We start from the raw sequence: 144,179 nt of genomic DNA, 5'->3' as shown, positions 1-144,179 counted from the left end.
CCAATGAAAAAACATGTATTCACCTGATGGACGAACCAATAAGCTAGGAAGTGACCATTCCTTGTGCAGCCACTTGAAGTGTAATTAAACACTGTACATGATGGAAAAAAAACTACTTAAAACAGTTGAATCCAACACTAACCCAAGGAGGAGGTGATGAATCACCCTCTCAACCTACAGCGTTGTTGAATGTGGTCCAACAATGCAGTTAGGATGGAATGGAATGAAGGAATATCAACATACTTCAAAGTCAGGAGGTGTTGTGGGACTTGAAGGGGAACTTCCAGGGGATGGTATTCCCATGCGCCTACTGCCCTTATCCTTATGGGTGGCAGAGGTTGCAGGTTTGGGACATGCTGCTGAAGAAGCCGTGGTGTGGTGTGGTGTGATGTGGTGTGGGGCACCGTGCCTTGAAGATGGCTCTCATGACAGCTGAGATGTGGGAGTAAGTGAGTAGGTGGTCAGTGGGGAGCCAATTCTGTGGGCTGCTTTGTCCAAGATGGCATAAAGCTTCTTGAGAGCTGTTGGAACTACACTTGTGCAAGCTAAAGGAGAGTACCTCATTATCTTGACACGTGCCTTGGTGGTAAGGTTTGGGGTTTCAGGAGGTGAGTCAGTCGTCTCAGGATACCCAGTTTCTGGGCTGCTCTCATAACCATGGTATTTATGTAGCTGGTCCAGATGAAGTTCCAGTCACTGGTGACTCCATGAGATATAGGAGCAGAATTAGGCCATTCGGCCCATTGAATCTGCACCACCATTCAATCATAGCTGATTGTTTCTCTCTCAACCCTATTCTTCTGCCTTCTTCCCTGTAACTCCTTAACCCCCTTACGAATCAAGAACCTTTCAATCTTTGCCTTAAATACACCCAATGACTTCACCTCCACAGCCCACCATGGCAACGAATTCCAGAGATTCACTACCGTCTGACTGAAGAAATTCCTCATCTCCATTCTAAAGAGATGTCCCTTTATTCTGAGGCTGTGCCCTCAGATCCTAGACTCTTCTATTAATGGAAGCATCCTCTCCACATCCACTCTATCCAGGGCTTTCAGTATTCGGTAGGCTTCAACAAGATTTCCCCCCATCCTTCTGAACTCCATCAAAGTACAGGTTCAAATCCATCGAACACCCCTCATTATGTTAAGCTTTTCACTCCTGGGATTATTCCATGAACCTCCTCCGAGCCCTCTCCAGGGCCAGCACATCTTTCCTTCAATACTGGGCCCAAATTTGCTCATTATATTCCAAATGTGGTCTGATCAACACCTTATAAAGTCTCATCAGTATATCCTTGCTTTTATATTCTAATCCTCTTGAAAGGATAATGAAAAGTGATGAAAGGTTCAAGGATGTTGATTGCCATGGACAGTGATTATAATCCCATAGAAGGGCAAGGTTAGACAATTAATTTGGTGATAGTCATTGCAAATATTACTTATCAGAACAGCTCATGCCTGTTACACAAAGTCTTGCTGAATGCAAGCATAGGTGATTTCGTTACCTCAGACATCAGCAAGCAACTTCACCTTTGACAAGCTTCATAGAGATAGGTTCAGCAATGGTACAGCTGAAGATAACTGGATCCACAACTGAATAACTACAGCGATGACCTGAGTCGAGATGATTGACCAACGACCCAGCACAAGGAAATGTGATGGTACGCTGGAGTCAAATTTCTTCCTGAATTGCACTGATCTTAAAAACTTTTCTACTTGGCAGTAAAAATAAGATCTCCACATTAAAATGAATCCAACAACAGTTGTTTGAAAAGATAGTGTCAATAGCTATTTTACAGAGGATGATTCAAAGAACAGTGATGAGTTGAATTAAATCAGTGATAGTTGAGAATTTAAACCTATTAAAAAAATCCTCCACAAGGAAAATTGTTTATTTGTTTATCCTTGAAACTGCATTGTCTAGATTGTGACATCCTTTAAACCAAGATGTAATAAATGTTTGTGCAGGCAGAGAATGGCAATCTGTGTAATAATATCCATCATATAGAGACTCATCCATCAAATACATTTTAATGATTGATTATCTAAGCATTGTTGACAGAGATTCAGGGTCAATAAGGCTTTTATTGCCAAAGTGTGCAGTTAAGATTAGGAGCGTTATTCTTCTACAAATCATGTACTTGCGCTGTGACTAAAGAATAATAAATACCAGAGCTCAGATGGTGACAACCTCCTTCTCCTCATCATCCCCTTGGAATGGAGGATAATACATGTTCTCTCTGGGTTCTGTGATGGCTGACGAGTCCCTTGTGGGGTCTGCAGACTCTGCTGAGAGAGATGGTGCTTGACAGGGTAGGTTTTCTGGGATGACAAAGTTTGAGTTGCTTCCCATTGTCCTGCAGATAAAATCCACTCCAACAGGAAGCTTGTGAGAGGCAAGATGCTCTACACTGGAGACCAAGAGGGTTGTTGCGAGAACACCACATTGCTGAATTCATTGGTTGGCATCACATTGATAGAGGAGGTAGAATAGTAAGGAATTTCTTCTGAATGCCTAGTTTAATAATAATGCCCCAAAATCCCTTTTGGTTGATGGAGTTGAAAAATGTTAAGTGATTAAAAAAGGCCACATACGGTGCTGATGCTAGTCCCGACAACTTTCCTGAATTTGTCAGACTGACAGAATCTGTACTGGGAACCCGAGAGAAACTCTTTGGCCACTAGGAGGAGGTGGCTGTGGAGGACCTTGGTGAAGACTATCTGTTGTCAACAGCACAAAGACAGACCCTCCTTTATAAAGGTAGGCATGAGAATGATTTGAGATCCCCCAGCACGTTCTCCTCTTCCCAGATGAAGACGATGAGGTCATGAGTTTGCATTAGAAGTATTTCACCACTAGCTTTCAGAACATCCATGGGGTTTCCACCTGCTCCTCAGGCCAGGTGTTTCTCAGCCATTGGATGAGTTTTCAATGTCTCACCAGACTGAGGCAGCTCCGAGGTTGTAACAGATGATGTGTTGTGGGATAGAGTCAAACACAGTCAGATCAAGACAGAATTGTGGTTGAAGAGTTCTTCAAAGTGCTCCTTCTAGCAGTTACTGACTGCTTGTCTGTCCCTGATAAGGTCTCTTCCGTTCATGGTTTTCGGCAGTGAGCTCATTGAGTTTGGTCTGTAAAAAGACCTGTACTGCTAAAAAAAAGTCCATATACATCATGGTTACCAGCTAGTTGTTGGATCTCTTGTACTCTTTCAACCCATCCAGGCAATAGTAATTGGTTTATTATCATCACATGTACCGAGATACAGTAAAAAGCTTTGTTTGCATGTCGTCCAGACAGATCATTCCATTTGTAAATCAAGGTACTACAAAAGAAAAGAAACAGAATGCAGAATACAGTGTTACAGGTATATAGATACAGAGAGAGTGCAGTGCAGGCAGACAAATAAAGGGCCACAACGAGGTAGATTGAGAGATCAAGGATTCCTCTTTGGTCCTGGTGTTGTGGCATCATCAGCTATTCAGGAAAGATCAGTAATTTGTCAATTTGTCCTTCATGGAAACTGTACTCACTGCCCTACATTCATAATGCCCATCTCAGTCTCTCTTTGGCTTTGCTCCTCTACTTCTTCGACCTTCTCCTCATATCAGTCTTCCTCCAAATCAGAGCTCTACATCCGAGCTTCCTTCCTCCCACCATTGGTGTCTTTAAGTGGTCATTTCCCTCATCGTCAGAAAGTTCTGCACCTCTCAGCTTGTTCATCTCTCTCAACACACATATAGCTTCAACATTTCAGCCTTCCTTCTGTCTTCGCATTGGCTCAGTGGTAGTTTCCCAGCTAATGTTCCAGTCAAATGTTATGTTAATTGTTACAACCTAGGTTACTATTGGTGAATGTCCCTTTAAGATAGAGCATAGTGTGTGTGTGTGTGGCATGCTGACGACAACAGAAGATAAAGGACGTAATGACGTTTTTGAAGCAGTCAGTTGGAGTAAGAGAAAAGAGAGAGAGTGAGAGGGAGACATCAGCCTGCTCGTCTCTATCGATGGATGAAAAAAAGTGCGTCGGTCAATAAAATCCACGTATGGATTATTGGAGTAATCCGGTGGAGTCCACTTTGTCGTTGACCTGTGGAGGGAAACAGATATTTGTGTGGACGGCCACGTTTCGGATGCTTTTCAGGGTGGCAGTTACTTCGGAACAAAGCAGTGGGGTTCACTTTGTTGCTGACCTGTAGAAGGAAGCAGGTATTTGTGTGGATGGCCACAATTCGAGTGCCTTTCGGGGTGAGGCAAATCCGGTGGAGTAGTCACTGCTGAGTAGACAGTGAGGTGTCGTATGGGTTCCATCGTGGAACATTTGGATTTCGTAATCTCTATTTTCTCTCTCTACATCTACGTCTTATCTTCAGTCAACGGTGGTTGTTGAAGCCTTTGGTCATGTTTCACCTTACGGCTTGCTGAACTGAACTTTGAAGAGAATTATTCCTGGACTTGGAGTTTGGGAATTTGCCCCACACACAGACACACACACACACAGACACACACACACAATGAGTTTAGTTTTTGGGGTTAATGTTTAAGATTCAACATTTTTACTTCTAACTCTCTAACATTTCTACTTTTATTTTTCTTATTATCATAAGTAGTTATTAATAAAGTAGTTTTTTTAACACCGATACATGACTTGGTGTATTTCTTTTGTTGCTGGTTTGTAACATAATACTGCCTCATCACTGGAAATTGCTGCTGTTCTTGATTCCCTGGATATGGACCTTTTGGCCATCGACAGGAAAGTGCAGTACAGAAAACTATCCACTTTATTCGTGAAATGACGTTTCATAGAATCAAGTGCTGGCTTCAGATATTTATGTGTTTTCTGCCAAGTTTATCTAATGAATAGAGAAAAAAAAATTCCTGATCATATGCATCAATGAAACAACTGGAGGCTTGACATCTTGTTGAAATGAGTGCAGTTCTGGTTGCCCAGCTATAGGAAGGGTGTCATTAAACTGGAAAGGGTGTAGAAATGATTCAGGTTGTTACCGGAACTGGAGAGCTTGAGCTTTAAGGAGAGACTGGGAGTTTTAAGGAGAGGGATAGGCTGGGACTGTTTTCCCTGGAGCATAGGAGGCTGAGGGGTGATCTTATAGAGGTATATAAAACCATGAGGGGAGTAGAAACTGTGGATGGTCCCAGCCTTTCTCCCCAGGGTAGGGGAGTTTAAAGCTAGAGGGCATAGGTTTAAGGAGAGAGGGGGAAATTTAAAAAGAGACTTATGGAGAAATGTTGCCCACACAGAGGACAGTGGGTATATGGAACGAGCTGCCAGAGGAAGTGGTAGAGGTGGGTACAATTACAGTGTTTAAAAGTCATTTGGACAGGTTCATGAATAGAAAAGTAACAGGCAAATGGGATTAGCTAAAACAGACATCTTGGTCGGCATGGACAAGTTGGGCCACAGGGCTGTTTCCTTGCTGTATAACTCTGACACTAGATGAGAAGTTACATTAACAAACAGCAAAAAGGCAGAGACAAGGGCCACAATGTACAGGTGAACCAAATCAAACAGAAACAGGCCTTTCGGCCCACCATAGCCATGCAGACCATTTTACTTATCTATACTAATCCCATTTGCCTGCATTAGATCTGTAGCCTTCTACAGTTGTTGCTTAGTGGCTGTGGCCTCCTCTCATTCATGGTGGTGAAGGAAGATGCCACATTGGCCACTCCCAATCCTCTCATCTAAACTCTGATGCAGTTTTAATAGGGATTCCAAAACTGGCAAGGCTAAAACTGGACTCTGTAAAAGTAGTGGCTATCGCTGACATCTATGACTGTCTGAAAGGCATGGCAGCCAGTGGTGTGATGAAGGAAGTTTGAACATGGAGTCTTGTTTTGGTGTAAGAGGGCTCTCAGGAGATAGAGGGACAAAGCCATGGATAGATCCAAATTGGACAATAAGGATGTAGGGTGGCAGGTGCAGTTTCCATGAAGAACAAGTTGACAGATCACCCTGGTTTTCCAAATGACTGGTGGCCCAGTAGCAGATATATTCTACATTCTATACCTACATTAAAACAGCATCATATGTAGACAACTGGGGCTTTGCCAGTGGCTGCTGATAACCTTCGAGTGCCATCCCTAAAACATGACACACTCTGCACCATTCCCAGTCCTCTTCTTGTGATGGGACATCCTTGCCCGACTCATTATCGGCAATGTGCAGACCACAAGGCAGACTCAGTCAGACAGAAGGATCAGAAAGAGATTCTGCTGTTAAAATTCAGAGATAAAAGCTTTTCGTTCTCTAAAAATATCTCAGATTCAGGAAATAACACCTGCATTTGTAGACAGGCCATATTTCAGGAAATACATTAAACTGACAGAGATGAGTGCTCTGCTGTCAGGCAGGAGACAAGAGATCCCTCTGCGGAGTGTTTCAAATGTGTATTTAATGTCAGTTTCCATTATAGGTGACAGAACCAATGGCTGAAGATAGGGGGTAAAGGGATGGTGGGGGGGGGGGGGGGGGGAAAGTGGGGACACCAAGGCTGAATGAATGCTGAGCTCAGTTTCACTGTCTTATCTTGTGTTTTATATCCAATTAGTCATTCTGACCTCCAGATATTGCACTACAGGAAAATGCAGCTTTGCATTATGCAGAGCAGGTCCCTGCAAGCAGCAAATGAATTGATGACCAAATACTGTGGTACTTTTTCAGATCAGATACTTGCTTACAGAACATAAAAGCTGAAATAAAAGTAGAACAAGCTGGAAACTCTCAGCAGGTCAGGCAACATCTATGTGGAGAGAAACCTACAGAATACTGAAAAGCCTGGATAGAATGGGCATGGAGAGGATGCTTTCATTGGCAAGAGAGTCAAGGATTCGAGAGCACAGTCTCAGAATAAAGGGACATCCCTTTGAAACTGAGATGAGGAGGAATTTCTTCAGCCAGAGGGTGGTGAATCTGTGGAATTCGTTGCCACAGAGGGGTGTGGAGGCCAAGTCCTTGGGTGTACTTAAGGTAGAGATTGACAGGCTCTTGATTGGTAAGGGGGTTAAGGGTTACAGGAAGGTGGTGGGAAAATGGGGTTGAAAAAAAAAATCAGCGATGATTGAATGGCAGAGCAGTTCAGATGGGCCGAATGGTCTAATTCTGCTCCTATATCTTATGGTCTTAAACAGAGTTACTGTTTCAGGTTAATGTCAAGGTTAAAGAATCCATACATCTCATGATCATATGTTCTTTCCACCTGAGGTGGTCCTGGGGTTGTGACAATACCAGATTTAGAAAATCGCAACATTCTTTGTGGAAACTGCACTTTCTGCCCTACATACTTGTTGTCCAAATTAGATCCATCTGTGGCTTTGTCCCCGTCTCCATCCTCCTCCTGACAGCCATCTTTCTCCAGTTCTGGGCTCCATGTCCAGAGCTTCCTTCATCCCACTCTCACCATCAGAAAGACCAGCAGCTCTCAGTTTTCTCATTTTCTTCAAGACACCTGTCTGTCTGAACAAGATTTCAGTCATTGGCCTGAAGCATTCCCACTTCACCCCCTCATACAGCTCTCTGCTCACTCCGCACCAACCCCAACCTCCAGCATCGAACACTGTCTTCAACCTGAAGCATTAACTCTGCTTTTCTCTCCACAGACACTGTCTGACCCAAAGAGAAATTCCAATATTTTCACTTTTTATTACAGATTTCCAGCACTTGTAGCTTAAAGCTGACATGAGCTATCCTACTGCCCAAGGAACTCCACGGAGGCCATCTTCAAGAGATAGTGCCCTCAAGAAGCTGGCATCTGTCATTAAGGACCCTCACCATCCAAGATATACCCCTCTTCTCATTACCACCATTGGGGAGGTGGTACAGGAGCCTGAAGACCTACACCCAATGATTCAGGAACAGCTTCTTCCCCTCCACCATCAGATATCTGAATGGTCCATGAACACTACCTCACTATACTTTTTTTTAGCACTAATTATTTTTATAGATTTTGTAATTTAGATTTTTGTCTTTGCACTGTACTGCTGCTGCAAAGCAACAAATCTCACGTCATATGTCAGGTGATAACAAATCTGATTCTGAGTCAGAGGCTGCTCCGTGTTCAGTGAGAACATGGCCAATCCTTTACTTCTTGTTCACATCGCTGCAGAATTCTCACATCCACTGAATCTTGGTCTCCAAAATTCCATTGCTGCCAGCCTTGAACTCACCCGTGTCTGTGGTGGATTGTAATTTTCTCAGTTAAGCATTTCCAAATAATGTGGAAAATGTAAATAGTTGAAGACATTAATTTTGAAAAATCTGTTTTCTATTTCCAGGTCTACTGTTAATCAAAGTTAGTTAATGTGATTGGCTGTGATAAATGTGTCGTGTTGATTGTAAAAGGATAATTGTTGATTTAATGTTGTTACCTCTTTGGGATGGCTGACTGCTCTCGATTGTTATTTTCAGTAACTTCGAGTCTATCTGGAAGAACCAATGTAAAGAATTATGGTTGTTAGAGCTCCTGGGTCTGAGTGGGTTTGTTTGATAGTTCACATGATCATCAAACAGAAAACACAAATACGACAAGCTACTAAGCCAGTATGACATCACTGTTGTTGGATGCCAAGAGTCCCCTTGAGCTGACTCCTAACAGTAAAATTGTCAGAAAAGAGGAAGGCTGCACCAGAACTGCTAATCAAAAAGAAAAAAAAACATTGAAGATGCTGGAAATCGGACATGAAAACAGAAAATGCTGAAAATACTCAACAGGTCAGGCAGCATCTGTGGAGACTATCTCAACTATGTTTCTCTCTTAACAGATGCTGCTTGACCAGTTGAGTATTTCAAGCATTTTATACTTTTCCGCATCGCTTGCTAGATCTTTGTGGGCAATTTTGTTCAAGGGTTAGACATAAAGTGTATCAACACAGGAGTTCCTCAGCACAACAATCTTCAACTGCTTCCTTACATCCAACGGTTAGGAGTGAGGCTGTTTGCTGATGATTGCACAATGTTCAAATCCATTTGCAATTTGGCAAGTAAGCAAGTCCTTGGCTGCATGCAGTAAGACCTGGATGGCAATACATCACAGACACATCTCTCCCCACCATCAGTAGTATCCACAGGAGGCGCTGCATCAAGGTGGCAACGGGTATCATCAAAGATCCCCACAATCCCGGCCATGCCATCTTCTTGCAGCTATCATCGGGCAGGAGGTACAGAAGCCTGAAGTCCCACACCACCAGGTTCAAGAACAGCTACTTCCCTTCAACCATTCGATTCTTGAACCAACCTGCAAAACCCTAATCACTAGAGTTTAGCAACACTAAGACCACTTTGATCACTTTGCACTAAAATGGACTTCTGTTCTAATTGTGTTATTTCTTGTAAAAAAATTGTGTATTATTTGTTTCATTTGTTTTTCTTGTGAATGCTGCTTATCTGATGCTGTGTGCCTGTGACATTGTTGCAAGTAAGTTTTTTTATTGCACCTGTGCACACATGTGCAGATGACAATAAATTCAACTTTGAACTTTGAAACCAGATAGCAAATATTATTGCCACTGAAACGCCAGGCAATGACCATCAACAATGAAGGGTGTCTACCCATGTACCCTTAACATTCAATGGCATTACTGTCTCCAAGTCCCCCACTAACAACATTCTGCAGGTCAGACACTCAGCTGGACCAAACACATTAATACTGTGGCTACAAGAGCGGGACAGAGATGGGGTAAACCTGTGGCAAGTGACTCACCTTCCAACTCTCCAAAGCCTTTCCCCCATTTCAAAGGGACAAGTCTGGAATGTAATGGAATACTTCCCATTTATCTGGATGAGTGCAACACTAACAAGTCTCAAGAAGCTGAACAGCATCCAGGACATAGCAGCCTACTTGATTGCACCCCCACCACCACACCCCATACACTATCCTCCAACCTTCAGCATAATGCTTAGTGTGTGCTATATAAAATATGCCCTGCAGTCACTTCCCTGGGCTATTTTGACAACACCTTGCAAATCTGCAACCCTTACACTAGAATGATAAGAGCTTTACCTTCAAGTACATGCCTCCATATTGCACATTAGCCTGACTTGGAAATATATTGAGCAACAAACAAGGTGCTGGAGGAACTCAGCAGGGCAAGTAGCATCTGTGGGAGGAAAGGAATTGTCGATGTTTCAGGTTGAAACCCTGCATCAAGTTAGCCTTTCACTCATTGATGAACGTTCAACTTGAACTTTGAACTCATGTTGGTTAGAGGCTGTGCCTTTTACAAGACTTGCAAGAACAACTTGGTTCTACAAACCACACAGTTTGCACATCAGCTGTATTGTTTTGCAATTTTATTAAATACAAAAGCAGAGAGTTGTGGACACAGATCAGCACATCGTGGAAACCAGCCTCCCCTCCATGGATTGTGTCTACATTTCTCACTGCCTTGGTAAAGCAAATGACATAATCAAAGACCCCACCCACCCCAGACATTCTCTCTTCTCCCCCCTTCCATTGGACAGAAGATACAAAAGCCTGAAAGCGCAAACAACCAGGCTCAAGGACAGCTTCTATCCCGCTGTAATAAGACTACTGAATGGTCCTCTAGTATGATAAAATAGGCTCTTGACCTCACAATTCCAAACCATTGTCAACACCCGAGCTGTCATTTCAATATAACTGAATGAATGATTGCTACTCATTCCACACAATGCACATTTGTCTTTTCAAGGAAGTTCATTGGGTTTGAAGAAAGGATATGTTCTGATAATAGTCTCAATAATAGGGGCACATTTTCAAATAGGCTGGAATTTGGATTGTTGGTTGGAATGAATCACATGCTTAACCAACCCAGTTTAAAATCAGTCTTTGTAGCAGGGTGTTCCCATCTGAAATAATTAGTACATGTACCATAGATATGACAGGTACAGGTAGAAATCCCCCAGGGCTAGACTGCAAAATATTATCATCATATTCACAGGGGTCCATAGTGAATTACATGACTTACATACAGCAGCATTAAATGTAGAAATATATTTATTGCATTTTTAAAACTCCAAGGTATTATCTTCTGGAATTGCTGCATTATTTCCCAAACCTCAGAATAAGTTTTGAGCGAATGATTTCATCTATTTCTCATTATAAAAGAATTTATTAAACAATCATGGAATTGCTATAATACTGAGCAGTACTTTTGCAGTATGGTATCTGTGCTGTACTATTCCTGGTGAGACATATCTGGAACTGAACAATCACTGTTACATCTAGCGTGCAATCGCTGACCCAAATATCAGCTGTATCTGAAGTCAGCTGATCTCACACCTTGAGTAGTTTCTTGAAATTTCACAAAATAACCCAATCTATTGTGGAAGACTGATGTGGTTCTGGAGTATTTCTGCTTTAGCAGATTTCTTTGCCTTCAAAGTGCAGATGGAATTGGTTTATTATTGTCACACGTAACGAGGTAGTGAAAAAAAAATTGTTTTGCATGCCATCCATGCAGATCATTTCATCACATCAGTGCATTGAGGTAGTACAAGGGAAAACAATAACAGAATGCGGAATAAAATGTTACAGCTACAGAGAAAGTGCAGTGCAGGCAGACAATAAGGCGCAAGGCCGTAATGAGGTAGATTGTGAAGTCAAGAGTCCATCTTATCGTACTAGGGGACTGTTCAATAGTCTTATAACAGTGGGATAGAAGCTGTCCTTGAGACTGGTGGTACGTGCTTTCAGGCTTTTGTATCTTCTGCCTGATAGAAGAGTAGAGAGAATGCCCAGGTTAGGAAGGGTCTTTGATTACGCTGGCTGCTTTACTGAGGCAGCGAGACATCATTACCTCTTCACTATCTCTAAAGTTAATCAAATCTCTTTGCTGAATATTCACTGCTGGATGAGCAGAGATTTTTGCCACACAAAAAATATATTTGCAAGCCCAAATGCATTTGCTTTGGTTTCCATCACAAACACTTTCGCCGAGCCACTAACTCCTTCCAGTGTTACACTTACCCCAAGGTGAACCTCAGACCTTGTGCCTGCATGTCACCAAAATCATCCATTTCCCCTTCCAACGTCCATGCCTGTAAATATATAAAATAAATAACGCTGCACAGCTGCATCAGCGCAGACATCGGTCAACTTTAGACTTCTGTGCAGACTTGGCTGTCCACTTCCATTCTTCCCTCTGCAAACTTGAACTTAGCTGCCCATGTCCAATCTTGTAACAAGGACCTCTCACCCAGCTCCTCTTTGCTTACTGACCTACAATTGATCCAGGTTAGGCAACATCCCTCAATGTTAAAATTTGCATTCTTGCTCTTAAATCCCTCTCTCTTTCCAGCCTCACAATTCTCCAAGATATCAGCCCTCCTACAAAAAGCGACTTCTTAATTAATTCTGAATTTAATCATTCCACACTCAGTAGCTTGGGGTCTAAGCCTCACTACCTCTCTCCTCCTTTAACATGCTATTTAAAAACTCCACACAGACTAATCTATCATCCATCCTTCCTAATGTTCCATTGTGACAAATTTTCTTTGCTGACATTACTGAGAAACTGCATTGAAACATTGTTCTAAGGCATCATACAAACGGTTGATGATGTTGCTTTAAATGCGTTCCTCTTTGGATCCGTTTTGTGATATGTTGGGGAGGAAGGAGCCACAAGGAGAGGCAGGACAAACAGTTAGCCCTAATTATACAGTTTCAGAAGGAGTCCATGGCCAGTATTTGAGCAGCAAGATCAATTTAAGGATTGCAAGGGTCAGGTCTGCTTATGAGCAACTAATACTTCTCCAATACAGCCTCCTCTTTTAAATGAACAGAATCTGTGCCCTTTTTGGGGGAGGAGACTGGGACCAATATAATGACACTAAAAATTCAATGAAATATTTAATCTGATTAAGAACATTGCATCATCTTCTCTGCAAACAAGAGGGGAGAATCTTAAAATATTCCATGTGAGGCCTCACCAACACCTTGTACAACTGCAAAAAAAGCTTCCCTATTTTAAAATCTCCAAGCCCTTTGCAATAAAGGCCAAAATAATGTTTGCCTTCCTAACTCATTGTTGGACCTGCCCACTAACTTTTTGAGAGTCATGCAGTAGAACATCTAGATCTCTCTAAACTTCACTGATTTGCAGTCTCTCTCCATTTAGGTAATAATCCACCCTATAATTCCTCTTACTGAAGTGCATGACCTCAAACTTCCCGACATTAAACTCCATTTGGAATGTTTTCACCCACTCACTCAATCTATACCCCATTGCAGAATCATAATGTCCTCATTACAACAGGTTTAGGAGCTGCTGTCGAAGCCTTGGAGACCCGTTTGCATTTAGTATGCATTGCAGCCATGGTGCACAATTAACCAAGGCAGTGAATGTGTTGAACGGAGATTCCAATCAAGTCAGCTACTTTAGCCTGGATGACAGAGTTTCCCCAAGTTACATTTGGACTCACATGAGCACTTGAAATGCTTCCCATCACATTCCTAACTCTATCTTAGATCACAAAAACACCCTGGGCAATCAGGAGGTGATTTTACCACAGATTACACAGCTTGCTCTTGGCCTACTCTTGAGGTCATGGCACTCTCGAGCATGGTCCAATTAATTCTTGGTCAGGGGTAATCCAGATTGCTGCTAGTGGGAATCTAGCTATGGGAATACAAATAAATGTCCAGTAGGCATGACTAGTCTCTCTCCCTGGAGTTGATCATTGTTTGGCACTGGTATGGCATGAACATTCTTTGCTTCATCTGTCCATGCCAGACTATTCTACAAGTTTGCTGCACCCTATTTATTAGTTATTCTTGAATTCATTTTGTTTGTTCACAGGGTGGGGATAATTGTGAACCAGATAGACCAGTTCAGTTGTTTCACTGCTGGAAATGGCTTACTCTGAGTTTATTTAATTGCTTGAACCCTGCCTGCAATGGCGAGATCCAAACTCATGCATGTGAGAGTCAATAGACCAGGAATCTCATTGATAGTCCAATAACATTACCTCCGTCCAACAATGGGAGCAAATGAAAGTGTTGCATTTGGTTGGCGCCGTTTCATTCTCATGCACAACAACTTGCTTCCTGCCGTTGAATGTTCCGGCATCAGCCAGGTAAACACAAATGTTCACCAATCTCTTCAGCTGAGCAATTTAATAATTTCCTGAAAAGTGTAGCACCAATCACAGCAATACCTTTTCCAGGGAATTTAATTGCAAAAAGGCTCATGTTAAACATTTCTCTGAGGAAAATTCCATCACATTGAAGCAAAATAGCATTACTTTGTTTAATGTTTATCGTAGCAAGCAGCTGGCAAATTGAAAGTGACAATGAAAGGGTTTCATTATGTTAAACATCATATGTATTGACCATGTTATAAGCATAGAGCAAATTATATACAACACACAGGAACACAAGATCAATAATAGATGTAGCAAAGAAAAGGTTATTTATATAATGAAAGACATCAACCAATAGTAGGAATTCAACCATGGTGAGAAAAGGGCAAATGAGTTTTGATTTTGAGAATCCCAAAAAGATTTTAAATTTAGTGAAGGTATAGAAACCATGATCCAGTTATCTCAATGAGCAATGCACTGGTTGGTCGGTGATCCTTGCACCCAAACACCACAATCAAATTCAGTGCTCAACTCCCATGTGAAAAACAAGTACTGTTGGTTGTCATAAACCAAGCTGACGAGAACTCACATGGCAGAGAGGCAGAATTGTGTGAATGTAAAAATCAAGTCTTGAACTCATAGCTCTGACTGATATCTAGCCTTTTGGCAAAATCTGTGTGTAGTACCTGGTTTTGACCAAGGTATTTGATAACATGGAGTAATTTCTACATGTATCCTTTTGATTATTGGTAAATTCTAAAAACAATGGTAATTATTTTTTTTAACAAGAAATAACACATTGATTATGGCTGAGAAAGATTCCTGCAGATAGATTTAAGAGACAATCAGAAAAGTTGGGAAATAATTAGCAGATCCATCAACTATATACACCTCACCTGAACTCAGACTAAAAAACATTAATGAGTCTTTATCAAAGGTTCTTTCCTGCAGGTGCTTTACAGCAGTGGAATCTAAAGCTGGGATGTGCAATAAATGCTGGCCTTGAAATACCTTCAAAGATACAAAACCAATAGGTGGCTATGGTTTATACAAAGCAGACTGTGCCCCCACCCCCAGCTCCATTCCTCACACCATGACAATATCCACACCCATGGCCAATTGGTCCATGTTCTCAACCATGACCAGGCACAACAGTTCTAGCTGGTTGTCCAATGCATCCACTACGAGTGTATTCTTCAGAGACTGGATGCTGAACTCTACACCATTTTTGATAGTTCCTGGTTCTGTTATTGTTTATGCTGCCTCACCTCCCACCACCTCCAAACTCCCCCCTCCCCCCCAAAGTCATCAACTGCAGGGTTCTGATCAACCCATCATGTGAAGGTGTGTCTAACCGTCAGTGTTCCCAGCCAGATGGAAATACCTGCACTGTTACTGAGTAAGGAGACAGGCCATGATACCAACTAGCAGTGTTCCACTAGGGTCTGGGACCTCTGCTGTCTGTGATATATACTGTACAAATGACTTTGGTGACAACGTGGGTGGGTAGGTTAGTAAGTCTGCAGACGATACAAAGATTGGTGGCATTGTGGATAGCATAAAAGATTGCCAAAGGATACAGCAGGACATAGATCAGCTGCCGATATGGGCAGAGAAATGGCAGACGGAGTTTAATCTGGCCAAGTGCGAGGTGTTGCACTTTGGGAGATCAAACGTAAAAGGGAAAGTACACAGTTAATGGCAAGGCCCTTAACAGCACTGATGTACAGAGAGATCTTGGAGTCCGCCCATAGATCCTTGGCCACATAAATTGATAGTGTGGTAAAGGTGACATATGGCATGTCATATGACATATATTGGCTTTATTAGTCAAGGCATTGAGTTTAAGAATCAGGAGGTTATGTTGCAGCTTTCATAAAACTCTGGTTAGGCCACATCAGGAGTACTGCATTCAATTCTGGTTGCCCCATTACAGGAAGGGTGTGGAAGCTATGGAGAGGGTGCAGAAGAGGTTTACCAGGATGCTGCCTGGATTAGAGGGAATGTTCTCCAAGGACAGATTGGACAAACTAGGGTTATTTTCTCTGGAGCAGCAGAGGGGAAGCCCTGATAGTTTATAAAATCATGAGAGGCATGTACAGAGTAGACGGCCAGTATCTTTTCCCCCAGGGTCAAAACGTTTAATACTAGAGAGCAAGTACTTAAGGCAAGAGGGGAAAATTTCAAAAAGAGATGAGCAGAGTGCCCTTTTTTTTTAAACATTTCTTTTTAAAGAAACAGAGTGCTAGGTGCCTGGAATACGCTGCCAGGGACGGTGATGGATGCAGATGTGATAGAAGTGTTTAAGAGACTCTTAGATAAGCACATGAATATGCAGAGAATGGAGGGATTTGGATCATGTGCAGGCAGAAGGGGATTAGTTTAATTAAGCAGCACGAGTACTCCCAACCTGCCCAGTCTCTCTTTATGACTCAAGCCATCCAGTCCCAGTAACATCCTTGTGAACCTTTTTGCCATTCTTGATGTCATCGGTAGATTTAACATCCAAATTGTAAAATGTTGCTGATCCAGCAGTGGTCCCTGTGGCACAACACTCATTGTGTCCTCCAGTCAGAAAAAGACCCATTTATGCCTATTGTCTGTTCACTGGTAGCCAATCAATCTCCTTTCCACATCAATATATCACTCCCAACACCATCTGCTTTTATCTTCCACAATAACCTTCATCGCAGCACCTTATATCAAATGCCTTCTGGTGCAGAGAGAGAACACGTTGGAGATTTGCATCGGAAAGTGAGTCAGAGTCATAAAGTTTTACAGCACGGAAACAGGCCCTTCAGCCAAACTCATCCATGCTGACTAAGTTGCCTACCTGGCAAGAGGTGATGCAGAGACAGAGATGATTACATGAATGGGAGGCAAGTCCATAACATCCATCACCTTCAAACCCTGTGCTGGAGGGGTGAGTGTGAGGAGGTTCATCTGGTTGACGAGTGAACCTACCCCCCCCCCCACCCCAACCACCAATCCTGCTCTATAGTGTTTGAATCATTTTTCCCAGTCCCAGCCGAGGATGTTCCTGTCCATTCTCTGACAGCATCTAAAATACCGAATCATCCCATTGTGTATTCCGACTGTCAAAGACTTCTAAGCCTTCCACTTTTGATCTGTTGACTTGATGAAGGTTTTCTGCCGTGCACTTTGACAATTTGACATATTTCTTCAATTTACCTTAATGGTTCTCTCTGCTTCCTTACTCCAGTCTCTGCAGCTTCCGGTCATCTCTCCAAAACCTCCACATGGGAATTTCAATTACACCCACTTCAATTCTCCTTCCCCATCTAGGAAATAAAGGGGGTTCACTACACTCAAAAATCATGTGGAAAAAAAAAATCAGAAAAATATATTATTTTCCTGAACACTTGACAGAAACAAAAATCAGAAAATGTTCAGGTGGCTGAAAACCCCATTTCTCTCTCCACAGATGCTGCCTGACCTGCTGAGTGTTGGCAGCATTTTTCTGATCTTCGTGTCAGATTTCCAGCATCTGCAGGATATTGCTTTTAGCTTTTTGATCAAAAGTGATGATTCTGCTATCAAGCAGTCCTTTGCTGTAATCAAATACTGCTTCTCTTGCTCCTTTTGAAATACTTGCACAAGATAATCCCACAAATTTACGTCAAAGCACAGTGAAATGCGTCTATTTGCGTTACTGAGTGTGTTCTGGGGGCAGCCCACAAGTGTTGCCACTCTTACAGTGCCAACATAGCATGCCCACAGCCCCTAACCTGTACGTCTTTGGAATGTGGGAGGAAACCGGAGCACCTGGAGGAAACCCACACAGACACGGGGAGAACGTACAAACTCCTTACAGACAGCAGTGGGAATTGAACCTGAGTCACTGGCGCTGTAATAGCGTTACACTACCGTGCTACCACCACGGTTTGTGTATTTCTCTCTGGCCTGAAGTCCAGCAAACCAATTTTTTGTTTGCTTTATGGTGCTAACCAAATGCTGTTAATGAAATGGTATTTTTCTAATAGCATACAGTGTTCACAGTCAATCTAATCTGAAAACCAGTGGCCAGGGTTTCCTAGACTTGAAAATGTTGATTAATTTGATGTCTAATTTGTTAGGAGTCATTGATTAAAAACCTGCACTGGAAGGGAGCTTTTCCTCCAAGCAGGTCAGTTAATTTAGCAGACACAGCAAAAATATAAAAAAATAAATCTGGCACTTGCCAAGAGTTAAGAACCACAAGTACCTTCACGTAGACAAGTGGATCTGTGGCAATGAGCTCTCTCAGAACTAATCAGCAATTATCCCCTGAGAAAGGAATGAATATTTGACAGGGAAGGAGTTGCAGTTCATGTGGGGGAGCCTGACATAAAGCTGAGTAAGTCCTCAGAAACACAGAGGGTGTCAGGTGAATTGCAATCAACCACAATATTTTGTAGCTCTCATTTCATTGTCTTCAAGTCCACTGGATACGTCAAAGGTTACTTGTTGGAAGTGTTGCTTTTCATTTACATCTAAACAGCAATCATGAAATGATCAAATCCTTAGAATGGGAACATGGGATGGACAGAGGCTGACAAGAGGATTAGACCTCCAAAGCCCACACATTTTCAAGTATCCAAACTCACTTGTAGTTTTAAGTGTGGGATTTACCTACTGGGAAAATAGTCTGAATCCCCAAGGCTTTGGTTCTTGCAAATCCCAATAGCATGCATTCGTATAACAAATATTTATGGCCAAACACTCAAACCTATCTTCACCATTAGAAGTTGCTAATGTCTAGATTTCACACTGGGGGAAGGAATGATGTAATAAAAAGAAAATAACTTCCTTCAGTAAATTAAATTTGGAATAATGCAAAACTAATGATAAGTATATGTTGGGATGAATTTATCATTCAGAGAAGGTGGCTGTTATTGGCCAGGATGCATTTATTACTCTTCCCCAAGACCTGTGGTCAAGGGTCAACCACATAGCAGTGGGGTTGGAGTCACATAGACTGGACTGAGAGAAATGGCAGATTTCCTTTCTGAAAAGGATCAGATGAGTTTTTAAATAACAGTTTCACAGTTACCATTACTGGCATGAGGTTTTTATTACACATTTAATTATTTGAATTTAAACTCCCCCAAAGGGCTGTGGTGGGATTTATATTCCCATAAGATTTTTATTTCTGGTGTCTGGTCACTAGTCCTTTCACTTAATCATTGCTCTGCTACTGAATTCCGATTGGCTACACTGTGCCACACATGGGTTTGTGGGTCATGATGCATTGTCCTCTGAACAATGAGTACTTGTACACTTTGAGAGAGGGTACCATCAGTTTTACTTAGGGGGAGTCATAGTCACAAAATCACACAGCACAGAAACAGGCCCTTCAGCCCACCATACTGATGCCAACCATCAAGTACCTATCTATACCAATCTCATTTAGCTGCACTTGGTCCAAAGCCTGGTAAACCATAGCAATTTCAGTGCTCATCTAGATACGTAAAATGGAGAGAGGGAGAGGGGGAGGGGGGAGAGTGGGAGAGGGGGAGAGAGAGGGAGAGGGAGAGGGAGAGACTCTTGTTCCAAGAATCTACAACCCACAAATATTGTTGCTTGTATTGAACAGCTTTCTGGTGACAAAGACCAAACATCTCTCACTTTGATGCCAACTTTTCTTTGAAAGTATTTGACTTGTTTCTGTACAAGATGCAGGAATTAAAAGGATTGACAATTCAAAAAAAAAAATCGCTCTGGAGCCACATTATTATACAATAAAACTTATGAAGCTTTAGTTTTTATATAAATTTTTAATAAATATACTTGTTCAATAAGGAAACAAAATGTGCAAAATACAAATTAATTTCTGTGGAAATTGTTCACTGATAAAAAGCATTGAGAGAAACAAATATTCACCACAAATTGTGATGTGCATTCATATTTGATGATAACTGCCTCAAGGGACTTATATCTGAGTTTTTCTTTTTAAATAACTGAGGTTCAGGCACACGGGAAGTGGAGGAAATAGATGGGAATGACTTGCCTGGAGGTGGGAAATTAATGTTTCAGAAGAATAATTGTCAGTACATGTTATTCATAAACTTTGAAAAACTGAATAATTCAAATTTGGGATGAAACAAAACTAATTCAAGTATTCCCTCCTCTAAATTAAACACACTCATTGTGACATCCAATTTTACTTTGATTAATGTTTTTTCCTGAAATAGCTGGTTTGAACATTTAATGTTTGATGGATTACCTCACCACCCTTTGAAGGGTCTCTTCACCTGTCAAAACAATTGGTGCTCATTAAACCAGCTCAGAAAAGGAATGAAAAGGTAATATTATACCACTCAAATAAAACATACATGCTGGAATTGCCAACAGGTCAGACAGCATCTATGGAGAGAGAAATATAGGTCAGTGACCTTTCACCAGAATTGGCTCATCAACTAGAAAAAAGGTCGACTATTGTTTCTCTCTTCAGAGACATCCAAGGTAGATATTAACAAATTCTTCATCTGCCAACATCATTTAAAAAAGTCATTACTTTGTCTCAGAAAACTTTCTATTTTTAGATATCCTTTTAAGCAGGCCAAGATCTTGTGTAACAATAGGTCAATCAAGAACATTGATATTATGAGGATGACAGCTTGCATAAGAGTCCACAATATTTTTGCGTGTGTGTATATACGGCTGATGAGCTGGAATAACCTACAAGGCCACTAACTGCTAATAAGCTGGCATAACATCCAGAGATGTCTATTTACATAAATCTATCACGATGAAGTGAGTAGTCTCCACCAGTCACTGACAGGCTGAGATGGGCAGCCAAATGGTATTTGGATTCTTCTCTTAACGAGCCAAGAATCCCAATCACTTTTTCTCCCAGTTTTAAGTGATAACATTTTCCTAAGCCACTGAAACTGCCTTGGGTAAGAATAATTCCACAGTCCCCAAGGATCTCTTCTGATTTACATTGTTGGTTCAATGTTTGATTCTCTTCAGACCTTACTATCTCTGTTCCTCTTTCTCTCCCTCCTTCTTTCTCTCCAGGTCTAGAGTGGATTGATTTGATTGCAAATGGCTGGTGCACAATAGATATTTGTGTGAGAAGAGTGCTGAACCTATGGATTTAATTAGGTCCATGTAATTCAGGGATATTTTTCATCAAATTAAGCTGTCACCTTAAGTGTACGTTTTCATAGTCCCAGTTTAAAAACATGTCTAGTATCTGGCTGACAGTCCTAATTTACTGGAATCATTTCATTGATACAATACAAAACAGTGGGGATAAGTTTCAATTCCCCTCTAGGCAGCACATATTACTACACAACAAACCATTAACATTTTTGTTGTGGGCCTTTAGATGACAGTAACTAGCAGTACATAGAGACAAAAGAACAGCTAACCCAGAAAGTAACTTAATGTGGTCTGCACTGGTAACTGGAAAGAACTTGCCAAATGGAACCCCAGATGAGAAGGGAAAAGATCTTTTTTAATAAATTTTCCAGATTGTTTCAAGTACTCCAGTGCAATCACACCCCATTCAGATGAAGGTGCGTAACCCTAAATCTATTTGCAAGATTTTCCACCTCAGACTTCAAGACTTTAACTGGAAGTTTCCCGATGCATTCCATCCACACTCATTTTTGACCCATAGTATCCACTGTCTGCTCCTCAATTCCCCCCCCTGAAGGATTTGTGTATAAAATCCCACTGTCTAATGGAATCAAGGGTCCAGTTGTGAGCCTGGGATTTAGGGATTTCTGTGCAACATGTGCATCACATCCTGACCAACCAGAGTATTGTGGCCTGGCTCTCTCTAATATTTCATGACCACATCAGGCAGTTGGCTGGGCTTACATGCAATACCAATATGCTATAACTATTCCCAGTTTTTTTATTTTATTTTAATAGACAGAAAATGCTGAAAACACCCAGCAGGTCAGGCAGCATCTGTGGGGAGAAAAAAATAAAGTGAAGGTTTCAGGTTGAAGATCCTTTGTCAGAACTGGAAAAAGAGACAAAAGTTAGTTTTAAGTTGCGGAGGATGCAGAAGGATGGATAGGGCAAACGTCATGTCTAATAGGATGAGGCCAAGGTTGTTATGGTGATAACTTTTGAAAAAACCATCTAATTGATGGGCTATTGAAGGCAGATAGGAGAGAGGAAACAAAAAAAAATGTTAACAGCTATGAAATGGAGGTCTGAGCTGTTGGGAATGCCCAGCAGGTAAGGCAATGTCAGTCGAAAAATTAGGTTAGCATTGCTGATGGATAAACCTACAGTCAAACTGTCCCGATACAGGCGGGGAAGGTGAGTTACCCAAAGTTGGTGAATTTGATATCAAGGCTGGAAGACTACAACTTGTCTCGTCACTGGGTACCGTGTGGTCAGTCAGTTTTAAACCCCTAATAAAGTCTGTTGCAGAATGTAGAGATGGAAAGGTAAGAGGAGGACCTCTTCGTAGACTGCTTCTGGAACTTTCTGTACTCATTGTGCAGTCCAGAGATCGGACTGCATGACACAATTTACTTGCAAAAGCAGATAAGAGAATAGGCCTACAGTTAACATCCAAAATCAAAGGCGCTTTACCAATCTGTCCATCGCTGTACAACCCTGTCCCCTGACAATAATGGTCTGCAATGAGACGCTGAAGAACATGAACCACTTCCATATGTTGAGACCCAGATAAGAAAATGGCAGATACATTAGGGACATTTAAGAAACTCTTAGATAGACACATGAATGATAGAAAAATAGGGGGCTATGTGGGGGGGGGGGGGGGGGGAGAAGGGTTAGGTAGATCTTAGAGCAGGATATAATGTTGGCACAACATTGTGGGCCAAAGGGCCTGTACTGTGCTGTAGCGTTTTATGTTTTAAAATAGATAATAAAATTCACCAAAACCCTCCAGTGTGTGCTGGCACAGCCCTTCACCATTTGAGGAAGAGAGTTTGGAAGAGTAAGTGGGTGTTTGATGGTTGGCACAACTCAGATGGCCAAAGGGCTCATTTCCATACTGTATCCATGAGCCCATGACCTTCCTGCTGATGAACAGGTCTGGGTTATGACTGGGAGCCCTTACAGTCATGTGTGGTCAATGGCTGCCTACACTGGCGGAAACCGGTAACGTGGCAAATGCCCAAGATACAAATCTTCTCTCCAGGATTACAGTGCCCAGGTTACCTCTCTGCCACAGGCATTTTGTGCAGCTTCTCCGAGGAGGTGACCTTGACCTGCAGGAAGATTGCAGTCCAGGCATGAGATGGTGGCCAAAGATCTTCCTGAAGAATATCACATGTCTGAGTGAAGACAGCATTGGAAGAGACAAGCCTAGGAATACAGTGTTCATCAGAGAGGTCCAGGTGGAGTGGTGTCTCTAGACGTGAGCTCTTCACTAATGGCCATATCTGTGTCTCCTGCCCCGAGGTCCCTGACAGCCCCTCAGTGACCAGTCATAGCTGTAATGATGCCTCCAGTGGTGGGAAACTGCTGGTGATATCACCACTGAATGAGGAGATCAGCAACCAAATGCTGGAGAGGATTCTCCCCATCAGTAGTGGCTCTCTCTGTTGAAGGTGCCTGAGCAGCCTACAGGTTGTTCAGAATCTGCCCACTCAGGCATCCTAGCAAATAAAAAAAGCAACACGCTAGTGCAATGTTCTCCCCATTGCATGGAGACTATTCCCAAAGGTCATAAATAACACCTACTTTATTGGTATTGGTTTATTATTGTCAATTGTACTGAGGTACAGTGAAAAACTTGTCTTGCATATCATTTGTACAGATCAGTTCATTACACAGTGCATTGAGGTAGTACAGGGCAAAAACAATAACAGAATACAGAGTAAAGTATCAGTTATTGGTTTATTATTGTCAAATGTACAAAGAAACAGTGAAAAACTTCTGTTTTGCACACCATCCAGACACATCATTCCCTACATAATTACATTAAGAAGGTAGAATAAAGAAAACATAATATAGTGTTGCAGTTACAGAGAAAGTGCCGTGCAGGCAGATAAATGAAGTCTGAAGCTCCAGTTTACATTGGTAGGGGAGGAAGGGGGCATTTGAGGAAAGAGTGATGTCATCCACAGCATCAGCCACTCACAAAGGCCAGGTGTTAATGGAACATGCACAGAGGTGTCCATCTAATTTCAAGATGGGCTAGTTTCAGCTGAAAATAACTATTTGCCTCAACTTAAGCACAACATGCATTTAAGAAACACACACAGGTGTTAACCAATCCTATTTGGAGTCTATTTTTTTATATTTCATCTTAGATATTTTAGAGCCTTTATTGATATATTATTGTCACTTATACTGAGGTATAGTGAAAAGCTAAGTAACAGGGAATTAATTATGTCTTTCAATTCAAGAGGAAGTGAAGAGTTACTGGTAGATCACTTGGTCCCAGAGGAGGGATGTGGTTGTTTGAAGGGGGAATTTATCCATCAGAACAGTAGGCAGAAGTGATTGCATCCACTGTTAGGAGAGTAAATCCTTCTTCACTGAGCTTCTCACCAGGATTACTGTTCAACTCCAGCCCCATTTTTAAATTCCCTGCCACCATATCAACTTTTTCTTATGGATACCTCTCTATTTGTTCCTCTGTCTATTACCTAATGTTTGAAGCTCAGTAACCTCATGCTCTCCAATTATAAGTTTGCTACAAATCATTCTACCAATGGTTCCACTTGAATTTCCTTCTCTCTTTCAGATTCTATGAAATCTTTTGCCCACTATCAGCTCAAAGCCCAAACAACTTGAATATTCCTCTCTACTAACTGATGCTGCATTCTTTCAGCATCTAGCTTTTTTTTAAAAGTTTCTCATCTCACATTATGCTCACATCCACTATCTTCCCTTTTGCATTGCTTCACACTGTTTGTCCTATTGTCTTTTTATATGCTAGCTCACCTGAACTCAACAAACTCTCTGCATGAAAGGCAAAGTGCCTACTTTAACAATCTGTGCTTCTGCAGCACAGATGTGGGGAGTTGTAAGCTCTTCTTCCTATAGGTCACACTGATTGAATCAGTAATTGCCTGTAATCACAGCAGAATTCTGATTTTTTTGTTGTATGGCTGTGCTGTTGTAAACTCGTGTGCTATTGAGATGGATGATTTGGGGTAATGTGCTTCTACAAGTGGCTTTCATTAAATGAGATGGCTGGTTACTTTGTCAAAAAGCTGGAGAATTTTTGGTCAGGTCTTGACTAACCTGGTGGTCAACAGCTGGAAGGGTCTTTAGCCAATTATTCACCCACATGCTAATATGGGGCTGGGACAATTATTATTTCTCACTGTGGTTAAAACTTTCCTTCCGCTTGTCTCACAGAATATTAAATATGCTATTTCACTGCAGCAGTCAGTCAAGGGTTTCTGTTTGCAATTTATTTTGTGATTTATGACAATAATTCTGGTTTTATTTGTTGAGTGCATCAATCTGTCTTATGACCAGCCTGTGTTTCCAAGAGAGAGTGTCTATATTTTATGCATAAAATAAATGATCCATATTCAGCAAAGTTAAAATGTTTGCCTGCATTATGATTATGTATTTTGAAGAACAACATTTTGCTAATTAGACTATAACATTATATTTGAATTTAAATTGTTTACTGCTATAAATCAAATCTTGTCATTTTAGCTGTATCCCACTCTCCCTTTGAATGAGCACTTGAATTTAATGCAGCTGTCATTTAAAAGATCGAATTGGTATTTTACCCATTTTATAGATTTGTTAATGTTTTTGCTCTATGTGAGCTTATTGGAGCATTGAATGGAAGCCAATTCTTTTTAAGGGAAAATGGTTTAATACTTTCTGTGGGACGTGATGCTCTTGTCAGCTATCCCAACCTTGCTTAAGTTGACTAAGGTAGATAATTAAATGCCATCAACAGCTGAGCTCAAAAGTAAGTGATTTTTATATTGCAACAAATTCTTTTGAGTGCAATAAATAAAACAGTGAAATGATTATCCGATAAGGAAATCTGGCCAACATGTTTCAGATATCCTTTGCTGTATATTGTTGATCAAATATGGTTGGAAGTGGGGATAAATAGTAATGTAACTTATATAATTTTAATTTTTTAAGTAATGTGATGTTTTGAGGAAATATATAGAGCACAACATTTAATATTTAGTTAAACTGCAGAACATTACAAAAAGGGGACCATTTATTTAAAAAGCTTGTTCAGGCAGAGTGAAGCTTTTGCAGTAAATGTTCTGATTAGGAAGGTTTGGGTGAAGAAAACTTCTGCCACAAAATGGTGTAGGGTCAGATTGGTCAGGATTTTGGGATCTCCTCAGGGGGTGGGTTGGAGTTAATCCTGCGTATGCCAGGTACGACATGGGATGTTCTGGGATCCCGGATGGAATGTCGAGTCATTGGCCTGAGCACGAAGTGCAGCAGACCAACAGAAGTCGGGGAATAATACCCACGATCGTCGATTCAAAATTTCAATGCACAGATGCCTGTAAAGTGGGAGGGAATCTACTTTTCTCCTCCTGATGTTTCCACCACTCAGTAATTGAGAGGTTAATATGCTGCAACCTAAAGTTAGCAGGGAATGGGGCAGAGAAGGGGCTCAGTTTGGAACTGGTATGTCTGTGTAATCATTGGAGGGGTCAGACGAAGAGCCTCAAATACAACATTGAGGAGGAATGGCAATGCCAATGGAATTTAAAGGCAAGATGAGAACAATTTACAAACAAAGGCGAGGAAAAATTCGAGCCACACCACCCTCTAACCAGAAGGTTCAACTGGGAAGACACAAAAAAAAGCCAATAATATTTCTATGTGGAAATAATGCAATGAAAGAGCACTGAGGATCCAAACAGACTACACAGTTATAGGGTTAAAGTTAGTTTTACTTGATGAGTGGTGGAGGGATATTTTTGGTATACCTTGTTAAAGAGACCAGCAAATTAACCATCAGGAAAAGTTATACTGCAAACGCTCAATGCCTGACTCCTGGGTATCATTCCTTTAATGTTTAAACTTCAAAATGGCATCATCTTTAGCCCCTACTCTCCCTCTCCTTCCTTTTTCCCTTCTCCCCTCCCTGCCAAACTGCTCACTTTTTTATGCCAGGACTCGGCTTCTGAACGATTCAATCCAAATGAAGTTCTCCAGCTCCTCTTCAGATGCTGGCTGGCATCTGAGGGTTAATCTTCAGTTAATTTCTCCAGGAGAAGCTGCTATAAAAGCATACTGAAACAGCTGCCATAAACCATTAATTGTAATGAGTATTACTTTAATTCTACAAGATATAAATTAAAAATTAATGCTTTAATTTAGTGAGACAAAATCTGTTTAATGAATATTAAATTATAGAGAGTAATGAAATGAAAGAGCCTATCATTTTTTGTCATAAAAGATTTCATCTGAAGGTATGCAATCAATTTGTTATACTAAACTTTTACCTGGAAGAATTACATTATTCTTTTCATTAAATTCAAAACGATGCAAGGAATAAATATATCATCTATAACCCCCATGACTGTTTCTAGCCTCTCCCACCCATGTAATCCCATGTCTCTCATTGATGTAACAGTTAGGTTTCTCTGCAGCATGACTCCTGATGAAGCTCATTCATTAGTATTGCTCTTGATGAATATGGGTAGCCCCTCCTCCACACCAACCAGTGCTTCTCCTTCTACCAGTCAGGACCATTTAAAACATCTCCCCCCAAAGACGTTTGAGGTTCGAAACTGATCTTGGTTCATGCTGTGAATTCAGCTGAGTTTGAGCAGAAAATGAGAGCAAGAAAGAATATGCTTGAGTGTATTTTTAAATCTAAGAAAGATACAGATGTCTCAAAATACCTTGTGTGTAATAAGTGCGTATGACATGCTTGCCTTCATTGGCTGGGCCATTGAGTATGAGAGTAAGGAATTAATGTTGAGGCGACGTAAACCTTTGGTTAGGCTGCACTTGGAGTATTGCATGCAATTCTGGTCACCCCATTACAGGAAGGATGTGGGGCCTTTGGAGAGGATGTGGAAGAGGTTTACCAGGATGCTGCCTGGATTACACGGTATGAGCTATAAGGAGAGGTTGGACAAACATGGGTTATTTTCTCTGGAGTGTCGGAGGATGAGGGGAGACCTGATAGAAGTTTATAAAATTATGAGAGGCATAGATAGCGTAGACATTCAGAATCTTTTTCCCAGTGTAGATATATCAAGTACTGGAGGACATGCATTTAAGGTGAGGGGGGGAAGTTTAAAGGAGATGTGTGGGGCAAGTTCTTTTACAGAGTGCGGTAGATGCCTGGAACGGGCTGCCCGTGTGGTGGTGGAGGCAGATACGATAGTGGTGTTTAAGAAGCTGTTAGATAGACACATGAATATGCAGGGAACAGAGGGATATGGATCATGTGCTTATTTCAACATCATGTCCGGTGCAGGTGTCTTGGTCCTGTGCTGTATTGTTCTATGTTCCTTGTTTTAAGTTGCATTGGATGTCTTCCACTGGAATCTAAACCAGAATCATTGATCAAAGGTTGGTCCAAGGATGCATTCATGTTTCTAAAGATTACGTTGGGGAACATCCCTAACAGAATAAACTATTCTTGTATACAGGGGTATCTTCTGGTCCAATCCCAGGGATCACCAGACAACACTCTCTGGCTGATGACCAGTTCAGGTTTGGGAAGCACCTAGAGGTTTCTTCATTTAAAGCTTGGTTTAAGGCAAATTACCACCTTGTAATAGTTTTGAATCAATTAATCTCCAGGAAAGCAATTTCTGAAGAAAGTTCTTTCTAATGGAGGCAAGTAGCTTCATTGATGAATGGAATTTCTAACAGGAATTGACTGTGCAGTAATACATTCAAAAAAATAAATGAAGCTAGCGAGAGAGTAATCTGGTCCATATACTGTATGATAAGGCTCTTCGACAAGGAGGGAGAGTAAATCAGAGGATTGATTAAAAACATCTGTTGGTGGATTGCTTGACTGGCCGTGCAGTAGAAATTCCATGGGCTGACTGAGAGTTGTGGGCAAAAAAAGATGTGGTCAAATCAAAATTGAAAACTAACTCGTATCAGAAATAAACATATTGAAACATATCCATATTACCAAAGAGGAGGTGCTGGCTGTCTTAAAGTACATAAAGGTGGATAAATCCCTGGGACATCATCAAGTGTATCCTAGGACATTGTGGGAAGCTAGGGAAAGAAATTGATGGGGCCCTGGCAGAGATATTTGTATTGTCGTTAGCCATGGGTGAGATACCAGAAGACTGGAGGGTGGCTAATGCTTTTCCTTTATTAAGAAGGGCTGCAAGGACCTGAACTATAGGCCAGTGAGCCTAACATCAGTGGTGAGTAAGTTACTGTAGGAAATTCTGAAAGACACGGTCTACCTGTATATGGAAAGGCAAACACTGATTCAGGATAGTCAGCATGGCTTTGTGCGTGGGAAATCATGTCTTATGAATTTGAATTGAGTTTTTTTGAAGAGATGTCCAAGAGGATTAATGAGGGAGAAACAATAGATGTTGTCTACATGGGGTCCCACATGGTAGGTTGATTTAGAAGGTTAGATCACATGGGATCCAGAGTGAGCCAACCAATTGGATACAAGATTGGGTTGGTAGAAGGAGCCAGAGGGTGGTGGTGGAGGGTAGATTTTCAGATTGGAGGCCTGTGACCAGTGGTGTGCCACAGGGATCGGTGCTGGGTCCACTGTTGTTCATCATCTTTATTAATGATTTAGATGAGAATGTACTTGCAGTGGTTAGTAAGCTTGGGGATGACACCAAAACTAGTGGTGTAGTGGGCAGTGAAGAAGGTTGTCTAAGATACAATAGGATCTAGATCAACTGTAAAAGTTGGCCTAGGAATTAAAGATGAAACTTAACTCAGACAAGTGCAAGGTGTTGCATTTTGGAAAGTCAAACCAGGACAGAACTTACACAGTAGATGACAGGGCCCTGGAGAATGTTGTAGAACAGAGAGACCTGGGGGTACAAGTACATAGTTCACTGAAAGAGGTGACACAGGTAGAGAGGGATGGTGAAGAAAGCATTTGGCATGCTTGCCTCCATTGGTCAGGGCATTGTGTTTAAGAGTTGGAACGTTATGTCACAACTGTACAAGATGTTGGTGAGACTGCACGGAGTATTGTGTGCCGTTCTGCTCAGCGTACAATAGGAAGGATGTCACATTAAGTTGGAAAGGGTGCAGTAAAGATTCACAAGGATGTAACCTTACCGGGACTAGAGGGTTTGAGTTAAAAGAAGAGGCTGGATAGGGTGGGGCTTTTTTCCCTGGAACATAGGAGGCTGAGAGATGACCTTATTGGCGTATATAAAATCATGAAGGGGATATATAAGATGGACGGTCACAATCTTTCCCCAGGGTAGGGGAGCTGGTGGGCATAGGTTTAAGGTGAGAGGGGAAAAATTTAAAGGGGACCTGAGAGGCAAGTTTTTCACTCAGAGGCTTGAGGGTATATGGAAAGAGCTGCCAGAGGAAGTGGTAGAGGGGTTTAAAAGGTATTTAGGCAGGTTCATGGATAGGAAAGATTCAGTGGGATATGGGCCAAGGAAGTGGACTAGATCAGATAGGCAAGAGTCAACATATATAAGTTGGGCCAAAAGGCCTATTTGCAGGTTGTATAACTCCGAGTCTATGACTTTATTTTGCTCCAAACAGAGAAGATTTACGAGGCAAGTTTTTGTTTTACATAGAGAGTTGTTGGTGCCTGGAACGTGCTGCTAGGGGAGATGGTTGAAGCAGATACAACAGTGTGGTTAAGAGACACATAGACAGACATCAGGGAATAGAGGGATATGAACCATATGCAGGCAGATGGGTTTAGGTTAGATTGGCATCATGGATGGTGCAGGTATCGTGTGCTGAAGATCCTGTGCGATACTGTTCCATGTTGTATATTCTGAAACAGAGACCCAGTAGTGACCATTACGTTCCCTCCAAGCTCTACACCGTCCTGATTTGGAATTATACTGTTGGTCCTTCATCATCCGGTTTCCGCATCACAGGACTGATGTGGAGACTTTGGAGAGGGCGCAGAAGAGGCTCACCAGGATGTTGCCTGGATTGGAGAGTATTAGCTGGAAGGAGAGGTTGGACAAACATGGATTGCTTTCTCTGGAGCGTCAGAGGCTGAGGGTGCGACCTGATAGAAGCATATAAAATTATGAGAGGCATAGATTGGGCAGGCATTCAGAGTCTTGTTCCCAGGGTGGAAATGTCAAATGTTAGAGGGCATGGCTTTAAGGTGAGAGGGGGAAAATTTAAAGGAGATGCACGAGGCACACTTACTTACACAGAGATTGGTGGGTGTCTGGAACATGCTGCCAGGGGAGGTGGGGGAAGCAGATAGCACAGTAATGTTTAAGAGGCATTTAGACAGGCACATGAACAGGCAGGTAGTGGAGGGATAGAGACCACGCGCAGGCAAGTGGGATTACTTTGGTTTGGCATTGTGGTCAGTGCAGGCATTATGGGTTGAAGGGTCTATTCCTGTGCTATGTTCTATCATTGGAACCCCCTCCCTAACAGCGCTTATAGAAACATAGAAAACCTACAGCACATACAGGCCCTTCGGCCCACAAAACTGTGCCAAACATGTCCCTACCCTAGAAATTACTAGGCTTACCCATAGCCCTCTAGTTTTCTCAGCTCCAGGTACCCATTCCAAAAGTCTCTTAAAAGACCCTATCGTATCCACCTCCACCACCGTTGCTGGCAGCCCGTTCCACGCACTCACCACTCTCTGAGTAAAAATCTTACCCCTGACATCTCCTCCGTACCTACTCCCCAGCACCTTAAACCTGTGTCCTCTTGTGGCAACCATTTCAGCCCCGGGAAAAAGCCTCTATCTACCCGATCAATGCCTCTCATCATCTTATACACCTCTATCAGGTTCCCCCCTCATCCTCCGTCACTCCAAGGAGAAATGTTAAGTGATTTCCCTCCATAGATGCTGCCTGACCTGCTATTTCCAACATTATCAAATTTTATTTAAAATTTTGACTGCTTAAAATTTCTCAGTTATTTTTACATTTGCAACTTTATGGGAGCATGTTCACCAGAAAGACTGCAGTGGTTCCAGAAGGCGGTTCACCACAATCTTCTCAAAGACATTAAGGAATTGTCTGGCCTTGCCCAGATCCTGAAAAAAAAAGAATGAATAAAAAAAGAAATGGTATGCTCTATTATATGGCTTCCTAACGAGAGAGGGCTGCTGTGTGATGTGGGTGTGAGGGGGTGGACCCTTCTGCCAATCAGAGGTGCTTCCATTTGAGCAGCACCTTGGTAGCTGGAGGTGACCTGGCATCGCAACCTCATTAGGCTGAAGTTTAATGCAACTATCAAGACACGGCCTTCCAACAGTATCACTCGTGAAGTACATGACAGATCATGCTGTATATAGATTACTGCTGACCCATTCCAAACCTGTTCCCAAATTTTGTTCATCATAAAAGTCTGTCCTCCAGCAGACAGTCCAGCTGCAGATTGTAACTGACCCTCTTGCAATTCACAAGGACACATATGCAATGCTGTAGCTTCTGAGTCAGAAAGCTGTGGCTTCAAGCTACACACCAGAGACTTGAAAACAAAATAAAAGCAGTCACACTGATGTGCAACTGGGGGAACACTACTCTTACAGAATCATACAGCACAGAATTGGACCCTTTGGCCCACAGTGTCTGTGCCGACCATTAAGTAACTATCTATACTGATTCCATTTACCAGCTCTTGGTCTGTAACCTTCTCTGCCTTGACAAAAGTTCTTGTCTAGATAATTAAATGTTATGAGAGTATCTCCATCCACCACCCACTCAGACATTGTGTTCCAGATTCCGACCCACCCTCTGGGTGAAAAGGCTCTTCCTCCGTTCCACTCTAAGCCTCTTGCCCCTTACCCCAAACCTATGCCCTCTAGTCTTAGACACCTCTGCCAGGGGTAAGCTTCCTTTCTATCTTCCCTATATAATTTTGTAGAACTCTACACGGCAATATAGCGGCTAGCGTTACACTATTACAGTGCCAGTGACCCGGGTTCAACTCCGGCAGCTGTCTGTAAGGAGTTTGTACGTTCTCCCTGTGTCTGAGTGGGTTTCCTCTGGGTGCTCCGGTTTCCTCCCACATTCCAAAGACATATGGGTTAGGAGTTCTGGGCATGCTATGTTGGCGCCAGAAGCACAGCAACACTTGCGGGCTGCCACCAGAACACTCTACGCATAAAGGTGTATTTCACTCTGTGTTTTGATTTACATGTGACTAATAAAGAAATCTTATCTTCCCTTCAATCTCTTCTGCTCCAAGGAAAACAAATGTAGCCTATCCAGTCTCTCCTCATCACTGAAATACTCCATCCCAGGCAATAGCCCAGTGAATCTCCTTTGCACCCTCTCCGTGCAATCACATCCTTGTATAGAATGGCCAGCAGAACTATACAGAGCAGTCCAGCTGTGGTCTAACCAATTTTTAATTAAGATGTATCATAACTTCCCTGTTCCTGTAATCTATACCTTGGCCAACAAAGGTAAGTATCTCAATTATTCCCAGTGGTAATTTTCAGATGAATGGTTAAATGTGGCTCTGTTGGTCTTCTGTGGTGGGTGTAAGGAATCTGGTGCCATTCTTCAGAAGGAGAGCAGGAGCGTTCCCTCCGGTGCCTTGCGGGGGATGGGGGAAAGGGGGTTGGGGTTGGGGTGGGGGTGGGGGTGGGGGAAGGGGGGTCAGGGTGGGGAAAGTGGGAGGATCTCTGAAACAAATGAGCTGGTTATTATCAAATGCTGTGCTTATGCTTTTGCTGTGCACATATTGGCTCTTGCCCTTCCTGCAGTTCTCTACTGTCTTCATAAAGGCATTAAGATGCAGCAAGCTCGAAATTAGATCACGTATGGTGATTTAACCCAGGTTAGATCGCAGCGGCGATAATTTCCCGATTAAACTTGAGAGGGGCAAGAGAGTTTGGGTCTGTATTCCTTTGAGTTTGGAAGAAGGAGGGGTGATCTTATTCAAATATAGAAGATCCTAAGAGGGCAACGGGGTAGATACTGAAATGTTTTCACTAGTGGGAGAGTCTCGAGCAAGGGGACATAGTTCCAAAATAAGGGGCCGTTGGACCTGTTTCTGTGCTGTATGACTCTATGGCTCGATGTCAGTGGAGTTCAGCACACCCTCAAATAAATGCAGTGTACCAAAGAAGGTGAGATCCAATTTCTAGGCAAGTATGTTATACATATATAACTATTTATGAGTCTTCAAGCTGCAGGTACAGACTGAATGTCTGTGACAATGTTGCGTTATTACAAAACAAATATACTACATGACTCCCCTTTTCAATACAAACATTTGTGTAGAATGGCAGAGGAGGTAATAAAAACTTCTTGACATAAAACATGGTTAAAGTGCCAGAATTTTAAAAGAACAATGGATTTTCATGGTGATGAAGCTTTGAAAGAATCAAACATTTCAGACAAATTAGGAAGGACTCAGCTTCTGCTAATCCCTGTGTGAATCAACAATCATACATAGCTGGATACAAAGACACCGTAATATTTTAATTACAGCTCATTTTGTGAAAACTGCCTCCAGCCAAAACACGAGCAGCTCCAGCTGTACGTAACTCAGCCTGTTTTCCTTTCCCCAGTCTTTGTTCCATAGCAACTGCCGGTTTCACCTTCGCATTTCTATGAGCAGATTTCCGATATTTCTCTAAACTGGTCTGAACCACTCACACTCTTGCATCTTTTGTGTGCATTGAATATGTGATTCAACTGATAAAATTTGGTCTGTTTGATTTTTTTTGATATACAATGCTCCTGTTTAACAGCTTCCTCTTCCAGATCAAAAACACAACACTGTTTCTTCAGGGTGGCATTTTGCAAAGCTATTAATAAAAGCATGTTTTACCTCAGTTTCATGAACCAGAATGTCAAAAAAGGCTACCATGTATTTTCTATTTATACAACACCTCAACCAACCATAATCTGCCCTTTGAATATGTTAATTTGGGTATTTCTTTGCTTGTTTGCTTTTGGTACAGACTTGAATAATGCTTTGTTTTGTTGCCAAGATGCAACCTAAAAAGATTCGACTTGAATTAAGGATGGATTGGCAGTATTCAGCATCGAGCTGAATACTGCCAATCCTTTCACTACCTTCATCCATGTGTATTATTTGATAAATGTTTATATTGCGTTGATTATACTAATTTATTTTCTTTCTGGGATTGAATTTAGCTAGTAGAATATTGTAACTGTAGGGTATAAAGGTTAACATTTCCTCAAAGACAAAAAAAAATCTTGGTTCACTGTCCTGATTGCATGATAGCTCGGACATTACAAAAAACTGGAAGTGGCTGAGTGCGGACTTGGAATTCTTTCTGTGTATAGCACATGTTTAAAACTTAATTACAGGCTCTGGCTCTTGGTGTATTTAAAATCGTGATGTATTCTGAGGTAGAGACTTAATTTTTCTTGAGAAATACAAAAGAAATTGCTAAAACAGTGTAGATATGAAAGGTGGGAAGATAAGGAAATCTTCCCTTTAATTGATAGAATTGTAAATGTTGGTTGTGTTATTAAAATAAAGCAAGCTTGCTTGTAATTTTGAGGCTATATTGTTCAGTGGTGGCCTTTCAAGAATGAACACTGGAGTTGGCATGTTATAAAATATTTCACTTTGAAGTGGATGACTGTTCTATTCCCGCAGACAATCACGAGTTCTCAGGTGAATGAATCATACAAAAGCAAAATGACAGAAGCTAAAATCTTTTCTTTTTCAATCTTTTTATTAGTTTTCAAATTAATACAGATTAATACATAACATCAATGTTTGTACATGTAATACAAAGAGATCGGGAGAACAATCATGGCATGGATAATCATAAAAAACAATAAAATATATTAAAAAATCTGTAGACCCAAAGATCTCTTAGTGAATGAAAGTAATATAAAAGAAAGGAAAGAAAAAGATTTATTATAAGATATAAAAGATAGAAAAAAAATCCCCAAAACAATAAGAAAATTTATAAACAGTATATCAAACCAAACTAAGCTAAGGGAAAAAAAAATTCAAAAAAAACAAACAGGAAAAAAAACTGGACTAAAATTTCTCAGTAGAAACAGAGCAATATTATGTCGTCAACTCCATTCCTCTGAGAAGCTAAAATCTGAAATTACAAAATTCTGATGGTGGGTCATCAACGTGAAACATTGACTCTGTTTCTCTTTCCACAGATGCTGACTGACCCACTGAGCATTTCCAGCAATCTCTGTCTTTCTGTTCTCAGTTGAAGCCTTGGCCATTTTAGTAAAGCAGCACAATATGACAAGCCCCACAATGCAAACCAAACGGCAATGTGAACCAGCTCTGAGGAGTTGCACGCCCCGTGAACTCAAAAGCTTCCATTTCAAGCAGGAGCTGTGTAATTTACAACATCATCATTTCCAAAGAGTATATTCCAGCAAATGATTGGTGATGACATTCTATATGTTATCAAAAAAATACTTAAAACTGATGTTCCTTCATAAATTATTCCCTCTCCATTGTCTGTTCCATGAATCAGAGCTGGAATTAATCTACTTAAAGCAACGTTCAATTTGAAATCACATGGTAGGTGCTGATTCTTCCACCTCTGACCAGAACCTGCCAAAGGTGGGATAAAATTTGGAGAACTTGCAGTTACAAGATAGAGATTTTCTGTTCCAAATGAGAACATATCCAGTACTTTTTAAAATATACGGCATAGAAGCAAGGCACCAGCCAACCGGTCTATAGCACATGACCCACCTCCATTCTAATCCTCTCCCATTATTTTGTATGATTCACCTTCCCATTAAATGAATCAATGATATGTTCCTTAACCATAGAAAGCATCCTATCTAGATGCATCACACCTTTGTATGGCAACTGCTCTGCCCAACACCCACAAGAAATTGCAGACCATTGTGAAAGCAGCTCAGTCCATCACACAAACCATCCTCCCCTCCATTGACGGTGTCTACACTTCCTGCTGCCTCGGGAAAGCAGCCGACATAATAAAAGACCCCTCCCACCCCGGTCATTCTCTCTTCTCCCCCTTTCCATTGGGCAGAAGAATCAAAAGCTTGAGAACATGCACCACCAGGCTCAAGGACAGCATCTATCCTGCTGTTATAAGTCTCTTCAATGGACGTCTTATATGATAAAGATGAACTCTTAATCCCTCAATCTGTCTCATCATGGCCTTGCACCTTATTGTCTGACTGCACTGCACTTTCTCTGTAACTGTAACACCATATTCTGCAACCTGTTATTGTTTTTTTTCTTTTGTACTTCCTCAATGTACTTATCTATGGAATAATCTGTCTGGATGGCATGCAAGCAAAAGTTTTTTTTACTGTATCTCAGTACATGTGACAATAATAAACCAATTAACAACCACACCATGTCATGGAATGTTTCTTGATGTCATTATTCTCTATGTAAAGAAATTCTTCTTGAGTTCTTTATTTTCAAAGTTATATGTAACATGTTTGTCATATGTAATATTGGTTGATATCTCTTTAAGAATTGCATCGTGTAACCAACTGCTTTCAATGTTGTAGTTTATTGTGGGGAGCTTGAGGGTCTCAGGGGAAAGCCACAGTGAGAAATACTGTCCCTAACACTGTCAGCTTTCCTTCTACTTAATGAAGTAGTTTTGTTGTTACTTTAAGCTACCAAACTCTTTCCAATATCTTACGGAGAGATACTGAGACATGGTGTCAGAAGTGCTGGCTGTGGAAACCTAGGAGCTGTGCCTGAATTAGAGAAGTGAATGTCAGGTGTGAGGCTTCCCCGCTGAGAGATGTGGGTGTGTGCTGAGAGCCAGTGAGGTGAGAGCTGGGATGATGCATGAACAGAACAAATAAATCCACCCAAGCCATTGGGTTTGCAGGCATGTGTTCTATTTGAAGGCTGCAGAGAGCAGGGGAAGTATTCACACTGAGTTGGCTATAGCAGTTAAACAGAACAGACAGAAATAAACATGTCCTTGTATCTTGTGGTCGCAAGGGAGGGAATTGTACCACACCATAAAGCCCTGAAATGAAATGCAGGAAGAAGCATTAAGTGTGTTATGTTGCACTAGTCTCGAAATGAAACAGTTGACTGGAATGGTTCTTCACATACAACTAGGAGCAGGGAGAATCCTTTGATATTTTCCTAACCAAGACCACAGATCATTGCAGATTTGAAGGACTCAATTAGCAGAGGTCAAATTATTTGGGGAATCAAGGAGCCCAATTTTCTAGAGTCCACAAGACTCTCAAAGTGCGTCGAGACATGCAAAGCTTTGGAAGTATTCAAAGTCAGGCTGGAAATGTGGAATGGCCAACAGCCAGAAGTACATACAGAGATGTGTGAGACAAAAGGGAGATCAGGGCTTAGGTGATGCATGTGTTGTCTATGGGAATGTGGAGAGCTGAAAAGGAAACACCTAGCATATAGTAAACAGTAGGCATGTGCGGAATTAAAATCACTTCTACAAAGAGTGCAGGATGAAGAAGATATCGAAGGTCCGTGAAGTGGATGAGATGAGTTTTGCAGGGACGGAGACAGAGTCAGTCTGACTGTTGAAAGCAACACACCTGGTACCAAAGGTCAGTTCTGTGAAAGGAACTAGATGATCTTCAGGGCAACCTGTGACATTTCAATTTGATTCAGAAGCAACTTGGAAGCCTCCTGCTGAAGTAAGTTATCAAATTTGTGGCACTGGAGTTGGAACCAATGAGTCATGTGCTGTTGATGTACAACAAGGCTACACTAGTCGGGATGAACTGTCTCGACCTGAATCGTCGTCTGTCCATCTCCCTCCATAGATGCTGCCTGACCCATTGAGTTCCTCCAGCAGTTTGTTTCTTGCTCCAGATTCCAGCTTCTGCAGTCTCTTGTGTCTCCAAGACTACAATAAAACCTGCTGGGAGATGCTCTCTGAAGATGATGAATCCAAAGAATCAGGAGAATTTTGATGTGGATTTCATTGTCAACAAGCAGAAAGGTGTCGCACTTGGAAGTACCACAGTCCTGCAGCCGGATAGATAAAGTTGCACCATGACAGAATCATGAAGATTACTTCAAAGTAAGCAATCACTTCAGCCAAATATGAGGTGACAGAGCAATGAGGTACCTGGGAACTGGTGGGATGGACAGAGTAATGGACATCTCTGCATCAGACTGAAGGATTCTGAAACAGCACCTAGAATTCAAACCAGGTCAGGTGAATTTAATGACAAATCAGGTGCATGAAGGGAAATAATGAGAGAGAAAGAGTTAATTTTCAGAGCAAGTCAAGCCGATTGGCAGTAATTGTGCCTCAATGCACGGGGTCATTGGAATGAAATGAACAATCTTAATTTTCTGTGAGGGCTCTAGCTTGTGCATTACAGCATCCTCACTGTCATACCCGACTGCTGAGCTAAACTGTGGAGCTGCTTTTTCCAGTAAAGGTGAAGGTGGAGGATCCACCTCCTCTTGTACGCACTCCGACCTCACTGACACATTTGAGGTCCTTGCTGAGACCAGAGCTTTCAGTTCACACAAACGTCCTGAATCACTCCTCCTGGGCAGCAGCTTTTGAACATTCCTGCTGAGCTCATTTATTCTGGCCTGGCCAGACAGGTTTAACATCCTGGAAACATTTAATTTCAAAATGCAACTTGAGCCAAAAGTTCTGAGCTTCATTTTATGCTCATTTGGAAGCAACGTAATTGCAGGAAATTACCATACACTGCATTTATGCTGGGGTAGAACCATTAAATGAACCAAGCAGGGATCAATGGATGAACATAATGGGTGAGGGACTTTGAGTGTTTTGTAATTGAGTATGCTTGAATTCCTATGAAAATTTACATCCTGATTTTATGTGTCTCAGACACAAGGATACAGTAACTTCTTTCTCTGCTGCTCTGGTTACACAAAGCCTTTGTTAGATGATGCCTTGTGCATGTTGGTGTGGGACAAATGACATTAGAGAAATGAATGTGTTGCTCAAAAAGTGATGCGGTTGAAATGGGTTCTGGTTTCTGAGGCACTGGTATCAGTACAACGGACACTGGGATGGTCTGTACTTCAACCATACAATGTTCCACGCAAGGGAATAGAGAGAACTTTAAACTAAAATCATGGGGCAAGGAGTCAAAGCTGCAAAGATGTGGTAACTCTCGCTAGTTTGGGACTTAGAATCTTGAAGAAAGCATGGCATTTAGAAAGGACAGGAAGCTGGGAAAAACTGGACGAGTAGCACTGTTAATTAATGATGGTCTTAGCTCAATAGAGAGGAATGACCGAAGTTCAGGATGCAGAAGTACTTTGGATGGAGTTAAGTATGACAAGGCAAGAAGTCAGTTGTGGGAGTGGTATAAGGCCCCCTGAAAGTAAGGAAGAAATAACGGGAGCTTGTCAGAAAAGTGCAGTGAGAATCACAGGGAATTTTAATCTACATGTAGATTATAGATGGGGAAAGATACCCTGAGTGAGGACTTCATTGCTTTTATTTTGGGATAGTTTCTTAGAACAGTACACACTCTAAGAGAAAGTTGCAATGGATTTGGTCTTGTGCAAAGAGGTAGCATTAATTAATGATCTCAGTGTGAAGCTGCTTCCAGCATTGATGATAATATGATAGGATGTTATAGTTAGTCTGTGGGAGAGAAGTATTTTAACTATTTTAATCTTAAACAGGGGCAACTATGAGGGCGTGGAAGTGGTGTTAGTTAGAGTGAACTGGGAAATTAGGTTAAAGGATCAGTCAACTTGAGACGCATGGGAGACATTTAAGGTGATCCTACACAATAACCAAATATAATACATTACAACAAGAAAGATAAATTCCAAGGGAACACTCACCATTTATAGTTAACCAAACAAGTTAAAGATAATATCAAACTTAAGGAGAACACATTTAATTGTGCAAAGGTAGGTAAAAACTGGACAAAGTATATATAAGAAACAAAGAATGACTGAAAGATTAATAAGGAAGTAAATATAATATTAGAGATAAAACTAGCCAGATATACAAAAACAGATACTACGAGTCGCTATAAATATTTTAAAACAAGAGTTAACAAATTGAGTGCAGACTCCACCGAAAGTAAGTCAGGGTAATTAATAATGGGAACCAAGAAAATGACAGATGAATTAGTCTTCCATATGAAGAATACAAATAACATCCCAGAGATAACTGTAAATCAGGAATTGAAGGGAAGGAGGAACTCAGGAAAATTACAATCACCAGGGCAGTGGCACTGAGCAAATTGCTGGAGCTTTGAGCTGACAGATCCTTGAGTCCTGGTGATCTTCAGTATCTTGTGGCTAGTAAGTGGCTAGCAAGATAGATCGTTGGTCGTAATTTTTCAAAATACTTCAATTTGGGGAAAGTTCAATTGGATAGGAATGTAGGAGATAAAATTATTTTATTAGTTGGGATGGAGACAGCAAGTAGAAAACCACAAGCCAATTAGCTTAAAATCTATCATAGAGAAAATATTAGTAGCTATTATTAAAGATGTTGAAGCAGGGCACTTTGGCAGGCTTTACTTGTGTATTGAATGATGGTGTCAGACCTTTGTTGGGAATGGTGTGGGCAGATCTGTCAACAAGCATTGCTCTATGAATATCTTCAGGGAAACATCACAAAATAAACAGTAGAAGCAGAGGTCATCAGGAACATCAGCTGTGAATGGCTAATGATTGTGTGGCATCATTGTGAGCCAACTAATCACCAGGCACTTCCATGAACTCTCAGCACCCAGAGAAATAACAGATGTTAATGTTGCACAGCCTCTGGAAATGACCTTGACTTCTTGCTGGAGGATTTTCGATATCCCTGAATAATAATTCAAGGTAGTTCAAAACTTCTTATGCAGACAACAAATAACAACTCCCTCCAGCATTGGGAAAATGTTGATGTTCAAAGGGACATAGGTCTCCTTTTTAATAAATCACATAAAGCCAACGTGAAAATGTAACCCATAATTAGAAAGACAAACGTTGGCCTTTATTGCAAGAAGATTTGAGAATAGGACCTTGTGAGACTGCACATGGGGAATTGTTTGCAGTTTTTGTTTCCTTGGGTAAGAAAGGAAGTACTTGCTGTAGAAGGAGTGCATTTGAACCTGGTCCACATTCAACAGGATCTTGGCTGATCTGCAATCTCAATACATTATTCCCACTCCCTCCCATATCCCTTGAATCCTTAATACATTTTTCTGGCTGGTAAATGGAGTGGATTTAGAAGATCAACCATGGTCTCGTTGAGTCCTGGAGCAAGCTTGAAGGGCCTGTTAGGTTCACAGGATGATTGGAGGAATTTTTTTGATGATAAATGGTTCAAAATTCTTCCACAGATGGCAGATAACTCCAGGGCTCAAGGCTGACAGGAAGCTAAGAACTTCCACTGAGACAGATGGGCAGTACATGGTTTGTGCCCAGTCAGTGGCAAGCAGGTGGATTCAGTGTGAGTTGATGAATGACGTGGTGTCATTCCAAGGCCGGGCTTCTCATCTGAATGAAAGCTAATGTTACCTTGGGCTTTTAACAATCAGAAGGAATGCCCATTTCAGCAGCAGGAATGGTATCACAGCTCCACTGATAAGTGGTTTAGATCCTGACAACCTGCATTATTCATTTCTTCATTTGGAGAATTTGCAATATTTGATCCTTATTTATGAGTCACATATGGGCAGAGTTTTTTCTAGTTAACTTCCAATAAGCAATGTACTTCATACTGGAGTCATGCTATAAATAATCCAATTTGGAGAACTAGCTCAGCATGAATGCAGTTCAGAGATGCACATACTTGACTGTCTAAAGGTGTAATTTATTTGGGCTAGCAAAGCAAAGAACGCAAAGGGTGATCTCCACAGTTTTTTTTTAAATCACACACAACATCCCTTTGAAATGATGAAAGAGGTGAAGGTCAAAATTTAGGATCTGTGTCTTTCTCATAAAGGAACTGAGAAAGCCCTTATAGAGGGATATGGGCTAAACGTGGGCAAATGGGTCTCGCTTAGATGGGAATCTTGGTCAGCGTTGACCAACTGGTCTGCAGGGCCTGTTTCTGTGCTGTATGACTCTGTGACTCTAACTGAGAGTCTATTTCTGCAGAGATGGGCAACCCGGTAACTAGGGCAGGGCTTTGCTGAATGATGTTATCGGTTGATGTTGAGGATTGCTTCGGGTACAGGTTTATTAAAAGTAAATCGACATGCAGCACAGACGAAGTTCCATTTAAGTAAGATTGAAAATCAAAGTTCATAATGTATCATGTGGATAAGCTTCATCCAAAAGGTTCTGCATATGAACAGAGAATCTGGGAACTAACTGGAATGCTTTGAAAAGTTTGCAATTTTTTTGGGAATCAGATATTTAGAATTATTTTCTTCCCAGGAATTATAGAAGATCCACCAACGTACCAGAAGATGATCAGGTATATGTTGAATTACTGGGTGGTTAGATTGCACTTTATTTACCAGGCATCTACAGATTTAATATACTCTGGCTATACTTCTCGCTGCCTCGGTAAAGCAGCCAGCATAATCAAAGACATCACCCACCCAGGACATTCTCCCCTCTCCCATCAGGCAGAAGATACAAAAGCCCGAAAGCAAGTACCACCACGCTCGTGGACAGCTTCTATCCTGCTATTATAAGACAATTGAACAATAAGATGGACTCTTGACCTCACAATCTAACTTGTTATGACCCTGCACCTTATTGTTTACCTGCACTGCACTTTCTCTGTAGCTGTGACACTTTATTCTGCATTCTGTATTATTTTACCTTGTACTACCTCAATGCACTGTGTAATGAATTGTATGAACTGTATGCAAGACAAGATTTTCACTGTACCTCAGTACAGGTGACAATAATAAACCAATATCAATTCCTTGTGGCTGAGACTGAAACTTTATACCCCAAAATATGCAGAAGAAGTGAAGAAGGAATTAAAGGATGAATAACAGTCTGACCACCATCTATCAGTGTTGTTTTCCCTGTCAAGGCCTTGCAGATCAAGCAACCAAATAAGTACTTTACATAGGATTGATTGGGCTGACAGATTAAACATGCAAAGGAAAAGTGTTTCACATTATAAAGTGGCTGTAGAAAATTGAGAAATATGGAAACCTCAAACATCTCCCTCAATCACTCATTATTCCACTGATATTTCTCTGTCTGTTAAAAATATGAGAAGCATTAAACAAAGGCTTTATGTACTTTTAACAGACAATGAAGAAATATGCCCTAGACTGCTATTTACTTTTAATCTGAAGTAGTGTGGGACTAAATTAATCTTGTTCACTTCAGAAAAGCTACAATTGTTGGCTCAGTTATGATGGAACGCACACTGAAGTCAGTTCTGCATCTTTTATTTCTTTCTCCAAATTTGCATCTCATTTTCTTGAAGCTTCTGAGTCTTGTTGATGGGCTGATACTGGGAGTGCCATTTGTTCACTCCACCAAGTCAAAGATTTGGGAAACACTGTGATTCCCAGCTCAATCCTACACAATTACTGCTGGACTATGAAGAGTTTTGGGATCACTGGCTGCCAAGCTGTGGGGACATCCTGAGGTCAGGAATGTCACAGAATTTACATTCAATAATTAATAATTACAGAATGATATGGAATAATTATACAGAATTATAAATTATAATTATACAGAAATAAATTGCATTTATTAACAACATTCAAAAGGCAATTGGACAGGTACATGGATAGGAGAGGTTTAGAGGGATATGGGCCAAATGCGGGCAACTGGGACTAGCTTAGATGGGAATCTTGGTCAGCATGGTCCAGTTGGGCTGAAGGGCCTGTTTCCATGCTGTATGATTTTATGACTCTGAATGCAAATCTTTCTCTGATAGGGCACTCGAAAGAAATGATTCTACTGCTTCAGAGGATTCATTTGGAAGAAGCACCCGCTGTACCAATCCTTCAAAATCACCTTAGCTTGAGAGTGGCTGTCAGTCATTCAACTTCCAATGGGGGGGTGGGGGGGGGGGGTGCAGGGGGGGTCTTCAAAAGTTCACATGGTGGAGGACTGCTGGAGGGGGAATGTGAAATTTATCTTGGGTGGATTGCATCAAATGTGGTGAGGAATCACAGCTCAATTCTCAGCCCATTCAAGCTGAAGAAAGAGAAATTAGTTGCTGAATTAAGTAGAGACGTTAATTCACTACCTACAATATTCCAACGTTTGTACCAATTTAGGCCCCTAAAGTGACCAGGTCACCTTGGTGTTCAGCAGTATTGTGCGCATGCCACTGCATAGTGAAGACAAAGCAATTAAATATTGAACAGCACATTAACTACAATCTATTCTTCACTGGAGTTTTTGAGAACATTTTAACCTCTTTACCCCTGCTGATTTTTGATAAATTTGATCTTTAAAAATGAGGTAGTATCAGTTGGGAGAAATCCCTATTTGTTAGGTCAACAACAGATGAGAATGTTCATAATGAGAATCATATATGGAGAGGGTACAGTAGAGGTTTACCACAACGCTGCCTGGATTAGAGGGCATGTGCTATATGGAGAGGTTGGACAAATTTAGGTTGTTTTCTCTGGAGCTGTGGAGGCTGAAGGGAGATCTGATAGAGGATTATAAGATTATGAGAGGCATTGATAAAATAGACAGCCAGTATCTTTTTCCCAGGGTCGAAATGTCGAATACTGGAGGGAACGCATTTGAAGTGAGGGGGGCAAGTTCAAAGGAGATGTGCGGAGCAAGTGTTTTACACAGAGAGTGGTGGGTGCCTGGAATGTGCTGCCAGGGGCGGTGGTGGCATTATGATACGATAGAGACATTCAAGAGGGTCTTAAATAGGCACATGGATGTGCAGAGAGTGGAGGGATATGGACATTGTGTAGGCAGAAGGGATTTGTTTAGTTCAGCATTTAAATACTAGTGTAATTAGTTCGGCACATTGTGGGCTGCAGGGCCTGTTCCTGTGCTGTACTGTTCTATGTTCTATATTGGTTAGTACCATTAGTAAGTACCTCTCAGCAAAAGTCCTCACAATGATTGAGTTGATATGTATGATTGGTTGTCTCCTTGTGACCAGCCTCCCTCATGGAACTGCACTCCTGCATCCTGGCAATGAGTCAACTTACCGGAGTGAGGTAGGACACCCGGTTGGGTGGTGCTGCAACAACAACCTCTAGCTCAACGTCAGCAAAACTAGGAAAGGGGAGGAGGGTGAATTTTCACCAGTCTACATTGGCGGATCGGCGATGGAGAGGGTCAGCAGCTTTAAATGGGTGTTAACATATCGGATGACCAGTCCTAGGCCCAGCACATAGATGCAATCACAAGGAAGGTGAGCCAGCATCTTTACTTTCTTAGGAGGTTAAGGAGGTTCGGCTTGTCACCGAACACTCTAACAATCTTCTATAGATGTACTGTTGAAAGTGTCCTGACTGGTTGCATCATGGTCTGGTATGGCAATTCAAATGCACAGGAATGTTAGAAGCTGCAGAGAGTGGCGGACTCAGCCCAATACATCACAGGCACATCCCTCCCCACCATTGGTAGTATCTACAGGAGGCGCTGCCTCAAGAAGGCAACATCCGTCATCAAAGATCCCCATCATCCGGGCCATGCCATCTTCTCGCAGCTCCCATCGGGCAGGAGGTACAGAAGCCTGAAGTCCCACACCACCACGTTCAAGAACAGCTACTTCCCTTCGACCATTTGGTTCTTGAATGAACCGGCACAACCCTAATCACTACAGTTTAGTAACTCCATGGCCCCTCTGAACACATTGCACAAAAATGGAACTTTGTTTTTCTTTGTTATAATCATTCTTTTTTCTTGCAAAAATTGTGTATAATTTATGTTTAATTTATGTTTTTTTCTTGTGAATGATGTGTCTCTAATGCTATGTGCCTGTGATGCTGCTGCAAGTGAGTTTTTCATTGTACCTGTGCATACATGTATTTGTGCATATGACAATAAACTCAACTTTGACTTTAACTTTGATACCTGGCATCAGCCTGCTCTTTAGTTCATGTCTGTTTAGTCTGTTTTTGAACCAATCAGGCCTGGTTATTTGTTGTAATTCATCATAAAAGTTTTGGTCAAGAATCACTGAGATTCCTTACTTATTACACTGCAACCATAAAAATTCAAAGGAAAACTTTTGAGAGTTTTCATTAACTCAGAATTCAATAAATGTGCTTGTAACAATGTTATATTAAGTGCCGGGTCAGTAAACTACTTGCTTTCAGCTCAGTGATTCATGACTGGGCTGGTCTGTTGTAATTCTTTTTACTGTATGAGATTAACACAAAGCTGTATTGTATTAGATTCTTGTGTTTCTGGGAATGAGATTTTCAAGGTTTTAATGGGCAATGTCCCATGGAATTTATTGGTTTTATTGGAGGAGAGTGGATATGCTGAAACTACAGAATGTATCATGTTACAAGGTTTTCGAATTGAGAAATTCCTGATACAATCTTTAATTAACAAAATTTTGGTAAATTACCATTTCTAGACATGTATATTGTTTATAAATGCATAGACAGAGTCAGAAGCATGAAGAACAGAAGAAGGCCCTTCAGCCCAACATTTCTATGCTGACCAACCATGCTAATCCACTCACCAGTATTTGTTCTGTAGCCTTCTATACCTTGGTGACATGTGAAAACCAAATAGTTCTCTGCAAAGTTCTCCACTGCCGTTATAATGAATGGCAAGATAAATAATGTGGGTGATAAAACGTGGACCAGCAATTGGACTTTCTGTTGGAGCTGAGGTGGGATCCATGTCTGGCGGACACCCGTCATTGATTGAATGTCCTTTCTCCTGCCAGCTTTAGTTTTACTGTTATCAGAAAATGATTGGAACCAAATGGACTGACAAAAAATCTAATGTGAATCAAAGATTGTTATACAGGTGATCCTTGCGTTATGGCCATTTGGGTTACGGAAATTCATCTGTACAGAATTCACAAAACCAAAAAGTTGAGATACAGAAGAAAATTCACTCTGACGGAATCCATGTGAAAATAGATCAAAACTAAACTTATTTTCTGATGCTTGAATGGATGATGTGACTTTGCATTACAGAAAGCTGCGATACGGACCGTTTTCTCGGAACGCAATCTCCTGTCACACAGGGGTCACCTGTATTGAACGTTCCGTTTGTATGTTCTTTTAGGAGACGGATTTGCCTGTGTCTATCATTGCCTGAAGTCCCACGTCACCAGCTACAAGAACAGCTACTTCCCTTCAACTATTTGGTTCTTGAACCAACCTGCACAACCCTAATCACTACCTCTGTATAGCAACACTATGACCACTTTGCACTACCATGGACTTTGTTTTTTTTTATTCTAATTGTGTTCTTTCTTGTATAATCTATGTTTAATTCATGTTTTTCTTCTGAATGTTGTGTACTTGATGCTATGTGCCTCTGATGCTGCTGCAAGTAAGTTTTTCATTGCACCTGTACACACATGAACTTGTGCATATGACAATAAACTCGACTTTCACTTTGACTTTGGTTCTAAAGCTGGCTTCTCTGTGCCTCGAAGAATATCGTGAAGAATCATTCCTAAAACAAGATGGGCTATCAGGAATTTCAAACAGGAATCATCAGAACTTGTATATTTGCTGCTGGACCGAACTCACAACCACATCTTCTGAGTGAAAATCTTAAATATTTGTGTAAATTTTATTTGGTTTATTATTGTCACATATACAGAGGTACAGTGAAAAACTTTGTTTTGCATACCATCTATAAAGATCATTTCATTACAACAGTGCATTGAGGTAGTACAAGGGAAAACAATAACAGAATGTAGAATAAAGTGTTACAGTTACAGAGAAAGTGCAGTGCAGGTAGACAATAAGGTGCAAGGCCATAACGAGGTAGATTGTGAGGTCAAGAGTCCATCTTATCGTACTAGGGGACTGTTCAATAGTCTTATAACAGTGGGATAGAAGCTGTCCTTGAGCCTGGTGGTACGTGCTTTCAGGCCTTTGTATCTTCTGCCCGATGGGAGGGGGAAGAAGAGAGAATGTCTGTAATTGTGTGTACATTAAGATGATTATTTCATGTTTCCTTACATATAACAAGCCTTGAGAAAAACATCTGGACAAAAATATGTCAGATGTTATTTGTCTGTTTCTGTTAAACATAATATTGATATTGATCCATGCAATGAGAGACCAGAAGGAAGTGAAAAGTACCAGTCTTAATGGGGTGTTTAAACTAAGCAGCCAATGAGGTTCCAGGCAATGTCAAGTAAAACTAGTCAACTTTGTTTGCTTCTTGAAAGTGTAAGTAGCACTGATAACAAGAAGTTTGACCAATAGCAAGAGGCAAGTATAATTTTTACATATCCCCAATAATAGAACAACAGCAAAGTTGTATGAGATTCCATTCAACCTTATGCAAGATGTGTTTATTCACAGGATTAGTCTGTCACTGAAAACAAGTGCTGCATTGTTACAGCTTGACTGACTCTTAAGTTCATTAAATTGACATTTGCTAGGCAATATAAAAAGGTAACACTAATGAATGATTTGTACAAGAATGTAAAGGTTTGCACTGTTTTGAAATTGTATATAGTTTGTCTTTTATTATGAATAAAGTTTATTTTTAAAAAAAAGAAATTTGCTAGGCAATACTGAAAAGGGATACTTTATTTTAGAAATTGCACAATTTGCATTTTACGTTTACAATCTTAAAATTGAAGTCATGGTCTTAAACCCATCCATTTCATAAAAAATTATATCCATCATGTGAGATTTCATATAACTGTTAGGAATTTGACAAGTTGGTTAGATCTTCTTTGCATATAGAATTAGATTTATGAAAATTTATCACCATTTTTACTCAGTAAGTCAACAACTAAATGATCAATGTTTATTGTAACAAAGCTAGTGTAGATAGCATCAGAAATAAATTGAAATACGCAAAGCAAATAAGTTCCAGGGCAGTACAAGCAAATAGGTCACTTTGCAAAACACAGGAAATAAATCCAACGATTCAATTAGATTACAGTTCCTTCTCTGTGTTTGTCTTTGAATGAGATATTAAACTGAGGTCCCATCTGCTTTCTCAACTGGACATAAAAGACCATACAGTCATCCTTCCAAAGAGCAGGAATCCTCTCCTTGGTGCGTAGGTCAACATTTATCATTCAACTAGTACATGACATGATTTATCTTGTCACTTATGCAAATGTTGTTTGCGGGATCTTGTTATGTGTGGATTGGTTTGTACATCACGGTGCTGACTTACACATCAGAACCTGTGCTTTTCACTATAAAATCTCCCAGCCATCTGGAGGCTGTGAAGAGTGCATTAAAAGTGCATATTCAACCTTTTATTTTCTTTGTAAAAGTATGACATTAAAGAGATGTGTGTAAGAAGTATTCTGTGCCCTACACAGCAGATTTATTTTGGACATCTGGACTGAAAGGATTTGAATCCTACCGGGAACAAAGTTCTTTGACTGTCAGTTTATAAGAAAAAAGTAGGAACTTTGCACAGATCTGTAGAAGACAAGTTCTGACATGTGAGTGAGCTCTATATGAAGAACAGTAACAATGGGACATAAAATTCAAGTTCAACTTATTGTCAAAGGCATATGTACCCAGCCGTATAAATGCCATGAAAAATAGCTTTTTTTAGCAACAGCACAGTACATTACAGACATGACAAACACAAGTTAACATAAATTTAAATTAACATAAATTATACGTAAATTGCATGACAAAATAAGCAGTAAACATAATGATATTAGTGCAAGTTGGGAGACAGAAAGGAAGAACTATAGTCCAAGGCAGTGTTCGGGTTTTTCAGGTCGGTTCAAGAACCTGATAGCAGTGGGGAAGAAGCTGTTGTTGAACCTTGAGGCGTGGGTCTTCAGGCTCCTGTTCCTCCTGCCTGATGGCCGCATCGAGAAGAGGGCATGGCCCGGATGGCGGGAGTCCTTAATGACGGATGTGGCCTTCCTGACACATCACCTCTTGTAGATGTCCTTGGTGGGGAGAGCTGTATCCGTGATGGAACTGGCCGGGTCCACCACTCTCTGTAGCCTCTTGTGTTCCTATGCATTGGAGTTTCCTTACCAAGTCGTGATGCAACCAGTCAGAATGCTTTCCACTGTAGAACCACTGTAGAATACTTTCCACTGTAGAACACTTTCCACTGTAGAACCACTTTCCACTGTAGAACCACTATAGAACAATTTCCACTGTAGAACCACCTTAGGACACTTTCCACTGTAGAACCACTGTAGAACCACTTTCCACAATATGTCATCATTTATTGTGTGTTGGCTTTGAATACTTGAAGAGGGAACTGTTAAATAATACAAACACAAAACTCTTAACAATTATATTCATCTGTGTGAGAAAGTTATAAATGATTATGTAGCGGCTCCTGTGGGCAACAAACACCAGGATGGTTCAATGGGCCAAATAGCCATTCTCCAATACTTCGAAGTATTACGATCTAAAGCCCAAGTGTTTCAGAGCTGAAAGCAATGGCTAAAGTAGATGTGATCAGAACAGAAGCCCAAAGTTATAAAAACTTAAAGCAAATGAAACAAAGGTTATTTTTCTTCAAATAGCAATGGGTATGGAGAAAAATCATTTGTGGAAGATACTTAATGTCATGCTTAACTCTCTTTAGATAGATGCTGGGTGTCTGAGTGAGAACAGAGCTGAAGACTATAATGGATATATACAGAGAGAGGTGATCATGAATTCTGTTCACACTTCTGTTACAGCCCATGGAAATATCACTGAAGCAATGCAACTGCACGAGTTGGATAATGGATATTGATATCCTAGGATTTTACTGGATTAGTTTAAAGCATCAAGAAGAAATTTCAAAGTTTTGTTTTACAAATGTTATAGATAGTCATTCAGCTCCCTCAAGAGAAAAAGAAAATCATTTGGTAGGAGCAATGATGGTACAAATTATACGAAGTCTGGTGGAAGGAATGAGCTTAATGTGATATTTATGTAATAATTAATTTTAATTTTACTGGTCTCTTTACTAGAACTATTTCACAAAATCCCTGGTGTGTGTTCGGCTCTACATGTATGAAATAGCATCAGCGGCTTTTAAAGGTTTTGTTGTTTTATTTTGTTAAACATTGTGCAAAATAAAATGTCAATTTACAAGGAAGTTAACGAGTTTTTCAAAGTTAAAATAACATTCATCAGTTATTAAGATAAAGGAAGTGATATTTTCAAGTGTAACAGAATAATCATTGAATTTTCGATAGGTTATCATCTCATTTCTATTTTACTGAAACATATAAGAATCTGAGGGATCTTTAACAGACTAATGCTGAGATTCATGCTGAGAGGATGTTACCCCTTGGGTGGGAATCTCAATTTAGGGGACATTGTTTCAGAATAAGGGGTTGTTCATTTAAGACAGAGATAATGCAAAATTTCTTCTCTCAGAGGGTCGTGAATCTTTGGATTTCTCCACTGCAGAAAGTCATTAAAGCCACAGAATTGTATGGCATAGAAACAGGCCATTCAGCCCAACTCACCCATGCTGACCAGAGGGCACTCTTCCATATTAACCCCATTGCCCAGCACTTGGTCCAGAGACCTCTATGCCAAAGTGATTCATATGCTCATATCACTTCCTAGATGCTTTCAGCAACCCAGCTTCAACCACTCTCTCAGGCAGTGTATTCTAGGTATTTACCACTCTGGGTGAAGAAGGTCCACCTCAGATTCCCTCTAAACTTCATCCCCCTAAGTCCTCTAGTTTCATTTACCACTGATATGAGGAAAAGTTTCCTGCAGTCTACCCTAACCTATATCCCTGATAATTTTATATACTTCAATCATGTCTCCTGTTTACCTCCTCTGCTCTAAAGAGAACAGACCCAGCTTCTCCAGTCTCTCCTCATAATTAAACTGCAATGTGGAGGAACAGGAGAATATAGGGTCCACAGCCATTGATCTCTCAAAGTTGCCTTGCAGGTTGATAGTGTTATTAAGAAGGCGTATGGTGTGTTGGCCTTCGTTAGTCGGGGTATTGAGTTCAAGAGCTGCGAGGTAATGTTGCAGCTCTATAGAACTCTGGTTAGACCACACATGGAGTATTGTGTTCAGTTCTGGTCACCTCATTATAGTAATGATGTGGAAGCTTTAGAGAGGGTGCAGAGGAGATTTACCAGGATGTTGCCTGGATTGGAGAGCATGTCTTATGACGATAGGTTGAGCGAAGTAGGGCTTTTCTCTTTGGAGCAAAGGAGGATAAGAGGTGACTTGACAGAAGTGTACAAGGTGATAAGAGACATAGATCGAGTGGACAGTCAGAGACTTTTTCCCGGGGCGACAATGGCTAACATGTGGGGGCATAATTTTAAGGTGATTGAAGGAAGATATAAGGGGAATGTCAGGGGTAAGTTTTTTACACGGAGAGTGGTGGGTGCACGGAACGCACTGCTGGCAGAGGTTGTGGGGGCAGTTACATTATGGACATTTAAGAGACTCTTAGATAGACACATGAATGATAGAAAAATGGAGGGCTATGTGGGAGGGAAGGGTTAGATAGATCCTAGGGCAGGATAAAATGTTGGCACAGCATTGTGGGCTGTAGGACCTGTACTGTGCTGTAATGTTCTATGTTCTATGTCCCATCCCAGGCAACATCCTGGTGGACCTCCTCAGCACCCTCTCCAGCACTGTGACATCCTTCCGATACCAGGAATACCGGAACTGAATGCAGTACTCCAGCTGAGGTCTGAACAAGGTTTTATAAATTTGGGGTATAACCTTCCTACCAGTCCCTGCCTCACCCCTCCCTCTCACCTCTTTATAACGACTGTCTTCCCTCTCCATTCTCAGTCCTGATGCAGGGTCTTGACCGAAAACATCGACCATCCCTTTGCCTCCACAGATGTCCAGTGACTGCCACTCATCATGCTGACCAGGGTGCAGACCTGAGGTCTATTTTGTTCAGCCCCACAAGCCCAACATCACCCCTCACAAGCACACAGGCAGCCTTCGAGACACAAGAGACCACAGACACTGGAAACTGGAGCAACATACAATCTGTTGGAGTTACTCAGAGGGTCAGGCAGCATCTGTGGAGGCAGAGGGATGGTCAACATTTCAGGTTGAGACTCTGCATCAAGACTGAGAGTGTAGAGGCGGGATAGTCAGGAGTGAGGCAAGAACTGGCAAGCAATAGACTGCAGATGCTGGAACTTGGACCAACAAACAATCTGCTGGAAGGAACTCAGTGGGTCGAGCAGCATCTGTGGGAGGAAAGGAATTATCGATGTTTTGGATCGAAGCCCTGCATCAGCACTGAGAATGAAGGGGGAAGATAGCCAGTATAAAGAGGAGAGGGAGAGGGGTGGCTCAGGGGCCAGTGGATAGAGGAGGGGTGAAGGATGATGGACAGGTTGAGCCGGAATGGGGAGGGGTGGATTTGGGAGACAGAAGCAGGTGGATGATAGATGGAGGCAGATCAAAAAAAAAGGAAGATGGAGCCGGGAGGGGTGGAAGGAAGGGAGATTGTATGTGGAGACAGCTAGATCGGTGATAAGCAGGAACACCAAGACTATTAGTGCTGGATCGACAATACCTTCCCCCCACAGATGTTGCTCGACCCACTGATTTCCTCCAGCAGATTGTTTGTTGCTGTACATTGCCTGAATAGCTTACTCCAACATGACCCCGGCAAGCAGTGAGATTGCTTTAATTGTTTCATCGGTTTGGGAACACAGATAGTGGGTTGAGCCTTCAGCCAGGTTCCTGGTGCAGGGTACTGTCGGTAATGCCTCTTTATATATGTAATGCTATAACGACCCCTTTTACTGCTGACTACATATAGCATTCTTGTTCCCGGGAATACATGCTGAGCACTGAGCAAGTTACCGGTGAGTACTCAGTGGAGTTCAGAGGAGGGAGAGGTGCTCCCATTGAGGGAAATGATTCAGAGAGGGATTGACAAGGTAGATGTTGAGTGGTCACTTTCCTGACTGGATCCCAGAACTAGAGGAAGCAGTCATTGGATAAGGGGTCGTGATTTAGGACTGAGGTGAAGAAAAATGTCTTTACTCCAAGGATTGTGAGTCTTTGAACTTCACCACCTGTAGATGGGGTGTAGTCTGCTGTGGATCTTCATCGGAGGTATGTTCAAGGCTGACACTGATGGAAATTTGAAGACCAATTGGATCAGGGAGTGTGGAGCTTAGACAGGAACTTGGGTGAGGGAATCTCAGCTCCAATCCTACTGAATGGCAAAGCAGGCTGAAGAGGTAGTCGATTTAGTTCTGATGTTCTTACTGCAATTATACAAAGTCCCAATGAGACCACATCTGGACTATTGTGGACAGGTCTGATACCCTTACCTAGGGCGGATGTATTTGCAGTAAAGGGAGTGCCATGAAGGTTCACTGCATTGATTCCTAAGATGAGCAGACTCTCCTAAATGAAGAGATGAAGCAACGAGGCCGGTACTCTGGAGAAGAAGGGCAACTTTTTCGCAGAGGGCGGTGTGTATATGGAATGAGTTGCCAGAGGAAGTGGTGGAGGCGGGTACAATTAAAATATTTGAAAGACATTTCAACAGGTACATGGATAGGAAAGGCTTAGAGAGATGTGGACCAAATGCAGGCAAGTGGGACCAGCTTGGTTAGGCAACTTGGTCAGCATGGACAAGTTGGGCGAAGGGCCTGTTTTCCCTGCTGTATTGCTCTATGAATGAAAGGTGATCTTGTAACATACAAAATTCTTAGAAGGTTGAACAGGGTAGAAGCAGGGATGATGTTTCCCCGAGCTGGGGAGCCTAGAATGAGGGATTACTGTCTCCAACTAAGGATTGAGCATTTAGGTCTGGGCTAAGGAGAAATTTTGTCAGTCTGAATGTTGTAAATTGGTAAATTGGTAAGTTGGTCTATTATTACTGAGGTACAGTGAAAAGCTTTGTTTTATGTGCCATCCATGCAGATCGTGAAGTAGTACAAGGAAAACGCAATAAAAGAATGCAGAATAAAGTGTTATAGTTACAGAGAAAGTGCAGTGCAGGCAGACAATAAGGTGCAAGGCCATGATGAGATAGATTGTGAGGTCAAGAGTCCATCTTATTGTGTTAGGGAACTGTTCAATAGTCTTATAACATGGCATAAAAGCTATCCTTGAGCTTGGTAGTACGTGCTTTCAGGCTTTTGTATCTTCTATCCAATGGGAGAGAGGAGAAGAGAGGATGTCTGGGTTGAGTGGGGTCTTTGATTGTACTGGCTGCTTTACCAAGGCAGTGAGAAGTGTAGACAGAGTCCATGGAGGGGAGGCTTTGGAATCTTTGGAATTAAGAGGAGGCTCAGTCACTGTGGTATATTCAGATTGCCTTTTGGATATTAAGGGAAAGAAGAAATATAGGAGTGCAGGAAAATGGTTCATGAGGTAGAAGATTAGTCCCAATCATACTGAATGGCGGAGCTAGTGAAAGGACCCACTGCACCTTTTATTTCTTACGTTCTTATCATTTAGACTCAGCGACAATGAAAGAATGTCAGAATGGGAAGTAACCAGGAAGCAACATGATGTGATGTTGTCCACTGTCTGCTGTTCGTGTCCTTCTCGATGGGAAGGGCCATGGATTGAGGAGATGGTGTGGAAGAAATCTCCCAAAGTGAATTCTTTGACATTGTCGAGGACTTTGTCAGGATTATAATTGCACTTGCTTAAAAATCAAATCTTTCTTTTGCTCCTTATCAGATTTCTAAAGTTTTGAAATTCTTCTGTACATGGTTATATTTGGTTCACAGAAATATGCTTGAAATACTTAAATGCTGACCGCTAACATTGGTGAAGTTGTAAGTTATAAAATATACTGATGGTCACTGTGTCGCTCCTGAGTCAGTAAGTTGTGGTTTAGCTCTCACTTCAGAGAATTAGAACATAGAACAGTACAGCACAGGAACAGGCCCTACCACCCAAAACTAATTAATTTAATGATACCTAATCCCTCCTGCCTGCACATAGTCCATAGCCATACATTCTCTGCACATTCATGTACCCATCTCACAGTAAATGCCTCTATTATATCTGCCTCCACGACCATCCCTAGCAGTGCATTCCAGGCACCCACCACTCTCTGTGTATAAAACTTGCCCTCCCTGCACATCTCCTTTGAACTTACCCCCCTCACCTTAAATGCATGCCCTCTTGTATTAAATATTTTGACCCAGAGACAAAGATACTGTCTACTCTATGCCTCTCATAATCTTATAAACTTCTATCAGGTCTCCCCTCAGCCTCCACTGATTGAGAGAAAACAACCTTAGTTCGCCCAAACTCTCCTTATAATAATGTGAAAAAATCTAAACCAACACTCCAATGAAGGGATGAGGTTTTGTAACCACTGTCAGGGGTTACGTTCTTCAATTAAATCAGCAAACACACGTTAAAATTACTTGATTGTCTGTAAAGCACTTGAGGCATCTATAAAGTAAAAGGCACTGATGATATCTTTTAACAGATTGTGAAATAAATATTTAATTCATAATATTATAAAATATTAACAGTAATGAAACCTAATTACAAACACATAAACATGCAAATTAGGAGTAAGTGTAGCTCAACTTCATCCCTCAGTCCTGCACCACCATTTAATAAAATCATTGCTGATCTGAATGAACCTCAACTCTGTGTGCTCAGTCTACCTGTCTGTCACCTCTCACCTCCTTGTTTATCAGGGGCCTGTCCTAACTCTGTCTTTAACATATTCAGAGACTCTGCTTCCATCGCCCTCTCAGGAAGAGTTCCAAAGACTCACCACAGCTGAAAGGAAATGTCCACCTCATCTCTGCCTTCAATGGACGATGCCTTAGTTTTAAACTATGATTGCTAGTTCTCGATTCTTCTTCGAACGGAAGCATCCTCTCCACATCCATCCTGACCAGTCCCCTCAGGATTTTATATGTATCAATCAAGTCCTCTCTTACTCTTATTAACTCCAGAAGATACAAACCTTCCCTGTCCAACCTTTCCTGACAAAAACATTGAGGCCAGGCACAGGATGGAGGAACAACACCTCATATTTCACCAGGGGTCTCCAACCTAATGGCCTTAACATCGATTTCTCTAACTTCCAATAACCCCACCCTTTCTTTTTCTTGCCTCCCCCCAAACTCCTTTGTCTTCCCTTATTCCTGTGGCTCCCTTCCCCATCTGGATGACCTGCCCATCTCCTCTCCTCCCCTCCTGCATCCTTTATTTCATGGTCCACTGCCCTCTCCTACCGGATTCCTCCTTCTTCAGCCCTTGGCCTCTTCTACCTATCACCTCTCAACTTATTACATCTTCTCCCCCTCCCTCAGCCACCTACCTTCCCCCTCTCACCTGGACTTGCCTATCACCTGAATTCACCTATCCCCTGCCTGCGTGGACTCTTCCCCCCCCCCACCTTCTTATTCTGGCTTCTGCCCTCTCCCTTTCCAGTCCTGATGGAAGGGTCTCGGCCCAAAAACGTCAACTGTTTATTTCCCTCCATGGATGCTGCCTGACTGCTGAGTTCCTCCAGCACTTTTTGTGTATTACTCTAGATTCCAGCATCTGCAGAATTTCTTGTGTCTCCCTCTCTAGGTATTAATCCAGTGATCCTTCTCTGAACTCTTTCCAGTACATTAACATCCTTCCTTCGATATTACCGTGCACCAGATGTGTTCTCACCAATGCCCAACACAGCTGAAGCATAACCTCCCCACTTAAGTATTCAATTCCTCCAGCTGTAAATGATAACATTCTGTTAGCTTTCTCAATTACTTGCTGTTCACTGCATACTTACCTTCTGTGAATCATGCACCATGACACACAGGTCGCTCTGCATCTTATCACTTAGATAATGGATCTCTTTCATTTTTCTTGCCAAAATGGCCAATTTCACATTTTCCCACATTACACTCTATTTGCCGAATCGATACCCACGCACCTTCAGTGGGTACAACTGTCGTCCTTCCCCACCGAGCCCTCGCGCTGGCTGCGCCCAGCTCCAGTGCGTCCCTCAGCACGTACTCCTGCAGCCTGGAATGCTCCAGTCGGCAGCGTTCCCCTACGGACATCTCACAGTGGTGGGAGACCAACAATTTTCGGGCAGACCAAAGGGCGTCTTTCACCGAGTTGATGACCTTCCAGCGGCAGTTGATGTCCGTCTCTGTGTGTGTCCCCGGGAACAGCCCGTAGATCAGAGAATCCTCTGTTACGCTGCTGTTGGGGATGAAATGCGACAAGGACCCCTGCATCTTTTGCCACACCCTCCTCACAAACCCACATCCCGCAAAGAGGTGGGCGACCGTCTCGTCCCCGGCGCAGTCCTCCCGGGGACAGCACGCGCTGGGGGTGATGCCCCAATTATGCAGGACGGATCTGACGGGGAGGGCCCCTCTCACCGCCAGCCAAGCGAGGTCTTGGTGCTTGTTGGTGAGTTCTGGTGATGAGGTATTCTGCCAGATGGTCTGGACAGTCTGCTCGGAACCACCCCATGGTGTCCTTCGAGTCCTTCTCCTGCAGTGTCTGCAGGATGTTTCCGTGCTGACAACTTCCTGATGGACGTATGGTCCAAGGGGTTGGTCCGGAAGAACTTCTCCACGAAGGACAGGTAGTGTGGCAACATCCAGCTGACTGGGCCGCCGTGTGGCCCCGGGCCAGGCCCATCCTTCGCACAGCCGGGACAGGTAGAACCTCGGTACGTAGTGACACTTGGTGCCCACGTACTTGGGTTCCACGCACAGCCTGATGCAGCCACAGATGAAGGTGGTCATCAGGATGAGGGTGACATTGGGGACACGTTTACCCCCATTGTCCAGGGACTTGTGCAGGGTGACCGTTCGGACCCGCTCCATCTTGGATCCCCAGATGAACGGAAAACGGCCCAGGTGATTTCCAAGCCGGAGGAGCGAGGAACAGGCCACACCTGCGCCAAGTACAGCAGCCCTGAGAGCACCTCACACCTGATGACCAGGTTCTTCCCAGTTTATCGATAGGGAGCGCCGTTCCCACAGTCCCAGGTTTCTGCTTCACCTTCCCATCCGCTCCCGCCATTTTTGTTGCACATCCCGGCCCCTCCGAACCAGATCCCCAGCACCTTCAGATAGTCAGGCCTGACGGTGAAGGGGACGTTGGATCGGTCAGGCCACTTGCCAAAGAACATGAGAGGCATCGATAGGGTGGACAGCCAGAATCCTTTATCCCAGGGTAGAAATGTTGAATATAGAGGGCATAGCTTTAAGGTGAGAGGGAAAAGTTTAAAGGGCATGTGCAGGGCAAGTTTTTTTAACACAGAGAGTGGTGGGTGCCTGGAAATGCGCTGCCTGGGGTGGGGGTGGAGGCAGATACAATAGAGGTGTTTAAGAGGCTTTTAGACAGGCACATGAATATGCAAGGAATGGCAGGATATGGATCATGTGCAGGGAGAGGAGATTTAGTTTAATTCGGCATCGTGCTTGCACAGACATGGTGGACAGAAGGCCCTGTTCCTCTGCTGTACTGCTCTATGCTCTGTGTCTGGGATAGGGAGGGGTGAGGTGTGGGGATCAGGCAGGAGGTACAGGAACCTGAAGACCACACCTCAGGGTTTCAACACAGCTTCTTCCCCACTGCCATCAGGTTCTTGAATCGATCTGAAAACCATAATTCTACCTCAGACTACATCTCCTTCCACATGCACTAATATCGTTATGTTTATTTTTGTTTATTGTGCCGTGTAAAGTTGTGTATAATTTATGTTAAATTAAGTTCATGCAATTCATGTTTGTTTGTGTTTGTAAACATATTGTACTGCTGCTGCAAAAGCTAATTTTCATGGCATTTATACCCCAGGTATATATGCCCCTGACAATAAACTTGAATATGAACTTGAACAATTTCAGGTAACTCACTTTCTCTGTTTGTATCACAACCGGACAACAATTCACCTCCTGACTTTTCAGTGGCTCACTAGCTTCCACAAGGCAGAATCGGGCTGTGTGCTGGAATACATCCCTCTAGACATGGGTTAGCTCAGGCTGTAACCACAGTCAGGCACTAGCATTCAGCACCATCCATGAAAAATCAGCTCCTGCCTCAATTTTGCACAAATTCAATTATTGATGAAATTGCTCAAAGAGTAGCTAAATACAAATACCTAATTGATATACATATCTTACGAGATCTACATTTTAACTGTAGCAATCCACAAACCATTGATCGTTAAAAGCCAGTTTGTTTCTGTTTTAATTGAAAAATCTTTCTCTCCATCCTGTCAGCTGTCAGGCACTGAGCAGGTTTGTCTTATAACATGGAAGTTCTCAGCATGACCACCACACCACTTTGCTTAATGAAATCAATTATTGCACCCTATTAGTGTTTGGTTGCTAAGGAGAAATGCAAAATGTTTTGCATAGTTACCAGAACATTCATTGTGGACAGGCAGACATTCTTTGGACTGCTGGGAGGAGCTATAAGACAGCAATTCAATAGTTCAGTCCTAGAATAATTTGAACTCTTTTAATGTTTACTGTGTTGCAAATATATAACCACCATTACAGTGGAACAAATTGTGAGCCTGCTAATTAACTTGACAAGTAATCAGGCTAAGAGCATGCACTGATTAACTTTGCTGAAGTACTTCAAAAGTTGGCTTGCACATCCACCATTTGAAGGTTATGCTGCAATATCTGGTCCTGTAGGACCCCTGTTGCTGAGCAAGCTCAGCTGTGCTCTAGAGCTTATGATGTTTTTAAATAACAAGAAATTAAACAAATCCATTTATCAATTACACTGGTTGCAATGAGTTCCTCACTGATAATCATTGACGATTTTGGTGCAAGTACAGCTTCGGTGTTACAAGGAGTCTGCTGGCATGTATGGGCAGTGTAGGAGTTCTTCAACTGATCGCAGGCAGTGATACACTGGGAAACCTGCAACATTTCTCCTGCTTTCTAACAGTCCTTGATGATTCTGCTCAGTCCTCCCCTGTGGCAACTCCAATAGAAAGATAGTCCCTTCTAAACTCAACATTGGCCAACTGAACAGTGATGCAATCTCTAATCCAGTTAATGTTGAACTCTTTCTTAGAATATTGTGCACAGTTTTGGTCCCCTTACCTAAAAAATGATACAGTAGCATTGGAAGCAGTCTGAAGAATATTTACCAGGCTAATTCCTGGAATGAGAGGGTTGTCCGACCAAAGATGTCCAGATGATTTGGGCCTGTATACCTTGGAGTTTAGGACAATGAGGGGTGACCTTATTCAAGCATATAAGATGTTAAGGGGGCTTGGCAGGGGAGATGTTGAGATGTTTTCACTTGTGGGAGAATCACAAACAAAGAGACAAAACTAGAAAATAGGGGGACCGTCATTTAAAACTGAGGTGTGTAGAAATTTTTTCTCTCAGAGGGTAGCGAGCCTCTGGAATTCCCTGCCTCCGAAGACCAGAGCATTAGATATATTTAAGACAGAAATAGATAAATATTCGAAAGGTCGAAGAATTGATGGTTATGGGGAACTGGCACAGGAGAGGGGGTGAGGCCAGCATAGATCAGCTATGATCATGTTGAATGGTGGGGCAGGTTTGAGGGGATCAGTGGCTGACTCCTGCTCCTATTTTCTTGTGTTCTTGTAGTCTTTATAAGGTTATAGAAGGTGGAGTATATGGTATTTCCAAGTGAGCATCTACCACCCAACATTTTTCTACATAAACCTGTGTGGATATCCAGTAGTGAGTTATGGTTGCACTCTTGTCTCTGAAGCAAGGCCTTTTCTAGGTGTCTTAGCCTCAATCCACATCACTAAAAAAACGTAGCCTGATCATTATCATATGCTGTTTGTGTGAGGGTAGGGGAGAGTGAAGGGTGGGGTAGGGGGTGAGAAGAAAAGAGGGGGGAGGATGGGAAGAGGTGGGAAGGGGGGATAAATTTGCACATTTCTTTGCCAAACCTAATTCGCTCTCAGTCAAAGTCCAACACTCTCTCAGCTCACCAGATCTGCAATGTTGAAAGAATTGTTTAGAGTACTGGTTATTGGTTTATTATTGTCACATGTACTGGGATACAGTGAAAAACTTTTGTTTGCATGCCATTCAGGCAGATCATGACAGACATAATTACATCGAGGTAGTAAGAAGGAAACAGAATGCAGAACAGAGAAAGTGCAGTGCAGGCAGACAAATGAAGTGCAAAGGCAACGACAAGGTAGATTGGGAGATCAAGAGTTCACCTTTTAGCATATAAGAGGTATGAGGCCAATGGCAATAAGGAGGCATGCAGGGTGAGATAGATCACTGGTTGAGTGGTGTCGCAACAACAACCTTGTAATCAACATCAGGGAGACCAAGGAATTGATTGTGGACTTCAGGAAGGGGAAGTCAGGAGAACACACACCAGTCCTCATTGAGGGGTCAGTGGTGGAAAGGGCGTCAACATCTCAGAGGATCTATCCTGGGCCAAACACATGATGCAATCATGAGGAAGGCACACCAGTGGCTCTACTTTGTTAGGGGTTTGAGGAGATTTGGTATGTCACCAAACACAAATTTAGATAGATATACAGAGGAGAGCATTCTGACTGGTTGCATCACCACCTGGTATGGAAACTCCAATGCACAGGATTGTAAGAAGCTGCAGAGAGCTGTAGACTCAGCCAGCTCCATCATGGGCACAACCCTCGCCACCATCAGTGCCTCAAGAAGGTGGCATCCATCACTATGGACCATCACCATCCAGGACGTGCCCTCTTTTCATTACCATCATTGGGGAGGAGGTACAGGAGCCTGAAGACCCACACTCAATGATTTAGGAACAGCTTCTTCCCCTCCGCCATCAGATTTCTGAATGTTCCATGAACCTATGAACACTACCTTGTTATTCCTTTTTTTGCTATATTTATTTAGTTTTGTAATTTATAGCAATTTTACGTCTTTGCATCATACTGCTGCTGCAAAACAACAAATTTCATGACATCCAAGTCATTGATAATAAATCTGATTCTCATTCTGGTTCTGAGAGTATCTAACAAGCAATACATGATTATTTAAACAACAGAAAATGTGCTCAGTGCTAACATTAGGGTTACCTTACACTTCAACCTATTTAAAATCTATGCAACAGTATTCCCCTAAATACAGAGGACAAAGCCAATCCCAGGTTCCCTTGTCCATCACTGGGTCCCTCTATTCTCATTCTCATTATTCTTCCTGTTGGAATAGTCCACAATCAACACTTTTGATTTTGCCTATTAGCCTTCTGTCAGTTTGTTCACAGCCATTTATTCTCTCTGGAGAGCAACTTTCTAATTGTCTGTTTGTGTTCACCCTCCAACAACACCCAGAGTGAGACTGACAATCTCCATGCACTCTCATGCTTGAATTACCCATCTCACTGATTGAACAGCTCAGTTCCAAATCTGTACCTCTAAGCCATTAAAGGCTCATTTGATCCATTACCCTTGCCTTGATGTTCCAAACCTGTGCTCTATATATTCAGATAGGATTATATGGAGTGGGATGAGTATAGATGTGTATATGATAGTCATTGGTATTGGTATTGCTTTATTATTGTCAGTTGTACTGAGGTACAGTGAAAAACTTGTCTTGCATATCAATCGTACAGGTCAATTCATTACACAGTGCAGTTACATTGAGTTAGTACAGAGTGCATTGAGGTAGTACAGGTAAAAACAATGACAGTACAGAGTAAAGTGTCACAGCTACAGAGAAAGTGCATTGCAGGTAGACAATAAGGTGCAAGGTCATACAAGGTAGATTGTGAGGTCAAGCACATCTCATCGTATTAGGGGACCGTTCAACAGCCTTATCAATTTATGTTCAATAGCCTTATCAATTAATTTATGGTTTTCTTGTGAATGCTGCTTCTATGATGCTTGGTGCCTGTGATGCTGCTGTAAGTAAGTTTTTCATTGCACCTGTGCATACATGGACTTGTGCATCTAACAATAGACTCGACTTTGACTGTCCTCACACCCCAATAATAGTACAGAGTAAAGTGTCACAGCTACAGAGGAGGTGCAGTGCAGGTAGACAATAAGGTGCAAGGTCATAACAAGGTAGATTGTGAGGTCAGGAGTCCATCTCATCATACAAGGGAACCATTCAATAGTCTAATTGCCATGGGATAGAAGCTGGATTGGATTGGATGGAAGTCATTGGATTGTTTGCTCTGGAACATCGGAGGCTGAGGGAGGACCTGATAGAAGTTTATAAAACTATGAGGGGCATAGATAGGGTAGACAGTCAGAATCTTTTCCCCAGGGTAGAAATGTCGAATGCCAGAGCACATAACTTTAAGCTGAGAGGGAGAAAGTTTAAAGGAGATGTGCGGGGCAAGTTATACACACACAGAGAGTGGTGGGTGCCTGGAATGCACTGGCAGGGGTGGTGGTGGAGGCAGATATGATAGAGGTGTTTCAAGAGTCTTTTAGATAGGTGCATGATAAGCAGGGAATGGAGGGATATGAATCATGTGCAGGCAGAAGGGATTCGTTTAATTTGGCATCAGGCTTGGCAAGACATCGGGCCTGTTCCTGAGCTCTACTGTTCTATGTTCTGTTATGGTCATGGTAGGCAGAAGGCCTGTTTCTGTGCTGTATGACTCTATATATTTTCCTTTCTGCATGACTGAAGATTCCCAGCTCACAAGGTCCTCGATCATTTCTGTCCTATTTCCTACACTTCAACTTCTTTCCCTTGCTCCCAGAGTCATGATAAAGTTCCCTTGTCTACACAGTCTGCTTCACTGACCTCCACACTCACCCTCAGCCACTTCCTAGGCTATCACCATCTTTTCTGTTGAAGACAAACTCAAAATCTGAAAGCCAAATGCTACTGAGTTGTGCCATGAGCTGTTCTTAATTTAGCATCAGAGAAGTTAAAAATAGCATTCACTTTTCATAAGATTGTATGTTGGAAATGAGACTTGGATGCAGCATGGCAGATCAACAGCTGTAATTTATCTCAGCTACAGCTGAATCTCAGTGGCAGACAATACATCATGTTGTGTTGTTTAAGGATGAAAACTAGCAACTCTTCCACTTCTACAATCCATCCCAGAAGAACTGCAGCTGGAATCTGTGCAGGAGCATTAATGTTGCCTGCTTTCCAGTAACTATCAGGGTAAAGTTAATTTCAGGCTGGAAATGGTACATGGATGTTTTAATATTAAATCCCAAGGAGCTTGGTATTGCTTCAGCTATCAGTTGCTCTAAGTATGACATTGCACTAACAAATAAAACATGCCTTGAAAATACATTGAAAATCTGCAACGTAGGCAGACATTTACTACATCGGTGACTATAAACAGAAGAACCTTAGAAATAGGAGCAGGAGTAGGCCATTCAGCCCTTCTGATCTGCTCCACCATTCAGTGACACCAATTCGCTGTCCTATGCCCATAATCTCTCAGTTACTCTCACATCCAGAAATAGATTAATCTATGTTTTGAATTAATTCAGTGACTGAACTTTCAAGGATCAAGAATTCTAAGTATCCACCACCCTCTGAGTGAAGAAATTTCTCTTAATTTCTCTGGCCTATTTCGTACTTTGAGACTGTGACCCCATGGTTCTAGGCTCCATGTATCTACCATGTTGAGCCCTCTAAGAATGTTGTATGTTACAACGAGGCTATCTCTTATTCTTCTAAACTCTAAAGAATAGAAGCCTATCCTACTCCTCTTCATATGACAGATCCTTCATCTCAGGAACCAGCTAGAATCTTCACTGCACTAAGAGGTGAATTAAATTTCTCCAGGAAGATCCAAACGTGGATCTCATGGATAAAGTGTTGAGGTTCTGCAATAGCTCTGATAACTTACAGTTGATATCTTTCCCAGAAATGAACTTCAGTCTCAACTTATTCCCCGCTACGGAGGTAGAATGCCCTACCTGAACTGCAATGAATGTCATCTTTCATTTGTTATTGGAAAGTATTTGTTCTAGTGCAGGTATGCATTGCGAAATGTAGTGGAGGGTTGACCCAATGACCACTGAAGGGGATGGAGCCTGAACTGATGCAGAATTAGTACCAAGTTTTCTTCATTCTTCCTGAAGTTTACTTTGCTTTGATATGCCAGCTCTCTTTTCTCTGTGGTATGAAATAAAACCAGAAAGGACTGCATTTCTTCAGCACCTCTCACTCTCTCTTGAGAGTCCTTCACAGTGAAGGAAATACTTTTTGAGAGGTAATGCAGGAAATGCAGTTGCCAATTCCCACACATCATGTTTCCGCGATCAGCAATGAGCTGACCAAATAATTTTTACTCAGTAATGAATTCTCCAAATTTGGGTAACGCACTCTTTCTTGCTGCCTGTACTACCTCCATGTACTGATGTGATGAAATGATCTGTATGGATGGCGTGCAAAGTTTTTCACTGCACCTCGGTACATGTGACAATAATAAACCAATTAAAATTAAACCAATTAAGCTGGCCATTTTTATGTGTCATTTTGGATCAATTTTGCTTTTACTATTTGTATAGTCTGGTCTGCTGGGAATGTCCCACAGCCTCTCCATTAACAACACATTACACAAACAAAGGAGCATAATATGCTTGTAACTGCCCCATTAACTCACTTGGTCTCGCCCTAACAGTGATATTCCTTTTTGTTCTACTCATCCCCCCCTTTTCTCCCACTTATTTCTTTCTTTTCCAGTTATAACCAAGTCCCGACCTGAAACGTTAACTGTTTCTCCTTCCACAGATGCTACCTGACCTGTTGAGTGTTTTCAGCATTTTCTGTTTTTAGGAGTAACAAGAGATTGCAAATTTTGGAAATCTGGAGCGACACACAAGAAGCTGGAGGAACTCAGCGGGTCAGGCAGCATCTATGGAGGGAAATAGACAGTTGACACTTCAGGTTGAGACCCTTCATCAGGACTGGATTAGTCCAGATGTGGGGCCTCAACCCAAAACATTGACTGTCCATTTCCCTCCATTGATGCTGCCAGACCTGCTGAGTTCCTCCAGCTTTTACTGTTTATAGTTCAGATTTCCAGCATCTGCAGTTTTTAGCTTTTCTTTCTCTGATTTATTTTGATTTTGATTGAATAATAACTCGTGGTTCCTGAGCTCTAATATAAACTCCCTTACTTTTCTTTGAAGTCATTCCATGGGACATTTTACATTTCTCTGAAAGGTGGCAGACAGTTTAGCTTCTCATCCAAGAGACAGCACATTTGTCAACCCAGTGCTTCCCCTGTCCTACATTGGAGCAGAAACCGAGACTTCAGAGCAGTGTTTGATCCCGCAAGCTTTTGGTGTAACAGTGAGAGAAATATGCAGAGCTCCACTTGCAGGAAATTCACAGAATACAGAAGGCTTATTACATTTTTCTAAAAAATGATTTCTTCTATGTGCAATGCTTCCAGTGAAAGGATAAGAGGATTACAGACTGGCGTGGTCTTATCGATTGTGAGAGCAGTGCTTGATGATCGCATGTGTCTTATGAGGTTATTGTGAATAAAGCTTTAAAATAACAAAACAAATCTCAAAATGAAGTCCGAAGCCCTGTTGTCAGGGAGATGTGGGCCATTCGCTTGATCTGGAAGATTGAATATTGAAGTAATTTTTGGATAAAGTATGAAGGAGTCCTGTTTGTCAAGCTTCTTTGCACACTGATCATTGTTGATTCACAATTATAACAGGTCTCGTTGGTCTGTAACATTTCTTAACCAAAAATCTTGCAGGTTCTTAATCAACTGCAGAAGTATTCCGAAATGAATATTTGAAATCCCTCTTGGACCAATTACAGCTCTATTCTTTCAGTGTAGAACTTGTTTCTTGCTGTATTTACTGCTTTTAGATATTATCTCCTCTACAACAATCATACATTAATTTCTATCCAGACAATTAGGTTTGATAACATGATAACATGGTAAAATTTCCACCACAGTTCCACAATCATATGCAATCAAGCTGGTAGAAAATCAGAAGCACCCAGGGGAATGTTCTTATACACATTTCTCTTCCCCCTTTGATCTCTCATCAAATTTCTGGCAAAAATTCAGAATCAGAATCAGATTTATTATCATTGACTTCGATGATGTGAAATTTGTCGTTTTGTGGCAGCAGTAGAGTGCAAAGACATAAGATTACTCTAATCTCCAAAAATAAATAGTGCCATAAAAAGGAATAACGAGGTCGTGTTCATGGGTTCATGGATTGTTCAGAAATCTGACGGCAAAGGGGAAGAAGCTGTTCTCCAATGACTGAGTGTGGGTCTTCAGGCTCCTGTAACTCCTCCCTGATGGTAGTAATGAGAAGAGGCCATGTCCCAGATGATGAGGGTCCTTAGTGATGGATGCCGCCTTCTTGAGGCACCATCTCTTGAAGATGTCCTTGATGGTGGGGAAGGCTGTGTCTGAGTCTACAACCCTCTGCAGCCTCTTGCGATCCTGTGCATTGGAGCCTCCATACCAGGCTGTGATGCAACCAGTCAGAATGCTCTCCATCTATAGAAATTTGTAAAAGTCTTTAGTGACATACCAAATGTCCTCAAACTCTTCAGGAAGTAGAGCCACTGGTATACGTTCTTTGCATCAATATGTTGGGCCCAGGATAGCTCCTCTGAAATGTTGACGCCCAGGAACTTGAAGCTGCTCATCCTTTCCAGTTCGAGAACAAAACCCCAACCAATATTTCTTGCAGACACACAGGTTATATTGGTGCCTGTCCACAGGATCGCTGGAGTAAAAAGGATTCCATCATTGTTTCTGGCTATAATGCTGAATAGCAAGAAAATTGGCTTTCATTTCTTAGAAAAGTTAGTCGGTTTATCCGGCCTTTTCTGGTGAGGGAATGTTAAGATTTTTAGGTCAAAGTCTGAGTATAGTTGAAAGCTACTGGGATTTCTTTTACAAAGTGAAGTTTCACTTTTACACAGTGAAGTTGGTGGTGTGCTGATCAATGCAATTGCTTCAAAAGGACAGATACAACTTTTCATGAATTTATTTCATAAATTACTGGTGGAAGAAAATGTTCAAGTATTTACAATGATTTTCATGAATTCAGAATATATTAAAGCATTTGACCGGTGAATAAATACTCTTGAATTAATCTCTACTCTAATGAAGAGAAACGTCATGCAACAACAAATCAGTCGCTGGATGTGAGGTAGAACTTGGATAATCAGTGTAAAGAGGCAGGGTAATGAGTACTTTGCTCCAGTGAAGAATACAGGTAAATGTTTACTTATTCAAGGACAAGATGAGGGAATGAATAAATAAAAGCAAATTATTGGAAAAGTTAGTTAAGCTAAGGGAAAATAAAATCGCCAAAGCTGAATGCACACGTCAGAGAAGCCTGAATTCAATAACAGAGGGAGCTGCTGAGATGATCAAAAAAAAATTCACAACTCTATTGAGAATTGATTTGTGCTTGGACTGTAGAGATTTTTATTTAATACCAGCTTTCACAAGGAAAGATGTGTTTACTTAGGCAACTAAAGGTTGGCTAGTTTAACATCGGTGATGGAGAAAATCTTTCAACCTTAAATCAACCTTAAACCTGGAGAGTAGGTACAGAAGAGATGTCAGGGGTAAGTTTTTTACTTAGGGAGTGGTGAGTGCGTGGAACGGGCTGCCGGCAACGGTGGTGGAGGTGGATACGATAGTGTCTTTTAAGAGACTTTTGGATAGGTACATGGAGCTGAGAAAAATAGAGGGCTGTGGGTAAGCCTAGTAATTTCTAAGGTAGGGACATGTTCGGCACAGCTTTGTGGGCCGAAGGGCCTGAATTGTACTGTAGGTTTTCTATGTTTCTATGTTTCTAAATTAAAGATGGAAATGAGGGAAGAAAAGAAATAAATTACAACTACTGAGACTGAAACCCTTCACACTTCAACCCCACCACCCCTACAGCCCAACATCCCTCAGCCCTCGCATCCCCTCACCACCAACATCAACTCCCAACAATCCCCACCACCCCCCACTCCCACCACAGTCCACACCCACAACAGCCCCACACCCCAACATCCCATGACCTTCGCACCTCACCATCCTTCACACCCCCTGAACACCCCACACCCAAGCCCCCGCCACCTCTCACACCTCAACCCCACCACTTCATACACTAATCCCTGCCACCACCACACCCCAACCCCCACCAGCCCTCATGGCCTTTCCCCAAACCCTAATCCCCACCAACCCCAGAACCTAATCACCCAGTACAGGGTGGAACTATCAGAAGGGAAGAAGATGTAAGAAGCTTCGTGGGGAAGTCGACAAGCTGGGTGAGTGGACAAGAACGTGGAAGATGGAATAGAATAGGGAGAAATGTTTCCACTGTGCTGTACAAAACAGAAAAGTGGGATATTTTTTAAATGGTGAAAGATCAGGTATTGTTGAGGCTTTGGGTGTCCTTACATACAAGTCAGTGAAGACCAGGGTACAAGTGCAACAAGTGATTAGGAAGTCAAATGGTCAAGGAACATAGAAAATAGGAACAGGATTGGGCTGCTTGGTCCTTTGAGCATTCTCCACATTCAATATGATTGTGGCAGATCCTCTATCCCAGTACACTCTGCTCATGCTCTTCCCATTACGCTGCCTCTAAATACATTCAGCGACTTAGTCTCCATCATCTTCAGTGGAAGACAATATATTACAAAAGGATTGGAGTTCAGGAACAAAGGTATCGTACCTTAATTACACCTTGGTGAAGCTGCAGCTGGAGTGCAAGGAAGTGGTTAAGGCAGTTACAATAACGACGTTTGAGAAACACTTGGACAGGAAAGGTTTAGAGGGATATAGGTCAAACACTGGTGAATGGGACTAGTTTAGATGGGAATCTTGATCGGGATGGTAAATTGGTAAATTTAATTTATTATTGTCACATGTACCGAGATGCAATGAAAAACTTTGTTTTGCATGCCATCCATACAGATCATTTCATTACTATATTGCATTGAAGTAGTGCCAGGCAAAACAATAACAGAATGCAGAATAAAGTGTTACAATTACAGAGAAACTGCAGTGCAGGCAGACAATGAGGGGCAAGACCATAGTGAGGTAGATTGTGAGGTCAAGAGTCCATCTAATCATACTAGGGGACTGTTCAATAGTCTTATAACAGCAGGATAGAAGCTGTCCTTGAACCTGGTGGTACGTGCTTTCAGGCTTTTGTATCTTCTGTCCGATGGGGGGGGGGGAGAGAATAGAGAATGTCCAGGATGGGTAGGGTCTTTGATTATGCTGGCTGCTTTACTGAGGCAGCAAGAAGAGTAGACATAGTCCTTGAAGGGAAGGCTGGTTTCCGTGATGTGCTGAGCTGTGTCCACAATTCTCTGCAGTTTCTTGCGGTTTTGAGCAAAGCAGTTGCCATACCAAGATGTGATACTTCCGGATAAGATGCTTTCTATGGTGCATCTATAAAAATTGTTGAGGATCAAAAGGGACATGCCAAATTTCTTTCGCCTCTTGAGGAAGTAGAGATGCCGGTGAGCATTCTTGGCCGTGGTTGGACAGGACAGATTGTTGGTGATGTTCCTCCAAGGAACTTGAAGCTCTCAACCCTCTTGACCTCAGAACCGTTGATGTAAACAGGAGCATCCCCCTTCCTGAAGTCAATGACCAGCTCTTTTGTTTTTTGCTGACATTGAGGGAAAGGTTGTTATCATGACACCGTACTACTGGGCTCTCTATCTCCTTCATGTACTCCGACTCATCGTTATTTGAGATTTAATCCACTACAGGGGTGTTACCTGCAGACTTGTGTATGAAGTGAGAGCAGAATCTGGCCACGTGGTCGTGAGTGTATGTGGAGCAGAGTAGGAGGCTGAGGGCACAGCCTCATGCGGTACCCGTGCTGAGGGTAATCGTGTTGCTGCCCATCCTCACTGATTGCGGCCTGTCGGTCACGAAGTCAAGGGTCCAGTTGCAAAGTGAGGTGTTGTGCCCCAGGTCTTGGAGTTTGGAGATGAGTTTACTCAGAATTATAGTATTGAAGGAAGAGCTGTAGTCAATAAACAGTACTTGGCCAAGTTGGGCCGAAGGGCCTGTTTCTGTGCTGTATTACTCTATGTCTCCATAGTGCACAATGTTGGTATCCTTGCCGAGGAAAGGACCTACTTACCAAAGAGGGGTGCAGGAAATTGCTGTATGAAGGGTGATTAAGTCAACGAGGACTGAGTTTAGTAAATGAGAAGCAATCTCATTGAAACGTGCAAAATTCTTACAGTGATCGGCAGGTTGAATGCAGGGAGGATGCTTCCTCAGGCTGAGGAGACGGGGACTAGGGGACGCAGTCTCTGAATGAGGAGTCGACCATTTAGGTGTCTGATTTCTTCATGCAGAGAATGGTGAATCTTTGGATTTCTTTAACTCAGATTTGTGGAAGCTCAGTCATTGAATTCATTCCAAACCTCCAAACAGAAACAATTAATTTCTGGATATTAAGGGAATCGAGGGATATGGGAATAGGGCAACGAAATGACACTGAGGTGGAAGATCAGCCATGATCTTGACGACTGTTTGGAGAAGGCTCAAAGAGCTGGGGGCTCACTCCTGTTCCTATTCCAGTTCTTCTTAAAAGATATAGGAGCAGAATTAGGCCATTCAGCCCATCGTCTGCTCTGCCATTCAATCATGGCTTTTTTTTCAATCCCATTCTCCTGCCTTCTCCCCATAATCCTTAACCCCCTTACTAATCAAGAACCTATCAATCTCTGCCTTAAATACACCCAATGACTTGGCCTCCACAGCCATCCGTGGCAGCAGATTCCACAGATCCACCACCCTCTGGCTGAAGAAGTTCCTCTTCATCTCAGTTTTAAAGGGATGCCCCTTTATTCTGAGGCTGTGCCCTTGGATTCTAGACTCTAATGGAGACATACTCTCCATGTCCACTCTATGCAGGCCTTTCAGTATCCGATAGGTTTCAATGAGACCCCCCCTCATCCTTCTGAACTCCATCGAGTACAGGCCCAGAGACATCAAACGCTCCTCATATGTTAAGCCTTTCTTTCCTGGAATCATTCTTGTCAACCTCCTCTGAACTCTCTCCAGGGTCAGCACATCCTTCCTTAGATACAGGGTCCAAAATTGCTCGCAATATTCCAAATGCAGTCTTACCAATGCCTTATAAAGCCTCAGCAGCACATCCTTGCTCTTGTAGGGCAGGCACAGTAGTGTAGCGGTTAGCATAACCCGGGGTCAATTCCAGCCACTGCCTGTAAGGAGATTGTACATTCTCCCCGTGACTGCGTGGGTTTCCTCCAGGTGTTCCGGTTTCCTCTCACATTCCAAAGACGTACGGGTTAGGAAGTTGTTGGCATGCTGTGTTGGCGCCGGAAGTGTGGCGACACTTGCGGGCTGCCCTCAGAACTGTCTACGCAAAGATACATTTCACTGTGTGTTTCAATGTACATGTGACTAATAAAGATATCTTGTCTTATTCTAGTCCTCTCGAAAGGGATGCTGACATTGCATTTGCCTTCTTTATTACCGACTCAACCTGCAAGTTAACCTTGAGGGAATCCTGAACTAGGACTCCCAAGTCCCTTTGCACCTCTGATTTCTGAATTTTCTCCGCATTTAGAAAATAGTCTGCACCTTTATTCTTCCTACCCATGTGCATAACCCCACACTTCCCTGCCCTGTATTCCATCAACCACTTACTTACCCACTCTCTCAACCTGTCCAAGTTCTTCTGCAGACTCCCTGCCTCTGCGACATTACCTGTTCCTCCACCTGTTTTGGTGTCATCTGCAAACGTGGCCGCAATGCTGTCAGTTCCTTCATCCAGATCATTATGTTCAATACCGTCTCAAATTGTCCTTCTGCATTTTTGGCCAAATATACCCAGCAGTAGGTATGGGTGATAAATTTTTCAAGGAAGATAAGAACATAAGAAATAGAGGCAGGAATACATCATTGCCTGCTCCATGGCTGACCGTTTACCTCAGTGACATTTCTTGCACTAAAACCCATATCCCTTCATTCCCTCAGTGTCTAAAAATCTATCTACTTCTGTCTTGAGAATGCTCAGTGATTGAGCCTCCAATCAGCATTCCACAGGTTCACCACCCTCTGTCCTGAATGACTGACTCCCTTCAAAAGAGACTTTAAAATATCTTTGAAGCATTTTCTCTATTTCCTTGTAATTTCTCAATGTGACGGAGCTCAGAGTAGAGTGCCTGTCATGGGAATCCAGCGTTGGGCTTGCAAACAATGTGTCAGGAACACCAGAGCGAGCTGGTGTAACAAGAGCAGAGATCCTGGGGATGTTGGTCTGTTGTTAGTTCCCTTATCCTGCTGGTGGATTTGCAGAGGCAGGGTTGGGGTACCTCCCAGTGCCCGGATATGTTTGCTGCTGGTAATCCATGTCTCGGGAGTCTGATAGGGACCAGGGATCACTGCTGAGGTGAACTTTGTGTCGGGGTTAGAGGTCTTCACCTCCAAACGAGGATAGCACAGTGGTGCAGCAGGAAGTGCTGTGACCTCACAGCTTCAGGGGCCCAAGTTCGATCCCGGCTTCAGCTGCTGTCTGCATGGAGTTTGCACCTTCTCCCTCCATGGGTTTCCACAGGTTGTTTGGTTTCTTCCAACATCTCAAAGGCATGTTGGGAGGTGAAGTGGCTGCTGTAAATTATCACTAGTGTGGGTGGGCGGTTGGAGAATCAGGAAGAAGCTGATGGACACATGAGAGAGAATAGCTTGCAGGGAATTGAGAGGGGGAATGCGATTGTTCCGAGGGCTGGCATGGACTCGATGGGCTGCATGGCCTGCTTGTGTGACATGAGGAAATATGAGAGATTGATACAATCACAAAGAAGTCACGCTAGCAACTCTACTTTGTTAGGAGCTTGAGGAGATTCGGTATATCACCAAAGCCTCTTACAAATTTCTACAGATGAACGGTGGAGAGCATTCTGATTGGTTGCATCACTGCCCGGTATGGAGCCTCCAATGCACAGGATTGCAAGAGGCTGCAGAGGGTTGTAGACTCAGCCAGCTCCAGCACGGGCACAACCTTCCCCACCATCGAGGACATCTTCAAGAGGCAGTGCCTCAAGAAGGTGGCATCCATCACGAAGGACCCTCACCATCCGGGACATGCCCTCTTCTCATTACTACCATCGGGGAGGAGGTACAGGAGCCTGAAGACCCACACTCAACGATTCAGGAACAGCTTCTTCCCCTCCGCCATCAGATTTCTGAATGGTCCATGAACCCATGAACACTACCTCGTTATTCCTTTTTTATGCACCCTTTATTTATTTTTGTAATTTATAGTAATTTCATGTTTTTGCACTGTACTGCTGCCACAAAGCAACAAATTTCACGTCATCGAAGTCAATGATAATAAATCTAATTCCGATTCTGAATGCTATTTCCACCATTGATGCCTACATTCAACGAGAGGCTAGTCCTGCGATATAGAAAGCATTTCATATTTTCCAGGGTCTCGTCATGAACCTTTCTTGTCAGAGACTGGTGTTGTAGAGCAGGGAGAGTTGGTAGAGAAATCTCATTTGGCAAATGTGAAGTGTAAGGGCCATTCTCTCATGAGCTTCCGTGATTGAGGTGAATAATTTGGAGCTCAGCCTCCTGTCGTTGACATCTGAGGGAGCCATCAGCTTCCAGAAGCTCGATGATTGAAGTTAGGAAGTCCTTGCTTCTGTTGTGGAAGTTGAACGGTTTCCCAATTGTCCCAATTTCAAGCCGCTTTTGTTATAATTAAAAGAAAACACAGTGACAAAAACACTGCAATGAAGATAGGTTTGCAATTTTCTCAACCAAGAAGGTTGTTTGTAGACACAGGAGACTGCAGATGGAGCAACAAACAATCTGCTGCAGGAACTCAGCGGGTTTTGTCCCGAAACGTCGACAATTCCTTTTCTCCCACAGATGCTGCTCGACCCGCTGAGTTCCTCCAGCAGATTGTTTGAAGCTTGCTTGTATTGTGAGCTCGCTTTTCCTTGCTGCCACCTACAGTGCAGTCTGAGCAAGGACGCAGACTGATGCATCTCAGACATGCATCACCAGGCAGCTGCATTAATCAGACCTCCTGACGCGTCTGCCTGGCTGTAATATCAGCTGCTCCTTCACTAAATACAACCACTCAACAGAAGGCCAGTTATACAAAAGCCATATACTCTTCTCAGGAGGAGGCTGAAGCACACAAGACCGGGAGAACAGCAGGAACCTTCAGCATTGACATTGTGTTTACTTTCATTCCCCACCATGTGAATACCCTTTTTCACTACTTATTGCTCAAATTCAGATTTCATAAGCCATGCAGGATTGCTTTTCTTTACAATTGTATTTGTAGCTGCATTTTGCTGCTACTTGCAGAGTTAAGCGGTGTCCTACTATCAGAAGCAAAACAACATGTATTTTTATAATGAATGTGTACTTCAATCTCTCTTTCAGACTCTCATTTATATTGTCATTGCTGGCATATAGTTAGTTCTTGGATAAAGCCTTGCTCATGGCTGTGTTACAACCTTGCACTGTACTATAGAACAGATCTTATTAAAGAGTGCTGAAAGCATGCCTTCTGCCATTCATGTCAGCATGGAGTTCAATCTTCTGAGTACTTCAAGCAATTGCATTTAGACTCTCATCTCTGGGTGTCTTCGCTGTGGAGAAGTGGAGCTTTTTCTGGAGAGTTGAGTGGATTTTCTAATACATCGTGACTCTTGGTCCTGGGCGGTCCCTGCTGATCAGATGTTACCTGTGTGTGCGTGTGACTCCTTTCCTTGGCCTCAGCATTGCTCACAGTTCCTGGTGCAGACAGAGAGTTACCAGACCAGCAGGTAAAATTGTTCTTTCCCCATATTTTCTTACGACGTTTGGCCCATTGATAAAATAAGATTTCTTTATTAGTCACATGTACATTGAAACACGCAGTGAAATACATCTTTTGTGTTGAGTGCTCTGGGGGCAGCCCGCAAGTGTCGCCACACAGCAGTCCCATCATTCCCATTGCCCAACTTATTCCCCACCAACCAATTCTCTCTCACATGCCCATCAACTCCCCCTGGTTCTTCCACCACCCAATAAGCATTAGGAGTAGTTTACAGTAGCTAGTGAACCCACCCACCAGCACGTCCCCGGGATACGGGCGGAAACCAGTGCGCTCATCCCACAGCCTTAGCAACAAGCCAACCACATTTGCCTTTAGAAAGATCTTGGCTAAGTCCTTGAATTGATCAGTTTTGACAAATAAACTTGTGAAAAACAATCTTCCATGAATATCTTCCTCTATTCAGGGATTACTTTGTTTTGCTCTGGCAGAGGGATTGATTTGGGGAATGTAATTGGTAATTGGTTAATTACTGTCCCATGTACTGAGATACGGTGAAAAACTTTGTTTTGCATGCCGTCCATACACATCAATTCAAATCATAAGTATATCCATGTAGTACCAGGTGAAAAGCAATAACACAATGCAGAATATAGTGGTATAGTTACAGAAAAAATGCAGTGCAGGCAGACAATAAGGTGCAAGGACCATGACGAGGTAGATTGTGAGGTGAAGAGTTCATCTTTAATGTACAAGAGGTCCGTTCAAGAGTCTTATGACAGTGGGATAGAAGCTGTCCTTGAGCCTGGTGGTACGTGTTTTCGGACCTTTGTATCTTCCGCCCAATGGAAGTGGGGAGAAGAGAGAATGTCCGGGGTGGGAGGGGTCTTTGATTATGTTGGTTGCTTTTCTGAGGCATCGAGGAGTACCCGATCGGATGATGGCATTTGTGCTTCCACATTATCAGGGCTAATTTATTACAAACTGGAACGTTAATCATAAAGTATCTAATTACTCTTCCATACTACTTTTGAAAGGTTATGAATTATCCAAAGGATGTGACCCTCTGTCCAATATGACATATTTTCAATTAAGACCTAACATTGCCCATTTTATAGAATTTAATATTGAATCTTTCACGCTTCCTGTTATTTAAATGGTCAGCTACATTCTATTAACCTGCACTGGTAATTTCAAGCAAGAGTTATGTGATAAGGACATTTCAAGAGATTTCTGTGAGAATTGAAATGAGTTGTCCCTGTTGCAGTTTTTTGAATTGGTGACATTGAGGATCCAAATCTTTGAGGCACCAATGTGTGCAGCCCAATAGTGCACACAGGACTGGAACAGAACTCCCTTTAAAGACTAATTTGCACAATCAGTTGAGTCTTGGCTCTTCACAGCTCATAAGATGAAGTCTAGATTTCCATTAGATTTTATTTTACAGACTTATCAATCTGCCACGATTATTGCCCCCAAACCCGCTCTCCCAAATTGTTCTCCCCTTCCACACCTCGTCTCTTATTAATGCTCAGAGTATAACTTTTGGTGTGATTTTAATTGACCAAAATGAATCACCTCACACTGACAGAACAGGCTGAAAAGCTCAAGGGTAGTCAACTGTGATGATCAGTACTGGTCCTGGGACACTTGAGATGCCACAGAGATGGTCGGAAGGTCTTTCCTATCCAGGTACCTGTCGAAACATCTTTTAAGCATTATAAATATATCTCTGTCAGCTTGTTCCAGATATTCAACCCCTCTGTGTGAAAAACCTACCCTCAGATCTCCTTTAAATTTCTCCCTTCTCACCTCAAACCCTCTCGTTTTGGACTCCCCTGCACTGGGAAGAACTATCCATCCTATCTATGCATCTCATAATTTTATAAACCTCTATAAGCCTCCTGCATTCCAGGGAGAATAAACCCAGCCTACCCAAACTCTTCTTATAACTCCAGCCCTCCGTTCCAGGGTACATCCTGGTGAATCTCTCTGCACTCTTTCTCTCTATTGCTACCACATCCTTCCTGTAATGAGGTGCCCAGAACTGTAAACAATACTCCAATGGGAGTTTAGGCAATGTTTTGTACAGCTGCAACATGACATCCCAACTCTTATACTCAATGCCTTGGCCTTCGAAGGCAAGTATACCAAAAGCCTTACTTTTCACTGATGTCACCACTTTCAGGGAGCTATGCTGACTAGTTATGTCTTGGTGTCTTCTAACCTTTGGATCAAGGCGTGAACCATAAGTGGAACAATAGACATATGTCAGGTAATCTACAAGAAAAGCCCTTATATTTTAAGAGTGAGTTTACTTCCAACATCAAAATGAGCTTTAATTATTTTTAAATATCTGGTGTCTTGAATGTTTGGAAATGATGCCAGGAGTATAATGAATTCTGTGAACAGGTGTCCTTAGAATGGAGAAATGCCATTTGTTTTAATTGTTCTGTGGGAGATGATCACAGGGGAATATGAAATATAGGAGCTTAATACTTTGATTTGAGGTGAAGGCTGGCAATTGAACCATCCTTCATAGTTAGATTTCTTACCAAATAATTGGCACAGGTATTCACTTAGTTTGAGCATTGCCAGGAATTTAATGGGAAGGCCATGCATTTATGAATCTCAGCAGAGTGCAGAACCCAATATAAAATAACAAATTGGAAGCAAGGTGCAAGTAGAATTGGATTGCTTTCAATTCTGTGCTGCAATTAAATTATAGCAGCTCATAGAATTTGGGGGGGGGGGGGGGATTAAGTGACAAAGTATGCCAGACACAAACATTCTGGTTACCTGGCAATCAAACCATGAAGCACTCGTTTCACACCTCTGTAGACCATTCTGAGCATGTTTTTGAGTAATGTGGGGGAAGCAATTTTCATGCTTTTTTTGTAGGAATTGTTCTGCTACTTAAAGTGAGGAATACTGTTGTGAGGCAATCCTCCTGTTCCAAGCACCAGCATAAATCAGGTGCGGCAGCGTTGTAGATGAAGGCACCTACATTTAAAGAGCATCCCAAAATGGGATATTGCCAAATTATTCCTTCAATATATACAAAGGAATATTATCAATATATTAATAATTAAGAAGTATATTTAAGAGGCTCTTAGATAGACTCATGAATGATAGAAAAATAGGGGGCTACGTGGGAGGGAAGGGTTGGGTAGATCTTAGAGCAGGATAAAATGTTGGCACAACATTGTGAGCCAAAGGGTCTGTACTGTGCTGTAGTGTTCTATATTCTACGTTCTATGTAATTATCAATATATATGAAAGTATCATTCGGTGACTGATTAAATCTCCATCTATTCTGCACCTCAGCTGTACACATAAGGTTCCCACTGATACACTCCAATATAAATGGGAATATTAACCTTCTAGCCCACTGTTATAAGACTATTAAATAGTCCCCTAATACAATAAAATGGACTCTTGACCTCACAATCTACGTCATTATGTCCTTGCACCTTATTGTCTGCCTGCGCTGCACTTTCTCTGTAACTGTAACACTCCATTCTGCATTCTGTTACTGTTTTCCCTTGTACTACCTCAATGCACTGTTGTGATGGAATGATCTGCATGGAATGATCATGCAAAACAAGTTTTTCACTGTACCTCGTTACATGTGACAATAAGAAACCAATTTACCAATTTACCAGTTTAAGCCTTTGATGGACAGGTTTGGTTTGCTGGGAGACTTTTTGAGAATTTTGTTGCTGAGATTCCAGTAAGAAATCCAGAGGATGCTTCAGCTGACCAGTTATGCCTTCGTACAAAAAGCAAACTGCTGGAGGAACTCAATGGGTCAGGCAGCATCTGTGGAGGGAAATAGAAAATCGACGTTTCAGGTCGTGACCCTTCATCTATTGACTCCAGTCCAGATGAAGGGTCTTGACCCAAAATGTCGTCTGTTCATTTCCATCCACAGATGCTGCCTGAGCCACTGGGTTGCTCCAGCAGATTGCTTGATGCTCCAGATTCCAGCATCTGCAGTCTCTTGTGTCTCAATTATGTCTTGGCATCTTCTGTCCGTTGAATCAAGGCATGAACGCTGAAACAAACAATAGACATATGTCAAGTGGTCCATAAGGACAAGAAAAGCCCTTATATTTTACAAATGATTTTCTTTCCCACATCAAAATGAGTTTTCATTATTTTTAAAAATGCTGGTTTCTTAAATGTTTAAGAATGATGCCAGGAGTGTAATGAATTCTGTGAACAGGTATCGTAAGGAAGGGGAAATGCTGTTTACTTTAACTGTTCACTCCAATCCTCATAAACCTTCATTCCTGATTTTCCCTGCACTCTCTGCAGGAGAAGATCACTGGGAATATGAATCATAGAAGCTTACAAGAACCCAAATTCTCTCAGATCTGCCCAGCGCATTTGAAATGGAGGAGTGCCAAAAGAAAGATAGCCAATCAGCATGCTGGAAGCAGGTATTTCATCTAAATATTACAATAAGTTTTTTTGTCTTCTTTTCATAGTGATTGTATTTTTGATTTCAGCTGACCAGCTTCTCAAACCTCAACAATCTGACTGGTAAAAAGAGGTGAAAAGGTTTGAATGCAAAAGGTAAGGGCTTCTGATAGCCTGCTGGGCAGGAGTGACCATCCCAGCTCAAAAACAGCCTGGTGAACCATGGAGACACAAGAGACTGCAGATGCTGGAATCTGGAGCAACAAATGAGCTGCTGGAGGAACTCCAGTCCAGCTGAAGGGTCTCAGCTTGAAACGTCAGCTGTCCATTTCCCTCCACGGATGCTGCCTGACCTGCTAGGTTTGTCCAGCAGCTCGTTCTTTGCTGGTGAGCCATCTCCATCACCACTGTTCACCACTCTTCTTCTCCCACCCTCCAAACCTGAGTCCGGCCTGGCTGCAGTCTTTTAAAGAAGATGTTCATCCCCTCCCTTGGAGAGACCTTTGGCTCAACCATGGGCAAGTCCAGGCTCCTGACCTCAACACCACTCAATGCTAATATCCAGTCTGTTGTTTCTATCTCCTCCTTGAGGTTCCCCTGAACTGTTCTTGGTAATCACACTGGATGCTGACAAACGAGGCTGAGGGTAGTGGCCTGCAGACAACTTCACCTCCCGCAGTTATCCAATGTCTGAGGGGCCAATGCGATGGACACCATTGATCGGTATCATCCCTGCAATAGTTTTTCACAGTAGTTAAATGTCATGGATGGGAATAGAGTGAGATTGTGGACTAGTTACAAACAAGCAAGTCAAGGGCTCAAATTCACCAAATTGGAAGAAATGAAAGAAAATAAAAAAACAATAAAAAAACACCTGCATTAAAGTCAAATCAATGTCCAATTCATTTCAAACGACACTAACATTTGGTGCCAGTGGTGTCTGATAGGGACAGAGGAAGGAATTGGGAAGGTGAGAATCAGGGATTGCTGATGCCCTGTGTTGAATCCCAGTGTTGATTCCTATATCCACTCACAGACACACACAAAGGGACGTGCATTTCCATGCAAGTCCATACTGATGGTTAGACCCTGAAATCTCAATTGTAGCTAGGGCACAGTCCAAGTGGACCTCAGGAATCAGGGACTAGCGACTGGGGTACAGCTGAGGTCTACAGAGATTCCGCTTTGGTTTTTAAGAGCAGGATTTCTGGGAAGCTGGGAAGGAGGAAGATCAATGTGCTGCCTCTAGAAGTCTGAGAATACCCCTGGAAATCTCATCCAGCTAGTCGCTGTGGCTCCCTGCTGTAGATTTCAATGCCCCAGAGGCTGGGAATCAATAATGGAAAAGCTGCATGTCCAAAGACTTACAGGTTAGGAAGTTGCAGGCATGTTATGTTGACTCCGGAACCGTGGCGACACTTGCGGGCTGCCCCCAGAACACTATGCAAAAGATGCATTTCACTGTGTGTTTCAATGTACATGTGACTAATAAAGATATCTTATAACCTCGAGTTCATTTAATAATACAATGCTGACTGAAAGTTTCTCTCTTTGAGATAATTGCAAGGGTTGGAGAACTGGTTAGAGGCTTCTTGTGACTGAATTTAATGACATTACTGAAATATCTGCTAGTTTTACAAGGAGGAGTTCCAGCCACCCAGAGTTAAAGGATGCTGCAAGGTTAGACAAATTGCTTAGTTGGTAATAACATTGGTCTGTGATTGGTTAATATATTTGCTTTTACCCTGTCACTCTTTGTTCACGATTATTGACCAATCAAGTGCAAGAAGGATCCATCAACTGGGTTAAAGCCAGCTGACTCAAAGTATCTCCAGATACCCAGGTGCAGTGTGTTGCTCAGTTCAGCAAGTTAGAATCAGTCAGCATTGCAGTCTGATTGAAGCTGTCTTAATACTTTGTCACATGATTCTTACAGCCAGCTGATGTTGCTCAGTGAGTTTGTGCAGGATTAGAGAGATAATTATGGCCTCACTGCACCACCCAATCGCTCAATGATAGAATTAGAACACTTCTTCTCCAACATTTGCTAGTGAGCTCCCAGTTTGCACATCTGATGTAAGCCAGTCCTGGAACAATAATATTCAATCTGCAGTGTCTGGACAATTAAGATAAGATATTAAGATATTTATTTTTTGGTAACATGTACATCGAAACACACAGTGAAATACATCTTGTTGCGTTACTGAGAATGTGCTGGGGCAGCCCGCAAGTGTCGCCACGCTTCCGGCACCAACGTAGCACGCCCACAACTTCCTAACCCTTACGTTTTTGGAATGTGGGAGGAAACCGGAGCACCTGAAGGAAACCCACGCAGATACAGGGAGAACGTACAAACTCCTTACAGACAGCGGCCGGAATTGAACTCAGGTCACTGGTGCTGTAATAGTGTTACGCTAACCACTACGCTACCGTGCCAGTATCTGGGAATGGTGTTTGAGGAAAAGCAATTGGAATTATGCAAATATTATTGTCTTTTTTTTTGCGCTCTTCTTTAGTGGGAGGAAAGAAATGCTAAAGAACCATAGTGAGTGCAGTGTGGTTCAGGAAGAACAGGTGACCTTGGACTCCCACCACTGGAGTTTTCTTGCTTTGTTTCAGGGTCTGCTGCAGATTCATTGATAGTGATTGATTTTCCTCACCAAGTAACATCTCCATTATTACATCATGTGACTTCTGGGTTAGTGGAATGTGAATTGGATGGACCTTGGTCAGTTTACATTTTGCAATTCCTATCAATGATTGCTTAATGTTATGAAGTTATTAATCTTCAGATTTATGTAACAAGATTATTAAGGCAATGTTGAATTCTCAAAATCCCTTTACCTGAAGTCCAGCCACATCTGAGTGCCAGCAGCTGGAGGTTTAACTGCTGACATCTGTTTGGAGAGCATCAGACTAATGGTGAAATTAACCTCTGTCCAGTTTACCTGAGGTCAGTGCATTCCCCGGTTTACAGGCACCCGACAGAAAGTAGGTGTTTCCTTAGTGAGTCTCCTGTCACATTGAGCTGAAGCTGTGTTGTCAGCACAGCACTGCGATCTCTGCTAAATGTGCAGCTTTGTCACTCAGCATGGGCTGTGGTTAAGTGTTTGGATGAACAGCAATCGTCTTTCCATTGTGAGATTACATATGGACACTAGACTTTACACAGCGGTTTCTGGTGAGCTCAAAAAATATACAAATATTAGTAAAATCAGCATTCACAATCCGTTAATGCAGGAAGGAGTAGAGTAGTTTTGCCAACCATTATGAATTATGCATTATGTACCACAAATATTTTGTAGCTCTCTTTGGAAGCAATCATTGTGTTGTACAGCACAAAAACAGACCTTTCCACCTGCCACTTCCGTGCTTACTTTTTCATCCATAATGTTGAAGAAGCTATAAATAGAATTTCAAATCAATGGATTAGCTGGGATGCTGGGCTTTTCACTTTTGCTTTTTATGCTGATGGTGGCTCATTCCTAGGTGGGTAACAATGCCATGAATTTCATTAACTGTGTGATAGTTCAAGAAAACAAAAATAATTAGAGTGGGTCCTGATGCAAACTGTTGCCTGTAGAGAGTGTGCCAAAACACATGGGAATGAGCCACCATCAACATAAAAATCAGAAGTGAAAAGCCCATCACCCCAGCTAATCCATTGATTATTGAGACTACTGAAACCTGCCCTACACTGTGACAAGGAGAGCATCGCCACATTCTTTGGTGTCCATGAAGGTAAATATTAATATCAGCAAATTTCTTAAAACAGGATCTGGACGTTGCTAGCAAGTTCAGCATTTATTGTACACCCCCAATTCCCCCTGAGCCTATGATCGACCTTCTACAATGAGTGCCTTTCTACAGCATGTCAGAGGGCAGTAAAGAGTTAACTATATGGGAGTGGGTCAGGTGTCACATGTAGACCAGACCAGGTGAGGACAGCAGAATTTCTCCCTGAAGAACACAGGGAACCAGATGAGTTTGCATGATAATTGAATAGGTTTCCACCCATTCCTACCAAGAATATTTATTGTTTCAAATTCTAGATTATTGATGGAATAATCTAGAATTTGGAATAATAAAAAATCTTGGTAGAATTTTAATTTTTTCAAATTCTAGATTATGCTGCTGTGGCAGGATTTGAACTTGGATTTCTGGCCTCTGGTCTTCTTAACACAAGAACACAAGAAAATAGGACAGAATCAGGTCAATTGGCCCCTTAAGTCTGAATCACCATTCAATATGATCATGGCTGATCTACCCAACACATCATCTCTTCTTCTGTGCCGATTCCACACAGCCCTCAAATCCCTGATCTTTCAAAAATGTATCTACATCCTCTTTAAAGACTGCTAGTAATCTAGCCCCCACATCCCTCTGCGATAAAGAGTTCCAGAGATTCACCACCCTCTGAAAGATTTCTCAGTTTTATCAGTTTTAAATGACCACACTCCTATTTTGTAGCTTTATCCCCTCATTCAAGACTCTCCCACCAGTGGAAGCATCTCAACATCTACCCTGTCATGCCTCTTTAGAAACTTATCTCTTTCAATAAAAAATCTACAGCACTACAACCGAACCATAGCAAAATATCTGTTTGCTTTAGAATTGTAAATAAACACCTGAAATAATTTATTGGACAATTGTAATTTATGATATGTGTTTGTTTTCAATATCCACTTATCTTGCAGTGGGGTATAGACACAGAAATTCATACTGAGACATCACGTCAATGGATATATTATTTTGAATTCATCTGAAGTCCACTCAGGTACGTGACACAAGATTGATTTCACCCAATGTATGTCAGCAACATATTTATTGCATTTTGTTCCTCCTGCCTCCTTGACTGCTTCTCAAAGATTGGAGGTGCCATGTACACAAGCAGCTTTATACTTGGCTGGCCATATTTCCTACATAACCTCTGAAGTCTGGAATAGGAAGCAAATTGGAGACTTGTGAAGTGAAATAACATCAGCTTTAATTTAGGACTGTTCACAAGTAATTTGCAAGTACCTCTTCTGATTCCATTAACACTTTGAGAACCAAACTTCCATTATACTTTACGTTTTTCCTTCTCATCCTGAACATTAGAAGAACTGATTAAATATTACAAGATTTTGATGTGTTGCTAATGAATGAGCTTTGACATAAGTAGTTACAGGTGTTGACAAAGGAAGCTGCCTGCGAATTGAACATTGCTGGTTTTAAAAAAATAGTTAACTGCATGAAAGAAGTAATTTGGATTTATGTAACATCTTATCCCATTCTTCAGACATTTCAAGGTTCTTTATTGCCAGTGAATTACCAGCTTGGCCGTACAGCAACTGTTTAGACTGAAGTATCGCAGCTCTGGGAAGTTAATAAATGACAACACAAGTAGATAGGGTGGTAAAGAAGGCGTACGCTATCCTTGCCTTCATCTGTTGGGGCGCTGAATATAAAGAGTCAGGAAGTCACGTTGCAGCTGTATAAAACTTTAGTTAACCCACACTTGGAGTGTCGTGTGCAGTTCTGGTCACCCCATTACAGGAAGGATGTGGAGGCTTTAGACAGGGTACTGAAGAGGTTTAACAGGATGTTGCCTGGATTAGAGGGTATTAGCTATAAGGAGAGGTTGGACAAACTTGCATTGTTTTCTCTGACTGTTGGAGGTTGAGGGGAGACCTGATAGAAGTTTATAAAATTATGAGAGGCATAGATAGGGTACACAGTCAGAATCTTTTTCCCAGGGTAGAAATGTGAAACACCAGAAGACATGTATTTAAGGTGAGAGGGGGAAAGATTAAAGGAGATGTGGGGGGGGGGGGGGGGCAAGTTTTTTACACAGAGAGTGGTAGGTGCTGGGGTGGTGATGGACGTAGATATGATAGTGCCATTCAAGAGGCTTTTAGATGGGCACATGAAAATGCAGGGAGTGGAAGGATATGGATCATTCCCAGGCAGAAAGGATTAGTTTAATTTGGCCTCATATTAGGCACAACATCGTGGGCCGAAGGGCCAGTTCCTGTGCTGTATTGTTCTGTTCATTGGGTTGTTTTGTTGCTCATGGGGAGATTCCTCCCAACACTGTCACAGGAGACAATGTCTCATCCACTTCATGTCCAATATCAGATTTTGAGGAGAGCCAAGGGTGGGAGAGAATTCAATATCAAGTCTTTAAGAAGAAAGATACTCAAATCCTCCATGTAAGGGCACATTGTGTCTCCACATATTGATATCATTATTCATTTTGCAACTAAGATGATTCCTAAATGTCATTGTTGATTATTTGAGCCTCCATTTCAGAACTGGTAAGGATATTTAATAGCTGAAAGATGCTTTTACTGTTTCATTCATGGCAACATTCTGTGAAAGGTATGATTATTATTTTACCCATGATGGAATGGTAAGCTTCCACAGAATCCCCATCAATAATCATTTACTTTTTTCAATGTTCTGCATAGTTTAAGTGCCAGTTCAGCTGCCAAGAGAGGTTTTATCCAACTTAGACTGTTAGCTCAAAGAATCATAGATTTAGGAAGTGTAACTTAATGGATAATAAATGATGTCAGTATCCAAGCAACGATTTCTGTTGAATTACTTTGGTCTCAGTGTCATAATAATTGCCAGGTGTAGAATCACTGCAATTATCACAATGACAATTTTATTTTTATTTCTCCTTTGTATAACTTGTAGAAAAGCACAAATGTGCTGTGTGCGTGTCTGTGTTAACTAATACCTAGTAATATTGTTAGTGTTGGTAGCTAATTACCTTCTTGGAGGAATGGCCAATATCTACAATGTCAGCCCAAAAATTCCTCCCACTATCTTCTTCTTACTTTTTGTCAATCTTGGCTGCTTTGGAGGGAAATCATTTCAAAATTCATTATAAGTAAATGTATTTTCTGGAAAATTACTTCCCTTATATTAGAAGGATCATTTTGGCCAAATTTAACAGGGTTTAGAAATGCTTCCCTTAGCAAAATAAGGACCTAATTAAGCCTTCAGTCCTTGGAGGCAAGTTATCATCGATGGCTTCCCACACCTGGCTGTTTTTTGCAGTTCATTCAAACCCCTTTAAGGTGAGATCTCCTGCTGCATGTCTGTGTGTGACTGTTGCAGAATCGTGTTTAAAATGATGTGCTGCTGTTTGGCTTCAAGTCTCACTGTTCTGTCCAGAGGAGAGTTCTGTTTATGTCTGGTGCATGCACAGAGCCTTTTTCCAATAAAGGAAATCTAAATGTTTAAGGACTGAGGAGGGAAGAATGCCCATTCTGTAAACATTGAAAATGAGGCCAGATGGAGTTTATAAAATGCCTAAAAGGGGCAAGGACTCCTTAAGCACTTTGTAAACCTGGTTTGACACAATATTCAACATACATTCCATGTAACACCAAAGTGATAAGGTGCAAGACTCCCTCTTTGAAGGAGCTGTACCTCACTTCACTTAGGAGTCACACTGAGCTCTAATTCAGGATCAACATTGGAAGTTTATCATCAGACTAAAACAGAGAAAATTCCACATCAGGGCAAATCTACAGCTGCAAGCTCAATCCAGGCATCAATCCTGCTGAAGTATCACTATATGTGGTCTCTGGTAAATGCCACAACAGCCTTTGATTTCAGGACAACTTTCCCAATGAGGAAAGAGAACATGGTCTCCGGCCCACAAGGACAAAGCTGCCAGGGACCTGATGTTAGCAGCTTCTTGATTTTAAGAAGGTTTCTTGGCAAAGAGGCTTCAGGTCCATGATCTTGTAATAGGGCAATCAAATAGGGAGAAAATCTTTTCACTTGTCAACTTGTTTCATTAGAGTATAAGTAATTCAAAATATAAACATTTTAGGATCATTTAGCAGTCATGGTAACTTACAATACATAGAACAGTACAGCACAGGAACAAGCACCCTGGCCCAACATGTCTGTGCCAGCCATAATGCCAGTCGAACTCATCCCATCTGCCTGCACATGGTCAGTATCCCTCCATTCCCTGCCCATTCATAAGTCTGTCTAAATGCCTCTTAAACATTGCTATCATATCTGCTTTTACCACCTCCCCGGCAGTGTGTTACAGGCACTTACCACTCTTTGTGTAAAAATTTTGCCTTGCACATCTCCGTTAAACTCTCCCCTCTCATTTTAAACCAACGTTCTCTAGTATTTGTCCTGGGAAACCAACTCTGACTACCTACCCTATTTCGGCCTCTTTTATCAAGTCTCCCCTCAACTTCCGACATTCCAGAGAAAATAATCCAAGTTTCTCCAACCTCTCCTTGTAGCTAATACACTCCAATCCAGGCAAGATCCTGGTGAACCTATTCTGCACCCTCTCCAAAACCTCCACTTTCTTCCTATAATGTGGCGAACAAAAAATGCATAAATACTCCAACCAAAGTTTTATACAGCTGCAATGTGACTTCCCACCTTTTGTACTCAATGCCCCAGCCAACGAAGGCAAGCAATGCCGTACTCCTTCTTTATCACCCTATCCACTTTGTGTTGCCACTTCCAGGGAGCTATGGACTTGCACCCCAAGATCCCTCTGTACAGCAATGCTCCTGAGGGTCCTGCCATTTAATATATACTTTCCTCTTACGTTTGACCTCCCAAAATGCATCACCTCACACTTGTCTGGATTAAACTCCATCCGCCATTTCTCCACCCAAATTTCCATTTGATCTATATCTTGCTGTGTCCTTCAACATCCTTGCACACCATCCACAACCCCACCAATTTTCGTGTCATCTGCAAACTGACTAATTGGACAACCTACACTTTCAGCCAAATCATTTATATATATCACAAGCAAGAGGTCCCAGCACTGATCCTTGCAGAACATCATTAATCTACAGTCTACAGTCAGAAAACCATTGCTACCCTCTGTCTTCTATGACTAATCCAATTTTCTATCCAATTTACCAACTCTCCATGGATTCCATGTGACTTAAGCTTGTGAACCAGCCTACCATGAGAGACCTAGTCAAATGCTTCACTGAAGTCCACGTAGACAACACTCATGGCCCTATCCTTGTCAATCATCTTGAGCAACTCCTTAAGAAACTCGGTCAAACATGTGAAACAGGACTTACCCCACACAAAGCCATGCTGACTATCCCTGACATCCATGCTTTTCCAAATGGAAGTAAATTCTGTCCCTAAGAATATTCTGCAATAATTTCCCCATCACTGATGTAAGGCTCACCAGCCTGGATTATCCTTGTTTCCTTTCTTAAATAAAGGAACAACGTTGGCTATCCTTTACTCTTCTGAGACATGTCTATGGCTAAAGAGGATACAAAGATTTCTGTTAAGACCCCAGCCATCTCTTCCCCTTGCCTCCCTTAGTATACTGGGAGAGATTCTATCAGGCCCTGGAGACTTTCTCTTCATCTGGAGACTTATCCAGCTTCATGGTTTTCAAGACACCTGTCACGAACCAGCAACAAAAGAAACACACTGAGCATGATTCAGTGTTAAAAACTATTTTATTAATCACTACTATTGATAATACGTAAAATAAAAGTAAAAATGTTAGTATGTTAGAATTCAAGAATGTTAAACCTCGAACGTTAACCCCAAAACTAAACTCTTCGTGTGTGTGTGTGACAAAGTCCAAAACTCCCAGTTCCGGAATGGTTCTTAAAGTTCAGTTCCGCAAGCCATAAGGTGAAACATGAGCAAGGGCTTCTTCAACAACCACCGTTGTCTGACGATAAGACGTAGACGTAGAGAAACATAGAGAGAGTAAATACGAAATCCAAATGTTCCATGATGGAACCCAAACGACACTCCAGTGTTTACTCGGTAGTGACTTCCTCACCCCGAAAAGCATCCGAATCGTGGTCGTCCACACACAAATACCTGTTTCCTTCTACAGGTCAGCAACAAAGTGAACTCCACCGGATTACTTCCAACTTCCATACATGGATTTCAGTGGCAGACACAGTTATAGTTTCTCATCCATCGATAGAGAAAACTAGCAGGCTGGTGTCTCTCTCCCTTCTCTCTCTCTCTCCTTCTTCTTCTAACTTCTTCAACAACGTCATTACGTCCTTTATCTTCTATTGACGTAAGCACGCCCCACACACACATACACACACACTCTCTATCTTAAAGGGACTTTCACTGAGTCTGTAACACCTCCCACCTAAAAAAAAATTTTTCCCAAGAAAAATTTAACCGCGCATACAGTTAGTAATGTTAATGATTATCATGCTACACAACTACAGACTATCAGATAAGTACAGATACATGTTTCCCATTTAACATTGGGAAAGACAATCAGCAATCACATTATCTTTGCCTTTAATGTGAGTTATCATGAGATCAAACTCTTGCAAAATTAAACTCCAGTTTAACAGCCTTCTGTTCTTGTTTTTGACTCGGCTCAGAAACACCAATGGGTTATGATCTGTATACACAGTCAATGGTTTCTGAGCGGTGCAAACATATACACTGAAATGTTGCAAGGCTAAAACAAGCGACAGCCATTCTTTCTCTATGGTGGAATAATTCTTTTGATGCTCATTAAATTTCTGTGAAAAGTAAGCTACAGGATGGTCAATATCATCAAGGTCACCCTTCTGCAACAACACAGCTCCTGCAGCTTCATCACTGGCATCTACTGCTAATGAAAATGGCTTTTCAAAGTCAGGTGTTTTGAGCACAGGATGGTAGCATAAAATGGCTTTCAGCTTCTCAAATGCTTCTTGACAAGAATCTGTCCAAACAAACTTTACTCCCTTCTTCAGAAGATTAGTTAGGGGAAGAGCAATATCAGCAAAATTTTTACAAAATTTTCGGTAATATCCAACCATTCCCAAAAAATCTTCTAACGGTCCTCGTACCTGTGGGAATAGGGAACTCAGATATTGCTTGAACTTTTACCTGAACAGGAGCTTGCTTGCCTTGACCTACAACATAACCAAGATACGTCACAGTGGCATGGCCAAATTCACTTTTAGCCAAGTTAACTGTAAGGTTAGCCTCGGAAAGTCTTTCAAACAACCTTTCTAACGCAGAGATGTGATCTTCCCAAGTATCATTCCCAGTCACTAAGTCGTCAATGTAGGCATCTGTATGTTTTAACCCATGAATCACTGAATTATTCATTCTTTGAAATGTTGCCGGAGCATTTTTCATTCCAAATGGCAAAACATTGTATTCATACAATCCAGAAGGGGTTACAAAGGCTGAAATCTCCCTTCCTCTATCTGTTAATGGAACACACCAGTACCCTCTTAATAGGTCAATCTTTGTAAGAAATTTTGCCTTTCCCACTCTGTCTATATGCAATCATCCACCCTAGGAATAGGGTAAGCATCTGACTTTGTTACAGCATTCACTTTCCTGTAATCTGTGCAAAATCTAACAGTTCCATCAGGTTTAGGTACAATAACACAGGGCGAACTCCAATTTGAAGTTGAATGTCTAATAATATCATTTTCCAACATGTATTTTATTTCCTGATCAACAAGTTTACTTTTTTCTACATTCATTCGATATGGGTGTTGTTTGATTGGTTTTGCATCCCCAACATCAACATCATGGGTAATTATCGATGTTCTGTTTGGAACATCTGGGAACAGATTTTTAAATTTTAAAATTAATTCTCTCATCTGTTGTTTTTGTGAAACTTGTAAATGGTCCAACTTCGTTTCAAGGTTCTCCATGATATTTTGGTTTTTTAGTTTCGATGGAACAATATTTGGTCTAAATTGGCCTTCCTCAACATCAACATCAGGCATTCTAGAAACAACCTTTACATCATCCACCAAGGCCACAACTGAATCCCTCTCATAATAAGGTTTTAGCATGTTTACATGACAGAGTTGTGTTTTCTTGCGTCTATCTGGTGTTTTGATTATATATGTTAGATCAGTCACTCGAGATTCAATAACATAGGGTCCAGAAAAACGAGCTTGCAAGGGATTATTTTGGCTAGGGAAAAATACCAACACCTTTTGCCCCACTGCGAATGTCCTAGGCCAAGCATGTCTATCAAAATATGTCTTCATTCTTATCTGGCTTGTTTTCAGATTCTCTCTCGCTAGCTGGCAGACTCTCTCCAAACGAGTTTTAAATTTTTGGACATGGGGAGATCTCCATTTCCTCATTAACACTCCATTTTTGACATAGTATCCAACTGGCACTTTTTCAATCTCCTCACATGAGAGTGCTTTTTCTTTCAATTCTGTCAACTCAGGATCCTTTGTCTGTTCCACCATAAAATCCTTCCTCGACAAAGACAAATCTTTAAATTCAGGCTCACTTATAAGGATGTTGATCCTCCAGTGAAGACAGAAAAGTCTCAGACAAGGCATCATAATTTTCTTCCTGTTTAGGACTGTCACAAGGAACCACATCAGACTGCATCGGACTGTCTGTCTTGGCTAATTCTTTAGCTCTAGCTCGAGTCACCGCACATGATGGGTAAACATCTGGATCATTCTCAGACTCATCAATCCTTGGTTTGGTTGTTAACCGTACCACAGGAACAATTTCTCCATCTGCAAGGTCATTTCCCAATAACAAAGAAACTCCTTCCACTGACAAACTAGGTCTTATCCCTATCTCGACTGGTCCTTCTACGAACTTTGACTTTAAATCACCCTGTGTAAAGGGACAGACATGGTGTCATCTGTAACGCCTCGCACTAGATTTACCTCACCAGTGTCACTTTCTTCACCAAAATTTAAAACACTGTCCAGCAAGAGAGATGACAAGCCCCAGTATCTCTAAGAATTTTCACTGGCACCTGGGGTGACTCATCATTCAGTGAAACAAAACCCTCTGACACATAAGAACGGAATTCCTTTCTCACCTCCTCCAACTTTTCCGCTTTTCCCTCTTGCAAGGACTGATCTTTAACAGCATCTCCTAAACCTTTTGATTTTTAATTGCCTGAAAGCAAGCATTGGGCCCAGCTTCCTTCTTTTTCTTCAAAAGGGCACAATTAGATATCACATGGCAGGTTTCCTACAGTAATAACAAGTACGCTCAACAGGTTTCTCCAGCCCTGGCTTTCTTTTCATCTTTTCCTTTTTTGATTACCTCCCAATTTAATCTCCGGTTTACTGGATTGTCCTTTGTAACTCTTTTGAAAGGTTTTAGGTTGTCCCCATTTGGATTTATGGGTTTAAAGCATAATCAATCTGCCAACCTAGCAGTTTCTTGTAAAGTTTCCACTGCCTTTTCATTTAAATATGTTGTTAATTCAGCTGGAACACATCTTTTAAAGTCTTCCACTAATATCAATTCTGTCAAATTTATCATAATCCCCATCTACATTTTTAGCCATGTACCATCGTTCAAAACATATTCTCTTTCCATTGGCAAATTCCATATAAGTCTGATCTGCAGATTTCCTCAAGTCTCTGAATTTTGTCTATAAGCCTCAGGTACCAATTCATAGGCCTTCAAAATAGCTTGTTTTACCTTGGTATAATCAGCTGCATCCTCAGCAGACAAAGCAGAATAAGCTTTTTGAGCTTTACCTTTAATCACACTCTGTACCATAGGAGCCCATCCTTTTCCTTGGCCAGTTTGAACTCATAGCAACCTTTTCAAATGTTGGAAATACTGATCAACCTGATCTTCCTCAAAGGAGGGACTAATCGAACCTCCCTGCTGGCTGAAAAACCATCATCAGAATCAGATTCCAAACTCCTACGCTTCATTTGTAACTCATGCTGCCTCTGTTTTTCCTTCTCCTCTGCCTCAAACTTTAAACCGAATTAGTTCCCGTTCCCGTTCAGCCTCTAACTTCATCTGAGTTAGCTTTTGTTCGGCCTCTACTTTAATGTTTGTTCTCGTTCAGCCTCTATCTTTGCCAGCTGCACCTGTGCCTCAGAAATTGCTATTTCACTGCCAGGAAACTGTTTTAACACTTCCTTCTCAAACACCTTCTTTTCCACATAATGGCCAGCTATCAGTCTCTGAATATCTGCCTTTCTCATAGACTGCTTTACTTCTGTAAGGTTTAACCTTGTAGCAATCTTTATCAGATCATCCTTTTTCGCCACCTCCAATCCCTTTTGGGTTGGTGACTCCAAAAATGCCTTATATCCATTGCTGCTGGTTTCCACACACACAAGCCAATTAAAAAGAATTTATCAGACCTCCCTCAAAAATCTTTGGATTGAATCCCGGACGAATCTCGTTAATCCTTGGGAACTATCCCGGACGACATCTCGTTAACCTTGGGAACTATCCCGGACGAACCCCCAATTTTGTCACGAACCAGCAACAAAAGAAACACACTGAGCATGATTCAGTGTTAAAAACTATTTTATTAATCACTACTATTGATAATACGTAAAATAAAAGTAAAATGTTAGTATGTTAGAATTCAAGAAATGTTAAACCTCGAACGTTAACCCCAAAACTAAACTCTTCGTGTTGTGTGTGTGACAAAGTCCAAAACTCCCAGTTCCTGAATGGTTCTTAAAGTTCAGTTCCGCAAGCCATAAGGTGAAACATGAGCAAGGGCTTCTTCAACAACCACCGTTGTCTGAAGATAAGACGTAGACGTAGAGAAACATAGAGAGAGTAAATACGAAATCCAAATGTTCCATGATGGAACCAAACGACACTCCCAGTGTTTACTCGGTAGTGACTTCCTCACCCCGAAAAGCATCCGAATCGTGGTCGTCCACACACAAATACCTGTTTCCTTCTACAGGTCAGCAACAAAGTGAACTCCACCGGATTACTTCCAACTTCCATACATGGATTTCAGTGGCAAGACACAGTTATAGTTTCTCATCCATCGATAGAGAAAACTAGCAGGCTGTGTCTCTCTCCCTTCTCTCTCTCTCTCCTTCTTCTTCTAACTTCTTCAACAACGTCATTACGTCCTTTATCTTCTATTGACGTAAGCACGCCCCACACACACATACACACACACTCTCTATCTTAAGGGACTTTCACTGAGTCTGTAACACACCCAACACCTCCTCCTTCTTAATATCAACGCTGAAGGGTCTGATTGCGTAGGATGTCAGCAAATGCCCAAGAACATTCTTCAGATATTCCCAGGGAAGTGCTCATAATTGTTTTGTGATGCCTTCCTCAAAATAATTTGCTGACTGTTGTTAATTGGCTGTGTGCTTCACAATTTTTCCGAACGCTTACTGAAAGCTAGTTAACTTGACATCATACTCATTGTCTTATTAAAAATAATTGGTGACCTGTTTCGATACATGATGGATTTCACCTGCTGACGAGAATGAGCTGAAGGAGATTGTGATCCCAACGGCAAAGTGGTCCAGTTTTGTGGACTTGGAATTTCCACTTTGTATCGGTGAGGGAATTTCCAAAAGAAAGCAGCACACTCTTTAACTTCCAAATGGTAAGTTAATAATATAACCCATACTCAGCCATTTGTTTGGACTGATGGCTGACTGGCTCATTGATCTTTTCTTTAGATTTTGTTTAGGACAATCCAGAGTGTGAAGCTGATGTCTGCATCCATTCAACTTTCCACCACCCACGTTTTTCTGGTTCCTTTGTGCAATTATATAATTATTTTGACCTTGGTTCTTCATATTTCACAACAGGCATCTATCCTGTTTACATTGTTATAGTCATGGAATCTCTTATAGTTCTCATACCTCTTATAGTTCAGAATGCAAGACAGCTACCATAAATTCAACGTGTCCTGGATGAACCATCTTGATCTGGCAGCTGCTGACTTTGCATTCCAAATGCTGTTACAGAACTCCACAAAGCTCTTCATGAAAACAGACTTTCTTAAGAATGTCAAAACAAACTCTTCTGCCGTTTATTGCTGTTACATTATTGTAAATGTTATATTGTAAGATTGAGTAATGACTCATATTGTAAGGCATGATTATACTACTTTATCCCTGCTGTATCACATCATCCACTGATGTGCAATATTCTATGTACCAAGTACTCAGCCAAGCAATGAAGCTGGAAGAAAAAAAATGTTCTTAGTCACAGACCATAGTCTGGAAATCCAATGAACAAATAATGCTTTGGAAAACCGTGTAACCACCATCTCTGCTTTATGATGCCTTTTCAGGTAATATGACCATACATGGGCATCTGCCCATTTCTCTTCTTTTTCAATCATCAGTTTTCCACTTACTTCATCATGAATTGGTTTGGCCATTTCACCTTCTGTCCATTGTAATTACTGGATGGCAGGGCAAGAAATATAAACCTGAAGAAGCTTTACTCTTGTTAACAGCACCTTTTCCAGCAAAGCTGTGATTTAACAATCTCTTATCTTGCTAATTGGTTAAAAGCCTAAAGCTTCATGCCTCTGTATTTTAAAAACCTTGACTAAGTCCATTCCCTTTTCCATTTTGATACAGTTTTGTGGATCAAATTCACATTTTTGCAACTGAGAGTGTTTGACTGAACTTCACCCGAGGAATGTGTTTCTATATTTACATATTCAATTATATCTTGCAACGTGGTTACAGATATTGGTTGAACTACATCTTCAGTTTAAAATCAACCCTTGATTAAGAAGCAAGTAGTTGGCAGATGGAGTATAATGTGGCAAAGTGTGATCCTATCCATTTCAGAAGGAAGAATGAAAAAGCAAATTATTATTTCGATAGAATGAGGCTACAAAATATTGTGGTACTAATGAAGTGCAAGAATTTAGCATGCAGGTTCAGGGGAGTGGAGAGAACATTGGCCTTTATTGCAAGGGGTATGGAGTATAAAATGAGCAAAGTTTTGACAAAACTTTACAAGGAGCTGGTAAGACCTCTGTACAGCCCTGGTCTCTATGTTTAAGGAAGGATGTACTTACATTGCAGGGATGTAGAGGAGGTTCACTTGGTTGATTCCTGAGAAAAAGGGGTAGACAAATGAAGAGAGATTGAACAGATTGGACCTAAATTCATTAAAAACAAGAGGTGATCTTATTGTAACATATCAGATGCTGAGGGGGATTGAGAGGAGTGGATGCTGAGAGATGTTTCCCTCAGTGGGGGAATGTAGAACTGGGGGGAGGGGGGAGCGGGGTATAGCTTCGGACTAAGAAGTCCCTCATTCAGTTGGAGGTGAAGAGGAATTTCTTCTATTCGAAGTGTGAATTTTGAAATCTCTACCACAGAGAAATGGTGAAGTCATTGAATACACACAGGGTGGAGATTTACAGACATTTAAACTGCAAGAGAGTTGGGTTTGGTAAGAGAGCAGGAAAGTGATATTGAGGCCAAGACTGGAACGTGCTTGGTCGTGTTGAATGGCAAAGCAGGCTCCGGGGACTGGTTGGACCACTTCTGCTCACATCCTGTGTTGTATTCCTCATATTGTACCTAATATCCTATAGTCACAAGCACAAATTTAAAAAGGCATATTCCGACAAAAGCCTGAATGGGTTCTGCTGTCTGATTGCTCAACGTCCCTTCAAATGTTGGGTGCAGGGAGGCGAGGAGATATGTTTGTACAGTGCCTAGTGGGAATGAATTGCGCTCTTCATATCATTGTGGTGTTTGCAGTGTCCAAACTGGGAAGCGTGATAACTAATAACAGGAACACTCCATGTGCAACATCACTCTTCGACCAATTCCCTCTGCTTACTTAGATAACTTGAATAACAATCAACTGTAAACTAAACATGAATCACTCAGTGTTTCAAGATAGAACAGTAACAGCTGTTTCATATTACATGGATTTACTGACTGTAGGGTTTTCCTAATGATAACAACATTGTCAGAGCTTTTGTTACAGTAAAAATCTGAAGATTTTCTGCTAAGTTTACTTTTGGCACCAATTTACCTGCCCTCTGATTCACCCTCAGCCTCACCAGATATCTGAATTTGTTGCCAAAACTTCAGACATTTAAGCTATGAATCATTTTAGCTGTTCTGCTGCACAGCACCAATAAAACTGATCACTTATTTTCACTTAACAACTGCCGGTAGGTCTTGGATTACTGGGATCTTGGATTTTCTCCCACTTTTAATCTCTTCTGCTCCTCTGCAAGGAATGGCTCTTGATTGGTTAATAGAGTCATAGGCATCAAGGTCATAGAGAGATCCAGCACGAAAACAGGACCTTCGGCCCACCGAGTCCATGCCAACCATCAACCACCCATTTACACTAATCCTACATTAACCCCATTTTGTTTTATTTTCCCCACATTCTCGTCAACTCCCCCCAGGTTCTACCATTCACCTACACACTGGGGGATATTTATGGTGGCCAATTAACCCACCATATTTTTGGAATGTTGGAGGAAACCAGAGCACACAAGGGAATCTATGTGGTCACAGGGAGAACACGCAAGCTCCACAGAGATAGCACCTGAGGTCAGTATCGAACCCAAGTCTCTGGCACTGCAAGGCAGTGGCTCTGTGAGCTGTGCCCCTGTGCCAACAACCACGGCTGATTATAATAACATGTGTAAGGGAGACATCACGGACCATCTATGCATTGTGTCCATTGGTGCAGTCTGAGAGCCTTCAATAAGCCAACTAAGTGAAAGTGCAACAGGTCATGTTATAGACAGAGTTAAGTGATATCACAACAGATCAGATCAAAACTCTGCAATCATATTATTTTTGCTCATGAACGTTGGTGTGTAATTTAACAGTTAAAAGGAGGAGAAGGTTCTAATAATATCACCAATTCGATTCACTCCATGTTGTATCAGATGATATCCCTGTTGTGGTACTAAAGACCTTCAGTCTAGGACCAGCTGTGCACCTATCCAAGCCTTTCCTGTAAATTTATAACACTGGTGAAAAGGGAAGTTGTTCAGGGTAAGAACACGTTCAGCCAGGTGGATGAGAGTGTTGGTGGAGGGGAACTGGTTGGAGCTTTGTCGCAGAAAGAAGCGAAGGGATTTAAGGTGAGAGGAGTCAAATGGGAAGTTGATCAGGGTAAGAACAAGTTCAGCTCAGCCAGTGAGAGGGTCCTGATACAGGGTTTTGACTTGAAACATTGACAGTTCCTTTCTAGATTCTGCCTGACCCTGAGTTTCTCCAGCAGGTTGCTTGTTGTTCCAGAATCCAGCATCTACAGTCTCTTGTGTCTCCATTATAACACCAGTGTCTATCTGATGATGTGGATGCAATGTGTGTCACGTCCACCAAAAGCAGATCAAATCCATTCTGGTGAATTACTGCCCAACCAGCCTATTGTCAGTCATCTGGTTTTTCACCCAGAGAGTGGTTGGTGCACGGAGTGCGCTGCCTGGGGTGGTGGTGGAGGCTGATACATTGGACATGTTCAAGAGATTGTTAGATAAGTATATGGAGGAAGTTAAGTTAGAGGGGTATGTGGGAGGAGGGGGTTAGATAGTCTTAGGTGTGGTTTGAAGGGTGGCACAACATGGTGGGCCGAAGGGCCTGTATTGTGCCGTATTGTTCTATGGTTCTATGGTTCTATCTGCAAACTGATGAATCAGGTCATTGACAATGTTACCAAGCTTCACTTACTTACCAATGTACTCAGTAACTCCTTCCGTAGGCAGTCATGCAACGTGTGCAGGTGTGCAATGTGTAGTTTTTACATGGATTTGCACAGGAAGAGATGTTGTCACTCTTACAGTGTATGACGGGGGAGAATGGTGGTGAGGGGATGGGAGGAGGGAGTGTGGTTCTGTCAGTATAGCACTAGATCCTTGCTTCAGAGGTCCATGTCTCACCCCATTGTCCCTTACTTATATAGCTTTGAGCTGGCACCAATTACATAACTTTATGAGTGAGAAATTGAGATTGGCTGTGAGTTTAATCATCTTATAACCTTGATAAAAACCTTTAAAAAAAGGTTTCCACTGCTTTTAAATGAAATGATAATCTGGCTGTCAAGCTGTTGCCCTCGACTTGATAATCAACAGCTTTATTATTAGCTCGAACCAGGTATTTTTCTGCTTTGAATAGTTTGCACAAGTGGAGGAATAAAGTTTGCATCTGCTGCCAAAGGCTGTCACGTTCTTCATATGAAAGACTGATCTGATTTATAAGCAGCAAACCTTTCATTGTTATCCATTGTAGGGCTGGGAACAGTAAAAAGTAAGTCAGGGGTGACGTTGGGGGTGGTGATGTGGGGTGAGGAGGTGGAACCAAAATGTCTGCACTGCAATGAGACCAGGTTGAGCAGAGATTTGTGGATACAGCTCAGCACATCATGGAAACCAGCCTCCCCTCCAATGGACTCTCTCTACACTTCTTGTTGCCTCAGTAAAGCAGTCAGCGTAATCAAAGACCTCACCCACCCCAGACATTCTCTCTTCTCCCCTCTCCAATCAGGCAGAAGATACAAAAGCCTGAAAGCACATACCACCAGGCTCAAGGACAGCTTCTGTCCCGCTGTTATAAGACTATTGATACGTGTCAATATCTGTCAATGTCTGTCAATATCTTGTTTATTGATTGGTCTCCATGTCAATCAAACATGGCCTTGCTCTCCTAATGTGATACCTTAAAAGTCCAATACTGAAGGTCCCTCTTTGGCATGAAATTCTGCCCCAGGACACAGCTCCATGTGCAAGCTGGCTGACCTTGTATGATAAAATGGACTCTTGACCTCACAATCTACCTCATTATGACCTTGCTCCTTATTGTCTACCTGCACTACACTTCTTCTGTAGCTGTGACACTTTACTCTGCATTCTGTATTGTTTTACTACCTCAATGCACTGTGCAATGAATTGATCTGTATGAATGGCATGCAAGACAACTTTTCACTGTACCTCTTTACATGTGACAATAATAAACCAATTCTAATTCCAATTCCAAGGGTTTTGCCTGGGCTCTTTATTGGGCTTTAAGTTGCAGTGTGCTTATATCAGCAGTTTCTGTGTGCAATAAAAACTCATGATAGGTGCATCAAGTCAATATAAGCATTTGCTAAACTGACTGGTTCTCACTATTCTTGGCTTCTGAAGCTCACGTTGTGCTGGTGTCAGATCAAAACATGAGATAGGTCAATAACTACTTCAATTCTCTTGTTGAAAGCCCTTTCATGAGTTGGAAATTGGATACTGCCAAGAGGGCTGATCTTTCTTTCTACCTGGCTGTCTGCTCTGCACTCCAAGTAAAAAATGAAGCCATTATTCATGGAGAACATTGGGCGTGATGGAGAGGGGCTGTAAAATCAGGTGCCTGTCAATATCTTGTTTATTGATTGGTGTACATGTCAATCAAACATGGCCTTGCTCTCCTAGTGTGATACCTTAAAAGTTCAATACTGAAGGTCCCTCTTTGGCATGAAATTCTGCCCCAGGACACAGCTCCATGTGTAAGCTGGCTGTCCAGGAAGCATATGTGGTTCTTTAACAGTGTTTTGAAATAAGTGACATTTTCCAGTACTGTGCAGACTGATCTGCCATTTGTACATTTGCTTTGTCACTGATTTATTTCATCATCCTTGACTGCATTCAAATGAACTGTACAACATGACCAGAATAAATCACAGAAGCACGGAACTGTTACAACAGAGGTGGCTATTCAGCTCAACGAGTCTTTCTTGTGTACTAGTAAAGCAATATCTACAGTCCCATTCTCCCAAATATTTCCTCACAACCCTCCAAGTTACTCTCTCCCAAGATTTTTTCGAAATTATTTGTTTGTATCAGGATGTCACAAGAAAGGCTAATTTTTACTGCCCATTCCTAATTGTCCTTGAGAAGGTGCTCGCTTCTGGAACTGCTGTACCTGTTCAATTCTCTTTCAAAGGCCCTGATTGATTCTGTTTCTACCACCTCTATGGACTCTGATCATAATGAGTCTCTGATTTTTTTTCCATACATCCCGTTTGATTCTTTTCTCCAAGCCTTTTCAAATCTATGCCCTTAACTCTTTAACCATCCAACTAGGGATAGTTCCCCTCCATTTACCCCATTTAAACCTGTCATGATCTTGTCAAATCTCTTCTCAACCTACTTTGCTCCAAGGAGAACCGCCCCAGCTGTTCCAGTCTGACTCTGGAGCTGGAATCCCTCGCCCTACAACCAGATCAGTAAAAGTTTCCCTCTCTAGGAACTGCAACATGGATGCAATATTCACAGCGTGGCCTTGCCAGTGTTTTGTAGGGGTTCACCATAACCTCCCCACTTTTGTACTGTCTATGTTGATGAATCCCAGGATCCCATGTGCTATACCAATCCTCTAGAATTCCAAACATACTTTATAACTTAGACAAGGAATAGGAGCTCATGGTGGGTCAACAAATCTTGATGCAAGGGCACCTTTATTTTTTGGTTGCATTTTATCCAAGAACAGAGTTCAAGGTCAGGCAGCAGTTACCTGAACGTGTTGGATGAGGGTGTCTCTGCTGGGTGCCATCCATTCCAGGTTAATGATTGAATAGCAAGGAGATTGGGAATTGTTCTTGTCATTAAAGAAACTGCTACTGCAACGTACCTTCTGATGCACTGTGGAACAATCAAGTTGTGTGCATTGTGTCCATAATCCAAGAGCTTACTGTAACAATTGTAAAAATTCCTCCTTTTTCTCCTTGGAAAGGTGCATCTACGCTATGGTCTGTACAGTCATCAAAGGATGCTAGAACTCATTTGAGTTCAAGGGATTTTCAAAGCACACGTTTAAATCAACCCTCCATGGAGAACTTGCACTCAATTACTGTTGAACAGGGCCAGTCCAAGGAAACATTATTATGTACATAAGTGGCCAATATCTAGAATACCTTCATTGTGCATTGTTCAATAGATACCCTTTAAAATGAGCCAGTCAACTATATAAGAATCCAGCCATAGACAGTAACTTAAGCCAAATAAAAAATATTTCCTTTATGCAATTACTTTTGTCTGATTGCTATCCTTTGGAATCAGATCTTAAACTGTCAGAGCAGGGGTTTCCAGGAGGTTTATTTGAAGTCCATTGCCTACAAAAAAAAATCCTGCTTCAATAGAAAATACTGCAATGTACTTCAAATCAGTTTATAGACTAGTACAGTGAATTGCAGAAACTTCTCATGTTGCAGCATGAAAGTTGTGTATCATATATCATGTATAAAACTTTCGTTAGGCCACATTTAGAGTACGGTGTGCAGTTCTGGTAGCCCCATTATTGGAAGCATGTGGAAACTTTAGAGAAGGTGCAGAAGAGGTTCACCAGGATGTTGCCTGGAATGGAGAGTATAAGCTATAATGAGAGGTAAGGCAAATGGGTTGTTTTCTCTGGAGTGTTGGAGGCTGAGAGGTGACCTGAGAGAAGTATATAGAATAATGAGAGGCATAGATAAAGTAGATGGTCAGAGTCTGTTTCCCAAGGTGGAAATGTCAAATACTAGAGAGCATAGCTTTAAGGTGAGAATGGGAAAGTTTAAAAGAGATGTGTGGGGCAGGTTTTATACACAGAGCATGGTACTGTAGGTGTCTGGAACATTCGGGCAAGGGAAGTGGTGAGGGCAGATAGGATAGCAACATTTAAGAGGCAAATAGACAGGCACATGAACAGGCAGGGAATGGACGGATATGGACAATGTGCAGGCAGATGGGATTAGTTTAAATTGACATCATAGTTGGCACAGACACGCTGGGCCAAAGGGCCTATTCCTGTGCTGTACTGTTCTATGATCTGTGATCTATGTTCTATGTTCCATGTTCATAGGTTCAAACCAGAGAAGTAATTCAATGAAGGATTAAAAATGTTTTGTTCAGTTTTGAAAAAAAAATTCTCATTATTCTGGATAATAATCTTCCAATTTACATTAATGATAAATTATGTCTATGAATATGTAATTTTATTTGCAATGGTTTCTCAGATAAAGTCAGTTTCGGAAATATACTACCTTTACTTTTTTAATGTAATTTTAATGGTGCTGAAATAAAATGGTCTTTTGTTACAAACTGCTGCTTTACTTCTGTAGACAGCTGCCATCCTGGAATCATTCCAAGCAGGAACTGATTATCTGAGGCAAAACTTTCTGTGTCATCTCTGGGTGATCGGTGCTTTTGCTGTTCCAGCTTTGATGGCAGGGCTGTTTAATTTAGTGAAGAAAACTACTCTGAAATCAGAATTACCAGCAATATAACCACACTATTAGAAACAGTATTCAGTTTTCAGCAGGACAATTCCAGTATGTAATTCCCTAGTTTATTCTACTTAGACTATTTCCCTCAACAACAATATTGTGTAATTTGTTACAGCCTTGTGAGTGCGTGATGTACATCTTTACACTTCCACAGGCTAGGTAGAAGACTGGCTCCCTCTCTTCTAAATGTTAATAAACTGCAGAGAGGTGTGGACACAGCTCAGCACATCACGGAAACCAGCCTCCCCTCCATAGACTCTGTCTACACTTCTCGCTGCCTCTGTAAAGCAGCCAGCATAAACAAAGATCCCACCCACCCTGGACATTATCTCTTCCCCCACCCTCTCCATTGGGCAGAAGATACAAAAGCCTGAAAGCACGTACCACCAGGCTCAGGGACAGCTTCTATCCCGCTGTTATAAGATTATTGAATGCCTCCCTAGAATGATAAGATGAGCTCTTGACCTCACAATCTTCCTCATTATGGCCTTGCACCTTATTGTCTGCCTGCATTGCACTTTCTCTGTAACTGTAACACGTTATTCTGCACTCTGTTATTGTTTTCCCTCGTACTGCCTCAATGCACTGATGTGATGAAATGATCTGTATGGATGGCATGAAAAACAAAGTTTTTCACTGTACCTCGGTACATTTGACAATAATAAACCAATTTACCAATGTAATATATATTATGTTATTATAATACAGTATTTTTTCCTATATATCAGATTTTAGCTGCCCATCAAATAATTTGTTTATTACTAAACACAGTCATAAGACATCACTTCCATAGCCCCCTTTCCAAGGTCTTTCTGATGGCACCGCCTCAGAATAGAAGGACGTCCCTTTAGAACTTAGATGAGGAGGAAATTCTTCAGCCAGAGGGTGGTGAATCTGTGGAATTCGTTGCCACAGAGGGATGTGGAGCCCAAGTCGTTGGGTGTACTTAAGGTTGAGATTGATAGGTTCTTAACTGGTAAGGGAGTCAAAGTCAAAGCCAAGTTTATTGTCATATATACACAAGTACATGTGTGCACAAGTGCAGTGAAAAACTTGCAGCATCGTCACAGGCACAGAGCATCAGATAAGCAGCATTCACAGGAAAAAACGTAAATTAAAAATAAATTGTACACAACCTTTACAAGAAATAACACAATTAGAGCAAAAGAAAACAAAGTCCATTGTAGTGTAAAGTAATCAAAGTGGTCATAGTCATTGTACTGGGGTACTGATTGGGGTTGTGCAGATTGGTTCAAGACCAAATGGTTGAAGGGAATTAGATGTTCTTGAATGTGGTGATGTGGGACTTCAGACTTCTGTACCTCCTGCCTGATGGTAGCTGCAAGAAGATGGCATGGCCTGGATGGTGGAGGTCTTTGATGATAAATATTGCCTTCTCTGTAGATACTGTCAATGGTGGGTCAATGTTTATGGGGAGAAGGCAGGAGATAGCGGTTCAGAAAAAAATAATCAGCTATGACTTGATGGCGGAGCAGACTTGATCGGTCAAATTGCCTAATTCTGCTCCTATATCCTGTGATCTTATGACTGGATTGCCTTTGGTTTCCTTTTGCCTGGCTGTATAATTGACTGTTCCTCTTAGCCCTGGTCTGTTAGATTGGCAAAGGCAAAACTACAAGGCTGACTCTTTCATCTTGGTTCTGTGGATGTAAAGAATAATAAGCTTTGTTTAGTCTGATGTATTTTTCAGAAAATTTACTGAATTACCCATTAATAACCATGCCTGACAATCAAAAAGCATTAACCTTTACCTAGCTGCATCTATGGAAAATGAACACAAGAGGTTTTTAAGCTCTTTCCATGACATTGCATCAGGTCCCAATTCTCTCTGATATTGCAGCAGAACCGTAACTGTGATGCTTATTTAGCAGAAGAAATGTATGTGGTGATGCATTAACTGTGGTGGAGTGTTTCAATGAGGCTCTGTATTCAGGCAATAGGACTGATTTAAGAGCAAGGAACATGCTGTGTGGAATTAATTTATAACTGAGTTGGTTGATGTAGCTTTTCCTATAGCTATGTAATAGACTTTGTCCAACTAAACTGCAGGCCAAAAATATAAAAAGTAGATAAAAGATAAAAGCTGTGTTAAATTAACATCATTAAAGTTTCAAACTAAATCCATTTCAAGTTCATTCTGTGTAAAAGCCTGTCAGAAAAATAATGTCGGTGAAGTTAGAGGAAAATGCTCGTGAATGTTTTCATATATAATTTCACTGACTGGTATGTTAATGAAGATATCAACTTGTTTTTTTAAAATAGGTTAATTATCTGGAAGATGTAACAGTTTGAGGCAGCAACTATTGTCTGCTAGTATTGGAAATAGTTATTTCTAGACAATAAATGGAATTGAACTGCAAGAACCGCTTGAACGGACCTCTCATATGATAAAGATGAATTCTTGATCTCTCAGTCTACCTCGCCATGGCCCGTGCACTTTATTTGTCTGCCTGCACTGCACATTCTCTACGACTGCAACACTATGTTCTGCATTCTGTTATTGCTTTCGTTTTGTACTGCTTCGATGTACTTATGTATGGAATGATCTGTCTGGATGGCACGCAAAAAAAAGCTTTTCACTGTATCTCAGTACACGTGACAATAATAAACCAATTACCAATTACCCTTTTGTACCACTTCAAAATGTATGGCCAGAGTCAGCATTATTGGTATCTCCCCTCTGAGTACCTTAGCTTCTTGTTTTACCCACTGATGGATCTCAGCAACAAATGGGACTGGCCCTGTCACATGTGATGCTTAACACCTCCTGATGCCACAGGGTCTGTGCTAAGTGGCCAAGGACAATGATTTCCTTTTATATAGCACCTCCTCACTTTTCATGGTCTGAGTAGGGCTGCAAATCCAGCGTGCTCCCTGTTAATCCAGGAGACTCAAATTCCTGAAATGTGATTTCCCTTTCTTGCTTCCACTTCAAGTTGGTAGTCCAGTCAGCACAAAGTTTCAGAATATGGTAAGCAGTTTATTGTCTGTCTTATAGTCTGCCTGCACTGCACTTTCTCTGGAACTGTAAGACTTTATTCCACATTCTGTTGTTGTTTTCCCTTGTACTACCTCAATGCAGTGTTGTGATGAAATGTGTGGATGGCATGCAAAACAAAGTTTTTCACTGTACCTCAGTACATGTGACAATAATGATAAAAATATTAATAAACCAGATAAAGAATGTCCAAGTTGTTAACAAAGAGAGGACTTTGAATAAACTAGTAGGAAATAGAAAACAAATTGTGAGAACTATTACAAGTATATGAAATAGAAGAGACTGGGGAACTTAAATAAGTGTCCCTTATAGGCTGAGACTAGAGAAATTACAGGTGTACAAGATGATAAGAGGCATAGATCGAGTGGACAGTCAGAGACTTTTTCCCAGGGCGACAATGGCTAACATGAGGGGACATAATTTTAAGGTGATTGGCGGAAGATACCGTGTCTGCGTGGGTTTCCTCCGGGTGCTCCGGTTTCCTCCCACATTCCAAAAAGACGGAGGTTAATTTGGGTTTAAGATGGGCGGCGTGGACTCGTTGGGCCGGAAGGGCCTGTTACCATGCTGTAAATAAAATTTTTAAATAATGTATTTAATACAAGGGGGATGTCAGGGGTAAGTTTTTTTTACACAGACACAGAGTTGTGGGTGTGTGGAATGCACAGGTTTTGGGGGCAGATACATTAGGGACATTTAGGAGACTCTTAGATAGCCACATGAATGATAGAGAAATGGAGGGCTATGTTGGAGGGAAGGGTTAGATAGACCTTAGAGCAGGATAAAATGTCGGTGCAACATTGTGGGCCGAAGGGCTTGTACTGTGCTGTAATGTTCTATGTTCTAAATTATAATGGCAATGAAGAAATTTATTCCTAGGAACATAAAAGACTGAGAGGTGTTCTTATAGAGCTGTATAAAACCATGAGGGGCAGTGATAGGGTGAATGCACTCAGTCTTTTCCCCAGGGCTGGGGAATCAAGAACTGGAGGGTGTCAGCTGAAGGTGAGATGGGGAAAGATTTAATAAGAACTTGAGGGGCAACATTTTTACACAAAGGGTGGTATCTATGTGGAATGAGCTGCCAGAGAAAGTGGTTGAGGCAGGTACAACAACAACTTTTAAAAGTCAGTTGGACAGGTACATGCACAGGAAACGCTGGCAAGTGGGACTAGCTTGGATGAGTCATCTTGGTTGGCACGGACCATTTGGGCTGAAAGGCCTGTTTCTGTGCTGTGTGACTCCATGGCAATATAAGGCAATGACAGAGATTAATGTCAGTCATCACAGAAGAAGACTCTGGAACATATCGGAAATTGTGGGAAACTAAAACTCTAATAGGAATGACAAAGAGCAAAAGATAAAATCTGAAATATGGCCAAAAAATGCCGGAACTATTCAGCAATCAGGCAACAGCTGACTGATGCAAATATGCTGCCTGATCTTCAACATTTTCTATTCTGTTTATTTATAAGGGTGTTTGGGCCTTTGAGTGAGAAGGGTTTGTACAGTTGTGCAGAGCATTGATGAACTCACACCTGGAGCAGTGTGCACATGACCTCATTACGTGGATAAGCATGTGCATGCACAAGGTTGCAAGAAAGGTGCTTCGGATTGAATCCTGAGATGAAGGGAATGTTGTATAAAGAGAGCGTGCGCAGCATGGGACTCATGCTCTTTGCCTTTGAAGAATGACAGGTGATTGCATTGAAGCACATGGACAAAGCTGAGAACTTCAAGCTGACCCAGACAGCCAGGAGGTTACAGGCTCCAACTACTCCTCACAGCTCAAGAGAGTGAATCCAGTTAAGTCAGGAAACTCAAATGTATTTTTACTTTTTGCTTCCATTTAGAGTTATTAATGCAGTCAGGAATTTATTTCCAGAATATATAAATAAATGAGAGTTGAGGCTGATGAATGAGACACCAGCCTCTTTCAGGCAAGCTACAGGATTGTTATGAAACGGATTATGCCAAAAATGAAGTTGATGACATTGTGCTATAAATTATTCCATCTTGTACTCACAAATGCTGACTCACACAGGGTGGGCTGCAGCCCAGTGCGTTTACTGTTTGGAGATGATAGTCTGAGCTGTGTCCCACCAGATTTACAACACAGAGGCAGGTTGAAAGAGAACAAAGTTAAATCGTTATATAACATTTATACTTACACACCGTGAAGGGAGCAGATAAGGTTTTAGCACCTTATGACTTGTGGAATTTTTTCCCTTTTTAGAAGTTGATGTTTGATTGTTTCCTCCTTCCGACGTACCAGGGTGAACTGTAACCTTTCTCCCTACAGTTATCGATTAACTATCGAACAAGGGAACTGACCAGCCCTTCCACAATTCCCCACCTCTCTCTCTCTCTCCCTCTTCCTCTCCCTCTCCCTCTTTCCCTCTCTCTCCTTTCTCTCTCTCCTTCCCTTTCTACTCTCTCTCTTTTCTCACTCTATCCTTTTCTTCCTTCCCCACTCTCTCTCTTTTACTTGTTGCCTTCATTACTCTAATATTCTCAAAGATATTTTCATTCTCTTGCCAGGCAACTCTGCATTCATTCATCCCTGTTACCCAACTTTTCCTCCACTCCTAACGTTGTTTATTCAGGGTTGAAGGTTGAACTTGACCTGACATGTTCCAGCCCAAGTCTTCACAGTTCTGGGACGGCAATTGCTCACCTGCTGTACTGCCACGTGTGGTAAGATGTCAACAGCAACATTGCAGGGTGAGAGCACTGCTCCACACTCAGCTCCTCATTGTGGAGGGTCTCCAGGTTTGCTTTGAGCCACTGAGCAAGGGACGAGGCTGGGACTTTTGGAACCAGGTGACCCTTTCCGATCCCCACCCATCCTAACAGGTGTAAAGTGAAATTACAAAATGACCAGGACAAGGGATGATGACAGACTCTAAGCTTTCCATTGGTCCATGTATTTGGGCTGATGTCCAGTTTGCTGTCACACATAAAGATCAAAGTCAAAGTCAAGTTTATTGTCATCTGCACAAGTACATGTGTGCACAGGTGCAATGATAAACTTACTTGCAGCAGCATCACAGGCACATAGCATCAGATACACAACATCCACAAGAAAAACATTAATTAAACATAAATTATACAAAATTATACGAGAAAGAACGCAATTAGAACCAAAAAAACAAAGTCCATTGTAGTGCAATGTGGTCATAGTGTTGCTATACTGAGGTAGTGATTAAGGTTGTGCAGGTTGGTTCAAGAACTGAATGGTTGAAGGGAAGTAGCTGTTCTTGAACCTGGTGGTGTGGGACTTCAGCCTTCTGTATCTCCTGCCCGATGGTAGCTGCAAGAAGATGGCATGGCCCGGATGGTGGGGATCTTTGATGATAGATGTTGCTTTTCCAAAGACTGAACTGGGTATCCATATCTCAAGTTAAGAGAAAACGGATAAGGGTGCGAAATTCAAGTCCATGATTTCCTGGCTTTTATCGAGGTCGTTAAGTGATCACTGTGGGATGGCTGATGACTACTTTGGTTGTGGACCTGTGCTGGGATATTCAATATTGCCCAAGGCCCAGTGTGTCAGGACCTCTTAATTCTACCTTAACACAAGGTGTGCTGTTTCCTTGGCATCTCAAGTGCAGGAAGGAATTTGGCAGATCTTGAAAAAGGTGTGGGAAAGAGGGATGAGGGTCATGGATTGAAAGAGGGGAGTCAGAGAAGGAGCTGGCTGCTTGCAATCGGTGAGGGTGATGGGGTTGGTTGGGCAATTGGTGGGTGGGGTAGAGATATATCAGGGATCCGAGATCTTGGTGTAAGTGGGAGTCAGTATAGTAGAGAACAGAGAGAAGGAAACCCAGTAAGTAAATGTTGTAAAGAGGACTCCTGAAAATAAGGGGGGGCCCTTCAGGAGAATGGAAGGTGCAGGCGGATTTTTGAAAAATTAATTAGGAGGGTGATGATATGGCATTGATGGACAAGGTTAAGCAAAATCCTAAAGCAATTTATAATAATATCGAGGGCAAGAGAATAACCAGGGAAAGAGTATGGCCCATTAGGGACCAATGGGGCATTTTGTGTGTGGGGCCAGAGGATCTTAAATGGACACTCCTTGTCTGTATTCATTGTGGAAAAGGACATTGTAGTTGGAGAATTCAGGAAGGGGGAATGGTGAAATTGTAGGACAAACTACCATTGAAAAGGAGGATGTATTAGTCGTTGTAGCTGGCTTTAAGATGGATAAATCCCCAGGGCCTGATGAAATGTATCTTAGATTGCTCTGGGATGCAATAGAGGACAGTGCTGGGCACCTGACAGATATTTTCCAATCTTCCTTGGCTGCAGAAGAGGTGCCAGTGACTGGTGGACACAAACGTGGGACATTTATTCAAGAAGGGCAACAGGGATAAACCAGGTAATTACAGGCCTGTGAGTGGTCGGGAAATTGTTTGAAAAAAAATGAGGAACAGGATAAATCTGCACTTGGAGAAGCAGAGAAGTTCTGCATGGCTTTAATAAGTGAGGATCCTAACTAATTTCGAGAAGGTGACTCTGCATGTCAATACGGGTAGTGTGGTTGATGTAAGAGGGGCAGAACAATGGCAGATGGACTTCAGTAAGGTCTTTGACAAAGTCCCACATGGGAGACTGGTCCAAGAGGTTTAAGCTGATAGGATCCAGGGTAAGTTGGCAAATTGGATGTGAAGCTGGTTTGGTATTAGGGGCAGGCAGTGATGGTAGAGGGTTGTTTTTGCAATTGGAAGACTGTGACCAGTAGTGTGCCACGAAGATTGGTGCTGCGACCCTTACTGTTTGTTATCAATCTGAATATAAATATCGGAGGTATGATCGGTAAGCTTGCAGATCACACAGAAATTGGTGTTGTGATAGGGGGATAGTCTTTGAGTACAGGATGATATCAGTTGGTAAAAGGCGCAGAACAATGGCTGATGGAATTCAGTCCTGAAAACAGTGAGGTATTGCATTATTTATTAATAAGGCCGGGACATACACAACGAATAATAGGAACTGAGGAAGTACTGGGAAACAGATGGACTTTGGCACATATGCCCAAGGATTCCTGAAAGTGGCAGCACACTTTCAGGAATCACTTTCAAAATACTTTCAAAAATAAGGTGATTAAGAAAGCACATGAGATATTTGCCTTCATTAACCGAGGCACAGAATATAACAGTAGGGAGTTTATGGTACAGCTTTATAAAATATTGGTTAGCTCACAGCTGAAGTTCTGTGTACCACACTATAGGGAGGAAGTGAATGCACTGGAGGGGTTGCAAAGGACATTACTTCTGATGGAGTGCCTCAGTTGTGAGGGGAGACTGGATGGGCTGGGAGTGGAGATGGTTGAGGAAGGAACCCGATAGAGGTATGCACAATTATAAGGACCAGAGGTATGGTAAATAGTGAGACAATTTTCACTTTAGCAGAGGTGCCTTACAACCACAGGGCACACATTTAAGATAAGGGTTAGGAGATTTAGAGGTGATGGAGGGTTTTTTTTGGTTAGAGGGTGTTTGCAGTGCCTGAGGGGCTGATGGAGGCACAGAAGGCTACAGGCCAACTGTTGGAAAATGGAATGAGTATAAGTAGGTACTTGACAGCCAGTATAGACATGGTGGGCTGAAGGGCCTGATTCTGTGTTCTATGATTCTGTGGAACCTGCAAAACCAAATGAACCCAGCAACATTCATTAAATGAAAATCAAAAGAAATGCAGATGCTGGAAATCTGCAATAAAAACAGAAAATGCTGGAAACATTCAGTGGGTCAGGCAGCATCTGAGGAAAGAGAAACCAGGGTTAATGTTAACAGAGTGAAAAATCATTGAATATTCATTCAAAGCAGCTGTTGTGAGCACATCGCATACGTTTGACTATTTACACTCTTGAATTGCAACAGTGATATTTACATTGGTATCCTTCATTTTGGATTTGAATTAAGCATGAATATAAATCGGTTTAATTATCAGGTCCTCAGTAGGAGTGTTGTGTGATGTAACTCATGTTCTAGGTTATAAGACTCCTCTCAGTCAGCTGATTTCAGCTAAAGGTTCCAAATCTGCTTCAAGTGCTCTGGACCACAGACATTCCTGTCTCTGACAGACACCCACTGATCTTGGCTGCAGATTAATGTATCAGGATCAATAGAATTACTGGGGGAGTCAGCGGACCCTCACTATTAGTCCTTAATCAGGGACATTGCCAGCAGCAAAAGATTCAGTGGTCTGCAGTGAAGAAAAACTTTAAAAGTTAGCAATTAAATGCCAAGGCAATGGGAGTGGTTTTAAACTTGCCAGAGGGCTGAGAATAAGATAAAAATGGACAACCTGTACACTTGTGGTTTTAACAGGGGTGGACTGGGTGGTGTGGGATGAACCTGCTCTCAGCAGATGATTTGTCCACTTCCCTTCCTCAATGATCCTCGCACTGTGTTCCAACCAGGACTCGAGGGCCTGAGTTATAGGCAGGCTAGGACTTTCTTCCTTGGAATGTAGGAGACTGAGGGGTGACCTTGTGGAGGTGTGTAAAATCATGAGGGGTACAGATAGGGTGAGTGCACTCCGTCTTTTTCGCAGGGAAAAGGAACCAAAAACTGGAAGGCATAGGTTTAAGGTGAGAGGGGAAAGATTTAAAATTGACGAGGGGCAACCTCTTCACACAAAGGGTGACGGAACAAGCTGCCAGAGGAAGTGGTTGAGGCAGGTACAATAACAGCATTTAAAAGACATTTGGATAAGTACAGGACAGGAAAGGTTTAGAGAGACATGAGCCAAATGTGGGTAAATGGGACCAGCTTAGATGGGCACCTTGGTCAGTAGGGACGAGCTGGGCTGAAGGACCTGTTTCTGTGCTGTATTATTTGACTTTATGACTCTACCTTTTGCCAACATCTTTGAGCTCTGGGCGATCTCCTTGCCTTCAATCTTGTCCATCTGTGAAGCACAGACTTGTTTAAAAAAAGGCAGGATCTAGTGATGCTCTGCAAACCTCATCCACTCAGGATTCTGAGCTACACATGCCCACTGACACCCCCCTATGCCCCCACCACTCCCTCCCCTGCCCAATGTATGCAATCGTTACTGCTCTGCAAAGGTCGATTTGCAAAAGGGTGTCAAGCCTCTGCACCTTATACACCAACGCAATTAAAGAGCTTGTCAAAGAAGCTTTGACACCACTGGTCCAAAGCTATCTCAGGCAGTAATTAACAACTCTTAAAGAATCAGGTGGGATAAGAAGAAAGTTTGTAAAAAAAAGTGAAAGTAAAACCGTTCCTTTGAAATGATAAATTTACAAAATTTAAGATGTTCTTGGCTCTTATTAAAATAGACCAGTGCACCTACCCCGGATCAAAACGGAGTTTAATCTCTTCATTTCCAGGTCAGCCTATTGTGCATACCTGCTCATTATTTTCAGCATCCCCTACAGTGTAACGGTTCCATGACAGGTGATCGGGTGAGCTGCTCCTGCACAAATTGGCTTCCTATTTCCCACCTGTCAATTCATCACAGTTCAGACATTAATTAATTGGCTGTAGGGTCCTGGATGTAATAAGGTGCTATCAAAGTCTGGCTGTTTATTTCTCTGATAAACTGCTTTGCAATTAAGTTTTTTTTTAATGTTACATACTATTAAGGTCAAGACATGAAGGCCTTGATAGATATACTTTCATTGAACTGAGTGGCTCCTAGAATCAATGATCATTAAAAGTAGGCAAAACAAATGGGGACGGTAAGTTAATTACCAAATACCCTTCACTAAAGTTCGCCAGCAAGTGATCAGGTATTTCTGTCATATCACAGAACATGTTCTTGGAGACTAAAGTAGTGTAAAAGGTGTCTTCTCTATAATAACAGCCCTCTGTGAAACTGTGGGGTTTTGTGGGTTGGAAAGAAATAATTACAGCAAAGAGTATCTGGTTGGTGAAGAAGGAAATACATCTGGAACTTTCCTCTGGCTTTCGAGGTGCTCATGGAGGAATTCTGTGCTCACTGAGGCAGCTGAAAGGTTCCATTTGTCCATCAGGATCAGCTGCTAGAAAACGCCAACAAATTTCTAGGCCATGTGTTTACGCTAAGATTTCCAGAACCACAATTATTTGTGGTTCACAGTGGTTCAGGTTCAATCCTGACCTCCAGTGTTGTCCATGTGGAGTTTGCACTTTCTCCCTGTGACTGCATGGGTTCCTCTGGCTGCTCCAGTTTCATCCTACATCCCAAAGATATGTGGATAGGCAGATTAATTGGCTGCTGTAAATTGCCCCTAGTGTGTCAGTGAGAGGTAGAATCTGGGGGGATTTGATGTGAGTATGGGATGTATAAAATAGGATCTACTTACACTAAACCTTCTGATTTAACAACCTGATTTGTTAATAGTGTAGGGTTGGTGTAAGTAGGTGTTTGAAGGATTCAATGGGCTGAAGGACCTTTTTCCATGTTCTATGACTCTATGTTCTATGAAATAATTACCATTACATTATGAAATCTGAGTAGTCACTTCTAAATCATTGAAAATTGGAAGCTGTGTCTATGAAAATGTTTTGTTCAAAGTATTCATTATATACAGCAAAATGTGCATCTTTACCATTGTGTAGATTAGGTGCAGTGTAGGTTTGGAGAAGGACTTAACTGCACACAGCTTTGAAGAGAATCACACTGCATTGAATCATGAAATGCCTCCAGCATCACAAGCCTCTCATTGGGCAATAAAATGGAGACTTTTGCTAGTGTTCAGTGATACATAACTGAGAAGTGAATGACCATTGTTCATCTCAATGAACAGAGCACCACCATCCAACACTCTGGGGAGAAATAGGCTACTATGAACCGTGATGAACATTCCGTACATGCGGTCTTCGCATTACCACCATCAGGGAGGAGGTACAGAAGCCTGAAGACCCACTCACAATGATTTAGGAACAGCTTCTTCCCCTCCGCCATCAGACTTCTGGATGGTCCATGAACCCATGAACACTATCTCGTTGCTCCTTTTTTGAACTATTTATTTATTTTGTAATTTATCATAATCTTTATATCTTTGCACTGTACTGCTGCCACAAAACAACAAATTTCACATCATATAAGTCGGTGATAATAAATCTGATTCTGAGTGTTGCTTCTATCATAAGGGGGCAGTCTTTAACACTGAGGTATGTCGGAATTTCTTCTCACAGACTGTGGCCATTCTCTGGAATTCTCTGCCTCAGAGGGTCGTGTAGGCAAGTACACTGAAGGTACTTAAAGAGAGGTAGATACATATTTGAAAAATAATGCAAATTAGAAACAGAAGACGACCCAACACAGGCATCTGAGAGGCAATTCAAAAAAATGTTTTACCTGGCCTGGCACATCTCCTCAAACATGTGCCCTATCCTTCCCTTTCTACCCACACTGAGGGCTGTGGGGAACTGGGCACAGAAGAGAAGATGAGGCCTGGGGCAGATTAACTGTACAGAATGACCAGGAAAGTGTCGGGACAAGGTGATCTACCCCTGTTCCCACTGTCTTGTGTCTATCTTTGATTCTATAAACTCCCAGAATGGAGTGTTTGGACAGTAGAATGAATCTCTCCCTCCTCTGGAGAAGCACAGAAGATGCCGGAGGACCTCAGTGGGTCAGGCGGGAAGGGTCTCGACCCGAAAGGTCAACTGTCCATTTCCATCCATAGATGCTGCCTGACCCGCTGAGTTCCTCCAAAGGTTTGTGTATTGCTCCAGATTCCAGCATCTGCAGTCGCTTGTGTCTCCCTACTCTGTACCAGCAAAGTACATTATAACCTCAGCCCCACCCAGCCTGAACCCTCTCAGAGCTGATGCATTGATGAAATTCAGCCCAAGGTGTTTGAGATGACTGACGACATTAATTTCCAGTGCATGTCCTTTTTAGATCGAAAGCAAACAGTTTGAAAGCAATAACAGCTGAACAATGTTGCTGTTAAAAGCTTTGTTGAAGAGCCTGCTAATTTCTGCAAGGTTTTGGAAACAAACCCACAGGGTCAACTAGCATCACCTCTGAACATTAATGGATTTTGACACTTTTACAGCTTTACTGATTAGTGAGACATTACGTGAATGTCTAACACTCTGTGGCTATGCCCATTATGACTTTGTGCCAAGGTTAGAGCCATTCTTGTTTATACCATTGCACAAAACCAAACTCCGGACTGATGTCATTAATATCATGAATACCACAATGTTTGGCTTCTGTTCTGCCCTCCCATATCCAGGGGCTTGCTGCTTCCTGTACGTCAACGCAGAAACAGCTCCGGTTTAGAACACAGAACATAGAACATAGAACATAGAAGATTACAGCACAGTACAGGCCCTTCGGCCCACAATGTTGTGCAGACATTTGATCCTGCTCTAAGATCTATCTAACCCTTCCCTCCCACATAGCCCTCCATTTCTCTATCATTCATGTGTCTATCTAAGAGTCTCTAAAATGTCCCTAATGTATCTGCCCCCACAACCTCTGTCGGCAGTGCGTACCACGCGCCCACCAATCTCTGTGTAAAAAACTTATCCCTGACATCCCCCTTATATCTTCCTCCAAACAGAGGAAGCCCTCAGACTTTAATGCAGGGGTTAAATCTCATTTCAGGAAGGATGTAGAGACTTTAGAAAGGGTACAGAAGAGGTTCACCAGGACGCTGTCTGGATTAGAGGGTATAAACTATAAGGAGAGGTTGGACAAACTAGGATTCTTTATTTTGGAGCGTCGGAGACTGAGGGGAGACCTGATACAAGTTTATAAAATCATGAGAGGCATAGATAGAGTAGACAGTCAGAATCTTTTCCCAGGGTAGAAATGTCAAATACTAGAAGGCATGCATTTAAGGTGAGAGGGGGAAAGTTTAAGGGAGATGTACGGGACAAGTTTTTTCACACAGAGAGTGGTGGGTGCCTGAAATGTGCTGCCAGGGGTGGTGGTGGAGGCAGATACAATAGTGGCATTTAAGAGGCTTTTATATTGACATGAATATGCAGGGAATGGAGGGATATGGGTTATATGCAGGCAGAAGAGATTTAGTTTAATTTGGCATTGTCTATGGTGCAGACGTTACGGGCCAAAAGGCCTGTTCCTGTGCTGTACTGTTCTATGTTCTATGAGTTCCTCAGGGCACTGTCCTAGGCCCAGTCATCTTAAGCTGCTTCTTCAATGACCTTCCTTCCATCACAATTTCAAACGTGGGGAAGTGCATCAATGATTGCACAATGTTTAATCCTATTCACAACTCCTCAACATATCTGTGTGCAGCAAGACCTAGACAGCCTATCAGCAACAAGGGCACGGAAGCACCACCACCTACAGGTTCCCCCAAAGTCACACAGCTCCTTGATTTGAAAATATATTGCTGGTCCTCATTGTTGCTGGAACTAAGCCCTGGAACTCCCTAGATCTGTGTACTGCAGGACTGCAGCTACTCGACAAGGCTCTGGTTTGTTTATTTGTCAGTCTCCTTAAGAGGAAAGAGTTCCTTTCTCTCCATCCAATCAAACTGTCTTATTGAGTTTATTCATTTCTATTGGGAACATTTAGCCCCCTGCTATTTGCCATTCCAATTCCATGGTCAGCTTCAGTTCCCATGTGTCGGCAGGCAGCTTGACCTCAGCCTTGGCCAATAATGCTTTCCATGGCTTGGTGTCCCTTCCAACCCATGCTGCTATAAAGCACTTTGGGGTATTTTACACAGTTGAAGGAGTGAAATAAATGCAAGTTACACTCCTTTCCTGGCTGCCTAAACTCAGGGTGGTTCTTGCATTGGTATTGATGAAACTGATAGGTGGGAGAAGAGTACAAGCAATAGGTGTTCTTCCAACCCTTGCTTAAAGTCGGAGATCAAAATTACTTTATACCCCAAGGAATACAAACTATGCCCTGCAACATTTCCTCAAACTCTTTGCTGGTACCAGCAAATAATCTGCTGGAGGAACTCAGGGGGTCGAGCAGCATCTGTAGGAGGAAAGGAATTGTCAACAGTTCAGGTCGAAACCCTGCATCAGGACTCGTTGGCAATCCACCCAACAGATTCTGCTCGACCTGCTGAGTCCCTCCAGCAGATTGTTTGTTGGAGACACAAGAGCAGTCTCTTGTGTCTCCTCCTTGCTGAAGAGAAGTGCCCACTGAAGCTTCTCTTCCTCACTTTGTATTCCAATTCCTTGAGAGAATGACTGCTTTTGGTGTTTGTGTATTGGTTTGTAATGATTTATTCTTGGACATCTGGATCTCTTTGCTCCTCCATAGCTCCCAGTGTCTCAGCACTGAGGAAAGTTTCTAAATTGATTTTCTGACACATTCAGAGAGGATTTGACCACATCACCCTCCAATATCCACTATGCCTATATCTCATTAAAGCATTCTATTTCCATCCAAAAAAACCCTCCCGGTTTCCTTACTCACCGTCACCTACAAACCTACATATACAATTCTCTTCCAGTCAGTTGTTAATTTATAATGTGGGTGGCAGGAAGCTGAGGGCTGATTCCAGATCCTGTAGCAAGAGCTTTTCTCTTATTCCACCAGTCAGTGAATTTTCCCTTCATGTGTATCTCCTGCCTGCTCATAACACTTGTCACAAGTTTGCCTCCAATCCTGTGTATTTTCACTTTTCCAAATAAGCTTTTGCAGAAGACAAAAATAACCTTTGGAAGGAAATATTGAGAGGATCTATTGATACCTTCCTATTCACCATGTACCAACCCCTTCATCAACAATGTAACTTGATCATTCGACAATTTAGAGAAACAAAGGACTGCAGAAGCTGGAATCTAGATGAAAAACACGATGATGCTGGAGGGACTCAGCAGGCAAGTGAGGAAGGTCACATGGCTGTGGATCTGAGTCTGAATGAGCACATGGTCTGTTGAGTTCCTCCAGCATCATCGTGCTTTTCATTCAACAATTTCCCTCCTCAGATCAATGCTGACCAGGTGCCCGGTCTCTACGAACCTATTGGTAGAATCCAGTGAGTGTCGATTGTGATTAGACTGTCAGGACACAGATATTTCTTGTCTCATTCCACTGTCTAAACCATGCAAAATCCAACCCCCTGCTTTCTCAGGATGTGACCATTGAACCCTTAAAGACACCTACATCTTTAAAAGGAAGAACACTAGCCAATGTGGATCCCATCACTGGGCCCACAAGGGGAAGGGGAAGAATTGATTGGTAATGAAGGGGCTGGATGGCAATGGTTAGGTTCAATATGTGTTCAATTTTCCAAAAAAATTGTATTACCTTTAATCGTCTTAGGGATCGTTCCAGAAGTTTGCTATCATTGTTGAGTCAGAAGGCACAAACTTGAAGTCTTACCCCTGAATTTGAGTATAAAATTACACTGCAGGAATTGAGGCCACACTGTCAGAGATGTTATCTTTCCCATGAGATGTTCAACAGAGGTTCTGTCTGCCTGCCTGTTCAAGATGACATAACATTTTCCCTGGCACTTTGAAGAAGTGCATAGTATCCTGAGTCCCAGGGATCACTTCTCTCTCATCCTGTTTCTCAGACCTGTGTTGTCCAACTTGTCCAGGAGTGCTGGCCTCAAGATAACGAACACTACATTGCAAATCTCTCATGGCTGCAAAGTAATTTTGATGTGCTGAGGTCTTGCGAGCTGCTTTTTGAATCGAAATTCTTTCGTAATTCTCATCCGACTACATGGAATATTTTATCCCATTGAAAATAACTTTGTTTTTCTAAAACCAGTTTATCATTTTTCACATTTGCCTGTGTTTCTTAACAGGGACTGGGAACAAAAGCTTTAGTTTGCCTTGTTAATTGGGAATCAATTGCTGAAAGCATTCTCAGACATGTGTTTACTGCAGGAGCTCACTGTGTTGGTACCTCAGCAAGGCACCTCGTATGCAATAGAAGGAATGTCATTAGCTGTCAGCTTCCTTGAATCCACAGACACCTTGGATCGAATTCTCTGCTCCGAAATATAAACCATGAAACGTGAGAATGCAATTGGCCAAGAATATCTGCTAGAAGAGTTACTTAGAGGTAGCTTAATGATGGATCATAATAAGCAATAGATCTATGTTGCAAAGCTTGGTACACAGCACAAGAGGCCAGAAATAAGACCAATTGGTGTTGGTTTGACTCACTTTATCAGGAAGTAGAGAGGGGAGATGGAGGGAAAGGAGACAAGAAGAATTTTAAGTTACCATTAGACTCCTCAGTTTCCAGTGATAGCCACATTCTAACCGGTGAATTTAGCTCTCTCTGTCAGGAGGAAACCAAATGCAATAGTGATTAAAATCCATGTGGGAAACCTCATCCTTAGCTCCTGCTCATTTTCAGGAAGGACCATGATAAATAGATAAGATTCGGGTTTGATCACATCATTAGGATCTGCAGTATACTTTACCTGCCAACTGATTGGACTGTTAATTGGCCACTGTAAATTGTCCCAAGTGTACAGGTGAGGGGTAGAATCTGGGGGGAGTTGACGGGAATGTGAGGAGAATAAAATGGGATTAGTGTGGGTGGGTGCTCGATGGTCAGCATGGACTCAGTGGGCTGAAGAGCCTGGTTCTGTGCTGTATAACCTTATGACTCTAAGACTGGACCACCTGTCATGGTTCCGAGTACTGGCCTCGATTCGGCTCCATTGATGATGCCTTGTTGGGCAGTACATGGATTCCCTGCACGGCTAATTGCATAACGACACACACCTGAGCCCCATCAGGGGCCTAGCATAAGTACCCGGGTTTCTCTGGCACTAGTCGCTAGAGTATTGGCTAACCTCTGGGTATACTTTGTCTCCTGGCTGCTTAGGGTTGTCAGCTCTTGAGCAGTTCTGGTTTCACTGTTTTTCTTAGGATATCCAGTTTTTGTGTTGGGACTCCACCTCAGATTCCCAAGGCAATATTCCTTTCAGTTGCTGCCTGTGTTTGGTACTGAGAAAGCATCCTGACTCCAGTCTTGTACTAGTGTGCTGCATTTGGGTTCTCTGTGAGCTTGCTCTTTGCTCAACATTGTGACGCCACCAGTTCACCATACTCAGTGAAACCTGAAGAATGTCAAGCAAAGGTCCTAAAAGGTAAATATAATAACATTGCTGGACCTGGAGTTACAAAATATTCCTCCTGTCCATCCCTGGCTCCATTTCTTTGGAGCAGATTTGAAAAGAGGTGAGTCTCTGCCTGTGCTTGGGAGTGTCACCTTGCAAGAGTCTAAAAGAGGCACACTTGCAAGTTAATAATTGATTGGCTCAATGGCTAGTTAACAGTAGCCAATAAAAAGTAAGGGTCAAGTGGAGTAGCCATTTTGGAGCAGTCATTTTGAAAGTGAATACCAGGTTTCAGCGAGGAAGGTGAGCAGCACTAACCTCAGGTGAGGGCAGGTTCTTATTCATTTTTCCTGTCTCTTTATCTTCCTCACAAATCTTTTTAATCATGGTGGGTGAGCTCAGACCTGTGTCATGCTCCTCCTGTACAATATGGGAACTCAAGGAGGCTGTCAGTGTCCCTGATAACTATGGGTGCAGGAAGTGTCCAGCTGCAGCTCCTGACAGACTGCATGATGGCACTGGAGCTGTGCATGGATTCACTTTGGGGCATCTGTGATGCTGAGAATATTATGGATAGCACATTTAGTGAGTTGGTCACACTGCAGTTTAAAGGCCTAGGGAAAAAATGGATGACCAACAGGAAGGTAGTGCAGGAGTCCCCTGCGGTCATCTCCCTCCAAAACAGATGTACTGCTTTGGATACTGTTGGGGGAGATGGCTCATCAGGGAAAGGCCACCGTAGCCAGTATTGTGGCTCTGCTGCACAGTGGCAGAGCTGTAGTGGTAGGGGATACCATGATAAGGGACATAGCCAGGAGCTTCTGTGGCTGCAAATGGGACTCCCATTTGGTGTGTTGCCCGCTGGGTGCAAGGGTCAGGGATGCCTCAAAGCAGCTGCAGGGAATTCTGGAAGGGGAGGGTGCAGACAGCTGCCAATGATATAGGGAGAAAAGTGGATTGAGGTCCTACAAGCCAAATTTAGGGAGCTAGGAGATAAATTTAAAAAGTAGGACCTCAAAGGTAATATCTCTGGATTACTACTTGTGTCATGTGTGAGTCAGAGTAGGAACAGCAGCATAGTTAGGGTGAATGTGGCTTGGGCAGTGGTGCAGGAGGGAGGGTTTCCGATTCCTGGGGCATTGAAACTGGTTCTGGGGGAGGTGGAACAGTACAAATCAGACAGTCTACACCTGGGCAGGACTAGGATCAATGTTCTAGGGGAATTGTTTGGTAGTGTTGTTGGGGAGGGTTTAAACCTATTTGGCAGGGGGGTCGGAATTCATGCAGGGGAAGCAAAGCAGAGACCAGAGCCAAAGTTAGAAAAGAGAATAATAAGAGTGGCGTACAGAAGAGTGAAATGCAAAAGACAAAGGTTACTGATTCTGAAAGGACAATGAGTGTAAGGGCACCTTATCTGAATGCCTGTAGTATTCAAAACAAGGTCAGTGAACTTGTGGCACAAATCCGTACAAAGGGGTATGATTTAGTGGCCATTACAGAAATGTGGTTGCAGGGTGGAAGTGAGTGGGAATTAAATATACGAGGGTATCACGTAATACAGATGGATAGGCAGGAAGGTAAGGGAGGTGGGGTAGTGTTCAATGAACAATGAGATCAGGGTGATATAAAATCTAAGGAGCAGAATAGAGTCCATCTGGGTAGAGATTGGGGACAGTGAAGGGAAAACTCCCACTGGTGGGAGTTGTTGAAAGGCCACCGAATAATAGCATTAGTGACACAGACAATAAACCAAGAAATATTTGATCCATGTAAGAATGGCACTTGTCATCGGGGACTTTAACTTCCACACAGATTTGGTGAATCAAGTTGGTTGCGGCAGTCTTGAGGAGGACTTCATAGGATGCTTCTGTGATGGCTTTCCTGAACAGCATGTTAGTGAACCTACAAGGGAAAATCCTATCTTGGATCTGGTCCCGTGCAATGAGACAAGGAAAATTAATAATCGCATAGTTAGGAATCCTCTTGGAAAGAGTGATCATAGTATGATTGAATTTCTCATACAAATGGAGGGTGCAATAGTTCGATCTAAAACCAATGTATTATGCCTGAACAAGGGAGACTACAACAGTATGAGGGAGGAGTTGGCTAGCCTAGACTGGGAACACAGGCTTATATGATGGGATGGTTGAGGAACAGTAGAAGACTTTCAAAGAGATTTTATGGTGCTCAACAAAAGTATATTCCAGTATAAAGCAAGGACAGTAAGGGTGGGGAGAGTCAGCCTTGGATAACTAAGGAAATAAAAGAAGGCATCAAGCTAAAAGCTCATGCGTACAAAGTTGCCAAGAGTAGTGGGGAAAATGGAGGATTGGGGAAACTTTAAAAAGCAACAAAGAACCACCAAGCAATAAGGAAAGGGAAGATACTTTATGAAAGTAAACTAGCACAAAATATAAAAACATAGTATAAGTTTTTATAATTACATAAAGCAGAAAAGGGTGGCTAAAGTGAACGTGCGTCCCTTGGAAGATGAGAAGGGGGACTTAATATTGGGTAATGTGGAAATGGCTGAGGCCTTGAATGACTATTTTGTCAGTCTTCATGGTGGAGGACATGTCTAACATGCCAGAGATGTTATGGATGCAAGGTGTTATGCCTGTGAGGAGAGACTGAGTCATCTGGGACTATACTCACTGGAATTCAGAAGAATGAGAGGGGATCTTATAGAAACATAAAATTATGAAAGGGATAGATAAGATAGGCAGGAAGGTTGTTTCCACTGGTAGGTGAGACTAGAACTAGGGGACATAGACTCAAGATTCAGGGGAGTAGATTTAGGATGGAGATGAGGAGAAACTGCTTTTCCCAGAGAGTACTGAATCTGTGAAATTCTCTGCCCAGGAATATATTTAAGACGGATACACTTTTGAATAGTAAGGGAATTAAGGGTTATGGGGAAAAGGCAGGTAGGTGGATCTGAGTCCATGACCAGATCAACAATGATCTTATTGAATGACAGAGCCAGATGGCCTCCTCCTGTTCCTATTTCTTATGTCCCTGATTCCCTACCTGCAGAATCCCCTCAAATATTCCTCCAGGTCCAATGGCTTAATTTGTTTGGCTCAGATAGCAAGGCTCTGATACAATGGACAAAGCTTCTCATATCAGTGACCAGCATGTTAACCTCCCTCTATCTGTTCAAATATTTGGTCTAATTTTATCTGTACAACTTGTCTTTTGACTTCAATGCAATCAAATTTCACAAGTGGAGCATAAAATAAATTGGTAAGTTAGCACAAGGCCCAAGGATAAATTATCAATCCTGATATTGGCTAAATGTTGATGGTCTTTGGTCTAATCATTTGAGGACTCAGACAGAATAAATCACGGACCTTTTACTTTTAATGTGTGGAGAAGAGCAGTGCTTTCAGCTGTCAGTCAACCAATCAACAGAGCAGGTCTGTTACTGTTCTGGGAGGGGACTGAGTCACATATTGAAGGTACAGTACAGATTGATCATTTGGCCCAATTCATCAATGCTGATGTTGTACCTGACAAACCTCCCACCCCTCTTCTGACCTTCGGAATATCCTCGGGTGGTGATGGTTGCTGTTTCTGTCTTGGGATGAAAAGGTGGCTAACACTGGAAACCTGCTGTGGGACAGATGTGAGGGTAGGTGACAGATAAAGTTCATGCCCTTCCTCATTGCCATGATGGTAGTTCCAGCCAATTGCAGCTGAGCTGATTACTGCCAGGGTGCTTACCTACAGGTCATCTTGTACCAGCTGCAGCTGGCTGGCACAAACTTGCGTCCTGCCTCATCTCTTAAAGGGACAGTGCTTAATTGACTGCAGCTGGGGAAACTGTTCCACAGAGCTGGGGAGTGACAGGGCAGAGAGAGAGCAAACTTTGGTTTTCAGGTGTGGCTCTTAATGCCTTTGGTGGAGCAGTGTGTTAGGGAAACTCCACCTATGGGAGTCAGGTAGTGTAAGCTTACACTAGGTTAGTATCCAGAGTTGAGTACCAGGACTGTGAATACAAAATACACAAGACTGACTGCAAAATGTTGAAAGAATTTACAAATGCAATCAAGGTCAGTGAACACATTTCCAGATCTCATCTCCCAACCACCTGCATTGACAGCTTTGCACAGTGCTCCATCCAAGACCACTCAGTGCATAGCAACTGCTGTCAATCAGGACTTCCAGCCACCATCCACACACCCACCTCACCATTACACACATTACCATGGTCCAACCTCGTTGCACATCTCTTGACTTTACACTGTTAGCTGTTCAACCATACTGGGCAAGGCACAGACACACCCTGGCTTTGCCTTCTCCCCTACAGAGGTAAACTGGCACCTGTAAGGATGGTGAGAGCCATCTAGTCCCCCTCCATCACACTATACCTCCACACTCGTGCAGAACTTGAAAATGTAATTGCTTTTGCTGCTACTTTCCACCCTGCCCTCAATTTCATCTCTGACTCTGCTTCCTTTCCTGGACTTTTTTGTCGGGGAAAGTCAACAACAAACATTCATTATAAGCCAGAGACATAGATGCTGGAATCTGGAGCAATAAACCATCTGACCTCTGTCTTTGGCTTCCTGCACTGTTCCTATAAAGCTTGAGGAACAGCACCTCATCTCCTGACTTTCAACCTATGCTCCCTTGCTACTAATTTCTCTGCTTAGAAAATAGGTCCTTCATGCTACTTAGACCTCCCATAACTTTAAATTGCGGGTGACACTGATCTGCCTCACGGTGCAAGGGACCTGGGTTCAATCCTCACCTGGGGTGCTGTCTGGGTGGAGTTTGCATGTTTTCCCTGTGACCACATAGGTTTCCTCTGAGTACTCCAGTTTCCTCCTACATCCCAAACACGTGTGGGTTGGATCTTCAAGTACCCTCTAGTGTGTAGGTGAGTGGTAGAATCTGGGGAATTGATGACAATGTTGACAAATAAAAAGGTGAGATTAAATTAGGATCAACATAAATAGGTATTTGATAGTGTGTTGATGGGCCAAAGGGCCTGTTCTGTGGTTTATCTTTCTATGACTTTCTTCCATCTCTAATGTAAAAAGCCCAACCAAGAATTAGAATTGATGTTTTTTATTATTGTCACATGTACTGAGACACTGAAAAGCTTTTGTTTGCATTCCATCCAGACGGATCATTCCGTACATAAGCACATCAAGGTAGTAAAAAAGAAAACAGAATGCAGGATATAGTGTTGCAGTTACAGAGAGAGTGCAGTACAGGTAGACAAGTGCAAGGGCTATGATGAGGTAGATCGGGAGATCAAGAGTTCATCTTAGCGTATGAGAGGTCCATTCAAGAGTCTGAAGATAGTGTGAATAAATATATGAAATTACCAGGAGAAGAAAAACTATATTTTGGAAATATGAAAAATAAAGACTTGAATCTCTGATCAGTAATTACTGAACTGAATGATTGGTCCAGAAAGCTGCAATGTGCCCAGCTGGAAGATGGGGTTTTCTTTTACAGGCTTGTGTTGGGCTTTATTGGAATGGTGCAGAGAGAAAGTGCATTTCCAGTAAATAAAGCGCAAGGGCCAGGACGCGGTAGATTGGGAGATCAAGAGTTCATCTTTTAATGTATGAGACATCTGTTCAAGAGTTTGATAACAGCGGGATAGAAGCTGTCCTTGAGCCTGGTGGTACGTGCTCTCAGGCTTTTGTATCTTCTGCCTGTTGGGAGGGGGGAGAAGAGAGAATGACTGGGGCTGGAGGAGTCCTTATGTTAGTCACTTTCCAAAGTGGTGGGAAAGACAGACCTTATCATTAGGAACTGATAGATTTTTAGATTTTCAGAAGAACTTGATTCTGATGTTCCCAGCTTCCTAAGATGTAGTTTTTACAGCTGGAGATCAGTGGCCACACTGTTAACTCACTCACTGGGTCACAGCCTTCTCTGAGAGAACGGTGACTGGGGGAAAGAGTCAGCCTTATCATGTGTCTTGTCACAGGGTGTTCAGCATAGTTTTTATGTTCTGGGACAATTTAGGGACAGCTCTGAACACAATCAGATTATTGTCATTTCCATCTTGACCTAGTGATCCATTCCTTGCTCAGGAGAATGGAATTATTCACCAGTGACTGATCTAAAGGAAGCCAATGGAAAATAATTAAAGCATTGATGAGAACCTGAACTTTTATTATCAGAAATATTGAACTGTTTGTTACATTGCTTGGCATAACGCTGAGAAAGAATAGCAAAAATTATACTGATTTTAAATAGGATTTCACAACATGTTCCCGACACCTGTCCATGAGCATGTAACATTAGTACTGATGCACAGTGTCGGATCTGGTTATTTTCTAATGTGCAGTTTTTTCAGGAGGCCAAGAATGAGTTGAAAACAGCTTGGTGCTTCACAAAGTTTTATTGGAAAAGTTTAAAACAAAGAAACAGTCACAGAGCACAAGCCACTAGCTTTACTACTAGGAGCTGAGCCGAGACAAAGGAACTAAAAATGAGCTGGGGCTGGGGGGGGTAGAAAAGGGGAAGAGAGCAAGAGATTTAAAAAAAAAGACATCTTTTATACCTGAGATAAGAGGTACTCCTCAGCTAACAATAGTCCATTCAAAAAACCTATTGGATACCTGTAGCAAAACCAAACAATGAGAAAACACATTCACCTGATGGATGAACCAATAAGATAGGAAGCAGCCATTCCTTGTGCAGCCACTTGAGGTGTATTAAACACTGTACATTTCTTTAAAAATAAAACTAAAAGCAGTCAAATCCAACAACAGGAAGAAAAAAGGGAAAATCTAGAATCTTCCATGTGAAGATGTTGCCTTATCCATAAACTCTCTGCACCTTCTGGTAATGTCTGAGAAAGTGGCTTCAGCAGGGAACCAGTGAGAGAAACGTGTAACTCCAACGGGTGGATATCTTACAATCAGTCACTAAAACGGGAACTGATCTTCGTTCCAGCACTTTGTTCTTCACTGGTGATGGGCCATATTGTTCAGTGAAAGGTGCTCACTGTCAGTCGATGTTGTCAATCTAGGGTCCTCACAGGAAGATGGTCTTTGTTTGGATAGCTACATGGTGAAGGTCGTAATTGCCCAGGGTTTAACAGATGGATGTCAGGAGTTCTTGCACAGAAGCATAAGGGCACACACTCAAAACTAAACCTGTAATGGTCCAAATCATTTGTAGGTTTAGAAGCTGAAATTATATCCAATATTCTCCAATTTTTCAATTTCACGTAACCTGCTCTCCCTCTGTCCCTTTCCTCTCTCCTCCTGATCTACCCAGTTCCTCCCACACCCACCCCAGCCCCCATCATGCTGGTTCTTTCCCCTCCTCCATCCACTCTAACTACCCATCAGCCACACACTTCTCCCACTGGGTCCCCTGTTCCCACCTCCCTTATTTGGTTCCATGGTCCACCTTCCTGTCCTATCAGATCCCACCATCTGCAGCCCTTTGTTGCCTCCACCTATCACCTCCCGGCCTCTGTCGTTTTTCCCACTCTCCCCTCCTCCATTTGCCTATCAAACCTCCTCACCTGGATCCACCCATCACCTGCCAGCTCTTGCTCCGCCCCTTCCCCTCACCTCTTTATACCGGCTATCTGGAACTGGCTATCGGGTATCAACTGGAAATGTCATCTGGCTATTTTCCCCCCCAACAGATGCTGCTCGACCCACTGAGTTCTCCAGCAGATTGTTCATTGCTCCAGATTCCAACATCTGCAGTCTCTTGTGTCTCCAGTTGAAATCATATAATTTACTGCACTGCCTCAGCCAAACACTGGGGTGGGGAGAAAAAAGTCAAAAGAATATTGGTGAAATCTTCAAAAATTCATTCAATCAATAATCATGGCAGTCAATGTCAAGTAATTGAACCTACTGACTTGTGACAGCTTCCCCTTCACAATGCTTGCTGTGGTTAGCTGTCAGTTCAATAGGATCACTGGCATCCAGTATCTGTGGTGACATCGGTGTGGTTAAAGAGAGCATCACATTGAATAATCCTCACAAGCTGTATGTAAGGAAGGGAAAAGACTAAATGTTAATAAAGTATTTTGACAAACTGCTAAATGAGAGGATTAAGGTGAAGATTAAATACCATAATTCAAAATTTGATTTTTAATCACCCCAATGGGCGTGCTGGTGTGTACTGACGCCACTCTGACCCTCCACAGTGCCTGATGTCCTCATTGCTACTGAAAGGGTGCTGTCTGATCCTGAGACCCGTGTAGGGACCGTAAGGTCAGAGGCCAAGGAGGTCAAAGTGCCAGTGGTCATGAGGACTGCTCTGTGAGAATTGATGTAACTTGATGCACTTCTGATGTGGGAATCACGTCAGAATAACAAGTAAGACTCGTGCAGTCAAATATCCGGGCTGATCTGGAAGTTGTTGCTTTCCATTTTCACTTCATGGTAAATACATTTTCACTGGCATACTGATGAAGTGAACTGCATGATATGATCGACTTTCCAGACTCTTATATTTTGAAATGAGATAAGATTTCTTTATTAGTAAAATGTACATCAAAACACAGTGAATTGCATCTTTTGCGTCGAGTGTTCTGGGGGCAGCCCGCAAGTGTCGCCACGCTTCCGGCGCTAACGTGGCACGCCCACAACTTCCTAACCCGTACGTCTTTGGAATGTGGGAGGAAACTGGAGCACCTGGAGGAAACCCATGCAGACACGGGGAGAACGTACAAATTCCTTACAGACTGTGGCCGGAATTGAACCCGGGTCGCTGGTGCTGTAATAATGTTACGCTAACCGCTACACTACCGTGCCTGCCCATGTTTGTGTTACCATTGTTTCCTCCACCCAATCTGATGCAGTAAAGTTGTACCCTTAACCCAAACAACTAAAGCTCACTTACATCTCATGCAATAATGTGCAAGATTTTCAGAAATAAATAATTGAATTAATTTAATATTGCTTCCTATACTGAGGTACAGTGAAAAACTTGTCTTGCATACCATTCATACAGATCAATTCATTACACAGTGCATTGACAAGGCAAAACAATAACAGAATGCAGAATAAAGTGTAACAGTTACAGAGAAAGAGCAGTGCAGGTAGACAATAACGTGCAAGGTCATAATGAGGTAGATTGTGAGGTCAAGAGTCCACATCGTACTAAGGGACCATTCAGTAGTCTTATAACAGCGGGATAGGAGCTGTCCTTGAGCGTGGTAGTATGTGATTTCAAGTTTTTCAGCAGAAAGCATTCTAACATTCTCAGCAAAACAAAAGGTGGAAATGCTCAGGACAGGCAGTATCTGTGGGGATGGAAACAGATAATGTTTCAGGTCAATGAAACCCTTCAAAACTGGAAAATGTTAGGAATCCAAGGTGTTTGCAGATGTAGAGAAGGACAACGAGAACAAAGGAGAATGCCTTTGATAGTGAAGGGCAAGGGAGGCTGAATGCCATGTTGGTGCCGGAATAGTGGCGACACTTGCAGGCTACCCCCAGCACATTCTCAGTAAAGCAAAAAGACTCATTTCACTGTGTTTCGATGTACATGTGCCTAATATCTAAAGTCTTGTGGGGTTTTTTTGTTACTTATTTTTGGGATCTGGGCATCATTGTCAAGGTCAGCAATTATTGCCCATCCTTAATTACCCTTGAGAAGGAGGTGGTGAGCAGCCTTCTTGAGCTGCTAGAATCCTTCCAGTGAAGGTACTGTTGGGCAGGGAGCTCCAGGATTTGGACCCAGTAATGATGAAGAACTGGTGATAAATTTCCAAGTCAGGCCAATGTGCACGAAGGAGGGGAACATGTTCCCAGGTCCTTGTCTTTTTTTTCAGTGCTTTATGGCCTGCTTTGTCCTGGATGGTGTTGGGCTTCCTGAGAGTTATTGAAGCTACATTCATCTCGGCATGTGGACATTCTCCTGGCTTGTGTATTGTAGATGTGGAAAGGCCTTGGAGTGTCAGGAACAGTGATTCACCACAGGATATCAGCCTCTGACTGATCTTTTAGCCATGGTATTTATGTGATTGGTACAGTTGAGTTACTTGTCAATGGTGACCCCCCAGAATATTGATAGTGTGTTATTGAATCTCAAAGGACCTTAGTTAGGGTTAGTGTAACACTATTACAGCACCAGCTACCTGGGTTCAATTCCGGCTGTTGCCTGTAAGGAGTTTGTACGTTCTCCCTGTGTCTGTGTGGGTTTCCTCCGGGTGCTCCAGTTTCCTCCCACATTCCAAAGACGTATGGGTTAGGAAGTTGTGGGCGTGCTATGTTGGCGCCGGAAGCGTGGCGACACTTGCGGGCTGCCCCCAGAACACTGCACAAAAGATGCATTTCACTGTGTGTTTCGATGTACATGTGACTAATAAAGATATCTTATCTCATCGTATACTGTCCCTCGTTGAAGATGGTCATTGTTTGGCAAGTTATGACACAGATGTTACTTGCTGTTTATCAGCCCACACCTGAATGTGTCCAGATCTTGCTGTATGCAGGCACGGGCTGCTACTTTTATTCAGAAGTTATGAAAGGATTTGAACATTGTGCAATCATCACCGAACATCCCACTTCCGGCCTTGGGATGGAAGGTCATCGAGGAAGCAAGTGAAAATGGTTGGGCCCAGGACACTGCCCTGAGGAAATTCTGCAGTGATGTCCTGGGACTGGGATGATTGACCTCTGACAACCACGACGGTCTTCCTTAGTGTGAGATACAACTCCAGTCACTGGAGTGATTTTCCTTTGATGCCCATTGACTTTTACAAATGCACCTTGATGCCATGTTCAGTCAAATGTTGCCTTGATGTCAAAGGCAGTGACTCCCACCTCTTCTCTGGAATTCAGCTCTTTGATCCAGGTTTGGACCAAGACTATGAAGAGTTCATAGAGTCATTGTCATACAGCACGGAAACAGGCCCTTCTGCCCAACTCATTAATGCCGACCAAGATGTCTATCCAAGCCAGTCCCATTTCCCCACACTTGGCCCACATCCTTTCTGAACCTCTCCTATCCATATATCTGTCTAAATGTCTTTTAAACATTGTACTTGTACCTGCCTCTATAGCTTTCTCTGGCAGCTCGTCCATATACCCAGCGCCCTCTGTGTGGAAAAAGATTCCCTTCAGGCCCCCTTTAAATCTATCCCCTCTCACCTTAAACCTATGCCCTCGAGTTTTAGACTCCCCTACTCTGGGGAGGGTGGGGTGGGGGGAGGACTGTGACTATCTGCATGATTTTGTACACCCCTATAAGGTCACCCCTGAGCCTTCTATGCTCCAGGGAAATAAGGAGAGGCTGGATAGGCAGGGACTCAAGCCCTCCAGTCCTGGTATATACTCGTGAATCTTTTCTGCACCCTTTCCAGCCTAATGACATCCTTCCAATAGCTGGGCGACCAGAACTGTGCACACTGCTCCAAATGTGGGTTCACCATTGTCTTGTACAGTTGTAACATGACGTGCCAACTCTTTACAAATTGCTTCAAAGAACTGTGTGGTCCTGTTAACACCCAAACTGGCATTGCTGAGTAAGTAAGTGCCATTTAATAGCACCATCAATGGTACTTCCATTATTTTACTGACAATTGACAGAAGATTTGTTGCGAGGCTTTTTTATCACAGCTACAGGGTCTTCAGTTTATTTTGCAGTGAAAGTGATTTGGAAGTAGCTTTAGATCACAACAATTCAAGCAACCAGCAACACTGGATCTTTGGCAGTAACTTGGAGTTTCCACATTGAGCTCTGCATGCACAGAAACCCAAACCTTATTGTTAAGACAGGAAACAGCTCTGAAGTTCCCTTAATGGTAAGTGCAAGCTCTGGGCCATTCAAGCATACTGTGGCTGTTACATTTGGTTTCAGAAGAGATTAGCTCTGCTTTAAATCTTTTTCCTCTTATTGTCATTACACTTCAGTGAGAATTAGTGCATATATCTATGAAAGCAGAATAATTACTCACAACTGTTGGTTGAGGGTGTTATTAGGAATTTGGATCTAAACAAAAATTCTACATCATCATTTAAGAATCTCCAGCAATGAAGTGTTCCAGCCAGCTTTTGTTCAATTCCTATACTTAGAGTCAGGTTAGCCAATCTAGCTCTGCAGTCGATTCATCATAATCTATGAAAGTATTACCAGTAATTCATTCATGGTTGAGAATGAATTAACAGTGTGATAATTTACTTCAGATGAAATAAGTACAAAATCGTGGAGTGAAGCATCCTTATACAGCACCAGGATAGTTTCAGTACAAACTGAGCTACAGTCCTTATTAATGGTCAAATGTCTACACGTGTAATTGAAAAGCAAAAAGCTGCAGATGCTGGACATTTGAAATAAAAACGGAAAATGCTGGAAACATTCAGCAGCTCAGCCCGTATCTATGAAGGGAGAAAAGGCTGACCTGAATATTAACTCTGTTTCTCTCTCCACAGATTCTGCCTGAAGATATGAGATCCCATGATACATTTGTAAGTGAATTACCTGTTGCAATGACTGAGGTCAACTTCATGGGTATGTTTTACCTTCTCATTACATTACAATCTCAGACTCTTTATCTTTCTCCCTCCATTGCTTTATATATTTTACAAGACTTACTTCAAGAAAAGAAATGCTTGCATTAATATAGTGCCTTTCATACCCCTTTCAGGAAATCCTGAAGTGCTTTACAACCAAATAATTTACCTGCCTGTCTTTATTGAGGGGTTTCATGACACAATGTAGTTCCTTGTCCTCAAGCAAGGAATAGAATGGTGATTATGACTCTGCGGAAGGTAAATGAGTCTCAATGAATAAATTATGAGAGTGTATAATTGAATGTAATCAATATATTATTTAAACTCTAGCAATCTGTAGGTAACCTTTGTGAAAATTGCCACTGATGTCAATGTTCTGCTTAAAAATGAACTTGTCCTTGCTGTCAGTCCCTTGGTGATTATGTGTTGCGTAACTGATGCACAGGACTTATTGGGGCAGGAGTAAGCCTTGGAGAATGAGTCTACTTCACTTTCTGAACTAGTACCAGTACTGGACACTCCTACTACAGGCACACAGTTTTACTGTAGATACTAGAAATCTGAGAGAAAATGATGGAAATACTCAGCAAGCCGAGAAGTTTCTGTGGAGGTAGAAACCGATCAAGAACCCTTCATCAGAACTGCAAAAGTGAGTGAACAGGCATGTTTTAGGTTATAGAGAGGGGGTGAAATGGAGAAACCAAAGGGCATGTCTGTGATAGGGTGCAGACCAAAGTTGTCAAGATAACCAATACCCTAAATATGGGTAGTTAGACACAAGCAAATAAAGAAAAGCAAGAAATCAAAACTTAAAAATCTAGACAAAGACTTGTTACCTGAAACTGTTGAGCTCAATAGTGAGTCTCAAAGGCTGCAACATACTCTAATGGAAGATGAGGTGCTTCTCCTTCAGGTTACGTTGGAATTTGCTGAAACAGTGTAGGTGGTCAAGGACAGAGTGAGAGTTGGACAGAGAATTAAAGAGACAGGCGATTGGAAGCTCGGGGTCACCCTTGTGGTCCGAGTTGTCTGGTTAAGCAATCACCCAATCTGTACTTGGTTTCTCCAAGATAGAGGACACCACATTACAACTGAACGTGGTAGACTAGACTGGAGTATCAAAGCTTGCTCTGTGGATCCTATTTGCAATTTCATCAAAGTATCTTAAAGAGAAGACCTCATTCATTGATGTCTGACGTGCACATCCTGGGTCACTGATGTATTTGAAAATAAATTTTCAAAATTAATATTTCATGGGGTCTGACTTAAATCTCACATCCCATTATTTCGCTGAATCTTCAATGAAGCAAAAATGCACAAGTGCAAGTACTTTTTGTATGTGGGTCCTAATTGTTTGAGACAAACCTGGTTTATATAACACTGTGCTCTTGGGAATCTGTTCACAGTTGATAGCATTTAAATCTCCAGCTTTTCAACCTCCTTCCATTCATTCAAAGCCACTTAATTCAAACTACTGGTTATTTCACATTGAAACTATGTTAAAGAGCATCCAGTGTTGGTTTATCCAACCGTTATTTCAAATTACTGTGTCTGTTTTTCCCAAAAAATGACTTTGAATGATTGGTAGATTGTGCTTGATTGCACTTGACCTTGTCTATACAATTCTAACTGTGATACAAGGTCATGGTATGCTTCGATTTTGGATTTCATTGCTCCAATAGGAAACAGCCCCTAATGATCTCACTGTCTCCTGCTATAGTATTAGAGACAAGTTACAAAAGCCCAGTGCAGTACAAGATTTTTTAATAGCTTCACACCAGCAAGGCAGCATATTTTACATATAAATTGTTTCAAACAACTGCAGACAAAGTGACAAAAAAAACAGATGGATTGTAAATCTTAGTATTCAGACTTCAGATTCAACAACAATCACACAGGAATAACACAGACATACATCTGGAAGCTGGCAATAGAATGAGCCTGCAGATCACATGAGCAGAAATTAGCAGTGACTACATCACATCATTAATGATATAGTTACACATTAGCAGTAACCAACCACGCTGAGACTCTTTAAGTCCATGCATCAATTGCTGTCCTATGAACCAAAGTATATAGACCATTAGGACCCCCATTTCAATATCTGGATGGACAGACATGTCAGAAGTCTGATGGAAACTGGTGATTGCCTGGGTAATCCAGAAACCTGGATTAGAGAACCAGGAACATAGAACATTACAGCACGGTACAGGACCTTCAGCCCACGATGTTGTGCCAACATTTTATCCTGCTCTAATATCTGTCTAACCCTTCCCTCCCACATATCCCTCCATTTCTCTGTCATTCATGTGGCTATCTAAGAGTCTCTTAAATGTCCCTAATGTATCTGCCCCCACAACCTCTGCTGGCAGTGCGTTCCACACACCCACCACTCTCTGTGTAAAAATAACTTACCTTTGACGTCCTCATACCTTCCTCCAATCACTGTAAAATTATGCCCCCTCGTGTTAGCCATCTTCACCCTGGGAAAAGGTCTCTGACTGTCCACTCGATCTATGTCTCTTAACATCTTGTAGACCTCTATCAAGTCACCTCTCATCCTCCTCTCAAAAGAGAAAAGCCCTAACTCACTCAACCTATCCTCATAAGACATGCTCTCCAATCCAGGCAACATCCTGGTAAATCTCCTCTGTATCGTCTCTAAAGCTTCCACATCCTTCCTATAATGAGGCGACTAGAACTGAACACAATACTCGAAACACATTCAATCCTACCTTTGCAGCTGGACAAGGTAAATTCAATTAATTAAATAAATTAACTGAAATTTAATAAAATATTGACAGTAACAGTGATCTCTAAATTGCCATTCTCTTGTAAAAGTCCACCTGCTTCACTGTGTCCTTCAGAAGATCTGCCATCCTTACCCAGTCTGGCCTGTATGTAACTTCAGACCTGTAGCTACATTGCTAACTGTCTATGAAAGGGCCCAGTGAGCCAATCAGTTCAGGGCAATTAAAAATAGGCAATAAGTGCTAATAGCCCTGACCTCTTATGACTGACTTGGAAAAGCCACCATTCCCGAACGCCAAACTCAATTTTGGACTTCCTACCTAATTAATAAAGAGCCTCAAGATCCAGACTGCATACAGAGAGGTAATGCTAAATGTTGAATTAATGTTTCCCAAGAATCCTTGCTGGTGCCCTCCTCTCTCTGATACATTAATGAGATCAGGGTAAGGACTTCTTTGTAGAAGTATTTTCAAGCCAAGCACCAGTGCACTAAAGATCCACCTTATTTGATTAAATCTGAAATTAGACTAAGAAAAAAACAGAACATTGTAAGAACTCAGCAGGTCAAGCACAATCAGTGGTGCAAAAGGTACAGTGGATGTTTTGGTTTGTGACCCTGCATCAGAACTGAGAGGGAAGAGGAAAGATCACCAGAAGATAGCATTATGAAGGGGTGTGGGATAGAGGCTAGAAGATGATGGGTGGAACCAGATGGGGAGGAGGTGAGGAACAGATGTAACCAGGAGGGGGAAGGGGTGGATGGAAGATGTGAGAAGAAAACTAAGTGGACAGTGTGTGTAGGAAGAAAACACCAGGGGTGTGGGTTACCTGAAAATGGAAAATTCACTATTGGGTTGTAAGCTACCTGAGCGGACTATGAAATGTTGCTCTTCCAATTTGTGGTTGGTCTCTCCATAGCAATGGAGAAGGCAGAGGACAGACAGGTCGGTGTGGGAGAGGGAAGGAGAGTTAAAATGACATGCAACTAAGGATGGCCATTGTGGACAGAGCACAGGTGCTCCACAAGATGGTTGCCTGGTCTACACTTGGTTTCACCAATGAGGAGGAAGCCACGTGGTGAGCACTGAATGCAGTAGACTGGGTTGGAGGAGGTGCAGGTGAAGCTCTGCCACACCTGGAAAGGCTGTTTAGGTCCCTGGACAGTGGTGAGACAGGAGATGGGACAGGAGTTACACCTCCTGTGGTTGCAGGGGTGCTGGGGAGGGGTGTGCGCGGAGCGAGTCATGGAGAGAGCGGAAGATGTGACTGGTGGTGGAAATGGCGGAGGATGATGTGTTGGATGCGGATGCTGGTGGGATGGAAGGTGAGGACCAAGGGAACCCTATCACTGTTCGGTCTGGGGAGAGGAGTAGACAGAGCAGGCACGCGAGAAATGAAGGGAATGCATGTGAGGGCTCCAGAAACTATTGCAGAGTGGAAGCCGCATTTCTGCAAGAAAGAGGGCATTTCAGAAGCTCTAGAGTAGAAGGCCTCATCTTGGGAATGGTATGAACATTGAATGTTCTAATTTCGGGTTACCCACTCTCCTGGTGTTCCCCTCCCACACACACTCACCTATCCACTAAGGCGTCCACTCCCTTCATCCACCTCTCCTCTCCCCCCTTCTCGTCATCTGGTTGCACCTATCACCAGCCTCTATCCCACACCTTCTACCCCGTCCACACTGTTACACACTGGTAACCTTTCCTCTTCCCTCCCACTCCTGATGCAGGGTCTCAACTCGAAATGTTGGCTTGCACCTTTTGCCTTCACAGATGCTGCCTGACCTGCTGAGTTCTTCCAGCGTTCTGTTTTTCTTACCAGATTTCAGCATCTGCGGTCTCTTTGGTCTTAAAAGAAAAATTAATTTGCTATTGCGAATAGAATATTCATTAAGAGTATTATCAGAGACTCATGGAGTTGCTTCATTAAAGCAGGCCCTTTGGCCCATCACATCTATGCTAGTCCCACTTGATCTGCATTAATTCTTGCTACCTCTCAGCCTTGCTCATTCAAGTGCCTGTCCAGACTCTCTTAATTGTCGCTGAATTTGCATCCCGAAATACTGATGGCATTGTGGGAGCACCTTCACCCATGGAAGTGAGGATGGCTCATCACTTTTAAGAGCAATTAAGGAAGGACAGTAAGTGGCGGTCCTGCCAAAATGCCCAAGTACAAGGAAGGAAGATTATCCGGCAGTGGGACTGATTTCTGCTGATCTTCTGATGTTGTTTTCACTGAATTATTTCCTCTGATGTCTTTGGCTTACGATGATTGATGCTTTAGAAACCAGTTTTAATTATCATGTTTCATCATCTTGCAAGTTCTGCTGAAAAGGTGCTCTGTGGATATGTATATACACACACAAGCAATTAGTGACATGATTTAGAGCAGTGAATTTGCAGCTTGATACTAATGGAAATGAACCAATCACTGAAATGAAGGAATAAGTCACCATGGTTACAGTTTTCTTTTTACTTATTTGTGTCAACTTACAATTTTGAACACATTAAAAGTGTTTTCCAGGGCACGGTTCAGAGGTTTATGAATGTTTCTCTGCTACTTCTGCCTTTAATGATGTTGATCACTCCTCATCAAGAAGATGAAATAATCTGGAAGTGTTGTCCCAATCCTTTGCTTGTATTACAGGTTATTCTGGCACAGAGTTACAACTTCAAGGCTGCTTTTGAACATTAGCACCTGTTGTATATTTGCCTCAAGAAGTTATTGTTTTGAGGAAAATTGGCTGGAAGGATGAGAGATTGGGTGGAGTGTGGATTTACCTTCCATGTAATTTTTCTCTCTGAACAACTCGGGAGAAAATAATACAGGCAGTGCCCAGCTTACAGAAGACCTGATTTATGAAGATCTGGCACAAATTCTCCCATATCAAAATATAAATTTGGCTGCTGTTTATCCTTTAGAAAAAAATCACTGCAACCTGAAAAGGACATGGAACTTTCTTCTCCAAAGCAGAAAGTGAGTGATTTCTTCCCTCATCAATAGCCGACAACAGTGAAAACGATGCCGTAATCGTGTGTATAGAAATCTGAAGATGCTGTTAGTCATAGATTAACACAGCACGGGAATATCCAACCAAGATGCGTCCCCTTTTCCCTGCATTTGGTCCATATCCCTCTAAACCTTACCTATCCACGTACCTGTCCAAATGTCTTTTAAGTGTTGTTATTGTACCTGCCTCACCCTGTTCCATATACCTACCACCCTCTGTGTGAAGAAGCTGCCCCTCAGGTCCCTTTTAAATCTTTCCCCTCTCACCTTAAACCTATGCCCTCTAGATTTTTGTTCCCTTTCCCTGAGATAAAGACTGTGTGTGCATTATCTATGCCCTCATGATCTTATACATATCCATAAAGTCACTCCTCAGTGTCCCAGGCTTCGAGGAATAAAGTCCTAGCCTGCCCAACCTCTCCCTATAACTCAGGCCTTCAAGTCCTGGCAACGTTCTTGTAAATCTTCTTTGAACTCTTTCCAGCTTAATGATACTTTTCCTATAACAGGGTAATCAAAACTGTACACAATACTTCTGTATCTTTGTTAGCTCACATGCACAAGAGAAATGGAAATATTATCATCACACAAGAAAATAATTTGATATTTCTTCCCCAGATCAAACCACAATCAAGAACATTCCCATAGAAATTCTTAGTTCAAACATCAATTAAGACTGGAATCAGAAGTTGTCAATGATCTAAACTTAGCAATACATTTAAAAACATTTTAAAATAGACATCCAATTAATAATCATGAACATTATACTTCAAACAAAATTTGCTGCCAATCTGCTGCTAAGGAATTTTGTCTTTCTAAGTCCATACATCAGATTGTAACATCTTTGTAATAATTAACATATCATGGTTTTGGCAGAATTGTTTTTAACTTAATAAATATCTGGCTTACGGACAGTTCTCAGTAACAGAACCCTTACATAACCCTGGAACTCTATAAAAGAGAGTAAGGTAATGTCAGCACTTCATCTGATCCCACCTAGCACCTCAAACAAGGAGCTGGAGGTAGCCAGCAGTTCAGGCAGCACCTGTGGAGGGAAATTTGCCTTGAGAACATCATTGACCCTCTTCCTCTGTCCGCCTGCTAATCTCTTCCAATGACAGAGCTCGGAGTAAAACGTCTGTTTCAGGAGCTTCGGGTTGGGCATGTGAAAAGATGTGGCCTATCCATGGAGCTCATTGAATGTGATTTGGGCCTCAGTGCTGGGGATGTTGACCTGCGAAAGGTTCATGTCTTTGGGTTGCCTATCCTGCCAGGTGGATTTGGAGGATTTTCAGAGACAGTATCAATGGCACCTTTCCAGTGCTCCCTGGTACATCATAAGCTTTGCACTGGGTTCAAACACTTTTTCTCTGTTGGCCAAAGGCTGTGTTGGCAGACTGAATTGGAATTGGTTTATTATTGTCATGTGTACAGAGATACAGTGAAAAGCTTTTGTTTGCCTGCCATCCAGGCACATCATATCAGTTCATTGAGGTAGTAAAAAGAAAACAGAATGCAGAATATAGTGTAGCAGTTAGAGAGGAAGGGCAGTGCAGGTTGACAAATAAAGTGGATGGGCCATGTCGCGGTAGATTGGGAGTTCAAGAGTTCATCTTCAGCACATGAGAGGTCTGTTCAAGAGTCTGATAACAGCGGGATAGAAGCAGTGCTTGAGTCAGGTGGTTCACGCTCTCAAGCTTCTGTATCTTCTGTTAACTTCTA

The sequence above is a fragment of the Pristis pectinata genome, chromosome 27 (assembly GCF_009764475.1).
Source record: "Pristis pectinata isolate sPriPec2 chromosome 27, sPriPec2.1.pri, whole genome shotgun sequence".
In the NCBI taxonomy this organism is placed as follows: domain Eukaryota; kingdom Metazoa; phylum Chordata; class Chondrichthyes; order Rhinopristiformes; family Pristidae; genus Pristis; species Pristis pectinata.
The sequence above is the reverse complement of the archived record's forward strand: the minus strand, read 5'-3'. Positions refer to the sequence as shown.